This window comes from Mangifera indica, chromosome 2 (assembly GCF_011075055.1).
Source record: "Mangifera indica cultivar Alphonso chromosome 2, CATAS_Mindica_2.1, whole genome shotgun sequence".
Classification (NCBI taxonomy): Eukaryota; Viridiplantae; Streptophyta; class Magnoliopsida; order Sapindales; family Anacardiaceae; genus Mangifera; species Mangifera indica.
Window position 1 is genome coordinate 15082774 of NC_058138.1, and position 116738 is coordinate 15199511.

The 116738-nt window shown below is 32.8% G+C and overlaps 14 protein-coding genes across 29 annotated transcripts; 5 read left to right on the plus strand and 9 right to left on the minus strand.

The window, feature by feature from the left end:
• The first annotated feature begins 4340 nt into the window (after positions 1-4340).
• On the plus strand, positions 4341-6570 carry LOC123201759 (IRK-interacting protein-like). The gene is made up of 2 exons (XM_044617317.1): positions 4341-4884; positions 4966-6570. Exons 1-2 carry the CDS (start codon positions 4645-4647, stop codon positions 6490-6492), a joined length of 1767 nt encoding a protein of 588 aa, XP_044473252.1. The 5' UTR covers positions 4341-4644; the 3' UTR covers positions 6493-6570.
• A 2373-nt stretch (positions 6571-8943) lies between these two features.
• Positions 8944-10597, minus strand: LOC123209670 (UDP-glycosyltransferase 92A1-like). The gene has a single exon (XM_044627801.1). The coding sequence runs from the start codon at positions 10518-10520 to the stop codon at positions 9051-9053; it is 1470 nt and encodes a 489-aa protein (XP_044483736.1). The 5' UTR covers positions 10521-10597; the 3' UTR covers positions 8944-9050.
• Positions 10598-14212: 3615 nt separating this feature from the next.
• On the plus strand, positions 14213-15799 carry LOC123209635 (UDP-glycosyltransferase 92A1-like). Its single transcript, XM_044627761.1, has one exon. The coding sequence runs from the start codon at positions 14246-14248 to the stop codon at positions 15743-15745; it is 1500 nt and encodes a 499-aa protein (XP_044483696.1). The 5' UTR covers positions 14213-14245; the 3' UTR covers positions 15746-15799.
• A 4974-nt stretch (positions 15800-20773) lies between these two features.
• Positions 20774-22564, plus strand: LOC123209758 (UDP-glycosyltransferase 92A1-like). The gene has a single exon (XM_044627891.1). It carries the CDS (start codon positions 20864-20866, stop codon positions 22367-22369), a length of 1506 nt encoding a protein of 501 aa, XP_044483826.1. The 5' UTR covers positions 20774-20863; the 3' UTR covers positions 22370-22564.
• Positions 22565-26928: 4364 nt separating this feature from the next.
• On the minus strand, positions 26929-36131 carry LOC123199410 (lysine-specific demethylase JMJ30-like). Of its 4 annotated transcripts, none has more exons than XM_044614411.1 (7): positions 35540-36131; positions 34621-34830; positions 34310-34444; positions 34065-34208; positions 32983-33075; positions 32036-32231; positions 26929-27274 (listed from the first exon to the last, which is right to left on the minus strand). In XM_044614411.1, exons 1-6 carry the CDS (start codon positions 35990-35992, stop codon positions 32040-32042), a joined length of 1227 nt encoding a protein of 408 aa, XP_044470346.1. In that variant the 5' UTR covers positions 35993-36131; the 3' UTR covers positions 26929-27274; positions 32036-32039. The 4 variants fall into 4 exon arrangements, 2 of the variants coding, with proteins under 2 accessions (XP_044470346.1, XP_044470356.1); XR_006498370.1 differs by lacking the exon at positions 26929-27274 and adding an exon at positions 32584-32665 and having other exon boundaries at positions 32050-32231; positions 35540-36130; XR_006498373.1 differs by lacking the exons at positions 26929-27274; positions 32036-32231 and adding exons at positions 32587-32665; positions 32827-32895.
• LOC123208591 (UDP-glycosyltransferase 92A1-like) lies at positions 27846-29357 on the plus strand. Its single transcript, XM_044626127.1, has one exon. It carries the CDS (start codon positions 27888-27890, stop codon positions 29355-29357), a length of 1470 nt encoding a protein of 489 aa, XP_044482062.1. The 5' UTR covers positions 27846-27887.
• Positions 36132-39774: 3643 nt separating the features above from the next.
• Positions 39775-42691, minus strand: LOC123209318 (ETHYLENE INSENSITIVE 3-like 3 protein). Its single transcript, XM_044627298.1, has 2 exons — positions 42379-42691; positions 39775-41851 (listed from the first exon to the last, which is right to left on the minus strand). The coding sequence occupies exons 1-2, from the start codon at positions 42411-42413 to the stop codon at positions 40078-40080; spliced, it is 1809 nt and encodes a 602-aa protein (XP_044483233.1). The 5' UTR covers positions 42414-42691; the 3' UTR covers positions 39775-40077.
• Positions 42692-47777: 5086 nt separating this feature from the next.
• Positions 47778-49598, minus strand: LOC123208592 (linolenate 9R-lipoxygenase-like). Its single transcript, XM_044626128.1, has 2 exons — positions 48421-49598; positions 47778-47901 (listed from the first exon to the last, which is right to left on the minus strand). The coding sequence occupies exons 1-2, from the start codon at positions 49596-49598 to the stop codon at positions 47778-47780; spliced, it is 1302 nt and encodes a 433-aa protein (XP_044482063.1).
• Positions 49599-59045: 9447 nt separating this feature from the next.
• On the minus strand, positions 59046-62422 carry LOC123201447 (FT-interacting protein 3-like). The gene is made up of 2 exons (XM_044616961.1): positions 62294-62422; positions 59046-61745 (listed from the first exon to the last, which is right to left on the minus strand). Exon 2 carries the CDS (start codon positions 61547-61549, stop codon positions 59240-59242), a length of 2310 nt encoding a protein of 769 aa, XP_044472896.1. The 5' UTR covers positions 61550-61745; positions 62294-62422; the 3' UTR covers positions 59046-59239.
• A 4000-nt stretch (positions 62423-66422) lies between these two features.
• On the minus strand, positions 66423-76975 carry LOC123199293. Of its 10 annotated transcripts, XR_006498318.1 has the most exons (5): positions 76712-76949; positions 76482-76622; positions 68017-68105; positions 67707-67919; positions 66423-66649 (listed from the first exon to the last, which is right to left on the minus strand). XR_006498318.1 is itself a non-coding variant. In XM_044614230.1 (4 exons), exons 1-4 carry the CDS (start codon positions 76829-76831, stop codon positions 67870-67872), a joined length of 381 nt encoding a protein of 126 aa, XP_044470165.1. In that variant the 5' UTR covers positions 76832-76975; the 3' UTR covers positions 67549-67869. The 10 variants fall into 10 exon arrangements, 7 of the variants coding, with proteins under 7 accessions (XP_044470198.1, XP_044470165.1, XP_044470146.1 ...); XM_044614230.1 differs by lacking the exon at positions 66423-66649 and having other exon boundaries at positions 67549-67919; positions 76482-76603; positions 76712-76975; XM_044614211.1 differs by lacking the exon at positions 66423-66649 and having other exon boundaries at positions 67549-67919.
• LOC123199278 (linoleate 13S-lipoxygenase 2-1, chloroplastic-like) lies at positions 75354-96374 on the plus strand. Its single transcript, XM_044614181.1, has 9 exons — positions 75354-75576; positions 80660-80664; positions 91794-92033; positions 93427-93750; positions 93850-93935; positions 94059-94169; positions 94271-94572; positions 94651-94917; positions 95535-96374. The coding sequence occupies exons 1-9, from the start codon at positions 75362-75364 to the stop codon at positions 96292-96294; spliced, it is 2310 nt and encodes a 769-aa protein (XP_044470116.1). The 5' UTR covers positions 75354-75361; the 3' UTR covers positions 96295-96374.
• LOC123199284 (DNA topoisomerase 6 subunit B) lies at positions 77542-83792 on the minus strand. 2 transcript variants are annotated; one of them, XM_044614192.1, is made up of 19 exons: positions 83559-83766; positions 83333-83385; positions 82742-82839; positions 82464-82569; positions 82034-82171; positions 81825-81876; positions 81664-81728; positions 81027-81133; positions 80708-80810; positions 80476-80567; positions 80171-80370; positions 79760-79875; positions 79544-79629; positions 79300-79372; positions 78755-78846; positions 78433-78571; positions 78262-78356; positions 77984-78158; positions 77542-77864 (listed from the first exon to the last, which is right to left on the minus strand). In XM_044614192.1, the coding sequence occupies exons 1-19, from the start codon at positions 83635-83637 to the stop codon at positions 77718-77720; spliced, it is 2016 nt and encodes a 671-aa protein (XP_044470127.1). In that variant the 5' UTR covers positions 83638-83766; the 3' UTR covers positions 77542-77717. The 2 variants fall into 2 exon arrangements, 1 of the variants encoding a protein (XP_044470127.1); XR_006498317.1 differs by having other exon boundaries at positions 77661-77864; positions 78275-78356; positions 83559-83792.
• Positions 96375-102515: 6141 nt separating the features above from the next.
• Positions 102516-104600, minus strand: LOC123209782. Of its 3 annotated transcripts, XM_044627921.1 has the most exons (3): positions 104279-104600; positions 104127-104178; positions 102516-103225 (listed from the first exon to the last, which is right to left on the minus strand). In XM_044627921.1, the coding sequence occupies exon 3, from the start codon at positions 103176-103178 to the stop codon at positions 102765-102767; it is 414 nt and encodes a 137-aa protein (XP_044483856.1). In that variant the 5' UTR covers positions 103179-103225; positions 104127-104178; positions 104279-104600; the 3' UTR covers positions 102516-102764. The 3 variants fall into 3 exon arrangements, with proteins under 3 accessions (XP_044483856.1, XP_044483857.1, XP_044483858.1); XM_044627922.1 differs by lacking the exon at positions 104127-104178 and having other exon boundaries at positions 104279-104599; XM_044627923.1 differs by lacking the exons at positions 104127-104178; positions 104279-104600 and adding an exon at positions 103928-103945.
• Positions 104601-109486: 4886 nt separating this feature from the next.
• LOC123204459 (pentatricopeptide repeat-containing protein At5g59600-like) lies at positions 109487-112374 on the minus strand. Its single transcript, XM_044621127.1, has 2 exons — positions 110358-112374; positions 109487-109851 (listed from the first exon to the last, which is right to left on the minus strand). Exons 1-2 carry the CDS (start codon positions 112045-112047, stop codon positions 109787-109789), a joined length of 1755 nt encoding a protein of 584 aa, XP_044477062.1. The 5' UTR covers positions 112048-112374; the 3' UTR covers positions 109487-109786.
• Positions 112375-116738: the final 4364 nt, after the last annotated feature.

Sequence of the window (116738 nt, forward strand, 5' to 3'; positions counted from 1 at the left end):
CAAATATCAGATTGAAAATGCAACAAATATTGGATGAGAATAGCTCCTTTGGCCTATTATAATTGGAATATTCTTTTTCAAAGATCAAACAATGAAAACAAGACAAAATGAAAACATAATACGAGGAAAGCCAGCAAGAGTATCTCTTCTTTCTACTTACAGTTTCAAACAAAGTAATAGCTCTTGTGGAATTGTTGTTGGTATTTTATTATATGGAAAATACTTTTTTTATTTTTCTTTTTCTGAATATATTGATATATCTATAAGCCTCAATATTCGTTTTTTCGAATAACTTGATAGAAAAAAAATGAAATATATAAACTATGTAAAAAATATAAATTCGAAACCTATTAAAAATATATTTAAGACATATTTTTTAACCAAAAAAATTAATTATAATTTGAAGGGGTTGGGTTATATTTGTCCTTCATCATAATAAAATGAAAACCCAATGTTATTTTTCTTAATTATTAAATATTAGATGACATAATAATAATTACAAAGAGAAAGAGAGAGAAAGCAAGCAAGCAAGCATGCTTGGTGGTGTATTATTGATACCTTGGACTTTCATTCCATTGCCACTCCTTGGAGGGCAGAAAAAGAGACAGAAAAGCCATCTCTCTGTTGTTTCTTTCAGTCAAAGCTGTAAATGAAAATGAAAGCAAGAGCCAAGAGGGGACTCACTATATCTACACAAACACAAACCAACAACCAAGTAAATATAAATATTCTCTTTTATATAAAATGGAAAATAACTTCACCAAAATAACCAAAAGCTGGAGATGAGGCTTTTAACTTTTTGTGGAAGCTCTTCTTCTAGTAAAATATTAATAATAATAATAATAAATGAGATTGCATGTGCTACCCATTGGCCTCTTGTGCTCATTAGGGACCCATTTTTGGGAGATCTATTATCATTGTTCTACATCTTGTGTTACATGGAAGCCATCACTCCTTGAAGAAGATATAGCCATGGATTCATGAGTGGTTTTGACCACTTTTTCATTGAAATAATGATATAACAAAAAATGAATTGTTTTATAAATAGAAGTATTTGTTTTTTTCTTTTAATTGTTGATGAGGGTAGACTTTTTTTTTTTCTTTTCTAAGTAAAAATGTTTTAATTAAGGGGAGCAAAAACATGCGTACCCACAACAAATACTCAATCATAATCTAAACTCGTTTTATCAAAACGTAAAATAACAAAAAAAAAACAAAGACAAAACTAACAAACACCGCAACTTAAAGTTACATCTTTTGAGTATTAATCAAAATCTCTTCAAAGATACGGTTTAAGAGGATGGCAAAAGAAGTGTCGTCTAAATTAGACCTGACATGATATAAGAACAATGTTATTTATACTTAGTTTTAAATACCTAATTGAATATTCAAATTTAAGTGCATATAATTTTATTAGTGATACAAATTATCATGTTTACAAAATAGACCAATTTAAACTAAACATCACACGAAATCTAAAAATAGCTATGTGTACGAAACATGTGCTTTAAAAATTCAAAGCGAATAACATCTAAATGAGAGTACATGTAAGAGATAGATATTGTAGGGATTGAAAACATGAAAAACATTGGTTTTAAAATTCAGAGACAAATAAAATGTATTTTGTAAATTTAAGCATGATGTGATAACTTTATAGATCACCATGATAAAAGATATTCCATGAGGAGACTTCAATTCAAAGTGCAGAATCAATTGAGCAAATCTCATGGGATAGACCTCAATAAAAAGTGTTAACATCAATTGAAGTGAGACTCCAAACTTTGACTCATATTTTGACAAATAATAAATTTTAATTGGATTAAAGTTTATCCACTCAACAACTTAGTTGAATTAGTCAACATTAACTTTTTTTTTTTTTAAACATAATATAATTTATCAATGTTGATGGACTGATTTCACCTAACAAGTATTGGCTCTTGACTTCTTTATTGTCTAAGAATGATAAACCTAATTCTTAGACTTCAAATCTTTTGCAAGTCATCGCCCACTCTACCTTACAAAAGAGTAAATAATAATTGATCATCAATGAAAAAAATAAATTTAATAATTTATTATTACCATATAAACCCATGATGATATTCTTTAAAATTTAAATACATATGTTGAATCACAACCACGGTTTTAAAAATTGGATTAGATTGATTAGTCTGATCTGGTTGAACCATCAATTGCTAGTTAAACTAGTTTTAATTCATTCGAAAATCTTTCTTGCAATTAAATTAGATTAAATTATTTGAACCATTCGATTGGATTGGGTTTGACTTGGTCAACATAAACAATTATTTTTTTTCAAAAATTCATTATAAAAACTTAAACCCAATATCTTATTTATCACATTTGAATTTATATACCATCAAACTAAGTTTATTTTAATTTTAAATAAGTCAAATTATATAAAAAAAATTTAAATATTATTTTTAAATAATTAACCGGTGTAACCACTTATTAATCGATCTGACCACCAGTTGAACTAGATCGTTCTCTTCACCAAATTAATATCCGATTTAGTTTTAAAAACATTGATTACAACAAATTAATTGGATTTATGATTTGAATAATTTGTATGGTTAAAGTAATACTAAAAAGTAAGAAATTCTGATTAAATATTTTAATATTTTTGTGTTTTTAATGTTTAATTATCAACATCCATAAATAGAAATACAATATGGAAAAAATTTTGATGCTGAAACTTATGACAAAAATTAGTAGAAGAATGAAATATTCCTCTTTTGCACTTGATATCTCACGTATAAAAACTTAAGAGTAGTGTTATATATATAATTTTATAAACAAATAATATATGATTAAATAGTTAAAAATTAAAGATAAATCAATAATCAACCATATAATAATACGTTATTATTTATGTATAAAATTATATATAAAAATTACGTACATAATTTTATTGAAAACTTAATTAGTCCACAAAATCATCAACAAAATTCAAATACTTTCACAATCAATACAATCTTGATCAAAGTCTCACCTAACAACAAGGCACAAACTTTGTTTCTTGACTTTGCTAGTTAACGTCAAGAGAATGAAACCTAATCGCCGATTAATGTTAATTAATTGAATTTACTTGAAGGATTCATAACTAATTAGGGTTAATTTCTTTGTTGATTAACCAAGAAAAAGCACTTTTTTTTGCACGTGGAGGTTGACAAAACCTTTCTTTCTTGCTTTTTGATGGGGTGGTTGGCTAAATTTTGGAAAGTGCTCATGTATAAAAAATTTTGACAAAAGTGCTTCTGAGAATTGTTTTTTTTTTTTAACAAAAAGTGCTTCTGGGAAACAACAATTTTTCTGTATTTTAATAAACATATCTACAGTAATCCTACTTGGAATTCCATTTAGAATAAACTAGTAGTAAAGTAAACCCTGTTTTATTACTTGTAAATTACATCTTGATTCCTTGAAATTCTCCTTCTAATATGGGCAGCTCATGTTTTTTTTTTTTTTTTTGCTTTAATTTAATTAATTACTTTACAAGTAATTAAGTTTTAAAAATTATGCAATTTGGTCCCCACTGTAGCATTACCCTCCCTCACAGGGTTCACTGTTCAAGAGAAAAGAGAGACAGACAACGAGCCCTTGGAAGAAGGTATTGGATTTCTCTGTCCCCCACCCCACCTCACCTCACCTCACTCCCCCTCTGGGTTCCTCTGTACTTTTTTATATAGACCATTTTACCCTTTATATTTCCTAGCTGTAATATGATTTCCTATAATTAACTTTCTATTTATGTATTCAAAATTAAATATATATAATATTATTTAAATATATTATTAAATAATTAAATAATTTTAAATAAAAATAAAATAATATTTAATTATATAATAATATATATTTATTTATATACTTAAAATTGATACATATAATATCATACATTAGATTTTTGTTTAGATTCAAATTTCAAATAATGGGGACAAAGTAGATAGAAATGGTGTAAATATATAATTGACTTAAAGGAAAACAAAATTCTACAGAATCATACAAGCAAACAAGTCCAATCGATGTGGGTCTACTCTAAGCAAACCCTACATATTTGATAAATTTAAAATAATTCCACAAGTACTATAATAGTATTATCCAACCAAGACAATAATAATTAGGGCAATATCTCCAGCCAAAAAAATTATATATATTTATCAAAATAAACATTATAATAAATCTCAAAATGGATGTTGTTCACCTATATATTATATATATTTATCAAATTTGTTTGGTAGTAAATAAGGGTATTTTAGTAAATTAAATACTCATTGATTCTCTCTCTCTTCTCTTTCTTTCTTACTTTGCTTCTCTCCCACGCTCTCACCTATTAATACATTAACTCCAGTCTCTCTCTTCTTCCTCTTCTTCTCTGTGATTCACATGGTATGATGCTAATTCCATTCACATGGTGTTTCTCAATATCTTGTGATTTTTCCTCCAATATTGTACACCAGATAAATATGATGTTAATCTCATTCCCCCAAATCCATCCATTAGATTGCCTCTTCTCAACCCTCTTTGTTCTTTTCTTCCATTGAACACAATCTCTGCAACTCTCTCTCTTTCCATCCTTTCTTTGGTTTTACTCTCACTGTTCGTTTATATCGCCTGTTGTTTCCCCTGTTCATGGCTGCTGCCACCACCACTTCTTCTCAAATCTTTCAAAATCAAAACACTGATAACAACAATACCCCAGTTAGCAGACAAGAAATTCAAGCTGCCATTGCTAAAGCAGTTGAGTTGAGAGCTCTTCATGCCGCTTTGAGGCAAGGCAACAGCCCCGCCAATTCTCGATACCCTTCTTGCTCCCCTGTTTCTCGTCCTGTTACACAGTTCTCCGCTCAAGATTACCCTGTTTTCACTCCTGTAAGTTACAAGTTTCCACTTTTATTGTAAAGCAATTTTCTTTTTCTTTATTTCACTGTAATTTAATGGCGATTTTGGCAGAGTTATGACGACGAACCAGTAGCCGGGTGTCATCAAATTTCGTCGAAGAATCAATCAGGGAACTGGGATGATTATGGAGTTGAAGGAAATGATAGTGGTTTTTCAGATTACAAGAAGGAGAATTCAGCTTCAAAGAAAGGATGGCCTTCAAGTTTTGCTACTTCAGAGTCACATATTTGTCCTGCTGAAGACCAAAAATCTGTCACTGGTTCAACCACTAACCCCATCACAGTTCTTCAGAGTTCTCCGGTTACAACAGAATTCTACAAATCCTCCGCAAGAAACAGCTTGGGAGACTTCAAATCAGTATCCTCTTGCAATAGATGCAAACCTGCAACCATCACAACCGAGGCCGAAAATGTCACCAGGAATATCAAGAACTCCAACATTGTTGTGCCATTGACAGATTCCCATTCCTTAGTTCAATCACAACCGAAAAATCGGGGAGTGATTTCGTGGTTGTTTCCAAGGTTGAAGAAGAAGCACAAGTCGGAGAATTCCCCAAACCGGACAGAATCCGAAGAAGTTTCACAGATTTTCAAGGACTTGGGGATTCTGTCAGTTGAAACATTGAAGAGAGAGCTGATAGAGGCAAATGAGAATCGTGACGCCGCGTTGAATGAAGTTTCTGAAATGAAATCCAACTTAGGGGAGCTGAAACAAAGACTGGAGTACTTGGAGTCATACTGTGAAGAGCTGAAGAAAGCTTTGAAACAAGCAACAAATTTAAAGGACTCTCAAGTTCCTGAAAAACTTGGAAATTTTCCTCGGAGAGGCAAGTCCATTGATGGAAATTCGGAATATTTGATGCCTGTGAGTGAAGAAGTAATGGTGGAAGGCTTCTTGCAGATAGTTTCTGAAGCGAGATTATCAGTAAAACAATTTTGCAAGACGCTCATCGCGCAAATAGAAGACACAGATCAATCTCTAATGGACAACTTGAATGCCCTTCTTCAACCATACAAATTATCACTGACTTCAAAATTCTCCAAGGCGGTTTCATACCATTTAGAAGCAATAATAAACCAAACACTCTACATGGATTTTGAGAATTGTGTGTTTCAGAAAAATGGTTCACCAAAGCATTTAGACCCTCAACAAGATCGCCAAGCGCAGTTTTCCTCTTTTGTTGCTCTGCGAAATCTGAGCTGGAATGAAGTCTTAAGGAAAGGGACTAAATATTACAGTGAAGAATTCAGCAAATTCTGTGACCAAAAAATGAGCTGCATAATTACAATATTAAATTGGACAAGGCCATGGCCAGAACAACTTCTGCAGGCATTTTTTGTGGCTGCAAAATGCATATGGTTGCTTCATTTACTTGCTTTTTCGTTCAATCCGCCCTTGGGGATCTTGAGGGTGGAAGAAAACAGGAGCTTTGATGGAAATTACATGGAGGATTTGTTCTTGGAAAGGCAAAAATCACAGGGGCCTAGCAGGGTTAAAATAATGGTGATGCCAGGATTTTATGTGCAGGATAGAGTACTGAGATGTAAGGTTCTTTGCAGGTATAAATTTGTAGCTTAATTTTAATTGAGAATTTGTGCTTTGTAACTATCAAATTGATGTTGTTTTAATAAATTTTCAGGTGGGTTTAATTTTTTTATTTTATAAATTCAGTAAAATTATGTGTATTCATTTTGAATACATAAATGAATACACGTTTAATATATATCATTATGTAACTGAATGATTTTAAATTAATAATAAAATAATATCTAATTATATCTTAATATACTTAAATAGATATTTATTTATATAAAAAAAATAAATGTATATAATATTGTTCTTATCAATTTTAAGTTAAATTTTGTATTTGGTGGCATAAAACAAAATGGGAATGGACCGGATGGTATTCCTTGGTGGAGGGTTAGGTTGAATTGAATGCTGAGGTGTGACAGACTTGCCAATTATATGATATAAGTGGAATCCAATCTTGGCAAATAATTTCTTTTTTTAATTTATTTTATATTTGGGGTTGGTATTAAAATTCATAATAAGGAATATGGACAAGAAACTTAGTTATGACTGTCACACCTAATCATGTCAACATCTTTAGAATTTTCCTTCTTATAATTTGGGTTGGTTGTTGTTGAATGATTAAACATTTTTTATGAAAATTATTTATCTGAAACCATGTACATCCTCCATATATTATACATAAATAAAATTTCTCTTCAAAATCTAGTTAATCTAATTAAATAATAATAATAAATCATTATTTATACACATAATTTTATTAATTAATTTTTTTTCCATATGAGTTTGCAAATGAGCATAGTCCAATAATCTGTAAAGCATGCAGTTCAATTGCCCCAATATGTATCCTAATTGAGCTTCAATTGAGCCCAGTCTCCAATGTTTCATGGGCTTTAATATGAAGCTTAGCCCAACAATCAGTTAAACAAGCTTCCCTTGAAAGTTCTCCGGCTTGATTTTAATTGTGTGGCTATGAATGAAAATTAACATTATTGTTAGTCAATAGATGTTTATTTTTATTTTATAATGTTATTATTTCTTAATGTCATTCACATGAGACATGTTTAGAGATATTAAAAACTTTTTAAAATTTTTATAACAACTATATATTGAAAAGACATTACATATTTCAGATTTTACCAGACCCAACTCAGCTAAGGTCAAATCTTAGGAATCATAATGTAGTTATGCACATAGGTTAAAAATTGGGCACTTTTTATTGTTTACTATTTTTTTAACTAAAAGACATCCACTATAATTTAAACAAGCTCTGGATAATATATTTGCACTCGTTCTCTCAGTCTTAACTCATTTATATATTTTCGCTCATTCTCTCAATCTTCACATGGTCATTCTCATTTGTTTGTGACTGTGTATGTGAATGAGACCGAATCAAATGATGGATTGAGTGTGTATCATTTGAAGTATTTGCTTGAGATTGTAAATGGCTACTTGAATTGGACTGCATATTGGGTTGAGTAGAGAGCACCTAACTTGGTGATAAGTTTTGATAATCTAGTGGAAAATGTTTGTTTTGTAGCATTTGTTATTGAGTTGAACACTAATAATAACTTTGCGCAAACTTTAGCACAATACCATTTATCAGTTGTAAACACTTTATTACGAACTTCCTTAACTTTTACTCTAATAACACCTTTAAAATGTCTTAAAAAAACTTTAGTATAACTTTGAGAACCCTCTAAAAACATGATTAAAAAGAAATTAGTAATAGGGTTAATTGTGAGTGTGGAAGAAATGAACTATTAGGGTTAATGTATTTTTTAAAATTTATTGTGAGCACCCATAAGTATACCCGACTTACCCATAGAAAATAGGTTTTACTTAGCTATATGTCTAAATAAGTATATGTCCAAAAACTTGAAACTTTGAAATCCGTACCTAATTTTTTTTCAGTACCCTAGATAATCAATCCATGGGCGAAGTCTAATTACATGTAATATAACATCAATAAACTCCCACATGCCACATATGATGAAATTTCAACAAGGCCTATCCAAAAGCCCTTCCATGCATTATGTATAGTACAATTTCATTGAAACTTCAATGAATGTCATACATATTAGGTTTCAATTAGTCATGGTAGGTTCTATTTTCTTTTAATAAGGTTATATGGAAAGGTTTTTATTTTCAATTTAAGGTTTTGATTATACCCGCATAACTCTTGCAATAAATAATAGATAGATTCTATATAACCCTCTAATATGATGATTTTTTTATTTTTTCAATTGAATTACTCATTTTATATATACGTGGTTAAGGTTAATTAGAATCTAGGAATCAATCTAGTTTTTTCAACATCAGGACCTGAAAATCTGACCCAATAAATTTAAGTGTAAGTTGAGTGACACTTGGAGTGACATTTGAGTGAAGTGAAGGAATTATGAATATTATAAATTTAATCAGAAACTTGAATTTATACAAGAAAATAACTCGAGGAAAATTAGTTATTGGATCTTTTGATTTCCTTATAGCGGAGATAATTAATAGTAGAGTTAATAAAAGAAACTATTAGTTTTTTTGGCTGTTATTTAGTTCTTGCAAATGCAATTTATTATTTTTTTTTTTACCAAAAGCTGAAAAATTAATTAGGAGACTTCCCCTTGTTTTCTCTTCAATGCAGCATTCAAGAATTGATCCATGACTTCCATAGATGACCCTTTAAAATTCGCTTCATCTCTAATGGCATTTTCAATAATCTCCATAACTTCCCTAGCTTTCTTTCTCATTTCCTTGCCTTTCTCAGTATCATTCATCACCAACTCAATTTTTGCCACTATTTCCTCGTGAAGAACCTCACAACTCTTCCCTCTGGCGACCTCCACACAAACTCCGATTTCTTCCTGCAACAACTTCGCATTATAAAACTGATCTGCCTGCAGTGGCCACCCAATCATCGGCACGCCGTGGCTCAGTGATTCAATTGCAGAGTTCCATCCACAGTGACTAAAAAATGCAGATAAAGATTTGTGAGATAAAATATCAACCTGTGGTGCCCATTTATGAACTAAAAGCCCACATCCTGAGTCTTTGATTCTTTCTTCAAATCCTTCAGGAAAACATTCATTGGGTTTCAACTCTGAGTTTGAATCAATGTCTATAGGTGGCCTAACGACCCAAATGAAATTCTTGCCACAACCCTCTAAAGCCATTGCCAATTGAATCATATTTGACGCAGATAGGGTAAACTGTGACCCAAATGACACATAGAGAACTGAACAAGAAGGTTTCTTATCAAGCCAATTTTTACACTCCTCTTGGGAGACTCCAAATTCTCTTTTCCTTGGAGCCTGGCTTCCTGGAGACAAAATAACAGGTCCAATAGGCCAAACTTGTCGTCCGAATTTTCTCCTGAAATACATTAGTCCAAGTTTGTCAAGCTCCTCTACTGTATTGAACAAAATTCCGTCAGCTTCACTCCAGTGAGAAAGGAGCTCATTTCTCACAAAAGCTGAAGACAAGTCAGTTCCAGTCGCAGCTCTTAATACTTCTTCCATTTGAGTAACATGAATCGTAGACCCTTCAGGAAAATCCGGCAACATAAATTCATCGGAATCCGCGTTCCGATGAGGTAAATTCATCCACAGGGAGTAGTAACACGCCGAGGCAAAACCACTAGAACTGATGAACATCGCATGATATATTCCAGCCTCTTGAGCTATCTCTTCACACCATCCTAAAAGCATATCTGAGATGATGCACAGTGGTTTTTGTCCATTTTGTTGATGTATAAGATTAGAGACTAGTTTCCCGAAATAGGGTTTCAAAGACAAAGAAGCTTTAAAAAAATTGTAAAACAAACTATCTGGAAGAGATTCCAGGTTTTCAGTATTTGGAGGGAGATCAAAATCTAAGCTATTAAAAGGGAGTTCAACAAGATGAATGGAAGAGTTCTCAGGGAGAAACGATCCAAGTTTCTTGATATTTAAAGGGGTGTTAACAAAAGTTATGATGTATTTGTTTGCCTTTTCAATTCGAAGGGCTAAAGATAGGAAAGGGTTTATATGGCCTTGTGCCATGAAAGGAAACATTATTATGTTTTCTTTTGTTTCTGCCATTGTTGTGTTAACTATCACAGAGGAAAAACTAATGGAGGATGGAGAAAGAGATGAGTGCAATAAGCAATATATCTATATTTTTTATTTTCAATGCTCTGTTGAGTTAAATGGTGAAGCCGATCTAGATTTAATGGGAGTATTTTTTGGTTGGTCGTTGGGTTAAAAAAAGAAAGAGGGGGACAAACGTTGAAACGTTAAGCCATTTTTTTTTCACATGTTTTAGTGGATGCATGCATTATTTTGACACAAAGATTTTGACTTTGTAAGCAAGTAAACATGGCAATAAATTTAGGAGGAAAAAGTGGTTGATCGGTAACTTAAAACAACAATACCTCCAACACCCCACATCGGCCCCTTTTCACTGATTACTATTATTTACTATAACTCTTTGAGTGTAACCTGTTTTGATTCTTTTATTTTTTTAATCAAAATCAATGTATCATATTTTATGATATCTTTGAAGTATCTTGGTGGTTAAGTTCTTGGTTATATTTGGAAACAAGGTGTATGGTGTTCGTTCAACTCATTATAAGGTCACTCACTAAATATATGTTGTTGAAAACAGAGGATTTTTGCTATTTGTAAATGGTGTGGCTTAGTTTGTTTTTAATTTCACGCTTATGAAACATAATTAACCTAAGCAGATTGCATCTTATTAAAAGTTAAACATTTGTATTGAATATGCATACAACTAACGTTTTTGAAGTGCATATTGTTTGTTTGAATTTGTGAATAAATATTAATTATACAACAGATAAAAAAAATAATATCCTCGTGATTTTCTCATTAATTGTTATAAATAATATTATTTAATATATTTTTTTATTCAAGATTAATGGTTTTTCTTTTAATTTTTACTACTCGATTGACAAACATTAATGGAGTTGTGGAGGCTCAGGCTCCCTTTCAATAAAAGTCTTGGTCTATCACTTATTATAGTGTTGGATAACTCAACTGAAAACTGATTGACAAATTTCACATGTCAGAGCTACAGGGAATTCATCTCCTCTAGATCAAATCGATCATGGCCGTTCACGCAAAGCTGCAAGTGCAGGAAACAACTATTTCCCCATCACTTGGCTGGAAACTAAACCCTCAAGGCCTCAGCGCCACGTAGTTAGCTTTGCAAAGTGGTAAAAAACAATTGGTGAGAGCGCTTTCAACAATTAATAGAGAGCTTAGCTTGTCTGAATGAACAGAGAGGAAGGATTGCTCCTCTCCTTTGCACTACACACTAGATCAAGTGGAGCTTTTGGATCTTTTTCTGAATTTTTCTGCTCTTCCCCGTCTTCTATACAAGATTTAACCGTTGGATATGAAAGTGTTTCTGCGTGTTGCTGTCAAAAACAAGAAGTTAGGTGTTGTCAATGTTTTGAAGGGATGGCTTTTAACGGCACCCGAAGAGACTTTACATTGGAAGGATCAAGATGGCGATACTGTTTTGCATTTTACAACGCATAAAAGGTTAATAACAAAACTATGGTTATTTATTTTGAATACCTATATAAATATGTAATTCATATGTATTATTAAGTTATTAATATTTTTAAATTAAGAAAAAATAATATTTATTTACATAATAACATATATAAAATATATATGTAGTTATATATTCAAAGAGAGTTTACATAATATTAATTACGCCAATATCTGTATTTTCGTCTTTATGAGGCCAAATGACTATTTCCCACCCAATATTTGATAAAACGAAAAAGTCCCACCATTCAAGTATCAAAAGTTCAAATTTCCATTTCTCATCCACTTCCATTAGCAATAGTCGTTACATGGAAGGGCATAAAGGTCATTTTGGATGGATAATTCAATTTTCTCTTTTTCCTCTCTTCTTGTCACCATCATCTCTTCAAATCATTAGTTATATTTTCTCAATCCAGACTCAATTGGATAATTTTTCGAAAGTCATATATGGTTACTATTAATGTTAATGTCTCTCTTGTCATCCCTAGTGTTCATGTTTCATCTCCCTTTTCTCAATGCATTGTCTCACTCTTCTTGTCGTAATTGTGTCTCTTTCATCTCAGTCGATGACAACCTCTCTCTTACTCATGATAATTTGATAGTTGATTTTTTTCTCCTCATCACGATTGAAAAATTTTGTAGGGGTCAAAGTGACAATTTTAAGTGGATTAGGTGATGATTTTTTGAATTGATAAAGACATATTTGTAATTTGACTTTGTATTAAGTATTAAAGGTAGTTTCATAATTTCAATAAAACAACAAAACAACCATTTTGGAGAAAATCAAACAAAATTCAATAACGGGAATTTGAATTTTTGAAACTTAAAAGTTGGGAATTATCATTTCACCAAGCCTTGGGTGAGTCATTTGGTCTCTTTCATAATCGTGAACTTCAATTGATATTATGTAAAAGCAAACTTTATAGATAAACAATAAAACTATATATATATATATAACATTTTTGATTACATAATTAAGTATTTATATAATATGTAATAATATGATCAGATGATTAAACAAGTTTTGGTTACAAGCGCATAAAAAAGTAATTGGAAAAAAATTCAAACCATATTATTATATATAAATGGGTTTTGTTCTATTACATGGTTGCAGTAATAAATCAAACATAAAAATTTGCAAAATTACAACATGAAACTTGTAAACCAATAATATAAAATGTACAAGTTGTATGATAACTAAAATTGTATAAAGATATATTAACTTATGGTGCTGGTATGAAAGTACTAACTAGTTAATACATTTAGTTTATGTTATAAATAAATAATTGAATCTACACAAAGTATCAAGAGAAATAGCTTATATATTGCAATTCCTTCCTTGTATGATGGGTTTTTTTAGTAACATTATATTTCTTTCTTGTATGACGGGTTCTTTTAGTAAAACTATATTTCTTATATGACGGGTTTTTTAAGACTCAAAATTTTGACTTTGAATTTAATTTTTCTCCTTGTTATGGGTCCTTCCGAGACTTTGATTCAAAACAAAAAGTAAAAACATACCAACCAACTTCAAAAATAAAAATTAAGAAATAAAGAATTAAACAAATCTTTACAATATTATTATAATTTCAGCTAAATTATATAATAAGTATTCATTCGAAAAATTAAGACCACTTAATCAATTAAATAAATAATGCAATAAAACTCCAATAAATTAATTTTTCTAAATTGTGATTCTCTTTCTTTTTTTTTTTAACAAAATTTAAATTTAGGGATACCACAAAATTATTAAAATAGGTTAAAAAAATCCATCCCATCCCACTGACCACGGTTATAAAGTCAACAGAAATTAAAGGAGTGGTCTTAACTCATGTTTTAAAAAATTAATTTGCCTGTTTTATTATGATATTTTAGAAATATTTGTCATTGATGTATTATTCAAATTTATAATATAATGAATTAATAAATTTTATTTAATTACTCTATTATATTACCAATAATTTCTATAAATATTAGAAAAATATTTTTATTTAATTACTGTATTGGAAATCACATAAACTGGTATAATGAAAGGAGGCAAGAGTTTATTAGTCAACCTAAAAAAGTCCAGTCCAGTTAATGTGCCTCGAAGTGACCCGTCCAATACGGTGTTTTTCAATTTAAAAAAAAATAAATCAACAAAAATAATAATAATAATAAAAAATCTCCAATATAAACTGGAAGCGTAGATAATGCTGTATCCTGATCCTCCTCGTCGATCTTCCCTTCTCTGCAACAACCGGTAAGAAATGTCAGAGACAAAAGAAAATATTGTACTCTTTCCATTCATGGCACAAGGCCATCTAACTCCCTTCCTAGCCTTGGCTTTTCACATTCAAAAAACCAGAAAAAACTGCACCATAACTTTCGTCAACACCCCTTTGAACATCAAGAAACTCCGCACATCTCTCCCTCAAAAGTCCTCCATCAATCTCGTTGAAATCCCTTTCAACAGTTCACTTCATGGCCTCCCGCCGGACTCCGAGAACTGCGACTCTCTCCCTTATCCTCTCATCATTCAACTCCTGAGAGCTTCTGGTTCCTTGAAGCCTGGTTTCAGAGAGCTCATAAACGATCTTATTTGCAGGAACAATGGCGCCGACGCCCCGCTTTGCATTATTGCGGATATCTTTTTCGGGTGGACGGCCAGCGTCGCTCAGGAGTTCAATGTGTTTCATGCCATTTTTAGTGGCGCTGGAGGATTTGGCTTGGCTTGTTACTACTCAGTCTGGAGAAATTTTCCGCATAAAAAAACTGAATCGGAGGATTTTATGTTGCCGGATTTTGAAGAAGCTGGAAAAATTCATAAGACACAATTGGCTTTAAGTATGCTTGAAGCTGATGGTTTTGATCCTTGGTCACTCTTCCTGGGAGAAAATTTATCACAATATGTGAATTCAAATGGTGTTTTGTTCAACACAGTTGAGGAATTCGACAAGCTTGGATTGATGTATTTTAACAGGAAATTAGGCAGGCCAGCTTGGGCAATTGGGCCAATGTTGTTATCTTTAGAAAATAGAGCACATACTGCAAAAGGCAAAGAATCTGGAGTCAGTTCAGATTTCTGCAAAGAATGGTTAGATTCAAAGCCTGATAAATCAGTTTTGTTCATTTCATTTGGGTCAGTGAACACAATCAGCTTGTCACATATGAAAAAACTGGCCATTGCTTTGGAAGCAAGTGAAAAAAATTTCATCTGGGTTATTAAGCCGCCAATCGGGTTTGATATAAACTCAGAATTTAGAGAAAAAGAATGGCTGCCTGAAGGGTTTGAGGAGAGAGTGATATTGGGTTCAAAAAGAGGTCTTTTGGTGAATAAAGGGCTACCCCAAGTGGAGATTTTGTCACATAGAGCAATAGGTGGATTTTTGAGTCATTGTGGGTGGAATTCCGTGCTTAAAGCTTTGGTCCATGGGGTGCCGATTCTTGGGTGGGCGATGGCAGCCGAGCAGTTTTTTAATGTGAAGTTTTTAGAGGAGATGGGGATTTGTGTGGAGGTGGCGAGAGGGAAGACTTGTGAATTGAGACACCAAGATATAGAGGAAAAGATTGAGATGGTGATGAGTGTGGAAAGTGAGAAAGGGAATGAAATTAGAAGAAATATTTGTAAAGTGAGGGAGATGATTAAGAATGCCATGAGAGATGAAGAAAGTTACCGAGGAACTTCAGTGAAAGCCATGGATGAATTTTTCAAAGCTGCAGCATCAATGAAAGAAAAGAACAAGAGAGGACTCATTAATGGAGTTTGAGCTGGTTGGTAATTGATATTCTATCAATTAATAAAAGGTTTTCTAATTAGAGAATAAGAGGCTCTCTTCTTCAATTTATTAGTTTGTATTGTTATCAGATAAATATAATAATAATTCATTTTAAACATAAAAATAAGTATATATTTATATGTATTATTATGTGATTAAATAATATTTTATTTTTTATTTAAAATTATTTAATCACATGATAATACATATAAGTATATACTAATTTATATATTTAAAATAGATATGTGTTATTGTTGTTATTAACAAAAATTCCTCATAATGGATATAATTAAAATTATGTATAAAAAATATATACACATAATTTTATTATATAATAAGTTATATTATTCTCTTTAAAAATTCTTTGCACTTGCTTTTTTGGGTAATTAATTTACTTAAATCTTTTTCCTAAAAATTGTAATGTTTCACCACTCATACTAACCCCTAGTTTGCTAATGCCAAAACTTCGATGCACATTATTGAGAAGGTTAAAAGATGCACATTTTTTAGAGGGTTGAGAAATTCCGTGCACATTCTCACAAAATAAGAGATGAGATGCCATCTACCAGAACATGTAATATATGATATGTTATTGAGAAGGTTGTTGCACAGATAGATTTATGACACAAACTCATACCTATAGATAAGGTGAAGAGATAGTTTATCGATTGATATTCATTGATTAAATCGATGATATATTGATTGACATAGAACATGTCAAGAGATAGAGAATCTAATTAACATTCATAGTATGATGTGTCGAGTGCTACATTTGGTCTATTGGGAACCATAGTAATATAATTAGAATATAGATACCCTTAGAAAGAAGTCACATGACAAAAATATTAAATCTCTATTTCAGTATAGTCTGATAGAAATAAAATAATGATATAGATGATTTAAATATTATCTTGTTTTTACCACAGATGAAATAAATATTGTTTACATACTGTATTCTAAGTCATTTAAATTAAGGTAAAGATGACCTATAAATAACAAGGAAGAGATTAATTATAGAATGTAAGATAGAATTCAAGAATTTCTTGTAATAGGTATTTTAGTAATTATATATTGATTGAATGTTTTGATTATTATAAATACATGTTTAAAAGTTAAGAGTATCAATTTACTCCAGAGGACATAACTTGTGAAGTGGGATGTTACAAACATGTCTATTGCGGATACAACATGTAACATAAATTTACACCAATAAAACATAATTTAATCTGAGCCGTAGGATTTTTGCACAGGTAATAATGAATTAAAAACATGTAGGGAATAGAAATGCTAGAAGTGCCTCGCTTTTGCGAATCAGCAGAGTTTTTTTTCCCCTTAATTTCCCTTGATGCAGTGACCCTTCTTCCTGTCATAGAACTCCCCTTAATGTGAAAGATTATCAGATTAATTTTTATTAATCATATTAAATCTATTAGTAAATGTTCATTTAACTATTTCATTATCAAATTTTATTAAACAAAACTGTAATTAATCTTAGTTTATATAGGAAAATTTTCTAATATAAAAACTTGAAGAAACCTGAATATGCAGACGTCCAGGTCGTGGCAGACTTAAGATTTTTGTTGAGGGGCCTCCATGTAAGGGTGGATATGAAGCAAATCAAGTTTGAACACCCTTGATTGGAGTTCGATTTTAAAAAAATAATTCGGTTTAAATTTCACTTGATTTCATCAAACTAGTATTAATGATGACTCAAATTCGGTTTGAATAAAAAATAATTTGATTCAATTCAGTTTGAGTTTGATTTAAATTTATGACTCGAATAGGTTTTATGATTCATCAACAAAATAAAATTATTTTACCTAAATAATAGACAAATCTATTTGATTTGAGCTAAACTGAACCATAAATTTGAACTTCCAATTAGAGTTATAAATTCAAACAAACTATGAATTTGAATTACCGATTTAATCTATAAATTCGAATTGAATTAAAGTCAAACAACTCTTAGTTCGAGTTTATTTTAATTTAAAAAAAAAAAAGGCAAATCTTTTTATTTAAATTTAAATTTAAATTAAACTGAGTTGAGTTAACTTATGAAACCAAATTAGCTCGGTTTAGCGCCAACCATATCTCTATAGCTCTTAATTCTAAATTTTAGCCCATTTGAGAGTGAGCCTAGTAGCATGTTTTTTAATTTTTTTATCCAACCCTGTTTAAAATTAAGGGTGGGCCTAAGTAATTTAACTTAGTTTCCCCCAAATTGATGGTGGGCATGAATAAAATTTCTTTTACACTTTTCAATGTGAGGGTGGGCCTGGGCATACTCTCAGAAGGCCCAATTTAACCTGAGTCCGGGCTTTTTAATCTTTGCTGCAGATGATCAATCTCCTCCAAATCAAATCGATCATGGCCCTTTACACATAGCTGCAAGTGGAGAAAACACCCAGTTCGCCATGGAGATGGCTTCCTTAAAACCATCACTTGCCTGGAAACCAAACCCTCACGGCCTCAGCGCCATGCAGTTAGCTTTACAAAATTGTCACCAACAATTGGCGAGAACGCTTCCAACAATCAACAGAGAGCTTGTCCAAGTGAAAGGAGAGGGACAATTACTCTTTTGCACTATGCAGCAGATCAAGTGGAGGATTTGGGTCTTTTGTTGAATTTTTTCTGTTCTTGCTCGTCTTCTATACAAGATTTAACCGCTCGATGTTGGAAGTGTTGTGCATGTTGCTATGAAAACAAGAGGTTTGGCGCTATTAATGTTTTGAAGGGATGACTATCAAGGACACCAGGAAGAGATTTGACATTGGAAGAATCAAGACGGCAATACAGATTAAGGGGCGTTTGGTTTGGGTAATGTTTTATTACCAAAATAAAAAGATTATCTTGAAAATAGATTATTTAGAAAATTACTGAGTATAAATAATTACTATATTTGATAAAATTTGATAGGTATAAATAATTATTGTGTTTGGTTAAAGGTAATAAAAGATTACTAGTAAATTATTTTACTTAAATGCCCTTAAATATAATTATTTTTTAATGTTTTTTATATTATTTGGCATATTAATTAAAAATAAATTTATTTTTATTTTAAAAAATTAATAAATAATAATAATATAATTATAATAAACTCAATATTACCTCAGTAATCTTTAAATACCTAAGATGAATGTGGTAATTAAATTATCATTTATATTACCTGTCATGTCAGCATTGGTAATAGAAGATTACTGTAATTTTTTATTACTGACAAACCAAATAAAAGAATAAAAGATAGATTATCAAAGTAATCTTAAAAACCTCCAACCAAACGCCCATAAAAGTATTGTCATTTTGTTAAGTCCAAATTCTAACTTTAAATGTAAATTTAACTTATTAAATAAGATAGGATACAAAGTTATGATCTTCCTTACTCACCAACATTCATGCATAGCAAAATCCTATTTTGAGGACCCTTTTTAACTCTTTAAAAGGGCCAAAGAACTTATTCCAACCCTAGTTTTGATATGCTCTTAAAGTCACAATAATGGAGTTTGAAAAATTCAAAATCTTGCTCATGAGCTAACTGTAACTAGAATTTTCTGTTAAAGATAGAGATAAAATCATCATTTTACTAATATTAAAAAAATATAAAATTCATTATATTCCCCCTCACAAAATTTTATAACTTTAAAAAGTTATATTTTTTCTCTCAAACCTAAAGTTTGTTTTTTCATCTATCTGGTCACTATCTTCAGCATTGATGACCTCCCCTTTTTACCTTAAATTATTGGTCGGTACATCTTAAACCATCTCCTACTGTTTAAGATAGAGAAGAAATATTGTTGACATCGGAGATAATGGCTGGAAGGGTAAAGAAACAGATTTAAAAGAAAAAATATAATAAATTTTATATTTTTTAAATATTGTTAGTAAAATAAACATCTTATCTATACTTTTAATAAAAAAATTTAATAAAAATTAATTTATAAATAAAATTTTAAATTTTTTAAATTTTATAAATATATATTTATGTTTACGGTTAAAATTGGATTAAAAAAACACCCTCCAGAGCATTTGAAAGAGGTCTTCCGTTAAAAGTTCTTGGACCTTATAGCCCACAATATTACTTTTTTCTTATATCACAGGCGTTCCAAGCGGCCCCATATTTAAAACTCAAAATTTGACTCTGAATTTTTTTTTTTTTCAACTGAATTATTCTGAATAACTCATTTCCGTTTACGAGACTTTGATTAAAAAAAGGTGAAAAATACACCAAGTTCAAAATAACAATTAAAAAATAAAGAATGTAAATGTTATGATTGACATAAGTGGCTTCCCACGCGAAGTTTGTTTTCCACCACCCATGAAGAAAGTGGCTTGGGCGGCAGCCTTTAATTCACATTGGGAGGGAGGGAGGCACATTCATTGGACGGTGAAGCTATGGAGGCGGTGTAAATAAACCCCTTGAATTGTACAGATACACTTGAATTGTATACCTTCCGAATAAACCCCTTTAGTTTCATTCAATTTTCTTTTTTTTGCTTTGACCAAAATTTAAATTAATGGATATATTACAAAATTAAGGTAGATACGAAAATCCATGTCCACAGAAATTAAAGTAGCGGTCTTAACTCATGTTTGAAAAAATTAACTTGCTTGTTTTTCTCTGTATTAATGATTGCATATATATTATAATGTTTTAAAAATATTTGTGTATTAAGCAAATTTTAATTAATAATTTTTATCTAATCATAATACAACATCTAAATATTTATTTATTTTTATGTATATAAAATATTTATTTAAAATATTTTATTTAATTATGGGATATACATATCTACTGAATTAAAACACAAATTATTTTTATTTATAACAATTCTTACATAATTATATTCTTGGAAATCAAATGGTATAATAAATGGCTAAATTTCTGGTAAAGGAAGACCTTACTGGGCAACTTTTCAAAGTCAATTATTGTTGCTTGACTAATTTAATTTAATATGCCACAAAAATCAACCAAAGATAAAAATAAAAATAAATAAATCTCCAATAAAAGGTGTTACAATAAATAAATAAAATACATAGGAAGGAAGTATTGATAACTCTATCGCCCTCCTTCGCCTTAGACGATCTTCTCTTCTCTGCAACAGCCGAAAAGAAATGCCGGAAACAAAAGAAAATATTATACTCTTTCCATTCATGGCACAAGGCCATATAATTCCCTTCCTCGCCTTGGCTTTTCACATTCAAAAAACCAGAAAAAACTGCACCATAACTTTTGTCAACACCCCTTTGAACATCAAGAAACTCCGCTCATCTCTCCCTCAAAACTCCTCCATTAATCTTGTTGAAATCCCTTTCAACAGTTCACTTCACGGCCTCCCACCAGACTCTGAGAACTGCGACGCTCTCCCTTATTCTCTCATCATTCAACTCCTGAGAGCTTCGGCTTCCTTGAAGCCTGGTTTCAGAGAGCTCATAGACGATCTTATTTGCAGGAACAATGGCGCCGACGCCCCGCTTTGCATTATTGCTGATATCTTTTTCGGGTGGACGGCCAGTGTTGCTCAAGAGTTCAATTTGTTTCATGCCATTTTTAGTGGCGCTGGAGGATTCGGCTTGGCTTGTTATTACTCGGTCTGGAGAAATTTTCCGCATAAGAAAACTGAATCGGAGGATTTTTTGTTGCCGGATTTTGAAGAAGCTGGAAAAATTCATAAGACACAATTGGCTTTAAGTATGCTTGAAGCTGATGGTTCTGATCCTTGGTCACTTTTCCTAGGGGAGAATTTACCAGAATATGTGAATTCAAATGGTATTTTGTTCAACACGGTTGAAGAATTCGACAAGCTTGGATTGATGTATTTTAACAGAAAACTAGGCAGGCCAGCTTGGGCAATTGGGCCAATTTTTTTATCTTTAGACAACAGAGCACAGACTGCAAAAGGCAAAGAATCTGGAATCAGTTCAGAAATCTGCAAAGAATGGTTAGATTCAAAGCCTGATAAATCAGTTTTGTACATTTCATTTGGGTCAATGAACACAATCAGCTTGTCACACATGAAAGAACTGGCCATTGCTTTGGAAGCAAGTGAAAAAAATTTCATCTGGGTTATTAGGCCGCCAATCGGGTTTGACGTAAACTCAGAATTTAGAGAAAAAGAATGGCTGCCTGAAGGGTTTGAAGAGAGGGTGATTTCGGGTTCAAAAAGAGGTCTTTTGGTGAAAAAATGGGCACCCCAAGTGGAGATTTTGTCACATAAAGCAATAGGTGGATTTTTGAGTCATTGTGGGTGGAATTCCGTGCTTGAAGCGTTGATCCATGGGGTGCCGATTCTGGGGTGGGCGATGGCAGCCGAGCAGTTTTTTAATGTGAAGTTTTTAGAGGAGGAGATGGGAATTTGTGTGGAGGTGGCGAGAGGGAAGACTTGTGAAGTGAGACACGAAGATATAGAGGCAAAGATTGAGACGGTGATGAGTATGGAAAGTAAGAAAGGGAATGAAATTAGAAGAAATGTTTGTAAAGTGAAGGAGATGATTAAGAATGCCATGAGAGATGAAGAAAATTACAAGGGAACTTCAGTGAAAGCCATGGATGATTTTTTCAAAGCTGCATTATCAATGAAAGAGAAGAACAAGAAGAAAGGGCTCATTAATGGAGTTTGAGCTGGTTTGTAATTAGTACTCTATCAAGTAATAAAATGTTTTCAAATTAGAAAATAAATAGCCACTAGAGATCATTGTTTGTGTTCAAACTTAAGGTTACCAAGCGGCTGTCTCCTTAAATTTTATGAGTTAGTATTGTTATTCACAAAAATTCCTAGTGAAGGAAATAATAAATCATATTACCATCGTGAGAAATTCTTCGCACTTGTTCAAGCCAAACTAAAACTTAAGAGCTCAGACTTGTAAAGCTAAAAAATTTTGATACGAATTGAATAAAAAGATGTCTTTTTTATTAACATACACTAAAATATTGTCATTTTAGTACTGAAAGTTTGGTTTAAGTTTGAACTTAAGTCAAATTCAAACCAAATTCGAGATCGAATTCCTTCAAATGAATTAGATTTGAATAATTTTAAGATGAATTTAAATTCAATTCGATTTCGCTTAAAGCCAAATATAGCTTGAGCTTAAAAAGCACTTGCCTCCGCTCAAATATGTCCAAGCCTTACTTAATCTTTACAGGAATAAAATATAGAAGTGTGCCTGTTGATTAAAAAATAGAAGATGGTGATTGATTGTCTATAAAGGAGTGGACTTTGGGTCTATTTTGTTCATGTCCAAATAGATTTGTTTTTGAATTTTAGGTAAATATTCTTTCTTTATAACATATCAACATATAAATTATAATTACTGGAATTCAACTACATATATTTACTGATGATTTTCGACACAGTAAAAATGGGAAAACCTTTAAAAATAATTCCCTTTCACTTATAAATCATATAATTCATATATAACTTTAAAATAACTAGAGGTCTTCAAATGCGAAACGGAATCTACAAATTTATGAATACGTAATATTCTAACAATACATCTGTTTTCATTTATTATTGATTATAAGAGATAATAACATTACGATTTGAATGAGAAGTCTATTTCATGTACTTAAAATGGCCAACGGATGTTACAGCTAATCTCTCATCGAAGTTGCTTGGACAGAGTCTCGAGAATTTGATGCAACAATTCCGAGAAAGATGTCTTTGTCGCCTTCTACTGTTTTTGATAACCAAACTCAGAGCTCGTTTTAGCCACACATTCAGCTCGTGACACGCTTAAAATTGGGCACTTTTTCATTCACTTGATATATTGCATGTCTTTTCTCTTTTAAAAAATATCTCAAAAGCCACATGATTCTTGTTCCATTCTTTTACAACCACTAATTGTTTTGCCTGCCAAAGTTTAGAAAAATCATATTTTCCACTTCAATTTAAAAACCACGGAATGTTATCCACAACTTAATTATACTAAAAACTAATGAGAGAAGAGGTTAAATGTGATGATTTGTGGGCATTGTTTACATGATGATAAGCTTGTCATTTTGGTCAAGAGACGATAGTTATTAAAGTGCATTCGACCATCTTTTTCAAAGAAGTTTGGCAAACATTTAAGTATTTATGTATAAGTATTATCAGATTGGACAGTCAAAGTTGTCTATCTTATTATTTATTGGTGTTGTACTATTGTTAGGTCTATTTATATCTTGGGATGCAATTGTAGGCCTAAAGTGTTGGTTTTGTTGAGTAGAATACAATATCCAATGCTTATAATCGTTTTGATGTCTCCCCCATTAAAGGTTTTTATTGAAAGTCAATTGATTCATAATGCGAGGTGTATCAAGGAGGATAGAGATCTTTTGATTATCAACATTTTATGACTATCGAGTCAACAATGGGAGCAAATAGTGCTTAAAAGTGCTATATACTTTTCTTTAGTTATTCTTCTTTTACAAACAAGTCATCTTAACAATAAAAATACTATTGGTATAACATTATATGTTTATTTGACAGTATTTGAGAGAATCACTAAATTGATTTTAGTTGAGCAGCTCAATAACAGTGGAACAAGTCAATTTCAAACTGTAATCAAAATCCTCATATGTCTAATTGTCCAAGGCCTTCTTGTGTCACATTTTGTGAGCCATCAAGGAATCTAATGCATAGATGATCAAAATATATTATGCTAAATATAGTGGGGTCTTGATTTTGCTTCTAGCACCAATAAATTTGTTCTTTTGGAGAAATTGCTTTATTGCCAAATTGCCGAATCTTTTCGCATATAAAAGATTGCCTAATTCTTTTCAATACTCGCTAGTATACGTTTTTTCGTTTTTGTTTTGACAAAAAGTTACCATCGGTGGCTGCACTTTCTTTTGTCAAGGGTGGTGGAAGACACATTATTTCATTTTCTCTTTCTTTTTTTTTTTCTATGATAATGGACTAATTTTTTGTGTTGGATTGATCAGGATAAAGGATTGTAATTGTGGTTGGATTAGAAGCTCAAACTCAACTAAATTTGAAAGAAGCCAAACTCAAACTTATCGTAAAATTGTTTAAGTTTAGCTTGTTTGAAAAAAATTAAAGTCGAACTGAGTTTTCAGTTTATTTTGATATAATAGTTGAACAAAAAATCATTAAAACGATCTTGTTTAAATAAATATTGGTCTAAACAATATCGTTTTAATTAATTTGTATCAAAATTTTTTAGACTTATAAACTTAACTAATCAAATACCCCTAATGCTTAAGTTCGAGCTTGAGTTCAAAAATTATTCGAGTCAAAGTCATTTTCAAATTTTAACAAATTTAATTTGAATCTAATTTGAATTGTATTTTTTTCTAATTTTTTTAGTAATTAGAGATTTCTAATATCATTTTAATTAATTTATATCAAAATTTTTTAGACTTATAAACTTGACTAGTCAAATACCCCTATTGCTCAAGTTCGAGCTTGAGTTAAAAAAGTATTCAAGTCAAAGTTATTTTCAAATTTAAACAAATTTAATTTAAATCTAACTTTAATTGTAATTTTTTCTAATTTTTTTAGTAATTAGAGATTCTGTCTGTATTGATTAGATAGATAAACTCAAAATATAATAATCAGATCTATAACTATTATATTAAAGAAGTTAAAATTTTATAAATATGATATAAACTTAAACTTAAATGTTTGTGGTTGCGGTGAAACTTATTATGACGTATTTCATATAAATTTTGGTAATTCATTTTGTATTCAAGATTTTAATTTTTAGTACCTGGTTAATTTTTATTTGTTCAGTGTAGAATTCGTATTTTTCCACTTAGGTCGGTTGCAGCTTAATTGATGGTAAATAAGTTGATGGAATGGTAGAACAATAAAATTACGGATGTATATTTTTCAGTATATATAATATGTTGTTATATATTTTAATAATTTAAAATTAATAATATAATAATATTTAATTATATAATAATATAATAGTTATACATTTAATTATACATTTAAAAATTAGTAAAATTGATAAAATATTAAAATTTTTAAAGTGAATATTTGAATTTGAGTCACTGTTATATTTATAAAATCTGAACTTATTTAATATAACAATTATATATCTGATTATTATATTTCAAATTTATCCGTCCAATTAATATATACAGATTTTTGGTTATCAGAAATATTATTTATATATGTATATATACACGGCCGACAATAAAGTCATTATCCCCAAGCTAATTAAACTCTTCGATTGTGATTGATTTAACGTATTTGTGTGACATTGATACAAACATCCCATGTATTTCACGTTTTCTTCCTCAACAAAACAGGTCTGTCTTTTTTCTCCATGATTCAATAAGATAGGCCAAAATGCAGTACAAATCAAGGGCGCGGCTTTTATTATCAGGCAAAGGCCGAATCACTATTTCCCACCTGAACTTTGATGAACGCCCGTTTCAAACTCCTTACATTTTTTAATAAAATTGATTGAATTTTGTATGAAGTTGGTAAAAAGATAAAAATGACCCTTATTTTCACAGAAATTAAACAATAATTTTCTCTTTTTTCTTTGAAAATTCATCCACCCTTATTTAATAATTATAAAAATGATAAATTATAAAGTTGTTGTGATTAGGTTATTCCTCTCTTATTGTCACAATTAATTAACTTTTCAACTTTTTACAATTGTGTGACTAAGCCTTCTTTATTGTTGCGTTTTCAACGTTATGCAAAACTTCCGAATGTTGTTGCTTTTCTCACCATTAACTCAATTGGGATCTATCATATCTCTATCAAATGTATTGCTTCTCACTTATATTTGTCGTTGACAAACTTTGTTTTAGTTGAATCTTATTGTTTCCATCAACTCTAAGATGTTTTATTGTTCACACGAGCCCAATTACGTATAAATCTGTTGGCTCTACTTGGGTGTTTTTTGTAGCCAAGAAATGAGAAACAAGAAGATAAAAAAAAAATGGAAAGAGAAAAAAAAATTAAAGTAAAAATATAATTTATTCGTACTATTAGAATTGTAAGTGGTATTATTAATTATATTAAGGACAAATTAAAATTCATTTTAACTATTAAAAGCTACATATAACCTTGAAGAATGGATAAAAAATAGATTTTACCGCATCAAGCATTGACAGATAATTGCTTACGGGGAACAATAAGACTGTAAATGGGATTGGCATCGTGCATTTTGGCGAGCACAAGAAGATCATGAATGTAGTTGGACTATGGGAGATGTAAAACAAAACCATGCAGTTTTGCTTCAATTCCTAAAATATATTTTCGAGGTCCCAAATCTTTTAAGGCAAATGCCTTATAAGGAAAGTGATCAACGACATAAGCTTAGATATTGAATTCCTAGTCAACGAGACTTATCATCAACATAGACAAGTATAATTGAGAATGTCAGCCTGATTATTGATGAAAATTAAGAGTCAAACCTTAAACAACATACACCCATTGGAGAAGTGTATACTGAAGCCAATGGCTCTAGGCACAGGTCTGCATTAAGCCATACAGTGCACGCTGAAGCTTGCAAACATACTGAGATTTAGTTGAATCAACAAAGCCAAAAGGTTGAGACCTATAAAACATTTCAGATAACACACCATTTAGGAAAGCATTGTGCACATCAAGTTGACAAATTGGTCATTTGTGAGACAAAGCAAGACAAAGAACTACTCAAATAATACCTGCCTTGACAATTGGACTGAAAGTTTCTTGAAAGTCAATTTCAGGCATCTAATTGAAGCCCTTCACTACAAGATTTGCTTTATAGCACTCAACAGAATCATTTCCTTTATAGCCCTTCACTCAGGCATCTAAGTGCTTTTTGTGTGAAATTTCAGAGTTAGAAGAAAATAGCAGCTCGGATTGAGAGATTTTATGGTTTTCTTTTCTGAGGTTAGAGAAAGAGAGTACAATTGTATTTAAATAACTTCTTTGGCCATAAGTTTAGTCTTTAATAAAGAGTTGGTTATTGTTGTATTTTATTAATAATCTTAATTTTATATATTTTATATATAAACTTTTGAGTGCGCAATCGGGTACATCCAAACATGATGATGTATCCAATCGTATATTTAAAAGTGTATACACGTTACATTGGTTTATCTATATATGGACGCCATATTCCCGTCTTCTTCATCCTTCTCCACCACTTCTTGCTTTCTGATCTCAGCAACTTAACAGCAGCAATGCAGGAACCAAAACAAAACATAGTAATGTTTCCCTATATGGGTCAAGGCCATATCATTCCTTTACTAGCATTGGCCCTTCGTATAGAGAAAACAAACAAATACACCATAACTTTTGTTAACACCCCTTTGAATATCAAGAAACTCACTTCATCTCTCCCTCCAAACTCCTCCATTCATCTCCTTGAACTCCCTTTCAATAGCTCAGATCATGGCCTCCCTCCTGGTGCTGAAAACATGGATTCCCTTCCTTATCATCTCTTCATCTCTCTCTTTCAAGCTTCTCTGTCTTTGAAACCCCATTTCAGGAAACTTATCTCCAATCTTATCCATGAACAAAGTGGAGAAAAACCAGTTTGCATCATCTCAGACATGTTTTTAGGATGGTGTAAAGAGATAGCTCAAGAGTTTGGAATATTTCATGCTATATTTATCAGCTGTAGCGCCTTTGGTTCTGCCTGTTACTACTCTTTGTGGCTAAATTTACCTCACCGGAGCACTGTTTCTGACAAATTTCTGTTCCCAGATTTTCCTGAAGCTTCTACCTTTCATGTCACTCAATTGTCAGAAGTTTTAAGAGTTGCGGATGGGAGTGATCCTACGACAGCGTTTCGAAGGAAAGAGCTGCTTTCTCCCTGGAGTAAAGCTGATGGAATTTTGTTCAACACTGTGGAGGAGATTGACAAGCTTGGATTGATGTACTTTAGTAGAAAACTAGGCCGTCAGGTTTGGCCTATTGGACCTGTTCTTTTGGCTCCAGGATCCCAAGCTCGAAGCAGAAGAGATTTCGGAATCTCCCCGGAGGAATGTAAATATTGGCTTGACAATAAACCTTCTTGTTCAGTTCTCTATGTTTCATTTGGGTCACAGAACACTATATCAGCATCAAATATGATTCAATTGGCAATGGCTTTAGAGGGTTGTGGCAAGACTTTCATTTGGGTTGTCAGGCCACCAATAGGCTTTGACATCAATTCAGAATTTAAAGCGAATGAATGGTTGCCTGAGGGATTTGAAGAGAGAATCAAACAGTCAGGACGTGGGCTATTGGTTCACAAATGGGCACCCCAGGTGGAAATTTTATCTCACAAATCTTTATCTGCATTTCTGAGTCATTGTGGGTGGAACTCCTTGGTTGAAGCATTAAGTTATGGCGTGCAGATTCTTGGGTGGCCATTGGTGGCGGAGCAGTTTTACAATGTGAAGTTGCTGGAGAAGGAGATTGGAGTTTGTGTGGAGGTTGCAAGAGGGAGGAGTTGTGACGTTCTTCATGAGGAAATAGTAGGGAAAATAGAGATGGTGATGAATGAGAGTGAGAAAGGAAAGGAAATTAGGAAGAAAGCCTTGCAAGTTAAGGAGACAATTAAGAATGCTCTAAGTGATGAGGAAAATTTTAAGGGTTCTTCCATGAAAGCCATGGATGAATTCTTGGATGCTTGCATTGATGAGAAGAAGATGAAAATTCAATAATGATATTTAAATAAATGCATATGCCCGTATGCATATATGAATCCTAATGTTCTCTTGGTTTTTTTAAAATGATTTTGTTTTTGTTTGATACTTTTTATCAAAGTGAATGAGTTCTTTATATTTTGTAATAAATTGTTGCTTGGAAAATTGGAATCCACTGCCTCTAGCTCAACGTCAATTCCTTTAGCATTGCTGAGTTAAACTTGTGCAATAAGATTATTGGGGGTTGAGAGTGATTATGGATTTATTTTGGGCCAACAGATTATTTCCCCCCAAGGTTTAGTGTATTACCAAAGTTTCACTTCTCAAGTCTCAAAAATTTAAATACCCACTTATAAACAATTAGAATTAACAATATCCTTTGGTTTTAGAGATAAAATCGTCATTTAATTAGTGAATTAAAAAAATAAAACTTTATATTATTTTTCTCTCCAAATCTTAAAAATTAACAATTTCCTTTAAGCTTAAATTTTAAAAAGTTACATTCTCCCCCTACTAAGTTTCCATTTGTCAACGAAATTTCTCTCCCTTCGACAACCCAACTCTCTTTTCTCCCTTTCTCTACACATCTCTTTCTCCAATAAAACGAAAAAACCAAAGAAGGATGGCACTGAGAAGGAGATCGTTAGTGGCAAAGAAAAAGAGGTTATGATAGGATTTCAATCGTCAAAAAAAGATGGATTGAAAATAAAACTCTAAGAAAAAAATATAATTTTTAACAATTTAATATGAAAAAAATTGTTAATTTTTCTTAATATTTAAAAGAGAAAATGATATAAATTTTTATTTTTTTTAATATCACTAGTTAAATAATAATTTTATCTCTAAAATTAATTAATTTTATTAATTTTAATAACTTATAAATAAATATTTAAATTTTTAAAACTTTTGACCATCTATTTTGAATTACGGAAAGCCTTGACGTAATCCCCCAAACAATATTTCATTAATTCTATAGATAAGCCCCGCATTCTTTATTTGCTTTTTAATTAAAATTCTAGAGATCCACACTTTAATATATAAAGATCTCTATAAAAGTCTTGTGAAAAAAAAAAAAAAAACTACTTTCCGCAACTTAATTTTGACTAATCAAGCCACTCAAATTTATCAATCCAATAAAAAAATAAGAGTTGTTGAGGCTTCAAATAATTCAATGGCCAGAAAAGCTTCAAAATAATCCACCAATTAAATTATCGTTTGTTGGATCTCCATAATCTCTATCCTAATAACCAATTCATGCTTACTTTGGATTATTTTAAGAAAAAGAATCTTTGAATATATCGTTATTCATAGCTATTAATTTACCTCAAGAGATGCTTAAGTGAAAATCAGTATTAGGACTTTTGGTTCAGGTTATCAAAGAGTATTTCGCTAATCTAATTTTTATTAGTGATATATATTTTTTGAATAATATGATTATTATTTTTATCTTAATTTTTAAAATATTATTAAGATAATTTTAATTTTATTATAATTATATCTTTATTTATCAATTATATAGAATGAAAATATATCATTTATATACCCAAATTATATATAAAAATTATGTACAATTTTATTGCTTTTATTTAAGAGATTTTTTCAAATGTTTATGGTTTATTTTATATTTTATTATTTTAATTTTGTTAATTTTTATTGATAAATGCTATGTGTGTGTGTGTGTATTTTTTTATTTTTAAATTGATATATTTATCAAAGCAAAAGTAATTTAACAGTGAGACTCTGTTTTCTTCAAATTGAAGAACTGGAAGATTTGCCACGAAAATAGGCAAATCACGTCGGCAGACATGATTTACCTACACGCCTAGTGGGAAACTCATGCCTACAATCGTAATTTTGATAAAAAAGATAAATGTATGAATGTAATTTTACCAAGCAAATAAGGGATAAATGATAAACTCCAATAGATGAAATGAAAGAGTTAAATGATATTTTATTCAGTGTTACACTTAAGGGTTTAGTTAATATTTTATTATGGGGTTTTATGATATTTTGTTTTAACGAAAATCCTAATATTCGCATATATGAAACACATTAATATTCAATTAGAAAGAAAAATATATATTAATTTAGATGTTAAAACTATGTAATCACTAAATCCTTTTCCAATTTAATTGCCTCATTTTGAAAATTCAAAATCTGTAAGATTTCTGAAATTTACCAATGCCAAAAATTAATGTGAAATATAAGATTTTTTTTTTCATTTATATCTAAAATTCTGAATTTATCGTAGAAAATTGTAAAGATATTTTAATTTTACAAAATATTTTTAATGTTGGAAAATGAGAAAGATAAGATTAGAATACCATAAAACAAGGAAAAGTTAAAAAACAACGGTAAATAATTTACTTTGCCATCAGAGAGAATAAGAAAAAAAAAAAAAAAAAACTCTCCATCTGTAAAATGTCAATAACCCCCTATACTGTATAGTGTCCCAATATCTCAATTTCATAAAACAAAAAATAAAATTAACATTTTAGTTCAATAAGTATTAAAGTTAAAATTGTCCAAAAAAATAAAAAAAAGAGATACGAGCTCTTTTCTGCAAAAATTCTGCGATTGATTACAATATCAACTAACAAGAAGATGTTTGCAGGCATAATACTACTATTGTGACAACAAATATATTAGATGATATTCATGATAGAATTAGAACACATGGAAATGAAATAGTGTACCGTATCAGGAGGAGGTTGAACTTCCGGTGTCAGTGTCCCACCAAAAGCTGACAGACAAACTTGTGGAAAGAGAGCGCACATAGTGCCACCATTTTGGCGGGATGTATATCATTTCACCTTCATTTAGAATGCAGTCAAAAAATTCTAGCTCATGCACCTTCGGAAATTTTGTGTCATCTATGTGGTCTAGATCAACCTTCAAACAACAACATACACTCAACTTGTCAGAGTTCCACAGCAAGAAATGCAGCATGCATTGTTTTACAAATGGGGTTTTTATAAAGCTAGGATGGCAGACACATTAAATGCCTTTGCTTTGTGAGAAATGAGAAACATATAAGTGAAGGATGTTAAAGATGGTTGTTTTTTCTGGAAGTATTTACCTTATAACATGCCAATGCATCCCAAAGGTGATCAAAACAAGTTTGAGAACTTGGAATTTGAGTTTAAATGTTTTTTCTTCAAGCATTTATTTAATACATAACCCTAGTTGATCATCACTGTGACTCGACTCAATTTTCATTGAAAAGGTAAAAGGACTGATGTACCAATATTTGCTGCAACTTTCCACAGGTCATCAAACTCCTCCACCCAAAATCATCTCTCCTAGAAATGCTTCTAACCAAACCTCTGATAATAAGATATAAAATTACAAAGTAAATGGAGGATAATCAGTTGCCATTTGTCAGTACTTCAATATTAACAAAAACTGAAATTGAAGGCAATCATTTCACTATTAATATCAGCCAGGTTGAGGATAACGCAAACCAACATATGCAGTTCCACATTACTTGTGCAAATAAACAGACGGAAGGACTAGTTGCATAAAACACTTCAAATTTCTACATTTAGATTTTCAACTGTTGCATGAAAATACCACCAAAAGAGTAAGCAGAATACTGCAGATGATTCATAAGTCTTGAGAAGAGTTCAAGTTATCAGGCTACCTGGCTGGAATTGCAAAGCATGGTTTCCGTGTACGGGTAAAGTTCCTCTGACAATGAAGCAGGGTAAAGCCTTACATATTTTTTACCAACAACCTGAAAATTAAGAGGCAGAGAACTGTTTAGTCCACTATTTGACATTGTTTATATTAATAAGCAAAGGATCCACTCTTGCACATAGATATATGCATGCTAATCAAGTGACTGGTCTAATGGCGTGTCAAAACTACCAGTCAATAATCTTCAAGAAGGTAATCATACCAGCAATCATCATCAAAAACTGATTCATGAGTCTGTGAAATTAGTGTATCTAGGAAAATATGTATAGGATAAGGGTTAGGCCAGGGTTTGATCCAACTACCAATATAAAGTCATCAATTATGTAACCAATCCATATATTGTCAATGCATCTTGATCAAGTAAAATCTATTTAGATCATTCAGGTTACAGAAATTTGACATCCAACCTCTTTCACTCTTAAAAAAGACAAACTAATTATTAAAGGACTACTACTTACCAATAAAAATTCTCTCTAGTACTTAAAAGCACTAGATCAACAATTCTATAACTTGGGAGTTACTAGGATATAGTAAAGGTATTCTCCACAAGAAAGAGGGAAAAAAATTGGAGACCAACCTGGTAATTTGGAAAATTGCCTCATTTATCATCATATGCTAAACAGTTTAGAGAGGTCGTGGAAGTTCAGATGAAAGGCAAGTACCATAGTCCTAATAACTTCATAGGTTTTATCCAGTTGGTGGTTGATTTCCTGAAGGGAAACAGAGTGTTTTTTCGTCTGGGTTTCAGGTATTGTTCACGATGAGATAGACAAATTCGCAACAGGAAGAGCCATAATCATGAAAGAATATTAAAGAAGTCCCATACTATACAGACAAAGCTGCCCACATTCTGAGGGACAATCAACCAACTACATGTCTTTTCAACCATATTGAAGCACTGAATGGCATTAATATACTAATGGCATTCAGAGAATACCAGGAATATAAAGGAAGTTCGATGAAGAAAAATAAATCCAGAAGGAAGCTCCATGCTGGTGATTATGCACAATAAGGAGTCAAAAATACCTGAGCAAGTATATTATGGTGTGGATCATGATGCAGAGGTGTTACTGTCCCCACTGGACCGAACCAAGCATTTACAGACCTCAGCTCCCCTCTCCCAGCAAAACAGTAATCAGGAACATAAATGTCTTTGCGTAGTTCAGTAATCTGCCGTTCAAGCACATTGTCAATATGCTAAAGGTTTGGATATTAGTTTTCGAAGCAATGAGCTATTCAACATCCTTACAAAACCTAGACATGATACATGCCTGATCAAATAACGGATGCTGAGCAAGATATGTAGGCACATTGGAAGAATTGCCAGTTGATTGAATCCCCTCAAGAAATTGCGAAAATGGGATAAGCTCTTGCTTCCACTCTGGGCATAAATAGTTTTTTCCCACCTGCAATCCATTTAAACTTTACCAGTTTTCAGCAATAACAAATACTTTCAATAAACAGGAATTTCTAAAAAAAATTAAGCCGGACAAGAAATTGCTTTCAATGGATGAAGTTGATAACCAAAGGACTCATGCTATCTGCACTTAGATTTCACATCAATTACAGAAAAATTAATTACCTCAACTGGGACTGTACTGTCACCAGCAACTCTTTTCAAGTAATCAATATCATTCCACTTCGCCCTGGCTGGCCAGTGCGCCATACAATCAGTAATTATAACTGGAAAACCTGAGAGGAAGTACTCACACAGAAATCCCTCCAGAGATAAAGCTGAACTCTTCGCTACATCCTTACAAGATAAGGACCTATTCGGCAAAATTTGAAGCAGCTGGAAGATCAAAAGCAATACTATCAGTGGTTAAATAAGTTCTCAGATCCTTGAGCTGCAACATGTAAACACACTAACAAACCAGATTTTATATTTCAAATACATAGAATATATATATATATACGTATATATATGTATGTATATAAAAGACAACAAAATAGTTACACAAAAGTGAAGAACAAAAAATGACCATTATAAAAAATAAAATTTAATTATTTTAATAGCCGGAAAAGAACAATTGCAACTACATATTCGTAAAAAAATAATATCTAAAATTACGGATGAATTGTAAATATGGTGTGCATAATATTGCAATGCTGTTCCAGTGACATTACCACAACTTCTCCTTAATTCATATAATAAAATGCCATTTGTTATGTTACTGGAGTAACTGGACCCGGCAATGTTACCAAACCTCATATTTTCATGATTAATAAAAATATATGTACCTATTTTTGATACATAAATATATACATATTTATATGTATTATCATATGATTAGATAATTTTAAATTAAGAATAAAATAATGCTAAATTATGTAATGACATATATGAGTGTATACATAAAGTAGATTACATAGTATTACTCAATGATAATTATATATATATATATATATATATATATAAAATTGTTTAAATAATTAAAAGTGTGCATTGTTACCGGAAATACGTTGCTGTTTAAAAAAAAAATTTGAAAAACGAACCTCACCTCAGCTTTATCAAACTCCACCTCGGAGACTAATCTCCGTCCATTCTCCGACGACGCTTCCGAGCGCTCACCATTTTCACCTTCTCCTCTAGCCGAAAACGACACCGTTTCAATAGCTGAGTCCAAATCCTTCCTCAATAGCGGCCCTCCCATGATCACTCCCATATCCAAAACTCTGAGAGCCTCCTTGAACTCCCCATTGCCGCAATGATGTTTCGCTACGTGCAGGCACGCCATCGAGTAGGCATCCCGCCACACCGGCAGTACGGAGTGCCATGGGCCGGAGTGCAGCTGCTCCCACGCCATCTCAAGCGCAGCCTCCGCCGCTCGTGTGTCTCCAAGCACGGCCTGCGCAACCATGCGGACGTAGGCGTAGCCGCCGTGCTCCGAAATCGTCTTCAAGAGACCGGGCGACTCCTCGTCGAGAATCGGCGTGGAAAAGAAAGTCTCCATGGGGTGATTGAAACGGTGCGTTTTGTGAAAGAGAAGAAAGAGATTGCGAGCGTGCGATATTGGGAAGGGGGAGATATTTATATTTGCATAGGAAAAGCAGAGGGTTAGGATGTGAGGTGAGATATTTGATGGGCATATTTTTCTTATTTGTGAATGAACATGATGATTAGATGATACCTTTATTTACGAGGTTGGCCTTCGTTTTTTTCCAGAATCTTCTTTTTAAATGGTTGATTATTGCTATGAATAATTAATTTATATAATACAAATTTTACAAAAGTAATACTATATAGATTTATTTTAATATATAATTATATATATTTATATGTGTTATTATATAATTTGATATATTTAATTTAAAATTATTTAATTTTATGATAATATATAAATATGTATATAATTTTATATTCAAAATAAGTGTATATAATTTTATTGATTTTATAATATTCAATCACAATAAAATTATATATACTCATAATCTCTAAAATTATGTGCACAAATTTTTTGTACATAAATATACACATATACAAATATATATTAATATAATACACATTATAATACATATCATTTTTTATTTGTATCATATCATACTGTGTATCAAAAATATTGATAACTATGTAAAATAATAAAATTATTGTTCAATAAGATTTTTACTAGAAGCAACAAGAATGGCTCATTCACATCCAATTTCAATCTCTTACTTCTACGAGATACCCTTTATCTCCCATCTTCACTAGGTAATATAATAAAAAATTTCCATTTAGGTATCTAGATATATGCCCTTATTTGAATACCAATTTAAAAATTAATTACGATATATCACTATATGATTGAATAATTTAAAATTAAGATAAAATAATAATTAATCATATAATAACATATTATTATTTATACTTAAAATAATTTCCGTTATAAATACAACCTTACAAGAAAGTCTCCATGAATAGTTCTGCTCATTATAAAAAATAGAATTTTAAATAATATAATCATAATACATGAAAATAAAAATTAAATTAATTTTTGAAGTCATCAATGTAAATGAATTGACAAACAAAGTTGTACGAAAGAAATGATATACCTTGAATGGCCTGCCACGGTACAACCCAGCAACATGACAAATTGTTTTGTGACTTTTTCTGATTAGCACAGGTTTCGCTGTTCTCATAATATAAAAAGGTAAGATAAATTCCAGCACTGTGACGATTCTAAAGATGCTTCACGCCAACCAATTGATTCCTTGAATCACAGAAATATATGGAGAAAGATGGAAGGAAAAAGCATGAAATTTCATGTATTAAAACAGAGAATTAATCAGAAGAAGAAAGCAAAAACAAAATGAAGGACAGGTGAATTATAAAGTAGCCCAATTAACAAAAGCTTTCATGACTTAAGTTAAAAATAGTCAACAATGGTGGACAAGACCACCCATCATTAGAACTTCATCAGCTGCAGCAGAAAGAGGCAGAGATTTCAACATCATCTTCACATTCTTCAGGGCTTTTCTGGGTTGCCATGGTGGTGCAGAGGGTCTGGCCCTGTTGGCACTTCCCTCACTGACTGTTTATCTCCATCAGTTCCTAAACCTTTCACAAATCTCACCTTAAACCAAACCAAAAACACAAATGCAAAACTTCAGTAACATGACTTTAGCTTCAAGGAAAGGACTAAATGAGGGGGAAAAAAAAAGTTTCCTTTTTGTTTTGGTTAATTACCTGGATGGGCGGGGGATTGTTTTCTGCTGGTTTTGTCCCACAATAAGAGCCTGAGAGCAAGGAAAGATTGTCAATTTTTGTTTCCAGTTTAAGCTAAGAAGTTTGAGGAGAAAGAGGAGCTTACGAGAAGAGTGGAGTAATGGGGCCATAACCACCATATAAATTAGCAGAGAGATGGAAACCCGGATGAGATTCTTCTTCATCGCCATTGTTTTTGTGATTTTTAGTTAGCCTTCAGAGAAAAAGCAGCCACCTTTTGGATACAAAGAAAAGGGGCTAAAATACATGAAAAGCCATTTTGAAAAATCTGTTTTATAGTGCCTGGTGAAGACGCTATGGCAGATTTTGTTTGGTGGAAGAATAATTTTCAACTTACGCCTCCACAACAAACGGCCCCCCTTCTTTTTTTTTTTCTGAGAAGTGCTAAATCAACTGTTGATACTTCTCTTATTCCTATTCAACAACACACAAATAATTTATTGATTTTGATAATTTTTGAAGCTTTCTCCAGGCGAGACCTTTTCCTTAAGTGGGGAATTAAGGGAAGGGTAAATTTGTCTTTTGATAGGTATTTGATTTCTTTTTCAGAACGGGCACGTATGAGGACAGACATCCTCGTACGGAGACTGGCACGTGTAAGTGGATGACACGTGGCTCACTTTTACGAGAAGACACGAAACAACGTTGTAGTAGTGGCAAAGGACGATCTCAAGCCAATCATTTTCGTTGGGGTCCGCCCATTCAATCAATTTCCGCTGTAATATTTATGAAAATTAATTTTTGATTAAAAAATATTGAACTTTTATATTAAATTAGGATATTTCTTAAGCTACAGTAAAAATGGCAGGAGCTGATTCCCATGAAAGTTGGACAAATATGTCATTTTGTTGTACGGGCCTCTTAAAGGCTGCTTCCTTTCAAACAGAGACTTGAAAACAAAATAAAATACCATAAAAAATCATGGCTTTTGAAACAAAACAAAACCAAGCTGGTTTCTTGGGGAGCCAAGAATTTGTACAAACTCTTACAGGCCTTAAGAACATTAAAATAACTATAGAAAATTATATGATAATTGATTAAAAGACCATTTTAGTTCATTTCTAGAGTTTCAAGCATTCTGGATATCTTATTAATCAAAAGAAGAGTCAGAATATACTTGTGTCATGTCTGCAAGTGGAAAACGAAAGCTAATGAGAGGAAAATCAGAGCAAATTGTACAATTTACAGGATTTACAGCAAGAGATGAGGATCCTAAATGGAATTTCAGAAATGCAAACGAAACACACTGATAATTGTACTAGTCATTTAAGAAGCAGCTCACCAGGAAACTGAGAAACATATGTCTGCAGACAAAAAAACCAGGACTAGAAACAATCTAACATAACGATCTTTGTTACCTGATCGATCAACACACTGCCAATATTATTAGAAAACCAATTTATTTTGCTGGTCTTGCTGTTCTATCTTGCCAAACTGAAACATATCACCATCACTCTAAATAAAAAGAAATCATTTATTCCCTCCCTCTCCTCCACAAGCAAATCATATTTATTTGGCTTCTGACTAGGCTAAAATGAGAGGCAGCCAAACAGGTTTATCTAATCTACATCCTGAGAACTGCAGTTTTACCAAAACAAAGCTTCCCAGCCTTGCACCTAGGAAGAAAAAAAAGGGGAGGCGGGGGCACAGAAATAGCTCACCCCCTTCATCCCTTCCTTTGCAACAGCCTCACCCACAAACACAGGAGCATCCACTAGCTATAATTTATTTGGATCAAAATTACAGTTCTGAAAATATATTCACATAACTGCAGTGACTTACACTTCAAGACAACCAATTTGATTCCTCCCAACATTGTTCAAAACAACAAAAGCTTTATTAAAAAACAGCATAGAAAATCAAAATCAACTGGTAGAGACCACTAATATTGAGTCTGCAATGTATTATTATTGAAGAATACATCATCTAATTATAGAAATGATATTTATTATAGGAGTTGGATTACTATCTTGGGTTCAATATACTCTCAAGAGTGTTTAACATTAGAGTTTCATCCTTTCTTGAAGGTAGTAAACAAAAGATAGAAATCTATTGTCATCATTACATGAAAGAATACAATATGAGACTATTTATTAGGAATTCAACTTGCCCAGAGAAATTAGAATACAATATGAACAAATTGACCCATTTACAAGAAGCCATTGTACCTTCATTCATTTGTTCTCAAAATAATGAGTTGTACAAGAGAAAATTAAATAGCCCAGAACAATAGGAATAAACTAAAAAGAGTCTTCTAAGATCAATAAACATGACTAATAAGGTCAGTGAGAACTTCACTCACATTACTAGCTCAGAAGTATCACTATTGGCAAATCATGCACCAAAGTATTGTAGGTAGTCATTGTCAGAGAAGAGGTCATCAATACTTGTGCCTTCAATTCCAGGATAATATGGACTGCTGAGCCCACCAAAATCAATCAACGGGCTACCAATTGAAGATCCAAATGTAATACCAGCATGCCTATTTGGTTCATTTTGAAATGCGTCTACCATATAAGGGTGCAATTCACCATTACTAATGCCATTTTCATTTCTGTCTAATGCTTCTACATAGCCTCCATTATCCTTTGGCCTAATCTGTGATGCATTCATTTCAATTCGACCATTTGACAAAACATGACTGGGCCCCACTTCGAATGATGGATTATAAAGGGGGTAAGTAGTGTCATTTTGTAACTCAGCATTTGGCATCATAGGATACATCATGGGTGTATCTTCCGCATACATTCTAGGTGTAGAAATATGACCGGCAGAAGGAACAAGCGGCAAATTGTCTAACTCAGATGCTGTTATTTCTGCCGAGTCCTCTAAACCTACATCTGGGGGCCTCAATGCTGCCACTGCAAAGTTTTCCTGCTGATTATCATGTGCATTGTAATCAATGAGGGGTATATCATTTTCATTTATGTCAGGCAAATTTCTTTTTGGCTCATCATGTTGGCACTCATTAGGAGACATTCTATGAGCTTGATTAGCAGGCCTTGGTTTCCCACGGTATCCACCTCTCCTGGTCTTTTTTGGTTTTGGTCTATTTTCTTGGCCAGATTGGGCTAAGGAATTGCCAGCACCATTTGCTGGCTCTACATCCATTGGTTGATTTTCCCTGTTGTCTTTGGATGACACAGAGCCCACACCATCATCAATACCATCAACATCATAGTTGCTGTCACTACTAATGGCATGTCGCTTCTTAGTACCATTGTCACCCACAAGCATTTCAGTTATCCCAGAGGTTCCATTATCACTGCTAGGTTGCCGAATAAGAGATTCTTCCCGGCTCAAAACCCCCAACCAGATTGCACTTTCCTTTGCAGTCATCTTATCCTGTAAGCACTTTGACTGACGGACATGCCTCCTGATCTTTGCAATATCAGGAGACATGTGCTTTATCACTGCTGTTAACACCCCTACTTTCCACATCTTTTTCAGATCATGTGGTTTTTTATACAGAGGTCTCTGACCATGGGGTAGCCCTAATTTTACCCACCAATCTTCATTGCCAGTAGGCCACCAAGGTGGTGGAACTCCCTTCTCCAATGGATACTTCCTCTGTGGAGGATCACAATGTTGCATCAAAGAAGACAAGAGAGAACCTAGAGTTGCATCTTGCAGATCTTGAAGAATGCTCTTAGAGTTCCCATTTTGATTATTCTCAGCCTCACCCATGACTAAACAGTCCGCTTCATACTTTGCTATGGCAGCTGGTCCATTCTTATCGAATTTCACCTTTTCTTTCCACCAAGCTCTAATATTATCAGACGAACCACTCACAGGCTTACCCTTCTCAGGAATGATCCCATAGACAAAACCACGAACTTTGCACACTTCCATTAACTTCAACATATATTTAAGAATTCCATCCTGCGCTCTAGACATTTTCTTCCTCCGAGCCTGATCATTTGTCTGCTTGGGTTTTTGCTTCTCAGCAGCTTGTATTGCCGCAAGCTTCTCTTTTTCCTTAATCCTTTTCAGCTTGATTTGGTCCTTCCACATACGCCTTTCCAATTCTTCCGCTTCAATCTCCTCATCACTAACATCTTTCTCAGCTATATTTCCACACCTTATATCATCAACTTCAATATCCGAGCTGTCACCCAAAGTGTCCAGAACCATAAGAAAAACTCCATTAAACCAAAACTACAATAACAGCTCTCTATATCTAAACTATTACACACTAAAATAATAAGAAAATGTAAAAAAAAAAAAGAAATCCTTGTTTAAAACCTTATGAATTATTATACTTCAATATATATATATATATATATTTATTTATTTATTTATTTATAATGAAAATCCTCAAACTAATCACTTCACCCAACTCACATGACTCTATTATTCCAAGTTAAAAGTCTTAAAGCTTCTTAAACAAAACACTCATAACTTAAGTTTTTTTCTTTTCCAATATTTTCTCACCAACCAAACAAGACAAAACAAAGCATCTTACTCTATTCAATCAAAACCCAGATAATTAACAATCACAAACATCTACAAAAACCTAACTTTAATCAAAATCATATTCCTCAACAATTCCATCAACAATCAATGAAAAATCGAATAAAACACTCAAATGGGCATGAACCAATCCAAAAATTAAACAACGGCATCTTTTCTTACCAAATATCAGCTCCAATCTCTTCATATTCACCCATGTATAAATTCCACGCAAAAACAATTTAACGAACCTCTCAAACCTAGAAACTGGGTTTCTCTTTACAGTCCCTCTTTTCTTCAACCTAGCTTTACACAGAAGATGACAAAACGAGAGAGAACTTCAAGTTAAAGATGTAAATGGAGCAAATTGCATGGAATCGAATCGGTAAGAAAAAGGAATACGTCGCCAGAATATCGGGTTTCGGTAGACAAAACGATTCGGGGAATTTAATACGAAAGCCGAGACAAAGCGATTTGTGGGAGGCGGCTAAAAGAAGTCCCAAGTGGACAAAATTCTTATCAGATTTTGCCACTTAGGAGAGAAATAATCAGGTGTCTGCATGTCCATTGTAAATCACACGTGGTCCAAAATTTTGAACTGTTTGTTTTTGTGGGGGTTTTTTTTTCAAAGAAATATCTTATAATTACACTTAAGCCAGAAGCCTTTTAAAATTTATTTGTTAAAATTTTAAAATACCACGAAAATTTTTTATAAAAATAAAATTTTAAAAATAGAAAAATAGAAGACTGCTAACCAGAACTCTGTTAAAAATTGTGAACAATTTCATCAATCATAAGAAAATAAAAATTAAAAATTTAAGTGTATTTTAAATATTTAAAAAAATTAAAAAGTTCACCCCTGATTAAGGCATAAAATGTTTGCATTAGATTTTACTAACCTTTTGTTTACTAGGACGTATCTTGGTACCAAAATGATTTTACGAAGGGCAAAGGACTTATTCTCATCCAAAGATTACTCTCTTCTAAAATTCTCATCAATTAATTTTAAAAACCTCAAACATTTGTTCATTTATTAAATTTTATTGTTATTTTCAAAAATAAAATTATTATTTTAAAATTTTATTTAAAAAAATAATTTATTTTTATTTTTCATTTAAGTTTTAAAAATTAATAATTTTTTTTCTAACTTAATTTAAAAAAATCATTTTTTTTATTTTTCATCATTATGGTTTTTAGGGTTTAAATATTTTAGGAGGAAAATTATTAATTTTTAAAATTTAGATAAAAATATAAATAAATTATTTTTTAAATAAAATTGTAAAATTATGATTTCATCTTTGATAATAATAAAAAAATTTATTGAATAAATAAATGTTTAAATTTTTTTAAGTTAATAAGTAAAATTAAAAAAAAAAAAAACTTTGAATGGGAATAAGGTCTTTGGCCTTTTAAAAAGTTCAGTATAAAAAATGTGGTTGGTGGTGCCCACAAAGTGGAAGTTAAAGGTTATAATTAATGGAGGGTTAAAAAGTTAATAAATAATATTATATTATTAATTTTTTAATTACTAAAATGAATGGATCAAAGATGGCTCTTTTTGGCGTCTCCGATTGACCCAATGTCGAATTGTCGGTGAATGCTACGAAAGTATCGCTATCTTTTGTTTTTTAGTTGTTCAATATAATATTTAATTTTTGTAATATTACATAAATTTATGAATTTAGTTTTTATCTACATTATGATTGATTTGTCGTGGAATTAAATTAAAAAATAGTAAATTGAAGGTAGAGTTTAATTTGATTTGAAGAATAAGACAAAGAAAGTCGAGGGTGTTTACCGTTGGATTCAAATCCTAAAATAAAATCAAATTATTTAAAAATTATGGTTTGATTTGATTTAATTTAAATTAAAATTTTTTTAACTATTTTTTTGTATTTTGGGTTACAATTGTAAAACCCCAGATTCTAACCTCATTTGAAAATACAAAACTAATTTAATCCATGACTTTATTCTAAATAAAAAATAATAATTCTATAGCATAATATATTTTTATTCTTGCCAAAATAATCCCTAAAAAATAATTAAACATAATCACATCTTATAAATAATCTCCAATTACAATACTCATAAACAATCAAATCTAGATATCAAAACTCTTCAATCTCCCAACTCAGCTTAAGTTTATTTTATTCCACCCCTCCTAGCTAATCTAGAAAACTTATTCTGCAAAATAAAGGAAACGAGGAGTGAACCGTCAACTCGGTAAATAAAAACAAACATAATACATAACTTTTTAATAAATAAACGTCGTAAAACTTTTTTATTTTCAAAATAATTAGTCAAAATAAATAAATAAAACCCTTGATATTCCTTAACTATAACGAAACTAAAACGTTTTCACAAATTTTAGGAAAAACAATATAAACAAGTTCATATTCATTATCCTAAAGAGAAACAAGCATAAATATTTTATATCAACCATAAGAGATAATCTTAAAATAGTTCATAAACATTACTCAAATAAATAAATTAAAAAAACATAAAATTTGTACTTAGCCTTTGTCACATAGTGTCACAAACATTCGTGGTGACTTGGTTCGATTCTTATTCATATTCATCATAAGTCCGTAGACTTTTCATAATTCATATTCTTATTCATATTGGTCCGCAGACCCTTCATCGTATTCATATTCGTAATAGGTCCGCAGACCTTTCATTGTATTCATAATTGGTCCGCAGACCCTTCATTGCGTTTATATTCATAATTGGTCCGCAGACCTTTCATCATTCAATATCTGTCCCTAGATGTTTTATGATCCGGTCATATTTATCGATCCATAAATCCTATGAAATTTGAGCATGTATGAATAGGCATATAATACAATTTGCAGAAAAATTTTCAAATAAAATTGAGTTCAAATACTTTGTCAAAATGTTCAAGAAATTCAGATCATCAAATTGCCAGAATACAGATTTTTTTCTATTGAACAGTCATTGCTCTAAGATTTTTAATAAATTCTGTAATTATAAAAAATTTACGAAAATTTGATATAATTGAAAATACATGTTATAAAATTTCCAGAAAATTTTTCGATTGCAAATAAAATAAATTTCCTCATCAAAACATTTCATAAAAATTGAATAACAAACTGTCCAGAATTTTCAATTTCTAATATGCACAAACACAATTATTGACTTAACTATGATGCTAACATAATTTAAATCTAAATTTAACATAACTAAATAAAATGAAATTGAAAGATTAAACTTACTCAAATCTCCAACCCTTTTTGTTGATCCAAATAACTCTAAACCTATCCCTTTTTCAATTGCCAAGTATAGAAATAAAAACTAATATTTTTGATTTTCTTATGAGGTCTAAACTTTTAGAGAAATAATTTTATAGCCTATAAAGATCTATTCAAAAGAATAAAGACTCATTTAATTAAAATCAATCAATATCTTCTTATCTCTCAATCAATCCAATCATATCTTTTCTTTTTATTTTAAAAATATCCATCAAATCCTAAAATCTTTTTTTATAATCCTCCAATATATAATTTCCTTAATTTTTTTTTTTTTTTGCAACCATATCTATTCAATCATAGTATCTCTTCATATATTATTTATCAAAAAGTATACTTGTTTCCTTTTTCTTCTTATATAAAAACTGTATATTACAATAATTTGAATGATTTGTAAATTAAATCAAATTATAAACTATATTTTTTTAAAATATGTATATATATATATATATATATATATATATATATATATATATATATATATATATATAAAACTATATTTGACATAACTTTCTAATAAGTAATTAAGTGTATTATTTGTTTGTTTTATATTTATTTTGTTATTTTTTTTATATATGTATTTTTTATATATTTCACATATATTGTATATATTTATATTATGTTCGATTAAACTATAATTTAATTAATTTTACTATATATATATATATATATATATATATATATATATATTTTTAAAATGTTTAAACTGTAATTTAAATTTAACCAAATCACTCAATTTGGTTTGAAAAAATTTTAAATTATTTTTTATAGTTTGGTTTGAAAGAACTTTCAAACTATATAAAATTGGATTATATATACTTCTAAAAAAAGATAAGTTTAATATTAAAAGATAACTCAAAATCTATTAAAATTATCAGAAGATGTTGATCTACAAAAGAATGAAGACATCTAACGAGATGAAGATGACATATTCGTCTGACAAAAATTGTTGTTCACGTGGAAAGATCAATAGAAAAGGAAGACGGTGAGAATGCTGATGAACAGAGATGGTTGTCGGAGACTTTCATGGGGAAGGGGTGTAATGTTACCCCATTCTCCACAATGACTATTGCAGTGACCCAATGGCCATTTTTGCAGTTATTGCCATAACTTTACACGGAAAGCCCTGAAAATCTGTTTTTATTTGAAAATAATAATATTACAGGAAAGTGCGTAAAGTTCAATTCCTAGTTCCCTTTGTGTTAAGTTTCAAACGTGAAACCGAAATAGCTTATATTAAAAAATAGTATTAAAAATTTTAAAATTAGAAGTCAATAATTATTAATGGGAAGAATAAGCATTTTGACATGAAATTTAAGTCAATGGATTGAAATCAATGCTTGACATATATTTAAGGTAATTCTAAACTAAAATTTAGCAGTTTTATATTGTAAATCTATTCATACAGTTATGTATATATTTATATATGTTCTTATATAATTAGATATTATTTTATTTTTAATTCAGAATCCTTTAATTATGATAATATATATATATATATATATATATCATCATAATTAGAATAAAATATATATAATTAGAATAAAATAATATCTAATTATATAAAAACATATATAAATATATACATAACTATATGAATAGATTTACAATATAAAACTGCTAAATTTTAGTTTAGAATTACCTTAAATATATGTCAAGCATTGATTTCAATCCATTGACTTAAATTTCATGTCAAAATGCTTATTCTTCCCATTAATAATTATTGACTTCTAATTTTAAAATTTTTAATACTATTTTTTAATATAAGCTATTTCGGTTTCACGTTTGAAACTTAACACTATATATATTCTTGAAATAGGTATCCATAGTTTTATTGGTATAAAATTTGGCTTGTAAAACGAAAACTTAATTGGGGATACATCATGTGTTTATGGTTTTGGTTAATATTCATTAAGTCCCTCAAGTTTTAAATTATTACTTTTTGAATCTGATATATTTTTTCTCATTACTCATCTTTCTGAATATAATTATATAACAATAAACCTACATAATTATTGGGAGCATTGTTATGAGATTTTTATAAAATCAATTATAACATTTTTTATTCATGTGTATGATTATGCACATATTTATTTGAGTATTCTTTCAGAGAATTTAAGAGAAAGAGATAAAGCAAGAGGGCTTCACTAAATTATCCGATTCAATTTGTTTTATGCTGTGGCTGATAATTTATTTGGGAGGGGGGGCGGGGTGGGGGTGGTGGGGGGAGGGATGATAAAAAGACTAAATAGCCATGCTAGTATGAAATATAAAACCACCATAACAAAGGCAACTAAAGCTTTATGATTGTCTTCTTCACCTTGACTTGACAATTTCTTCTTTCATGGCAATTGACAGAGCACTCAAATTCCCTCCACTCTCCACTATAACACCAGGCATCACCACACTTCTACTCCCCACATATCCTCCTTCTCCAATCCTGATCTTCCCAAACTTCACTTTCCCATCTTCTCCTTCATAAATGTGCCCAAACAACACTGCTTCTCTTCCTACACTCCCCCCTCTTTCCATCTCCACCATTTCAGGATTCAGCATTGCCCCCATGCTGTCCACATATGCCCCCCCTTCCCCCATCTCTATCTCTGATCCCATTAGTTTCATCCATAATATCATCAGGAACGACCCTCCGGTTAGCTCCATGAAATACTCTCCCACCAAAGTCCTGAAAGCCTGCCATGTTATGTCCAGGAAGACAGCTTTACTCCAAATCTTCGCAGTTTCTCCCTCTTTCTTTGTTCCTACGAGAACCCATTTGGCTACAACACAAGCCAATGCTGATAGGATTCCTGAAGAGGTCCAAAAGATGGGAAGTAACCAGTGTAGTGGGAGTTTCTTGGTTGCTTCCAGGAGAAGTATACAATTTAAAAGAGGAAGGACTGTCAGGAATAAGAGGAAATATGGGAAGATTGTTTGTAGCAAAGGTTGGGCGAAAATTGACCATAATGTTTGATGCCAGTTCCTTGCCAGGGTCACTCGTTCTTCGGGTTTTTTCTCCAGGGCTGCTGCCATTGGACAGCCTGAAAGATCTACTTTTACATCAGATTGCTCCAGGAAAATCCTCCAGGATTCTGGAAGAGGCTCCCTGTTTCGCAGATGCTGGCATATCTCATAGATCAGTGAACGACCATGATCGATTGAAGCACTCTGATTGCAAGATGAAGCTGGAATGACATCAATTTCACGGCATCGAAGATAGGGATTAAATTCGAGGGTTTCTGATTCTTCCTTTGAGAGATTTTGATCAATAGTAATCTCCCCTATGTTAATATATGGGAACTCAGACTCACTCCAAGGTTTGGTGCAGTCAAGTGCAATGTCACGAGTTGCTTCGTCTTGTGGCACTGGTCGGACTTGTAGCTGAAAAATGTAGCGAACGCCACCTGGAGAATTTACTCGGTTCTGGAAATCTTGAGCAAGGAAAAGCAAAGGGCGAGTGTCTTTATCATCCCTCGGAATTGCACCTGTTTCTGGCGGAAGAATCCCAACAGGCTCCACTTTACCAGAGTCCTCAGAAATGTTTTCATCATAAGGCCTCAACTTGAACTTCACGTACATTTCTTGTCCATCTGTGAACCTGAAAAGCCTACAAATGTTAGAGTAATAATGTAGTTCTGCATACGAGTCAGCATGGCGAAGAGACATCCACACGGCATCGTGAACATGTGGTACTCGCTTCACATGTTCTTCTCTTGCAGCAAGTCCACACACAAGCCATGTCGCGAAATCTGCAATTGTGCGTGCATAGAATGCCTTGCCTGTTTTAAGTGTAAGATCGAGTAGTGGGGAGGTAGCACCAATTTCATCTGAAAGTATTCTTATTGCTGCACCACGGGCGTCTATCCTTGCATCATCATCAGCACTCAGGCTATTGCTGTGCCGGACTATAACAGTGTAACATTTTCCAGGATTGAAGATCTTGTGGCATGGCAGGCCTTCAATGTTGTCATAAATCTTCAACTGTCCCTTTCCACTAACACCAATTCGGTGGAAGTATCTTGATTTAACTTTCAAAGTTGTGGCTGCCAAATTTGCAGCCAGATTGCCAACAATTTTCTTGTATTTCATGTCCATTTCTTCTATCCTGTCATCCAAAGAATGCATTGTGTTCTTGATCATGACTGGAGTATGAGATCCAACATAAACGCCGCCCTGTTGCAGAACCGAATGCATTGGAGCAACTGAAAGTGCACCAAGAATAACATCCTTTTGAACTACTGAATTGGGCAGGATCAGGCTTTGACTGCCAATCACTGAGTTGTCTTGCACTTCAATTTTCCCTGAAGTAAACCCTTTAGAGGAATAGAAACCAGTAATGATCCGGCTGAAGTCCCCAAGATGGACACCAGCTCCAATTGTAATTTTCTCTGGACATGAAACTGCATTGATAGCTCTGATTGAACAATGCTTTCCAACCTTCGCGCCCAAACCGCGTAAGTACATACAGAATGCTTCTGTTCCAGATAAAAGCTTGGCAAATCTTAGATGACAGGCGATGGTGATCCGGTTGCAAAGCCAAACCTTTATGTGTGATTGTTTCTCCTCTTCTTTACCAGCAAGAAATTGGGTTGAAATGCATGTGAGGAAGCTGAGTACAATGCCATGAAACAAGTATGCAATAGCAAAAGAGACTGCACAATAAACTGGGTTTGAAGGAATGCTTGCGAACATGGTCACATATGCAGTGATAGTGAATGGAATCCAATGGAAGGCTCCGGATATACAGAGAAATGCAAATTGTTGAACAGAGGCTGGCTTTTGAGATAGCCAAAGGTAAAAGAAGTAGACGACTGCCGCTGCTAAAGTACTGATGAAACTGACTATGTAGATCCCCATGAATTGATAAATGGTCTCATTTGGCAATACTGCACTGCCCTGATATCAAGGAGAAATGAATATTGTAAGCCTTAAATTCAAGAATTTAATATAAAGTGGAAAAGTGTCTGTAGTCATTTACCTTTTGAGGATTGTTTTCCTCGGTAGATTTGGGTATGACTTTGCCTGCTTCACTCTTTTGCAAGGGGGCTAAATAGGTTTCTTCTCCTATTGTACTTCCTTTCTGAATCACAGCATATGGGCCAACTGAAGAGTTTCGGCCAATTCTAATTGGAAGGAAGCTTAGGACTCCATTCTTTACTTCATGGCTTTGAACCAAAGCCCCTTCAGCAATTACAGCTCCATCTCCAATTGAAACAAGAGAAGGGTCTGTAATATCAACTGTATCAAGCAACACTGATGATCCAATCTTAGCTCCAAACATCTCAAACCAGTAATTCAGGAATACTGTTCCTCTTAAATAGACTGCCAGAACTTTAGAAGAAACTTCTTGAGTCTTATAAAGTGCCCACCATTTGACAAAATCCGTCGACCAAATGGAAATTTCAGGATTCAATGTATAGTTTGGTCTCAGGAAAGAATTTCCAAAGAAAGCAATGGAAATGCAAGTGGAAACTACGCAAAGGATCCAGGCAAGGGGAGCAAAAGCCAAGGAGAACAAATATCCCAGAAAAGGATATCCAACCATCAGTTTATTTGTGACTGACACCAAGTTCATGAAAGCAGAAACTGATAGATGAGAAGGAACTATCAGAAAGACTGAAACATAAAGAAGAGCCAGAAGTTGGAAAATGCAGATACCGAATTTGCGAGTTTTAGAAACTTCCATCTCTAGCTCAGAATATTCTATCTCTGTCTCTGGAGCATCGGTTGAGTTGTTCATGAGTTGAGGTTGAGACTTCATTATAAGATTCTCTGAGAAGTTTGCCAAGTCCAAAATGCAGGTTGCAGTAAAGATATCTACGGCTCCAACTGGCACTCCAAGAAAATCAGAAAGTTTTTGAGCAGCTCTAACAACACCAATCGAATCGATTCCATAAGATACCAGGCTTTCTGTAGCGGAGATTTTTCCAATAGGAATCCCAGTCCGCTCTGAAACTAGTCCTTTCAGAAACTCTACAATATCTTTGTTAGTCATTTTAGGGCCCGACACTGGAGAACTCACAAGCCGAGGTCTTGGTGTTCTGCCTTCTTTACACGTTCCAGTTGTGTATGACCGGGCCAACTTTTTCTTCAAAAAAAGTGGTTCTGGGACCGTGTTCAGAGTTCCATCAACAAACTGTTTGAGGCATTCGAATCTCTTGATCTTCCCGGAAGTTGTTTTACTAATAGTTTTGGGTTTGATCAGCTTTATAGAAGCAACTGTAACGCCATGTTCTTCTGCTACTCGGGTTCTAATTTGTTCAATGACTTCCTTATCAACAGCAGCACCATCTTTAACCTCAGCAATTACAACCAGGCCAACTTGATCAGAACTATCTGGAACTGAAATTCCTTTTGTTGACAGGACTTCCTCCGGAACACCAATGACTGCACAACAACCAGGCCGGAGATGTTCAGATGAGCTTTCCACAGTCTTTTCAACATCTGCGGAGTAAATATTTCTTCCTGCTACAATTATAAGATCCTTGATTCTTCCAGTGATGAACAACTTTCCATCAATAATTCTTCCAAGGTCTCCTGTTCTGGTATACTTTCTTCCAGGGTGATTCTGAAGCTCATTTCCTAAAGTTTTCTGGCTGATGTCTTCTCTCCCCCAATAGCCAATTCCAGAGCTGGGGCTGCTAATCCATATTTCTCCCTCTTTTCCAGGCTCTCTGAGCTCGTCGCTACTCTCTGGATCAACTATTCTGATGTCGACATCTTCATCATTTTGATCCACATAGCCACAACAAACTCTCCCCTGCCAATCAACAAAAATAGGCTTTCCTTGTCCATATGCACAGCTGACAAAAACACAATTTTCTGCCAAGCCATAGCCTGGAGCCATCACCTCTTGAGAAAGGCCAAAAGGACTAGTCAATCCAATAAACTTTTTCAGTGTTATTTGCCTCACTGGTTCAGCAGCAACCATAAGGAAAATCATTGAAGAAAGGTCATAGTTCCGAGCCTTGTTCTTGTCAGAATCGAGTCTTCGGATCATCAACTCGAAAGCAAAGTTAGGGCCAGCGCTGTGAGTTGCTCGGTATTTGCTCATGGTTTCAAGCCACAAGAGGGGGTTCTTGATGAATATCATCGGAGAAAACAATATTGCTGAACCTCCGCTAACTAAAGCTGTAAACAGTCCCCCAATCAGCCCCATGTCATGGTACTGAGGAAGCCAGCTGACTAGTACTGTTTTTGAGGTGCTCTTGTATTGCCTTCGCATCAATTTCACATTATGAATCAGGCCACCATGAGTTATCATAACACCTTTAGCATCGCCTGTTGACCCAGATGTGAACTGCAGAAAACAAAGATCTTCAGGCCGAGGTTCAGATAGATCAGTCGTCATTTCTGGAACCAAGTTAGCAGAATTCTTGATCCAAGAATCAGTGTGCAGCCAAGGAAGATTAGGCCAATGCGCTGTTGCTTTGGCATTTTTGCCTGTCAATGAAACCAGAATCTTCACATTTCCTGTTCGCACCGCTGAGTGATAAACAACAGTCGATAGAATCGCCTTAGCTTCACATGATTTTGCAATGTTTTCGATCTTTAATAATGCTTGTCCACCTCTTTGCCAGGGGTCTGGAGGAAGAACTGGAACTGGTAAAATTTTAGATCTTAAGCACCCAAAGAATGCATCAACAAAATCAAGACCAGGGACATAAACTAGGAGAACCCTGTCACCAGGCTTGATAACCGGTCTCCGGCTTGTCAAGAGCTTGTTCGCAATGCAAGAAGCATTAGCATGAAGTTCTTCATAAGTCCTCTGGCTCACTACTGCACCATCTTCATTAATCCAAGAATAGAGTTTTTTGCTTCGAGTAACTCCATGAGTTCCCCAGTGCTTCAAGTAACCATCAAGAGTGGAAAGATCAGGGAACTCCACACCTGGCAATTCTCCCAGTTCTTTGAATTTCTTATGCCAGTTATCAGATTGCAAGGGGAACAAACTCTGTATAAACATAATATTAAGGAGTTACGTAAAAGTTCATTTTTCATCTACTAATATTCAAAAGATCAGACTTTTTACAGGACAAATTACCTTAACATATGGATGTTTCGGCAAAGCATTATTATTGGCGAAGTGCTTGCAGATTAGGGCCATGGAATAGGATGAATTCCTCTCTGTGAGTTCAAATGCCATAAGTCCACCAACATAGTAAGTGTTTCCTCGACCCTGCAGCTCAGTTTCCAGCCTCTCATAAAATCCATCCTCCATATCTGTGGTAAAATTGAAGAATTAGTGTCCATCTTCTGGCTGGAATAAATTATGTGAAGCAGCTTATTGAGCAAATATACCTTGGCTGCAAACATGTGGGAAGTACTTAAATCGCCGCTGTAGAACTACATTCTGAACTTCTCCCCCTATATTTTTAACAGTTTTGATTGCAAGCTTAGTGACAGTTGGTCCAGTAATATCGACAGCGTTGCCATAAGACCAGAACAAGAAGATATCGGTGTCACTGAAGAACTTTTGCATTGCAACAGGGTATCCAATTGTTGCAGGATCCTCCATATATTCACCAAAATAATAGAAACCAATTGGCATATGTTCCAGGCCTCTAATCTTTAAAACAGTTGTATAGTAGTCAATTGTCTGTACTTTGCTGAATAGCTCCTTTTCAAGCTCATCCATGTCCATTACTTCAGTTTCCAATTCTACAGTGCATGACATAAACACATGAACAGATGGAAAAAGGGGTTGATAAAAAGTATGATTAGGAATAGGTAACTCAACTAACCTGAAGACTTCAAAGTTGGAGATCTGTAAATTTTTCCATTCTCCATAGGAAAGTTTCCAGAGATGATGATTTTATCAAACTCCATAACCTTACATTCCCCATCAGAATTTTTCACATGGACATTGACACTAGTTGAATAGCGCCTAACTGCAAGTACTTCAGTGTTGCAATGTACTTGTACTGGAAGGTATTCACTGAGCTTTTGCCAAAGACTTGCATATCCACCTCTGAAACGCCGAATCTTCCCAGCCATGGAGGTTCTTGTGAATTCATGAATGTATGCATAAGGCATGTCTTGCACGAATCCATACCCCGAAGCAGTGTATCCATAAGCCACAGATTTGGGAATAGATTTGAATCCACGACTTTCAAGGTACGTTGGAGTTAAGTCTGAAGCAAAATCACTCACCGCGTGTACCCCAATTCGACCAGAAGCCTTTGCCTGATCCTGTCATTTGCAGCTGGGAAGACTTAACTATTGAGGTTTCAAAATATGGTAACAATCCTAAACCCTTAATAAGAAACCAACCTGTAATTCCAAGGTCAATGACATTACTGAAACATAATCATCAGCAACTTTGATGTCCTGAATTTCCCCTGAAGAAGCATCGATGAGAGCTAGCTTGTGTGAGTCCATTTCTTCTAAATCAGAACCTGTTTCTTGAGCCAAGTGAAAAATGACTGGTGCACTATTTGCAGCTAGAACTTGACCACCCAGATCATATATTTTTCCTGTGAAACATATTAATTTACATATGCTGCAGAGTCAAATTACCTGGAATAACAAAATCAAGATACATAGGAGCATAATTGTCAGATTGTACCTTCGATTTCGACTGATTCACACATACCGCCAACAGTGTGATACTTTTCTAACACGGTCACATTTCTGTAGCCAAGTTTGGTTAGTGCGAACGCTGCTGATAAGCCACTTGGTCCAGCTCCTACTATCCCAATTCTTGTGTCCACTGGCAGGCTTGGATGCAGGTTGGAGAATTGATCTTCTACTGATTTTTGAAGCTCCATTTTTGTGCAGTAGTTTATGGCCCCCTGTAACCAGCAAGTTTTGAATCAAAAAGGCCATGAGAATGAAAGTTCAGTAACTGAATGAAAACAAAACCATTACTTTCGTAAGAACAATGCAGAATGGCTTGTGAGAAGAAACTGACAAACCTTTAAAGATAGAAGCACTAGCTTGCGAGATCACTTGATCGGAAGCCTGGAGAGCCAGTTCATTGACAATGCTGATCCACTTCCTGTAATGCCATTGTCACCTCATTTTAAGAAACATCACAAACACACATTAAATAATAAACATTCCATCTTCAACAGCAATCAGCGCGCAGTTTTGAACAAGACATTGAGCCTTTTCAAAGGAGAGACAGAGCTATAACTATCAAAAGAATAAATTTAAACAGAAAGAACTAACCTGGGAGGCAAAACGTGGAAAGGGTAATGAAATTAGTGCCAAATGGAGAAAGAAGAAAGGCAGAAGCCCGTCAAAGTACGTAGGAAAAAGCTGATAAGTATGCTAATTAGCCGAATGTCCACGAGTTAAAATGGAGGAATTGTTGAGAATTTAAATAGTTGAGATTCTTTTTAGAACTAATAACAAGAAGACAAAGCTCACTGTTCATCTGATTACATTCTTTCTTGGTTTCGCCGAGCATATTGGGCTTGAAACTTCACATATTCTCATTCTTTTTGCTTGTGTTTTGACAATTGCAATGCATGCGACTGTTAATGCATGGACGTATTTACAGTTCAAAGATTATTACCACAGTTTGGTGATATCAGTAGATCGATAATTATGATTGGATCCCCCAAAGGATTAGCTCAAACTGACAAAATATGGAACTCGAAGCAAAAGAGAGCAAGGGATTATCTTTTCTTACCTTATTTTAATATTTAACTCCTGAATTACTTAATTTAGTAATTATAAGTTTTGTTATTAGAGTTAGTATTTTACTTATTTAGTGTAATCGAGACTATTCAAAAAAAGTATTATCACATAATTATATAGTAACATGTCATTATTTATTCATATTATTTATGTTATAGTATTATTTTATATGATATCATCATCATCTAATAGAAGAATTATTTATTTATATTATAAATATATATTATTTGTCTTAATGTAATTATATGATTTTGAATAAAAAATAAAATAATATTAGATACAATAGTTATGAGTTCGATTACTGTATCTCGAGTTTTACTATCCAACAATTATAAACGAAGTCCTCAATTACAAATATATATATATATATATATATATATATATATATATATAACACTAAATCACACGTAATAACTCATCGATATACTTAATTATTTGCTTAAACTGACATTTGATGTTATGGCACAATCAATGAGCTTGATTTCAGATGATGAATGAAATAGTCAATTCCAAGGAAATATATATTCTGTTGATGCTGCTTAATCAGTTTTGTTTAGCAGGCGGATTAGGCAATAATTAATTAGAAATTATATATTAATTTTCCCAGAATAGTATAATATTTTATTTTTAAAAAATTAATTAAGCTCTATACATACTAGGAATCTCAAAATTCGATGCTAATTTTGTGTTGTTATATGCTTACAATTAACCACAGCCGATCTGCAATTTTCTAAATAATCACTAAATAGCATATTATTTAGACAATTCTTATACTTGTAAGCATTGTAATTAGTGATTAATTAGGCAGCAAACACTTGGCATTAATTCTCTTGTTTCTGTCTTCAGTAACAAACAAAATCCTTCTGATTCTTTTGAAAAAAAGTATATTTCAATCCCACTTTCTTTTTCTAATTTCAATATATTTCTGGATAATAAATTATTGATCAAGTAGTCCCATTTAAAATATAATCTAACTTAAGATCATCTAAGTTTTTACAGTCACTGATTTAAGGTACCTTGGTCACTTTGGTCTCATCAAAATTATTTGAGTTGATGGAAATAACTATTTTTCACCCAAGGTTTGGTGAAATAACAAATTTTCATCCCTTAAATTTGCAAAGTTTAATTTCTCATTTATTATTTATTTTTGCTAGTAATTTTGTTATGTGAAAGGATAGAAATGTTATTTTAATACCAACTAAAATAATATAATTAAAATAAATAAATAGATAATTTTCTCATATTCATAATATTTATATATTTTTCTTCTCCATTTTCACATATTCTCATCATTATTTCTTACTCTTCTTTATACCACTCATTTTTGCTTTCTATCTTCTTTTCCACTCATTTTTTAAAAAATAAAAATTAATTTATCTCTTAATCTTCTTTCTCCCACTTATTTTTCTTCATTTATTGTCAATTTATTTCTTCATCTCTTTTCTTTTACTCTTTTTTTCATTATAGTATCTTTCCTCTTCTTTTCCAACTTATTTCTTTTTAATAAAAGTCAATATATTTTTCCTTTCCTTTTCTTTTTCCCATTCATTTTTTCAATAAATGTCAATCCATCTCTTCCATTTATTTATCTCACTTATTTTTTTCAATTCAAGTATGTAAAAATAATTATAAAAATAATAGAGGAGAATGATGATCATGGTAAAGATGACTAAAAGAGAAAGATATTTGATGATGTTAGTAGTAAAAATGATTAGAGAAGAATGATAGTTTGTGGTGGTGTTGTTGGTAAAGATGAAAAGATGAAAAAATGAATGATCTACAATTGATGGTGAAAATAACAGGAGAAGAAAGATGACAATTAAGAGTTGAAAGTAGAAAACTAAAGATGATAAAGGAGATAATTTAAAAATAAAAATAAAAATAAGAAAAAATATGTTTTTTTTTTTTTTTGGGTAAATGAAAAAATATGTTTTAGAATATATTTAAATATTATTAGAGGATAATTGGTTAATTAAATTTCCATTTTTTGATATAAGTAATTTTATAATCTCAATAAAATGAAAAACATATTGATTGTTGAAAATTGTATGTATCAAATGATGAGGCCATTTTCATTGTTATGTTAAAGCAATAATTTATACTAAAATCCAACGAAATTCACTACACTAATATAGTAGGTAGAAAATTAAACTTTTCAAATTTAAAGGGTGTGAACATTATTTATTTTTACCAAACCAAGCTATGGGTGGAAACATGTGATAGATCAGCTCAAAGATGGTTTTGGATTATTATGATAGGAGAATGTTTGATAAATACAATGCAAAAGATACCCAGTCTTAATTAATTACTGGGTCTTAAACGGACACAAGTAATTACTCAATGTTTGTCAAAATCAAAGAGTCAAATAAAAACCCCTTTAAAAATGAATGCTTTTGATGTGATGTAATGAAGAAGCAATTTATTTTTAAGGAAAGTCAGAAATTAACAAATGCGTCATTGATGACTTAAATTTGCAATTTCTTGGCTTAATTTCATTTTTTTCAATTAAACAATTAACATGTGTTTGAAAATACAATCAATATTATTTGCATAAAATATACAATCCTAAAAATTATTATAAATTAAAAACCAGAAATCAATTGACATTACATGTTTAGTGGACTTGGGAAAAAGAAAATGCAAATCTTGGAAAAGTTGTGGGCCTTTGGCCCTTTTCAGATTCACAATCTTCCTCTTTTGTTCAATTGATTGCTGCCTTATTTAGCAAGGCCCATTACATAATACATTTGACCAAAAGTGTAAAAAATATGATATCATATGATTTTCTCAAAATTTATATTATTTGGTATTACAACCATTATCACGACTCTCAGTTGCAATCATGTATTATAAGTGGTGATGCCAATATTATAGTGTTTATCCAGAGCTAACGCATAGTTACTCTGCATGGGTATCCAAAATGTATAACATAATTTACCATATTACAAACATAAATTAGGTAGCAGAAATTTATAAAAGTTGCAAGTTTACATACACATGAACAACATTAATCAATCAACAGAATCCAATAAACAACATAAGCAAATTACAACCTAAAATTCATTCAGATTTTCATTTGCCACTACTGGTTTCCTGCTGCAGAATCTGTGCAGCTGAGGGTCAGTGAGACCTGCTCACAGCATACTATCCGAACGTGCCGGTAACCTCCTGAAGAAGTTGAGAGGAATGGATGGGAGTTTGTGGCGAAACCTCGGATGCCTCAACAAATAAAAGACGAGGAGGAGGGCTATAACTTGGATTGGGGTAACATAGACAACTACAGCAGCAATCAAACAGAAAGTTATGAATAGAGTGGTTGCTCTGGGGTCTCTCCAGCTCAGCAGAGACTGAAACCTTTCTCCCTGAGTCGCCAGGTCGCCTATTACAGTTTGAACTCTGCCTGCTATACTTCTCAGGCGATCATATCTCATTCGAACTATGTCTGATCCTCTTGAAGTCGGGAATGTGTCAAACTCTTCATCTAGTTCATCAGGATGAGCAGCTTCAGCATGAGACAGTCGCGTGTCCATGTGAGGTGGGTGCCTTGGCCTCCGGCGGAAGTTCCATATGCCAATCAAGAAAAGGTAGAGAAAAACTGTTGGGAGTATGAGCTCAGGATAGATTATCAATATGATAAAAAGGATGTGGATCAAAATGGTTGTAAGAGGGTTTTTCCAATTGCAGATTTGATCAAACCATTTACCGACAGAAATCAACCCACTTAGAACATTCATAATTCGGAAAAAATTAGCTTTGCTTCTCCGCATACTCCACATGTGTGAATCTACATCAAGCATATACTCCACAACCTCTTTCTTCAACGGTGGCTCAGCTCGATTCAACCTCATAGAGACAATCTGCATAGCCTGGTGTCTCAGGCTATCCAGTTGAATGACAGATAATGGATGAAGGTAATGCATTTTGGGCAACAATGGATGAGAGTAAATATACATCATGTTAACCAAAGATAAGCACGTGAATCTCACAGCCAACTGAACTTCTCCCATTTTCTTCACCCCTGAAGTTTGCAAGACTAAAAGCGGATATGAGTGTGTATAAACCCTATCAGCTTCAAGTGTAGATAAACGAATCCTCACTTTCCCAATTCTTGAATCCTTTCCGCCTCCACCTATATGGCCATTATCAAAAACCCCTACTGTAATGACGGTACATATGTCAAAAACCTCCCAAGTGTACTGCTCATTCCACCTTGGAGTGGGGCTGTCAACAATAGTCCTTGTTCGCACCCATTTCTGCCCATATTTGGCCACACAATAAGCATCTGTAGTTCCTCGCCCATCTCTTGTCTTCATTGGCATCAGCCCATGAGCACTAAGAATTCCAACCTCCAACATCCCAATGCTTGGCTTCCATAACTGTTTTGCAGTTGGCCTAAGATCACTACTGTAGTGTGTTGATTCATCTAAAACATGATAACCACCCTCCAGACATATCCTCAAATGAATTCTACTGGCAAACTTAGTATCTTTCTTTTGTTCGCCTTCTACACTTACGTGTTTCTCGAGATTAAACCACCGAGAGTTCACAGGCTTATGGTCCAATCTCCTTTGCACTGTATGCAAAGGAATCAAACACTTTCCAAGAATTTCTTCTTTGTTTGATCCCACCCTATCTTCTACAGTCAAAATCAAGGGCTCCTCAAAAGGCTCTGCAGCTACAAACATCAAATCTTCATTCCAAAATGGATTTATAGACTTAGTTTGGGATATCCTAGTTCTCAATGCTTGGTTTCCTAGAACAGCTTTCACGAAAACTTCTGGAAACCTACTTTTATCACCAGGTTGCAAGTCTTGAGCTTCAATCACGTTGACCCTTAGATACCAAAGCTTGGGAGATAGATACACTTTTGACCGAATGTTTGTAACTGCTTCACTGCCAACCATTGCTGCATCTGAGTGCCAAGCATCAGGAAATGCCTCATCAGCTTGAGTTCCCATCCAAACAGCCAACATCAGCTCTCCCTTAACCCGCACTCCCTTTTGATCATCCAACCTATACCACTGTGGTGCCAATGGACTGTCAGGAGGAACCCTTCTTGGGACTTCATTTAGATCAAACATTAACCTACCAATTAAATCATCCAAAACAACAGCCTTATCCTTCACCGCCACTTCCAAAACAGATGCCTGAATCCTCTCTTTCGAGAAAGCAAAAACTTGATTCCATTCAGGATTGTTCTTCTTCTCAAAATGCTTCGTAACTCCCTTATAGTTTCCAAGTTTCACTTCAACATAGGGATCACAACTGCCAGTAACATCTTTACCGGGCAGGTCCTTAGCCTTAACAACCCGGACATAAAGGTATTGCATTTGCTCAACAAGGTCATAGGTGCATGACAGCTTATCACCTGTGACTGCTCCCGCCCCAATCTTTGGCGAAGTCTCCTTCAGAGCAAAGTCCGCAGCTTGTGGAGGCTTCTGCATCTTCTTTAATGAATACTAACAAACCAGAAGCACGCCAAATACTATCAATTGCACAAGATACAATAAAGACTTAGAAAATCAAATTCTGCCAATTGACTGGCTTGAATCACCAGAAACTTAGCAATCATTCAAAGTAAGTTATAAGAGAAAGTAATAGATTAAAGAATCTCATCAATCACTGGAACGCACCAAAACCCTGCAAAAATCAGAACAAAAAAAATCCATGAGTCACAAGCATAACTCAAACCCTCCATTTAAGTGCCAAGAAACAAGATATAAACAAAAGAAAAATGCCATTTCAGTGCTGCAACAAGCTTTCAAAGACAAGTAAAACAGATTTCAAATCAACCCCATTTGACTCTTGTTCTTAGGAAAACATTTTCCCCGTAAACAAACGAGAACAAAATTACCCAGAAGCACAAAACCAACATAAATTACAACACAAACACAGAAATGTCTACACCAGTGGGCTGTACCTGACAAGATAAATAGATCTATCTCTAAAAAATCACAAAGACAGAGCAAAACAAACCACCACGAAAATGATGAGAAACAAAAGTAACATTCAAAGCAAACTTGAGCAAGAAAATTACTACAAGAAAGCTTCAACTTTTCAAAGCTTTCAAGAACAATGCATTGCACATTACTTGAAAGAGTGAACAAAGGATTCAATCTTTTCAACAGCAACCAAACCAACTTCACTTTCTTGAAGCAAAAGCATGGTGAAGAGACGGAGAAATGTACCTTTTCACAAACAAAAGTTGAATGCAAATCAGATTTTTCAAAGGTTTTGGAAGGAAAGTAGAGTGAATAAAGAGTGAAGAGACACAGATACTGGCTTGTGAAGGGTGAAGCGAATGAAAAAAATAATAATAATAATAAAATGAGCATGTGTGTTGAAATCGGAATTTAGTGGAACACACTCTATCTACCGACGCTAAACATCTTCACAGGAACCTACTTTGCACCAACTTTTATTTTCTTTTCAATTATTTTTTTACCAAATATAGTTTTTTAAATAATTTTATAATATTAATTTTTAATTTTTAAAAACATTTTTCGGTAATTGAGAATCCACTCATATTGATTAGAAAGATAAATCTAAGACATGATAATTAACTTTACAATCATTACATTAAATAAGTTATAAATAATCTTAAATTTATTAGTTTTGACCACTAATTATTTTTACATAAGTAATGATAATTTTTTTACATATTTGTAGTTAAAAATTTAGAAATATCTTATTATCATGTTTCTTTTTGTATTTCATATTTAATCAAGTAGTAGTTGAATTTAATTCATAACTATTAAATATCTAATTTTTTGAATTTTATGGGTACTAAAAGTCAAAAAATAATTCAAAAATGGGAAAAGGGTGATTGGCAAAAAGTGAGAATTCATAATTTATTTCAACTGAGTTTGTCAAATTCAATAATAAATAAATTCATAAAATAAAAATGTATAATTTTGAGGCTAAAGAACTATTTCCCACCTAAGTAAGTTTTGATGTATTTTTAAAGTCATTCTTACGGAGTTTGAAAAATCTAAAATTTCACCCATAAACCAACTGCTATTAAAATTTTCAGTTAAAATTAAGGATAAAATTATTATTTTATTAATAATGTTAAAAAATATATAATTTTATTTCATTCCCTCCCCCTCCAACATTTTGAGAACTTACAATTCACCCCAACCTCAACTTTGAAAATAAATTCCTCCTCTGCCCAACCACCAAATCTACATAAATTTAAATTTAATTCAACTTTGAAAACTCGCAATTATATATAAATTTATCTAAATAATTTGACAATATTCTTGTGTGGATAACATCTTTTAAGAAAAATATTGTACCATAAAATAAATATATTTTAATAAATAAAAATGTATTTGGAGTGAGCAAAATACATACACTTATTTATAAAAAAAACAAATAATTAGGAAAACAAATATTTTTTTTTGCACAAAAATAATTCTTAAAATTTATAGAAATTAATGTTTAATATTTTATTTGAAAAAAATTAAAATAATTTTTTTAAATATTTTTAACAATAAAACTATACATATAAATAATATGTATAATTTTATATACAAATAATGATATATTATTATATAATTAAATATTATTTTATTTTTAATTTATAATTATATAATCATATAATAATATATCATTATTTATATATATAATACTATAATATTGACATAAAACAAATACTTATGAAAGTACTATAATATAATAAATTAAACATCAAAATTTTATTATATTTCAACAAAATCTCGAACGACGAGATAATTTTACCGAGAAAATATCGCGAGTAATAAACCGTCAAACGATACGGTGTACGGCTCTGTTATTGTGTGATCCGGCCCAGCTGCTCAGGTCCACAAAAGGACAAAAGGTTCAGGTAGGTATTAGGCAGGAGTTACCAAGCCTCACCGTCGATCGCGAAGGATCTGACGGCTGATACACTGAAGACATATGGGTGTTCACGATTGGTCAGTGATAGATTATGGCAGTGCAGCGGTTCGCAGGGGCTCCGTACAAAAGAAGAAAAAGGAAGTTCATGCACGACGTGCCTGCCAAATCTTGCATGGTAATGCCATAGTGTCAAGTGTTACACGCATCTAATATTAATTGAGCAATATTATGTATATTCATTTTAGGTATATAAATATATACATACTCATATATGTCATCATATGATTGGGTATTATTTTATTCTTAATTCAAAATCATCCAATCACATGATGACATATATAAATGTGTATATATTTGTATACCTAAAATAGGTACACATAGTTTTATTGATATTAATTTTCCCAAAATCTCAAAATTAATCAAACACACAATCCATAGCAACGGTTTAATTAGAATCTAAATGCAAAATGTCAAAATCCACCTAAGGTTTTTTTTTTTTTTTTTAAAGCAGTGTGCCCGGTCCGATTTGGTATATTTTAAAAGTTTTTTAAAACTAAATTAAAAAAATAATTTGAAAATTTTTTAATTCAAATCAAATTAAATCATTTTAGATTTCAAATCAAATTAAAAAATACAACTTTATCCTATATAAATTACAATATGGACTTACTAAAATAATTCATTTTTAAATATATATTCTTTAATAAAATTAATTGAATAATAGTTTTATAATATAAATATATAAAATATATATGAAATATATAAAATGAATATGAAAAAATAAATTATAAATCTAATTACTTATTAAAAAATTCTATCAAATATAGTTTTTTTTATAAATATATATGTTAAAAAGATATAATTTATAGTTTAATTTAGTTTAATAATTGTTCAAATCGTAACCTAAATTGAAAACTATTTTATAAAAATTTATCAATCAAAACCAAACCATTTTACAAACCAAATTAAATCAAACCATAAATTTTAGGTGATTTAATTTGATTTTATAATTTTAACTGAATTATACATACCTTGAGATTTTTGCACTTTGAAAGTGAAGTGTAACAGCTATTAAAACACCGAGAAAACAAAAGCAAAGACAGCTTGCAGAAGCCAGAAGCTGAATCGAATAAGCAAGTGTTATTTTATTAATCAGATCCGTTGCCCAAATATCAAAAATTGCGTGATTAGCATTAAAATGGGACCAAGAATTGAAATTTGAGAACAACATTCAACTTCCTCAATTGAATTGAATGAATGAGCTTCAAAAATTTTGTCAAATCCTTTTCATTTCTGGTTGGGAAAAATAAAGATTGAGAAATGGTAGTAGGCATGGTTGGTTTGAGAAAAGGAATCAAATTAATTATAAAAATCCATTTCTCTTTATACAAGCTATAATTTTAATAACAATGACCCTTCTATTTTTTAGGTATTCCTTAACTATATACTATATTATATTATATTGTATTGTATTGTATTGTATCCAAAATCTAATTAAAATCATTCAAACAAAGTCAATCAAATGCGTTTTCATCCAGTATTTAAATTCTATACGAAACAATAATGTGATTTTTTAACTCTTAGATTAAAATAAATATTAAGTTAAAAAAATTAATAAAATAATATGGAAGAAAGTTGTAAAATAGTTGTTATTTTGACAATATTAAAACTAATTAAGAGTGCATTAATACTTAAAATTGATTTGATGAAAGAGAAGCAAATTGATTAATTGCATTCCAACTTTAGATTTCAATAATGTAATGAAAATGACCCCAATAAAAATACTTAACAAGCAATTTATTTTTATTATTAAATAAATACCTTAATTTAGTTATTATAAGATTGATAGTTACACTACAACTACAAGCTCTTAAAAATTGACATATGTTTGTTCATAAGTTTTCATCAATTTGATTTTGTTATATTATCATCACCAAAAGTCTTTATGCGTTTCCCATAAGTTAAAATCGATTATTTACTCAATTAAGCCACTCATTAATTGTTCTAAGTATTACAAATTTACAATAGTAAGATGATAAAATTTTCAATATTATTTATTAGGGTGAACAAAATTTGATAATCCAAAACATTATAATGACAATCTTGTACAATTTAGAGTAATACTGTTGTCCATATTTTTTTATATATAATATAGTTACATAGATGATATGACATCATGTGATTAAATGTTACTTTATTTTTAATTTAAAATCACCCAATAACATAATAACATATTATCTGTATACTCAAACTAAATACAAAAAGTGTTAACACAGTTTTATTTTATCCGTCGATACCCCAATTATTTGTTTGATAGGACAAGTTATTCTTGGTGTTGGCCAAGTGAAAGAGACTAGAAAGATGCCATTCATTTGTACATCAATAATTTATCGCTAACATGTGGAATCTTAAACTCAACATCGGAATTTGCTCAAGTTAGCAGTTGGAGGAACGGATGGAGAAATTAATGTTCGGAGATAAATTAAGTAATTTAAAATATTTTCAGAAAAAGCTAAATGAACGAGATTATACTTAATTTAATACATATAAAAATGTAAATAAAAAGGGTATAAAGCAAAACTTATCATCTTTTAATAGAGTTACCTGCCTCCACTCGCCTTTTACTCGTCCCTTTCACTTTCATTCTTTCAGTCTACTTGTGTAATGTATAGACAATTAATCTAATGGACACGAAAAATCCAAATAAAAAGGGTTAGAGATAATTCATTTTAGTGTAAATTAAATGCAAGCAAAGCATTTGTGTTAAAAATTTATGTTGGTCGACTACAACTATTGGCCATTAATGTAAAGTTATGCGTCCCATCACTGCAGTTAAGATTTAGTTGGATTTCTTCCTCGGCAGGGCATTGCTTTGTGGCCCATCCACCCACTGGGTTCAACGAATTCCATACCAACCACTTCCAACTGCGAGTGACAGTCGATAAATAACTTTTTGCACTTCGACCTAATCAAGTTTTAAGGTAAAAACACTAGGAACAATTGAAATGGTTTCCAGACAACGAAGTGCTGCAGAGAAGCTATATCCCGCCTTCGCTGTTTGCAAAATTTAGCCTGTATCTTACATTGAAGAAAGAGAAATTTGGGGAAAAAAAAATTAAATCAGAAGAATCGTGTTGGGCAACCAGAGGATATGATCGTCAACCTAGAATTTTTTAACGTGAATCCGAGCTCCGTATTTGATCCAGATTCCATCATCGCTCCAAGAAAGAGCAATGTCTGTAGCACCTTCTTCAATAATATCTTTGCAAAAGCAGTGATTAAAAAAAAAAAAAAGTGCAAAAGTACCTAGAACTTAATTTTATGCAGCTCGAGATCATAAAATGGAATCAGTAAGGCTGTCTTTTGTTGTCTCAACTAGCAACAAAGGCAATTTAGATGAATAAGTATGATAAAGAAGTTGAAATGCAATCAAACTTCATATCATAAAATAAGGAGACAAACATGTCCGTAGAAATTAGCCTCTTGAATGTCATGTATGAGAGAGAGTTTTAAAACTGAATGGATGGAAGAAAGTTTTGCACTGGCAATCAGCACCATTGCGATAATTGTAAGACATCAATAAAAGAGTCACTTCACACCAATTGATATAGATAACCATGTCAGTCTCAAGGCTGAAAGAATGATAAATACATTGAAGGACTCCATTTTGGTTTCCACTTATGATTTTCAACCATATAAATTACCGTCACTAGAATAAGAAATAACATTTCAATATACCTTGTAACCATGGCATCCATTTTGGTTTCCATGCTCAATTTGTATTGTTCCTTTCAGGCCAACAACTGGCCAGAGCATCTAAAGTTACCAAACAATAAGAATAAACAATGAGCACAAAAAATGTTTGAAATAGATTTTAACTTCACCACATGCCTTTGGAGATCTACTGGAGACAACCATTTCGAAAACAGCAGAGCATCATTCTCCAGTTGACTGAGACAAGGAAATTATAAATACTCATATTTAGTATTCCCTTTTTTGTCAGAAAGACTTTCTCAAGCAATCAAATATCATTCTGGAGATGAATTACAAGTTGCATGATATGCTATCGTGTGGAGGTAAAGTTTCGTCCACTTGAGAGGTTGTGGCTGATACTGAGACAACTTCACATCCATGGAGCTTCCCACAGAGGCAAGAGAGATCACATTCAGAATTCAAGTATGGCTAACATAGTGTGCAAAAAGAAACCTATTGTTTCTAAAACTTAAACCTCACTCTTTTGCTCATTGATAGATAAAACTGTAACCCATCAAAATAAATGCCCACCCTCACAACTTTAAGTGAGTTTATTGCTTTAAGTAAGTATGTGATTATGTGGTTTCTGAGGTGATAAGTTAAGCAAGTAAGAAGATATCTGGCAGCAAGTAACCAGTGAAAAAGAAAAAGCTATGTCATGGACATAGAATTCCACTTCACATATACCCAGAGCTGTATGCACCTAAGTGGAGTTCTGAGAGGTGATTCGGCAATGTACTAGCTGGAGACTTTTGCATGGGGTGGCCATTAGGTTTGATAAAAAGCAAGATTAGCTTAGTAAGAATAGGAGAATGCGGTATCTTAAAATAACCTGAACTACAATTTAGTAACCATGGAATTTAGAGAATTTCCTGACTACCATCCTCAATCCAGCAATGAAATGCACTCACATATCCAAAATAAAACCTCCCAGCCAAAAATGAATATACATTTGTCATCTCAACCTACAATATGAAAGGATTTAAGATAAATATGAAAAGAACAGAAAAAATCGTATTATATATACAAGTATTGAAGAAATTTCTTGGACTTTTAAGATGTGCAGCAACATAATAATAAAAGAGGAATAAGAAATACACTTTCTACTTAATAAGTGAAAAGAAGCACGCACTCTGACCGTGTACTTTCATATCGTAGAGGTTTGCTTTCTCACCTCATGGTCAACAAGACACAGTCATGAGTCAATATACAGCTTAAATTGTATTTCAACTAGATATTTTTGGTAAACATTAATTCATGCTTTTCAAGATTTTGATTACCTTAGTCTCTGTTCTGTTCATCTTCCTTATATCTGGTATTCAGAGGAATTTCAGCAAACCTATTTGGGAAATAGTCTTTTAGCCTTATGTAAATATCATTTTACTCCCACTAAGCGCTGCGTCTACCAATTACCCCCATATACATATTGTCAAATATCAATTACCATTACTAGGCATAAAACCTACCAACAACACCCAAACACCTATTGCAAAATATCAATTACTGATAGGAACCTGGTGGTCGCAGCTGTGCCCAGACGTGCTTCTTCCTTTGCAGTCCCAGTGAATGAGGGATTCCAAGCAGTAGCCGAGTTGCGTATGAAAGTTTTTATGATTTTCTATTTAATGTAACAGTGAATTTTGTAATAAACAGAGCAAGAAATTCAATAATCTAAATGGAGTATTTCATTGAAAGTAGAGTGTGCATAACATTGCATATTTGCTATAACCAACACAAAACAATCAGCACTCCTAAGCCTAATACATAAAATCCATCGTCGACGCATCAATATTCAAACAAACTATTACAAACTGTAAAAGCAGTAAATCAACAAAAACCCAACTCCCACCAGCTTTCGAGAGGCTGGGGCTCTCCTCTACTCCCTATCTTCTTTCTCTCCAAAATTATCTTCCATCCTTCCCAGCTTCCTATTTCTGGTTTCCTCACTGTCGCATACCCAATCCTCTGTTGCCAGCTCAGCATCCAGTGTTATCACAGTCTCCATTTTCCCCAGCATATCTCTAAAATTCTGTTGCATGTCTGATGTCCTTTCCACCACTGGAAGGCTGCCACCTGGAGCTCCCTTGGTCTGCATACTAATATTGTTATTAGCATTCTCGCCAGCAGCTTTTGGATTGCTGCCTTCTATTCTCATAACTTGTTCTCTGCCATTGCTATCACTGGTGTCCTCTGTCAGCTTCACCATTTGCACCATTGGTTTCATTCTTCTTCCACTTCTCTTCTTCTTTACGTAGACCCGAGCTCTAACATTACCCTGCCCATCCAGCGGCACCTTATCCTCAAGGTGCAAATGTGGAAAAGTTTGAGTAAGGTTCTTGTATAATTCCCATGAGTTTTCATGTTCCTGCAAATTATGCCATTTGACCAACAACTCTAAGTCTCCCAGCTGTGAATAACGGAAGTCCAGAATTTCTTCGGGTTGTGCTTCCAATTCACTGTCTTCGTTCAAGCAGTCGGGGAGTGGTGAGCTGGGTACCGTAGGCCCAAACGTTTTTTCAGTTGCGAAATGTGAAAAACTGGATGGATCTTCGCAGTTGCAGGAAGTTTCAACTTATATGCCACTTGGCCGACTCTCTCCTCTATTTCAAAAGGTCCGTAAAAGCGGGGGCTTAGCTTCTCATTTGGTCTCGAAGCTAAGGAATGGAACCTGTAAGGCTGTAATTTCAAGAACACTTGGTCTCCTACTCCCAATTCCACATCGCGTCTGCTTCGGTCGGACACTTTCTTCATCCTCTGCTGCGCATGATGCAGATTGGTTTTCAGCCTATCTAAAACCACATTTCGCTGCTTGATCATCACCTCCACTTCCTCGACTTTAGTCGGTTCTTCCGCGAATCTCAGGAGGGGTGGCGGATCGCGTCCATATACTGCTTTAAAGGGTGTCATTCCTGCTGAGGAATTATAGGTCGTGTTGAACCAATATTCCGCCCACAGCAGCCAGTTTGGCCAAGTTCGCTGCTGTTCGAAACAGAAGCATCTCAGATACGTTTCTAGACTGCGGTTCACAACTTCGGTTTGTCCGTCCGTCTGAGGGTGGTAGGCTGAGCTAAACCGAAGCACTGTTCCAGAGAGTTTGAAAAGCTCAGACCAAAAACCACTCAAGAAAATGTGATCCCTATCCGAAACAATTGTTCGGGGAAAACCATGAAGCCTGACGACCTCTCTAATGAATATTCCTGCGATGTCCTTCGCCGTGTACGGATGACGAACAGCGATGAAATGTCCGTACTTGGATAAACGGTCTACGACCACCAATATAGTATCGAATCCCTTCGCTTTTGGCAATCCCGCAATGAAATCCATCGACAAGTCTTCCCAGATTTTGGAAGGGATAGGGAGAGGTTGCAGAAGACCTGTTGGCGTGGTTGCCTCGTATTTGACCCGTTGGCACACCTCACACTCGGCCACAAACCGTCTGACATCGTTTTTCATTCCCTCCCAGTAGAGGATAGACGCTATTTTCTTGTATGTGCAGAAGAAACCAGAATGTCCACCAGCAGGAGAAGAATAGAACTCATTTAAAAATAGTTGGACTAACCTGGAGCTTCTCGATATCACAATTCGCCCTTTGTACATCAAGCTGCCCTTTTTCATTTCATAACCTGCAGGTGCGTCAGTGTGCTTGAGAAGATCCTGTATAATTTGCTTGAGTGTCTCGTCCATCATGACCTCTTCTTGAATCGTGTCCAGGCCAATCGGAACGGCAAATGAAAGAATTTTCAGCTCCCTGTCTCCAGTGGGTTTCCTTGACAAGGCATCAGCAGCTTTGTTTTCGCATCCGAGTCTGTATACGATATCAAAGTCGTACCCTAACATTTTCACCAACCACTTCTGTTGTTCGTGGCTCGTTGCTTTCTGCTCCGTTAAGAATTTGAGGCTGCGTTGATCAGTCCTCACTTGGAAATGGCGTCCTAGCAGATAGTGGTGCCATTTTTGCAGAGCCAAGACGATGGCCATGAGTTCTTTTTCGTAGATTGACTTCTCTCTGTTTCTGGGCGATAATACTTTACTCAGGTAAGCGATCGGCCTCCCAGCTTGCATGAGGACAGCTTTCAACCCGAAACCTGAGGCGTCGGTTTCGACTATGAATTCTTTCGTAAAATCAGGCAGTGCCAACACCGGGACAGTCACCATGGATTCCTTAAGAGCTTCGAATGCGGCCTGCGCTTCCTCGTTCCACTTGAAAGAATTTTTCTTTAACAGGTTGGTTAAAGGCGCTGCGATTTTTCCGTAGCCACGCACGAACCTCCGATAATATCCCGTGAGACCAAGAAAGCCTCTCAGGTCTCGCAGGTCACGCGGTGCAGGCCAGTTTTGCATGTCTTCTATCTTTCGAGGATCCGCTTCCACTCCCTTCATTGAAACAATATGGCCTAAGTAATCAATCCTTTCCCTGCCAAACTGACACTTTTTTTTGTTAACTACCAGTCTGTGTTCTCTTAACAGCTCCATCACCATACGCAGATGTCGCAAGTGGTCCTCAACTCCCTTACTGTAAACCAGAATATCGTCAAAGAACACAAGCACAAACCTCCTTAGGAAGGGCCGAAATATGTCGTTCATCAAACTCTGGAATGTTGCTGGTGCATTTGACAATCCGAATGGCATGACCAGAAATTCGTAGTGCTCGTCATGTGTTCAGAAAGCTGTCTTTTCTACATCGGCTTCACTGATCCTGATCTGGTGGTACCCCGAACGAAGATCCAATTTACTGAAAATTCCAGCCCCCTCCAATTCATCGAGAAGCTCGTCTATTGCTGGGATCAGAAATTTATCCGGGATCGTTACTCGATTTAAAGCCCTATAATCCACGCAAAATCTCCAACTTCCGTCTTTCTTTCTCACTAGCAGAACCGGGCTGGAAAATGGACTGATGCTGGTTCGAATGATTCTTGCCGACAACATTTCTCTGACTATTCGCTCCACTTCATTTTTCTGAAAGTGCGGATATCGGTAGGGTCTTAAGTTTGGGGGCTGGGCTCCTTCCACTAACCGAATGGCGTGGTCTCGATCCCTTTTCAGAGGTAAACCGTGGGGCTCCGTAAATAAGTCTTCAAATTCCCTTAGTAACGGAACCAATTCAACATGCGTACCCTCTTCATCCTCTTCGTTCATTTCCCTTTCTGCGTCTGTGCTCAGAAACATTCCCTCATTCCCCTGAGCTAATAACTTCAGCATCGTATCTACTGACGATTCTAACCTAGACAGTGAAACATCTCCCTTCAGTTCCACCTTCTGCCCATTCCATGTGAAACGCATTGTTTGCCTTCCCCAATTAGTCTTCACTTCTCCGAGTCGCTTCAGCCAATCAATGCCAAGAATCACATCTATTCCTCCTAGTTTGAAGGGTAAGAAATCTTGTATTATTTTTATTCCCTGGATGATTAACTCAACTCCTCGGCATTTTCCTACTCCCGTGACCTTCCTACTATCCCCGAGTACTACCGCAAAAGCCGTCGGTTGGACGGGGATTTGTAGCTTGTGAACTATTCGATCAGAGATGAAATTATGTGTCGCTCCACTGTCGAGTAAAATCAGTACCTGATTACCTTCAATAGTTCCAATAAATTTCATCGTTTTAGGAGAATCGAGTCCCACCACCGAGCTGGAGTTTAGGCTTGCTTCTAGCTCCTTATCTTCGGCTTCGCTCTCCTTCTCCTCTTCTTCTTCGTTCTCTACGTCTTCCTGTTCACAGGCGATCATAATGCGTAGCTGTCGGTATCGGCACCGGTGTTCGGGAGTATATTTCTCGTCACATCTAAAACATAGGCCTCTCTCGATTTTTGAGCGATACTCCTCGTCGGTCAGTCTCCGATAACTGTTGTCTTTCCGTTGAACTGAGGATGAGGCGACAGAAGGATTCGGAGCTCTCGTCGAAGACATCGCGTTCGTGTATGGGAACGCATTCTCGGAACGGCTTTGACCAAATGGTCGCAAGTTTAAGCCTGGGCGAGTTGGTCCTGTTGTATGGGTGGAAGTTGGGCTGGCTGTCGGGCGGGTGGGCGGCGCATTTGGGCCATGGCCTGGTTGAATGTTGGGTCGATAATATGAGAGCTGAGATGGGCCGCCGAAATGCATGGGCTGATTTACGTTATGGGGGGCTGGATTTCGAATTGAGCCTGTGGTTGCTGGGTCTTCGGGTAGGGCCATTCGGGTCGGGTACCCATTTTGTTCTCAATCAGCGCATTCTTTCTTTCGATCTCCTGCGCCCTCTCCATGGTTTCTTCCAACGTCGTCGGGCGAAACAGGCGCACCTCTTCTCTGAGTTCGTTCGGGAGTCCATTCATGAAGATGACTGTCAACGTACTCTCAGACAGCTCGTCGACTTCCGCCGACAGCAGCTCAAAACGACACCGGTACTCGTAGACAGAGTCTGACAGACGGATAGCGAACAACTCTTCTTGCGCCGTCCATTCATCGTCCGTTCTGAACCTTTTGAGAGTTGCGATTCTAAATTCCTCCCATCCCAAGAATGGCTGTCTTCTTTTCCTCCACCTGAACCAGTGGAAAGCTGCCCCTTCCATGCAAACACCCACCGCCGTCAACCTTTCTCTTTCTGATATTCTGTTGACGTCGAAATATCGTTTCACTTTCTCCAACCATTCCAAGGCTTGTTCTCCAGTGAATAACGGTAAGTCCAGTCGGCGGAACTGAACGTCCCGTCGAGTCCCTCCGCCGCAGTCAACTCCTCTCTGTCCAATCTCGGACGTTTCCTCACCTCTTTCTTCTTCCTCCACCCTCAGTGGTGGGTTGCGGATAGGAGTCGGTTCCTTCTCGGTTGGTGTTGTGTTATTGTGGTTTATAACCGGGGTCGTGGATGGTCCAGGATCCGTCGACGTTTTCCCTTTGTCGTTTTCATCCTTCCCGATCATGACCTCCTTGAGGTCCCGGAGATATCCTTTCATGACTTCCATGCCGTTTTCCAGTCCTTCCAATCTCACTTGTGAGTCGCTTAGTTTCTCTCTCACTTCCTGGTCCATGCCCTCCAGTCGGCCACCCATTCTCATTAACCTTTCACGGACGTCCAACATCTCCTTTTCAAGCCCCTCAATCCGACTCTCCATCCTGGTCGTGCTCTGATACCAGTTGATAGGAACCTGGTAGTCGCAGCTGTGCCCAGACGTGCTTCTTCCTTTGCAGTCCCAGTGAATGAGGGATTCCAAGCAGTAGCCGAGTTGCGTATGAAAGTTTTTATGATTTTCTATTTAATGTAACAGTGAATTTTGTAATAAACAGAGCAAGAAATTCAATAATCTAAATGGAGTATTTCATTGAAAGTAGAGTGTGCATAACATTGCATATTTGCTATAACCAACACAAAACAATCAGCACTCCTAAGCTTAATACATAAAATCCATCGTCGACGCATCAATATTCAAACAAACTATTACAAACTGTAAAAGCAGTAAATCAACAAAAACCCAACTCCCACCAGCTTTCGAGAGGCTGGGGCTATCCTCTACTCCCTATCTTCTTTCTCTCCAAAATTATCTTCCATCCTTCCCAGCTTCCTATTTCTGGTTTCCTCACTGTCGCATACCCAATCCTCTGTTGCCAGCTCAGCATCCAGTGCTATCACAGTCTCCATTTTCCCCAGCATATCTCTAAAGTTCTGCTGCATGTCTGATGTCCTTTCCACCACTGGAAGGCTGCCACCTGGAGCTCCCTTGGTCTGCATACTAATATTGTTATTAGCATTCTCGCCAGCAGCTTTTGGATTGTTGCCTTCTATTCCCATAACTTGTTCTCTGCCATTGCTATCACTGGTGTCCTCTGTCAGCTTCACCGTTTGCACCATTGGTTTCATTCTTCTTCCACTTCTCTTCTTCTTTACGTAGACCCGAGCTCTAACAATTACCCCCTCCTTTGTTGAACAGTATCTGTAGGCATGATTTGTCCAATTGATATGATCGCACTAACAGAGCAAAATACACCTTTTGACATATTTATCTTCACAATTTCATGCTAAACACAACATTAATCAATTCATATTCCAAAATTCATATTTCAAATGTATAACACAATTTAAAATATAAATATTTAAAAATCAACACCAAACTCTAAGATAAATCCATTTAGTATTTCATACTAAGCCCTAAACCCATTTACAAGAAGTTTTAGCTTGAAAAAACTCATTTACAGCAAGTTTTATCTGAAATATTTCTGCCTTGAGACAATTCATGGGTTGAATATGATTGTGTTTGCAACCAAATCTCATTTATAAATAGGGGTAAAATTGTTCTACCCTATTTCACTCGCAATAAATGTATAATCCCTATAGTGTTGGCTAAAATCATATAAACCCTTTAAAGTGGTTAATTTAATTAATTATTCCAAAAAATTTGTTTTATATATTAAATAAAAAAAATCTGGACCTTTTTTTTGGGCCCTAGGGCCAATGTCTTAAGCCAGTATTGGATCATGCAATGCACTTGTAACGTCACAGATGCTGCACAGGATAGCAGTAATGTTACTGGCACTGGCACCATTACCATTGTTGTGTAAGGCATCGGTAATTTTAACTGTACGGTTATTAAGGATAGCGGCAGTGTTACTGGCACTGGTTATCCTGGTCCTCATGGCATCTTTAAGGTCACTGTGCTCCGTTATGGCACCGGTAAAGTTACAGATCACATACATACTAACAATAACATAACGCAATAAATGAAAAAATAAAAGATAAACCTCCACATTGTGTTACCAAACTAGTAATAGAGTACAATAAAAAAGAGAAGAAACCTGAAATTGTCTAGCACGAACCACCGCAACGCCAAGACACGAACCTTCATTAATACTACGATCAAGTCGTTGATTTCCCCAGACGGCCTCCAAACCACCGAAATGCTTACGCGCAATTTCAACTGCACTTTTCGCGAATTCCTTGTTTAACAATTTCAATTCACATTAATAAATTAATTAATTAGTGAAAGAAAAGAACAAATGAGTGAAAGATTGGATAATTAGTGTACCTCAGAGGGGCTCCAAATGAATTTGACGGAAACGATATCAGAAATCTCGGACAGCCGCGGATAGTACTGCGTTTTGACGAAGATTCCGGCGCCGAGAATCGCGATTTGTAAAATTGTCATGTTAACGGAATTTGTCCCAGCTAGGAGATCTAGAACGGAATTGTACACCGGCGTCAGAAAATGAGAGCAAGAGTACCTATTATTTTAATAGAAAAGTATTTCAAACATTGTTTTTTATATTTTAAATTATTTTATTTTATAAACACGTCTCATAATTAAATGTTATTTCATTCCACGTTCAAATTATCTAATTATTTATATTGAAGATAAATACATATAATTTAATTATATAAAATATATGTGAATTACGGCCTGATTTTATTTAGAATAAAAATATTAAGTTTCTTTTACTAGAAAAAGGCTATTCGGTTTCTTGTTGAGTTATATGATAATACTTTTAATAAAAATTAGTCAAGATATTTTGAAAAATAAATTGTGGAATACAGTCTAAAAAATAATGTTAAATAAAAAAAGATAAAATTTTGCAAAATTCTTAATATGAAAACAGAAATTCAATTTCAAACACTTTGTTATAAATTACTTTGGAGTCATTCTCTCCCCCATATTCTCTGGCAATAATTTCTTGAAAGCAGCAATGAAAGCCTATGCTGACCAGGAAGCTTCAACAGAACTTCTTCAGGTTTCATAAATTTCACAAACAAGCGCGATTCCATTCAAACCCTCACACATTTACAATCTCTTCTTCAATATCCTGTTTAAGAAGCTAATTGATGCAACATCGAACAAGCAAGCAACCAGATCGAACCATATTCAGAAAAATCACATAATTATCCTCACAATCATGTAACGCTGCAACTGAAAGTTACAACAAGTGCAAAATTTTCTCATTTTCTTTATAGGATGTACAATGAAAAATGATTCTTTATGATGAAATCTACAACAACAATTATTTCATATCTAATGCACCAATATATCTGAAAAAATCTTACTGAATGAGTCGGAATACAAAGTTAGAACTGTGGAGGTCAGTATAGTTGCCGTCTGTTTCTAGTGCTGGTAAGTATATAGTTTCCCTTGGCTCCTCAGTTACTCCACTCTGCGTAGCATACTCCATTGCCATCTCATAATCCACCTGCAAATTTATTGAAAAGCAGATTTGTACACACAAAATTTAGATATAACTTTATCACACCAGATTCCTGGACATCAAAAGTGTTTCGAATTGAAGCACAGCTTGAAACTTGAACTCACCTTTTCAACATGTTGAGCAAGCATTTGTGTGAGAGTCTCTTTCGTAACTGTTCGAGAGTATACCTTTTTAAGTAGATCTGTGTCTTGTTCCTCATAACGCTGTTTCTTTGATGCTTGGAATTGTGACATTTCTTTCAAAACATTGTATATAGCACCTGCAGCATCAGGTATATACCTGCCAGTTGACAGAAATTTTATCATATGTTGTACAAACAGAAAGAAAAATTTGTTATTAAGCCTATGACTGGGCATGGCAAACAGACAGCAATTGAAGTTACTTGCTCAAGTTACGTTTTCTCTCCTGCTGCTCCCGAGCCTGAATTTTCCTCACTATTTTCGATTTTAGCTGGTTGCAGCACTGCTGAATGGCAGTCTGGAGAGAAAATGGTACGGTCAGCATACTTATTAAATCAATAGAAGAGGTTTAATTAAAATGGAATATGCTCCACCTTGACAGCAGCAGCTATCTCACTGATATCGTCCCCAATATACTCCTTCCCAGTCCCCTTGAAGGGGATTTTTGTACTAACAATACTCACAAAGACACCAATTTTGTCTTGTGTTTGGTTGATCTTGTAATTGGTCCAACTGAAAAAAGGAATAAAAAGATGTTAAATTTATACTTTTGTATCCTAGCACCAAAACTAAGAGTTAAAAAGTCTGAATCGAGCCTCCCAACCCAAGCCCGTCATCTGAGATAGAAAAAGGAAACAATATATTCCTAATATTCTGATATATAAAAAGGAAGCAATATATTCCTAATATTCTTACTTTATTCTCTTAAGAGCAGTTCTAGTGACAACATCGCCACCTTGTTCAAACAGAAGAGGAATCCTGTTTGCGAAACGAAAAATATTCAAACCCTGCAATTTATATGGGAATACCACATTTTAAATCACTGGCAGAGAGCAGTAAATAAAATTCTGATTAGCTCTTTACTATATCAATCTAATGATCAAGAGTTAGAGCATGGTTAAGAATGAGATGGAAATTTGGCCGCTTCTTTTTTTAATTTCATTATCAAAAACAACAATTTTTACTTTAAATGGCACCCAAAGTGTCCACACACTCCAAGCTTTTCCTTCTCTCTTCTGCAACTTCTGGTTTTCTTTTTCTATTACTCATGCAATCAGGAAGCCTAGATCTACTACCCAATATTTTTCATTCACCAATATAGTCTACTGATACTTCTTTCCTAAAAATAATTCCATTCTTTTACTGTTGAGGTTCTCTAGCATGGTGTCTCTCCTTATTACTCTCAGGCAGCTATCACACATGTATGATAAATACCAAGGAGTAACTAGAGAAGTACTTACCTGCTTAACATCTTTTCCACCAAGACTAACACCAGCTTCCACAATGAACGGATGTCCCTCAAAAACTTGAGCACTATATTTATCATTTAGACAAAGAAGAGAAGTTTAGGAATGAATATTCATGCATAACAGATAAATATGAAATTGAAGCTTCAATTTCAATTCTTTCAATTTAAGTATCAATTATTATCCTAAAACAATATATGACAAGTAGATTTAACTAAATGGGATTTCAGATCACAACCTGCCTGAATAAGTAGCAACCAAGTCTGGATTCAGCTCCTTTATAATTCCTAGACGGAGATTGTATTCCCCCGCAGGACTAAGACACTGAAAACAGTTTCTTAGTAACATGCCAATTATGGAGTGAAAAGCAGAAAAAAGCTAACAAACAATAAGGAAGTCTGACAATCAAGTCAGAAAAACTTAATAATACAATGAAAGATGATAGGTAGCTTACATCACCACTAGGGTCATCAAATTTAGCTTGACGAAACAACTGATTGATGCGTACTATTTGCTCAGAAGTTAGGGACTTAACAGCCATTTTTGGGCTAAACCCTGGACCCATTTCACCTATGAGAAGGAATTATAACGGTAGACATAAGTTTACTATGGAAAGACTAATGCAATAAATATCAAGCAAATGTATATTTTTGAGTTCATCAAGAACTACTAGCAAAGATTTTTTGTTTTTGGCACAACCTCAAGAGTAATACAATTTCGAGCCAAGTGCAATTAGTAAGCCAATCTTCCTAAAAAATGTACATTATAAAGCTACATTATAAACTAAATTAATGAAAAAATGAATAATGATAAAATTTAATTTTAACTTGCATCACAAAGAGACAAGATAATCACAGATTTTTACCAATTAATCTTTCAGCAAGGGATTTCCCTATATTTACAAATTCATGCTGAAGAAACTGCAGGAGATTCTGTTTCGAAGTTTCTGCAATGAGGCGTTTGATCAGAAGTAAATCAACTGAAGATGGATGGTGCTTGGTCTCTACAGGGACTGGAGGCATCGCATCTGTTCTCCGTGAAAATCTAATGGTGATGTTTTGTTTGCTGCACAATAATGGAAACAAGAGATTGAATATACAGATCTTCTTCAGACCTATTGGCGTGTGTGCACACGTGCAAGAGAAAGAGAGAGAGAGAGAAATAACATACTCAGAAACATCTTGATCTGGCACATATTTGAATAGAAATTCAGCATACGGGGTGATAACAGCCATTTGTCGCATGTAATGCAATATCTTAGACTGTGTATATAGGAAATAAAAAAAATACTACCAGTTAGCTAGGCTAGATAATTTTTGTTGGCATGATGACAGTGAATCACAGAACATAAAAGAGCTAAAGAATGCAATAATTAACAATACAAGAAATGATATATACATACTCGGTAAGTTGTCCAATTTCCCTCAATAATCAGTTGAACTTCAGCTCCATGCCACCTATACTTGTTGTCCCGTTTTTCATGCTTATGAATATTAGGAATATTCCTGAAATCATTCTTAAGAAGCATCATCATGATAAAATCCAGAACCAAGTACTTTCTCAGCAATTTAGAAGGTTGTGTATGTAAAGTACCAGATATAAAAACTTGTAAATTTACATACATAATACAGCACCAAAAATTTGCTAATACAAAATATATAGATATTTCACCCAGTAAGAACTTAAATATCCAAATACTGCTAGTTTTTCAAGAGTCATACCTACGTATATCTATGTCCAGCTTGCAATATGAAACAAAATCTTGGCCCTTCATTGATGATGAGATCACTATTGGCAGACCTGTACTCATCTTGGACCAAATTAATGCCTGTGAAAACAAAGGAGGGATAAATCATTGTGCTATTGCTACCTGAGCTACAAAGTGGAGAAGCATGGAACCACATTCAAGATTATTCTTGCAGTGAGGCCGTTATTGCAACAGCAATTACATTTTGTAGTACAATTCCCTTATACAACATCTATCTACAAACTCTTCATATAAAATAGACTAATGAAGCAATCATAGAAATAGTAGCCACTGGCATGATTGGCACTAAATATTGATTTGACAGCATTTCAGGAACTTCTCAAGTTAACCCTTATAGTTAGTCTTCCTGACGGTGCAATTTTTATTAACCGTTACATCCTTGGGTGATGTGTAAAAGCGACATCAATATTTAAACTCTATGAAACAAATGAATGCAGCATAAACTACAGCCCAGCACAGGGAGAAGAAGTTTGAATTCAGTATTGAAAGCGACAGTGAATGCATGTGAAACCAAATTTTGTGTGTATGAGCTGATAATTCTTATTAAATAGATGTAAAAACCAAGCCTGTTGAAAAAAAAAAAAAATTACCATCTTTGCACCAAGACCAAACTTCCCTCGTGTCTGCTTCAAGCCATACTTTGTCCCAGACAAAACTGCATTCATAATTAACTTAAGATCAAGCTTTAAAATTTTCAGTTCCAAATATTTTGAATTAAACAAAAACTTCAGCTAGCAAGCAATTCTTATACCTCGACCAAACATATTTGGGATATCATCATGCGGCATTCCTCTTCCATTATCCTACAACAGAAATACAATTATGATCATGGGGCTAATACGTAAAAGGAAAATTTTGAAATTTATCAGAAAATAAACTGATCAAACTGAAAGAAACTAAGACAACGACCAAAAAGACAATATGTAGCAGAAGAATGTTGTGATGGAAAGTAAATCATACCTTGCATGTAACCCTGAAAATTGAAGTCTCACCACGTCCCTTCATGGCCTTGGTAGATGCAGTTTCTTGAACTTTCTTCCCAAAAGCAGCATTCATAGCATCTCGTTCTTTTTTAAGAAACTCTTTACGTAATCGTTTCTGCTTGGCATGTAATAGAACACAATGAAATGAATTATAGAAAGCAATAGAGAGTTTGTATTATGTTTTTAATTCCATTAATGCAAGAACTTCAATTGCAAGTAAAAACATACATGTATTAGTAAGCAAAATTGAAAAAAAGTCACAGATTAAACCATGTGACACTTAAGAATGGAAATTAATCCACAAGAAACCAACTACTACAAAGTACTAATAGAGCTTGATACAAGCTTTTCAAAAACATGTAAATGAAATCAAACACAAAAAAAACATGATGTAGAAATGCACGAACCTCACGGGACTTGGCTGTCTCATAATCTTCATATAGTGCTTCATCAACACGCTCATGATTAGAAAGACCAATCATGGCATAATACTGGGCTTTTCCTATTTCCTCGCTACAAGAACCAAGTAAATTAAGTTTTGCTATAAAAAAATTGCACGCATCCGCATTTTATACAACTGTTAAGAAGAGAGTAATAAGATGGTAGGCACCACATGTCTTCCATTCATAATAACAAAATTCAAGTAGGTTTTCATATTTTACATTTACAATTGATGGAAACTCACATTGTAACTTCTATGACAGGAAGCTCAGATATTGACTCCGCCGAATCAAGTGAATTTTCAACAAGCTCTCTCACAGTAGTGTAAAGGGATTTTCCAGGCTGACAGTTAATTCACCAAAACAGTGTCATACAACCAAATAACACATTACTTGAAAACATTTCATCACTTTTTTCAACAATTTCTAATCCTAAATTTACTACCAAACTGCTTTTCACTGACATCCTAAACTGAGTAAACTGCTATATCCGGATGCATGCTTATTACACTTAGCAGGGTACTGATGTCTGAAAAGCGTCAAATTCACCCAAAATCTACAAATATTTACTTAAACAAATTTAACTATTATATATATCAAAAACTCTTAGTTGATCTAACATGCACCCCACAGCTAAGATATTCCACACAATCACTTCAAAATCAATTTAGTTATACTATCCAGTATTTTAAGATGATTGATCAGTAATTATTTCAGAAAATCGGATGCTCATATCCTTCAAATTCTACCATAAACATTAGACTGAGCAAAAGAAAACAAAATGCATACAAACTTTACTGGGAAGAATATAGTAAAAATCAGATAAACAAACTGACATTATCAAATCCAGCAATGTTCTTGTTGTCTGCAAAGAACTCAGCTGGAGATTCTGCACAAACCGAAAAACCATCACCTCAGCTTTCAGAGTTTAAGATTTTGCAAAACTGAGAAAACGACATTTTATTTCAAATTTACTCAAATTACAATCGTATCCAAAAATTTTCAGTAAAAGGAATTAAGGCTAAATTTCACAAATGAATTTGGGAGAAAAGGATTCGTTACTTTGCTGGAGAGCGCTATACTCTAAGGGATCTCTCCGGTTCTTTGATTTGGATTTCTTCGGTTTCTCGTCATCGGACATTTCAAAGTCTTGACGAGCGACGAGAAAAAAAATTCTGATACACGGAATTTGACGAGAAAATTTTGTTGATTCTTGATTTTAGGGTTTATGTGAGTATAATTGATGGGAATGGGGTTAACGAAGACCGGGTTTGACCATCGTATTTACAGATTTACCCATAAACCTATAGTTGACTTGATCCTTTTACCCCCCTGACTTTCTTTCATGCCATTCATACATGGACTATTTTAGCATGACTTTCTTTTACCCCTTTTTGTATTAAGATTTAAGACTGCCATTGGCGTGCTGCTGTTGTACCAAACTAATTGCTTTTTTGCATTGGACTTGTAGGACAATGTGCGTTGAATATAATTTGGTCTCACCAATGGTATAAACTAAGAGGTGAACTCACCGACGATGATAAAAGGAAATCGATGTTGTTAGTGACCATATTTGATTTTTAAAATACTGAATAAGACCAAATTGAAAAGAGACAATTAATGACGAGAATGAACCAAAAATAATAATTAAAAAAATAAAAATAATGGAATGAAAAGAGAAAATATATAGTGTAAGGTGAAAAGTATATAATAAAAATGTTTGTAAAAAGAATCTTTCTACTTTTTCATAAAACGAATTTTACCACCGGATAGATGGAAAATTGATGGATTTGTTTATAAATTGACTTGCGTAATTATTTGATACAAACTTTAAGAGAATCATATTTCAAAAACTAGTTATTGAGATGAGAGAGTCTAAGACTATATAAATCTCATACTAATTGTCTATATTTTTTAATATAAGATTCAAATCTCATACCTTACACTTAAGATCATAACATTATTCAAAGAGAGAATATGTAAATTATAGTGTTAAAAAATGATTTGAAATCCACTTAAAATTCATTCAGCTCATTCTTTAATACTACTCTACTGATGATATATATGTACATGGATGGTTAATACTGACTACTTGAATTAACTTTTAAACGAGAGTATTAAAAATCGAAGGATTGTGATTACTTGTTATTGATAGGTAAAAGTAATTTACTTTACGTCAAAAGATTTATTCCCACCTAAAGTTTAATATATCTTCAAATTCTCATTCATTAAATTTTCAAATTTTAAATATTTTCTTTTTCGTTAAATTTTGCTTATGTTATTTGGGGTAAAAATGTTATTTTGAAATTTTATTTAAAAAAATTATCTTATTTTTCATCTTAGTTTTGAAAACTACAAATTTCTTCCCTAACTTAATTTTAAAAAATTATTTTTTCATCTCCGTCATATAAGGTTTTAATATTTTAAGGTTAATAACTGTTTTTCTCAAAGCTTAAAATATTACATTTACATTTTAAAAAAATTACTCTCTCTTTTTAGTGACTATTCTTTTTGATGATTCATCTCAATGCATTGTCTTTTTTTAAAAAATATATAAATTTTAATAGCATTTCCATAAAAAAAAATAAAAAAATAAAAAAATGAAAATAAAAGTTGGAATGATATCCGCTATCCCTTTGATCAAACCACATTAAATATGAATACATTAAAGTTGAAATATTTTTAGGATATTAATATTTCATAAAATATTTTACATAGGTAGGGGAATTGACTAGAAGGCCCGGCCCATGGGCCGAAAAATGTTAAGAAATATTTTATGAATTCTAGTTGCATATGGATAAGAAATACTAGTTGGGTGTTTCGTAAACTATTAATTGATATTCTAAATTTTTCTTCTCTAACCCGTTGACCAACTTAATTAAATAATTAATCCAAATTATTTAATAATTTAACATCAATTTTGCGTGCAAGATTAGATGAAAATGTTGAACTAACAATGAACTAAAATTTCATCTCAAAAAAATATATAAACCCACATGAATCCTTTGTTTCTTCGCTCAAAGAATCAATAGAATTTACAGTAACCTTGTTGATTTAAGCACTTTTTTCTTTTACAAATGGCTTCTTGCAAATCCTTCATCTTGGCTTTGTTCATTGCCTTGTCACTCTTGAACATCCATGGCACCTTGGCAGGTCGTAGCCTTCTACAATTGCCGAATTTTCCGACATTGCCACAACCATCGATTCCCACAATTCCAGTTGGTTTGCCCTCAATGCCGGGCCTCCCCACCATTCCTAGCTTCCCTATGGTCAATTTGCCACCACTTCCCACCATTCCTTCTTTCCCTAGCATTCCGACCACCATCCCCTTCTTCTCTCCTCCTCCCTCCACCAAAAGTCCTTAAAAATTGGAAACTTCATCATTATTTGACCATATATATGATGCTTTTAAGTGTTCTATTTTTTATGATGCAGTGTGCTAGTATGTAATACACATTTGTATGTTTAATTTCAATACCCTTCGAGGTTTTGAAGTTTGAATTATATTTTATGTATTTAATGTAATGATTTGTGAGTTAGTATGAATTTTAATATTTAAATTACAGTTTGTATTACTATTTTAATTCAATCCTTCAATAAAAATTCAAAAAATATCAATAATAAATAACATAATAATAATGAAAATAATATCGCTATATTAAAAATGTCTTTTAAAAGAAAAACTAAAAGACATCTAATAACGGTCTTCTTTTAATCTAAATAATTGATTTAATTTTTAAACAAAGTAAAAACATATTAGCCCTATAAAATATTGTTTATGTTAATTTTCTCATATAATAAAGAATTTTAACTCCTATTGATGCGACTTTTTTGTGACTAATTGATGTATAAAATTCCCCAACACAAGTGTTCATCTCGATATAGTTTTCATATTATAAATAGTTAAACTTATCATTACGACAATTATTACATAAAAACTTAAATTGACTAAAGAACAATTGTTCTTGTCTTTAGAACGATCATTCCATTGTGTCTAGAGCAATAAAAAAAAGGTTATTTCTTGTCAAAATTTCTCAAACTAAACCATTTCATTCCGTTGTCTATGGCTCGTAACATGTTATATACTCCTTTTTCCTAACACGTTAGGAAAATTCAATAAAATCATCTCTCAATTGGAATTTCAACACATTAATATACAATTTTTTCATGTAAGACCGCATGTATTATACCATAACTGAATCAAAATCCATCAAAGTAGTCATCTAGATGAAAATTCAAGATCTCATACTTACTTGATCACCTAGCCTAAAGATTTTGATATTGAATCTCCGTGATACCACAATTTATTGTTAGAATTGAACTCTAGACATTGGAAAAGTTTAATATGAACGGTTTGTAAAAGTTCAGAAGTGTAAACATGATAGGTGTCCTGCAATATGTGCCCCCCCTTTTATAGAATTTAGATAAGATAACTATTGGAACAAATGTTTGCTTTAGTGGAACAGTCGAAGTCACTTAAATCATACATGATGTGGAATGTTAACTGATTTGTCCACTTGACATATATTGAGCGGGCATCGAACAACCATTCGATTGCTTGCTTGTTTCCTAATTCCTTAACTTAACCTCATTTTATTATATTTCCTCGTATCAACAAAATCTCAAACTTAAATGAAATGGCTAAATTAACTTAGCTACAGGCATTACAACCAATAACAAATAATATGACTTTTTGAAAGAGATTTCTTTAGTGTTTCTCCTCTTCTCCATTATCTCTTAGATAGCCTTTCATATATATAGGATTACCAAGAAAAAAATTCATTTAAATTAAAATGATCGGAGAATTTTAATCTAAATAAGATTTTAGTAATTTATTTTTATTTTAATTGAACTTAAAAAAATTCATAATATTAAAAACATCTCGATTAAGAATGTGTAGATAACTTCATGTTGTTGTTACAAGTGTTGAATAGAAGAATATTTATGAAAGATTATGAACAAATCCCTTGTTGGGTGGATGAGTTCTCCCTACCTCAAGCTGACAAATTTACCTTACTCCATTATTTTGGTTATTAGATAGTAAAGATACAAAGTTTATCTTTTAGTTGTTAGATAGCATCTAGTCGCTAGTCTTGATCTTAGACTTTTGAGGAAACGTGCAACCTATAGAAATTTCATAGCTAGACAGTACTGTATAACAAACCAAATTTAAATTAAATGGGAAAAAAAAAATTAACCCATATAATATAATTAAGCCCCTCATCTCACACAAAATTTCTTCAACAGTTAAAATATTATTAGAAATCGACGAAGAAGGTTGGACTAGGGATGACAACGAAGAGACACAGGTTCAATGTCTTACTCCTTGTCTTCATTTTTATAGGAGATATCGATCTTCGTTCTTGACCTAAGGATAATAAAGATTCTCTATCTCCTCCTCATGAGAAAAAATCTCTTCTCCATCCTCTCTTTGTCTACGTACTCATGGAAAAAAATTATTTTCTATATCTTTTAAGCATAAAATAAATATATTAAACAATAAAATTAATAACAATTAAGACCAACCCACTATTTTAAATATCACAAATAAGATATATTAATCACATTAATATGTACAATATAAATAGAAATAAATTTGAAAAATATAAATAATATAATATTATAAAGATATGTTAGTATTTTAAATAATAAAATTAATATAAAAAGGGCGAGGGTGGGAATAGGGACAAGCAGGGTGAGATAGGGAAGAGACACATATATTTCTATCTTCGACTTATCTCTAATTGCGAGAATATTTTTCGTTATCATCCTCATTCTCTTTCTCATTTCTATAAGAGAATCTTTCATTCGTTAGGGTTGGGGCACCTAAATGTAAGTTGAAATTGCCATTTCTAAGTTGAACAATGCATAAAATAGACAAATTATTGGAATAAGCTTTGATGAATTTGGTTGGTTTAGATGATTTTTTGTTGATAATGTTCTGATTTTGATTATAACTCTTAATGAAATGGTTTCTTTTTTAATATATAATTAGTAATAAATAAGTACAGTAGATTATGTGCGCAGAATTACTTCTTGAATAACGTAGAATTAGAATTTTCTTTAATATTGCATCAAACTAATATTTCTAATTTGTGATTTAAAAACTAATTTTCAAAAACTAAAATAAGATCGATTTTTGATTTATATTTAATAATATTTTTAATATTTCAAAACTTGTTTGATATAATATTTTAAAAAAAACTATTTTTAAATTAATAACCATGGAAAACTATGGAAAGTGCTTATAATCATTTGAAAAAAACTTATTTTTCAAAGAAAAATAAATTGAAATGCGTTTGATCGAAGATATTATATAATTATTGTCCTCATAATTTATATTTTATCATTATCATTAAAATTCTTTAAGTAATAAAAATTTTGATAACTTGTTATTGTAAAACTGATGTAAAAAATAATAGATGAGATACTGTCATTATTAATTTTATCTATTAAAAAATTATTAAAATAATCTAAATTTGGTTATTTTTTTGCTTTGACTTATTAATTTTTTGAACAAAAATGTCCTCATTGTTGATCAAAATAATGATAAACCTTAAACTTCTATTGTGACTATTTTACCTTGCTCATATAATTTTTAAGAAAAAAATATTGTTATTTTCAATTAAAATTACATGCCACTCAAATCCACCACCATTGCCCACACCGACCATCATCCACCGACGTCCACACAACCATCACTTTTCCAGGACATGTTGTTTGCATAACAGTGTCCCATCGTCGACAGCTTCATAGAATAGTCTCATCGTCATCAACTGCATACAATTGTCTCATCTTTATTCGAGTGAAACTAAAATAAGATAAAAGTTAAAAGAGTGAGATTGAGAGGAGATGAATGACGAACGGCTTATTGTCATTAATTTTTCAAATGTCATTATTTTCTACCAACTAATTTTTTTTCAAAATTTGGCAAACCAAATTTAGCTTAAATGTAATCTTTCCACAAGAAGCATCCCGTTTTAATGGCAATGAAATCTCCCACAGCATGAAATGCTTACAAGAAAAAAAAATATTGTTGAGCACAATTGATGATAAGAGTTCTCTTTTTTTTTAATATAATTTTTTATTAAATAGAAATCGGCCAAAGGACTTATTCCTACCAAAAAATTACTCTATCTTTTAGTTTTTATTTATTAACTTTAAAAAACTCAAACACCCACATATTTATTAATTTTTATTGTTACTATCAAATATAAAATTATCATTTTGAAATTTTATTTAAAAATAAAAAATTTATCCATATTTTCTACCTTAATTTTAAAAAATAAAAAATTTCCTCTAATTAAAGTTTAAAAAACTATTTTTTAACTTTCATCATCTAAAGTTATAAAGTTTTTCATATTTTACGGGTAATAGCCACCTTCTTAAAGTTTAAAACATTATACTTATTCTCTAAAAAACTCATTCCCTCTTTTTGATAATTATTTTTCTTAATCATTCACTCCAACGACACTTTCTCTCCTTTCAAATGGTTTTTCGATATAAAAATCACAAAAAAATTTGTCGAAATGATCAAATTTAGTATAAGTGATATGTGTGTGATGCATGGATCAGTATGATGACCTGACACATAGATTGGGTGAATGACATTGCACAAACAACTTATTGCATCATTGCACATGTCATAAAACAAACATATCCATGTGGGAAAAGAAACCGGGGACAAACAAACATGTGCTATAATACTGGCAAAAGCAAACTAATTATACATGCTTTAAAAAAGTAAAGTTCACGAAAGTAACAAATTATAAACATTTGTGGGCCAAAGAGCCTTCCCACCCAAGTTTTAGTATACCTTCAAAAACATGTTATAATATTTTAAAAAATCAAATATTTATTTATATACTAATTTTTATTAAAGTTTTTTATTCAAAATAAGAATAAAATTATTATTTTATCATTAAACTTTTAAACTCTAAAAATTTATATTATATTTATCTTTTGATTTAAAAAATTAATAATATTTTTATATGATTAAGTTTTAAAAAATTTACTTTTTCCCCTAAAAATGGGTTTCATCTTTGGTGGCTCTAGGGGCTCTAGGGACTCTAGTCACCGACTGATCTTCTTTGCCAAATTGTTGGCTTTGAATCATTTCATCATCCATCAATCTTTTTCAACAAAAGACGACGCTTAGTTTTGAAAAACCTAAATCTACTCATAATTTAAAAAATTAATAATTTTCTCTCAAAATTAAGTTAGAGTTAAGGGTAAAATTATCCTTTAATAATAATATTTAAATTTTATATCATTTTATCCTTTTAATTTGAAAAACCAATAATTTTTATCAAAATTAAGTTTTAAAAAGTGACATTTTTCCCCTACCTCAGGTTTTCAATTTTGTTGATGAATTTTCTGTCAACAATAGCCGATCTCCCTCCCTTCGATATTCAATATCAGATCCATAAAGTCTGGATTTGATAAAATTCAGATAAAGAGTTTTGACTCTTAATCTGGATGATAAAGACGATGATCTAGATGAGGAGATCGATATTGTCTGGATCATCATCATCATCCAGATAAAGTTGACTTTGATTGGACAATAAAGATCCAAACAAAGAGTTTTGACTCTTCATTTGGATTTAATCTAATCCAGACATTGTCAGTCTGATATTAAACATCAAAGGAAGAGACGACACTAGAAGGGAAGGGAGAGAGATCAACTATCGTTGATCAGAAATTTGCCAGCAAAATTGGAAACCTTAGGTAGGGAAAAAATGTCACTTTTTAAAATTTAATTTTAAGAGAAATTATTAGTTTTTCAAATTAAGAGGGTAAAATGATATAAACTTTAAATATTATTGTTAAATGATGATTTTGCCTTTACCTTTAACTTGATTTTGAGGAAAAATTATTAGTTTTCTAAATCATAGATAGCTATTTGGGTTTTTAAGAGATGAAATATGAGAGTTTGAGATTTTACCATATCTTAAGTAGAAATTCATCTTTTGGTCTAAAAATGATGATATAATACGGGTAAAATATCTTTTCAAAATTTTGTAGCCTTTCATAATCTGCCTGACTTCGTCCTCCCAAATTCAGAAGTTCCGTAACAAATTATATCCTCAACAGTGGTCCTCCATGGACCAGTTCTGACAAGTTGTCATACACGTCACAGTAGTGGTCTATATTTGCTCTTCATGAAGAATTGAAGATGAGCTTTTACCCATATACGAAATATATTTTTGTCTTCATGAACATAAGCTCATCACATTCATGTTTTGTACATTGTTTACAATATTTTCACCAGAATTTAATTCATTCGACTTCATTATTAGTCATACTTGCCATCGAACACTCCGAATGGACTGACGAGACTAAGAGCTGAAGAGCTTGTGCATCTAAGAGGCACCGGACAAGGAGAGAGGAAGAACACAGAGAGGATTTATGACTATGATGTGTATAATGACCTTGGAAACCCTGATAAGAGCGAAGATTTGGCTCGACCAGTGCTTGGTGGCAAGCAACACCCTTACCCTAGACGTTGCAGAACAGGCCGCCCTCGCTGTGACAAAGGTAATTAAAGAGCAACTATTACCATCATAATTAAACTCATTTTTTCTCTCTAGTAAAATTAGGGTTTTGGTGATAGATAGTCGTTTATACAAGGATTTTTTTATAAATAATGGTAGAGACAATAAAAAGCATTCGTCTTTTCATCGTATCGGGTAAGATGGTGACCACTGACCAAAAGACAGTGGTGGTGGCCATGGAGTTTAATTGAGGATGGGATGGCCTTCTGTTGCCCTCTCACTAGTAAGAGAGTTAGGAAATATGAATGGAAAGTGGAGACCGAGGAACAAGAAAAAAAAAAGAAAAGCCAAGAAGATGAAGATCGTCCCACTAAACTGTATTATTGAAACAATTAGGGTCCCAAAAATCGATGCAGTAAGTCTTTCAATATTTGGCTAGAACTTGTTTGCATTCGCTAGCAACAGTAATTTTTAGATAAGGATTAAATTTTGCACCCTCAATTTTTACCATCGTCACATTTGCTTTAGAGGTATATAATATGCATAACGTCATCACATAATTTATTTATTCATCCAAATTTATTAGATGTAAAACTTGCCCAAATCACTTTTATGAAAAGAGTAATGTTATGTGCATAAATAATGTACATACTTTTATACACAAGCAATGATATATCATCATATGATTAGGTAGTTTTAAATTAGAGATAAAATAATATTCAATTATACAATTACATTTGATATTTATGTTTATAGTTTTATTGATTATGAAATTGTAAAACTAGACCAAGCCATTCGATAATTCTTGTTTGGTTTGGGTTGATCAATTTTATAAAAACAGTTTTTAATTTTGGTTACTGTATTGGCGGTTTTGAAACTGAACCAAATAGTAAATTGTATTTTTTCAAATACATATACATAAAACTATATTTGACAGAAATTTTTAATAAACAATCAAGTGTATCAATTATTTTTCTTATTTATTTTATTATTTTTTACGTGTTTATTATATATGTATTTTATATTTATTTTATAATATAGAATATTATAATTCAATCATTTTTTATTAAATATAATATACTTATAAGTAAATATAAATCATTTTTTTTTTAATTTGATTTAGTTTGAAACTTAAAATGGATGATGTAGTTTAGAATTTTTCCAAACTAATTTTTTAACTTGGTTTAAAAAATGTACCAAACCCACCCATAGATACCCTAATGCTATTAATGATCTTAGACAAGACTTACTAAAGGGTGAGTAGTGGGAAGTGTTAACGAGTGAGGGCTCACTCATTTAGCTTTCCTAAAATTATATCAAATTATTTGACTCTTAACAGTTAATTTTTGAAGCACAAATTAAGAATGTTCTTTTTATCTTATATCGACTGAGCAATATTTAATGACTAATTATAATGATTTTTTAAAACCATGCAGATGCAGATTCGGAGAAATTAGCAACGAGCACAATCTACGTTCCCAGAGATGAAGCCTTCTCAGACATAAAAGAGATGACATTTTCTGCAAAGACACTTTACTCAGCCCTCCATGCCTTAATTCCATACATACAAACCTCCATCGTCGACTCCGATCTAGGCTTTCCATTCTTCACGGCCATAGATTCCCTCTTTAACGAAGGAATCAACTTGCCCCCACTCACTAAACAAGGCTTCTGGAAAACACTCGTCCCCAGATTGGTCAAGGCCATTGAGGATAGCAGTGAGGATGTGCTGCGTTTCGAAACCCCTGAAGCAATGACCAGTCAGAATTTTGCTCATTCTCTAATTCTCTAAACTGATTAAAAATATCATATTCTCATGCAGAGTTTCTGTGTTTTTGTTTTTTGTTTTTGATTTGCAGGAGATAAATTTTTTTGGTTCAGGGATGAGGAATTTGCTCGACAAACTCTAGCTGGTCTCAACCCACTATGCATAAAATTGGTCACGGTATGTGATATTTATATGTGAATAAAATTATGTATACAAACAAACAATCATATCATCCGATTGAATGATTTTAATGTCACATAAAGAAGACTTATGCTTGAAATTTGCTTAAACATTCTGCAGGAATGGCCATTGAAGAGCACACTGGACCCAGCAGTTTATGGTCCACCAGAATCAAAAATCACCACAGAACTCCTTGAGCGAGAAATCAAAGGCTTCATGACTGTCGATGAGGTTCAACAAACAAAACTTAACAAATTTTCATTTCTTCTTAATTAAAATTTTCATCAGATTAATTAGAACTAATTGTTGTTCATTAATTATTCTACATTCAGGCCATCAAACAAAAGAAGCTGTTCATTCTAGATTACCATGACTTGATGCTACCATTTGTTCAGAAAGTGAGAACCTTAAAAAACACAACGCTTTATGGATCTCGCACAGTGTTTTTCCTCACCCCTGGTGGCACATTGAGGCCTCTAGCCATCGAGCTGGTTCGGCCTCCGATGGATGGGAAGCCCCAGTGGAAAGAAGTGTACACCCCCAGCTGGCACTCCACTGATTGCTGGCTATGGAGGCTGGCCAAAGCTCAAGTCCTCGCCATTGATTCCGGCTATCACCAGCTTATTAGTCATTGGTACCTGCCATCTCTTTCGATTAATCATTTGATAATCAGAGTCAATAAGTAATTAACATTCAACTTTCCTTTCTGCAGGCTAAGAACTCATTGTTGCACAGAGCCTTATATAATTGCCACCAACAGGCAACTCAGTGTGATGCACCCAATCTATAGATTATTGCACCCACATTTCCGGTACACAATGGAGATCAATGCCCTAGCTCGCCAAAAGCTAATTAATGCCGATGGGATAATAGAAAGCTCTTTCTCACCTGGCAAATTGTCCGCAGAGCTCGGCTCCGCTGTTTACGATGCCGTCTGGCGTTTCGACCACGAGGCGCTGCCCCAGGACCTAATCAGCAGGTAAACTTTTTCACACTTAAAACTGTGAAATTTTGTCTTTTTATATACTTATCCAAAACATCTGTGTTCAGGGTCGAATATTTTACTAATTCAGAGGGCCGTCTACGGCATAATTTGGCATGATTCTGATAACTTTTTTTAAATTAAATTGGCAAAAACATTTGAAAAAATATATAAATCAAATTAAATTATTTTAAATTTTAAATTAAATCAAATAAAACTAAAAAAATATAATTTGATTTAATTTGGATTAATAAAATCATTCATTTCTAATTATATCTCATTTAATAAATAATATATAATTAAATTATAATATTTTAGAATGTGAAATAAATATGTAAAATGAATATGAAATGCATATATAATAAATATAACAAAATATAACAAAATAAATTTTAAAAAAAAGTTATACAACTAATTTTTACATGAAGAATTTTATTAAATATAGTTATATAAATATGTATTTAAAAAAAATATAATTTACAGTTTAATTTAGTAATTTTCTAAAATCTATTACCTTAAACCAAATCAAATCATAACTTTTAAATGAGTGAGTTTGTTTTACCGTTTAAACTTTGAACCCTGATATGTACACCATGCTAATTTGTTTTCTCCAGGGGAATGGCTGTTGAAGATCCAAATTCTCCATATGGCTTAAAGTTAACAATTGAAGATTACCCTTACGCCAACGATGGACTTGTTCTCTGGGACGCATTGAAACAATGGGTGACCGATTATGTTAACCACTACTATCCTGATCCAAAACTCGTCGCCTCCGATGAAGAGCTCCAAGCATGGTGGAGTGAAATAAAAAACGTGGGGCATGGAGATAAAAAGGATGCTCCATGGTGGCCTGAGCTCAAAACTCCGAAAGATTTAATCGAAATCGTGACAACCATCACCTGGGTGGCCTCCGGTCATCACGCTGCCGTGAACTTCGGGCAGTATCCATACGCCGGCTACTTCCCAAATAGGCCGACCGTCGCCAGAATCAACATGCCCACAGAAGACAACTCCGAGGAGGGCTGGAAATTCTTAATGGAGAAGCCTGAAGTTGTGCTGTTGAGATGTTTTCCTTCTCAGGTGCAGGCGGCAACGGTGATGACGGTGCTGGATGTGCTCTCGAATCACTCTCCGGACGAGGAGTATTTGGGAGAGCTGGCGGAGCCGGCGTGGGAGGAGGACCCAGTTGTGAAAAGCGCTTTTGAGAAGTTTAATGGGAGGTTGAAGGAGTTGGAGGGAATTGTTGATGAGAGGAACGCGAACAAGGAGCTGAAGAACAGGAATGGAGCTGGGATTATGCCTTATGAGTTGTTGAAGCCGTTTTCCGATTCTGGTGTCACCGGAAAAGGAGTTCCATATAGCATTTCTATCTAGAGTTGAGTTGAAAGGAAAAACCACTGGAAGAGGAACAGCCGATGTGTTTAATTTGTATGCAATATATTATTATTTAATAACCGATCTAGATAAACAAGATAATGGAGTTAAAATTAAATAAAAATAAAAATATAAAAAATTAATTAAAAAACGATGACTCAAAATTTTCAGACCTAAGGATGGTTAAATGACCCTTTTTGTCCTTATCTGTAAAATTTACTAGGTCAAAATATGTAAGTTTAGCCTATTTTCAAATTTTTATCCGTAAAATTTTAAAAACCTAAATATTCATTCATCAATAATTAAACTTAATAAAATCAGTTAGTTTAATAGATATAATTATTATTTAATATTAAATATTAAAAAATAAAATTTATTTATTTTTCATTTCTAAATTTTAAAAGTTAACTAAACTTAAGTTTTAAAAATTCCACATTTTCTAAATTTTGGTACAATTATATGAAAATTAAGGTTTTTGGGTACAACAAAGTTTGACGGAATTTATTCTAATCGATCATAGGAAGGCTTACCTCCTTAATTTACATGGGTCAATTCCTATAGTCATAGCCAGACACCTTAGCTAAACAGTCTACCTTATGGACTCAATTAATTTAAAAAATATAGCATGTGAACCGAGCTTCTAATTAAATTAATAGCACGTACAAATAATTTATCACTCTATTTAAGACTTGGGATTATCATAAATAATGGTTAATAATCTAGTGAAAGAGAATTATTATAATATTATTAAGTATTCCACGCATTTTGGATTATCAAAAAATAAAATCTAATAATCCAATTGGGAGAATAATATTACGACAACATTGTAATTGAGATAATAAAAACTTAGATATATAATAAGATTTCATAATTATAATCAAATTGAAAGAACAACTTTATGCAATATTGTAACGTATTTTCTAGTCATCAAAACGATTTAATGGTTTTGTTGAATGAGTAACCTTACTTCTAAGACTATTTTTAATACAAGCCATACATATATACTCACACGTATATCAATAAAATTATATGTATTTATTTTGAATACATAAATATATACACATTTGATGTATGTCATAATGTGATTGAGTAAATTTGAATTAAAAATAAAATAATACATAATTACGTGATAACACATATAAGTATATGTTTATTTGTGTATCTAAAGTGGATACACATAGTATTGCTCCACATATATAGTTTGGTTAAGGGTAGATATAAATGATTCTGGTAAGGTAATCTATTTGTTAATACTTATATTATTTTGTTTGATTTATAAATGATAAAAAATTTTGATAATTTTTTATTACAAATTGTGATCTGACAAGCAATATAAGGTACTCTTATTACAACATTCATCTTATGTATTAAAATATTATCAAGATAATTTTGATTTTATAATAATTGTATTCTTTTTTAATAATTTTTTAAGATAAAAATAATCTTATTTTTAATTAATATAACAGATAACACAAAAAATATTTTAGCATAATTATATCCATAGATATTTAAGTAAAATAATATATTAGTGTTATTTAATTATCTCTAATTATATACAATAATTATTTATATTTATTAAATTTTTTATAATTTTATTAAATAGAGTAATTATTTATATAATTTAATCTTCCAGATAACTTATTTTAAATGTAATTTTTTTATTTTGATGATAAAATATTAGTCAAACCAAATGCTAATTATTAGGACTTATAAGTTGTAATTCAACGAAATTTGAATGATAATTAAGTTGGACTAATTTGTAGTCATAATCTAATATTAGGATTTAGGTCAATTTGGTTCCCAAACCGAGTTTTAAGAATTCAATTTCAAAAATTCTGACTTTGGAAAAATATAGAATTGTAAATTAAATGCACTATCAAAATTAAAATTTATTGTTCAATATTGCTTTTATTATTTTTTATTTCATGATTATTTTATGTTTATTGAAGGAAATTAAAAATTGAACTTCTCCAGAAAAAAAAAAAAAAAATTCCATAAATGAAAAATACCCTTATATTATTTTTTAATTTGTTCCTAAATTAACAACCAATTTTGATTTTTTAAAAAAGTGTTTTCAAATGTTCTACTTCAAGAATCAAATACTGCCTCTAAAGGAACTTAATAAAATAAATTTGATGTCATATGTTTAATATCAATTAATTGATTTTAATTTTGGGATTTATTTGTACTTCAAATCCTTCCATATGTTCTGTTTTTCCCATTAATTAAAGACATCAAAACAATTTTTTTTTTAAAGTATATTGTCACGGGCTCAGGTTGGGAGCCGTGATAGAGTTTTAGGTAGCTACGAGTGATGGGAAGTTTAAGAGTGAGTGTGTGTGGTCATTGGGCTGTAGTCGGGAGTGCTCTAGCCACAGGGCGTGCACAATGTTGCTGTGGTAGCGCATTGAAAAGGGGATTAGACCAACCTTACACAAACTGGTCTGGAGTTGAAGCCGCTCCCCTGATGAGTCTAATGCAGGAAAAAACTAGTGATCCTAAGCCAAAATGTGAGTGCATGCAAGGCTGATCTTCGAGACGACCCATCAAGAATGCCGCACAGACAAGTTGAGAAAATTCGGCTTGTGACAATATACATTGCATAAAACAAAGTCCAAATTGAAACAACCTAAGGTCATCTTCCGACATGGGCGATAGCAGAGATCTAGGTCACAAGCGAACAACTCTATGACATGTCCAAAAATTTAACAACAAATAGCAACATCCTAAACCCTTTAGTGCTGACTCAGTGCTAGACAATTAACAATAATTTCAGACAAATAAAAGTCCCAGGTGTAACTCATAAACAGCTATTTCAACAGTCCAAGGCAAGGAACCTGCAGGCCACAAGGGAGACCAGGCTTCAAACAGGAGAGAACAAGGTGAAAATTGAACCATGCACTTCAGCAGACAAATGATCATGCAGCTCCCACTTGAAGACCCAGATCAGCTTCACCCAACAAGCATCAGCATCTAAAGAGTCTTCAAAACAAATTACAAAACATATAAAGAAATCAATAACATTTTAATTATGCATTATGTGATGATTAAGTAATCTAGACATAATATGGTACGATCCTACCCATATATTTAGAGACAAATATAATGATTTAATTATAATTTGTTAATTTAATTGTATTGAAAAAAAAAAATTGAACCATTGCATCAGACAAAAAGTATTTGAGAAGTTGTATATGTTTTTTAGGCCATAAGAAATATTCCCACCCAAGGTTTGATGCAAACTCAATCTTTCACTTGTTAACTATCAAAAATCCAAACTTTCACTCATATACGATTAAAATTAATTGAAATAGTTTACTCTAAAGGTAAAATCATAATTTAACTAATAATATATAAAAAATAATAAAATATTATCCATTTCTCCTATAGATTTGAAAAACTAATAATTTCTCCCTACGATTAAACTTTAAAATCTTATATTTTCCCCCTAAGGTTTAGGGTTTTTCTCCCTCCCTTTTTCTAACACTGGGACCAGTGGTTTTGCTCTTCCTCCCCTTTTCGGCACATTTCTGGTGTGTTCCCCCTATAGTGACTCATTTTCGTCCTCAGACAAAGAAGAATTGTTTTCGTCATTGGATGAAGATGAGTTACTATTGGGATGGGGGGAGGGGAGGGACACATTTTAGATGCATCGAAAAGGGGGAGGGAGAGCAAAGTTGTTGGTTCCAGCACCAGAAAAAGGAGGGAGAAACTCTAGGAGGTAAAATGTAAGATTTTAAAGTTTAATCCTAGAAAAAATTATTAGTTTTCTAAACTTAAAGGAAAAATGGATAATACTTTATTATTTTTAATATATTATTAGTTAAACAACGATTTTACCTTGAAGTTAACTATTTCTATTAATTTTAACTGTGTATAGGTGAGAGTTTGAATTTTCGACAATTAATGAGTGAAAGGTTGGGTTTTTACATCAAACCTTGGTGGGATAGTCATATGGCCTATTTTTATATAATAGTTCCAACCTTATTGTGATATAATCTTAGTTGACATATTTAGACGAATAGACCCAAAAATATAAAGAAAGTAAAGAAAAAACTAATTGTATACTGTGAATCTTTGCCATGCTGCCATGCATAACGCCAATCATATTATTAGAATCATAATTTTTTATCTCATGAAACTTTTTATTTGTAATATCTCTCTATTTAAGTTAAACATTATGAAGAATGATGAAAGAACAACTTTTGATATTAAAAAATTCTGTTAACAGAAAAACGTTATAATTTTCATAACAAAAAATATGATGATACATCGTTTAAGTATCCAATTAGATATTGGATTAATTATTTATGATTTTATTAAACTTTATATCTGTATCCCATAATTTAATGTCACATCCAAGCAAGTTCAACGTTGCACATTGCTAAAAAGGGGTACCTATATATTGTATGGCATCCAGCCGTTTCTTTGACCAACAAATAGACATTGATACACGACACATTCAATTCAGTGGGAGCACCCCTCTTAGCAGGAAAACTGGTGGCCATACATACAAGTCAAAACAACCCACCTATGCTAAGCTTGGTGGTTGCCTTGTGATAGTCAAGTGTAGGCAGCCAGCCCACCAAAAGGCATTTTCATCTATCACACGCCTTCCATGGCACCAATTGCTAAGCGCTTTGAAAAGAGAAAAGCACTTTTTCTTAGGCCAAATGACTATCCCACCTTAGGTTTAGTGTAACCTAAATTTATGATTTATTAACTATTAAAACTTTAAATTCTTACCTTTTTATATAAAAATAAAATTATTATTTTAAAAATTAAAAATTGATTATATTTTTATCCTTTAATTTTAAAAACTAATAAAATCACTTTTAAAATATTTCTTCTAAAGTTTTTACAATAGTTACCGATGATCAGAGAGGATGGTGACGATAGTATTCTCTCTTCCTCCAAACTTCTCTTTCAGTCGTGATCCATTTTCGACATCACCAACAATCTTTTGCCCTCATTGACAACATGACAAAGTAACTGAGATTTCTTCGTTGTATAATAAAAAAACCTAAATCTTGGTCTCTTCGTCACATCGTCGATGAGGGGAGAAAAATACTGAAAATAGATAGCAACTAAAAAGGAAGCCGAAAGAGAAAGAGAACATCGTCGTCATCATTATCTCCAACCGTTGACAACTACTACAAAAACCTAGGAGGTATTGTAAGTTTTCCAAAGTTTTAATGGGGTTAACTATTAATTTTTAAACCTAGAAGATGAAAATACAATAATTTTTAAAATTTTAAAATATTTTTTTAAATAACAATTTTACTCTTGATAATAACAATAAAATTTAACAAAAATATAAGTATTTGAATTTTTAATAGTTAACGGGTAAAAAATTATATTTGCATTAACCCTTGGGTGGGAAATATACAGTTGGCCCTTTTTCTTATCCCATGTAAGTAGCTTTTACTGAGTCAAGAAGTAACAGGAAGAACTATAAAACATTCTTCCACAACCCTAGACTTTCTAATCTACCCAGAAAGAAAAAAGGGCAAATAGATTTAGTTCACAAGTCAAATACATGCTCTGATAAAAGCTCTAGAAACAAATTGTGTGCAATGCTTTCGACTAAATCAAATTCAAAAAGAAACATAGGCTCCATATGTAGACAACTGATGCGAAAGCAACAGCAATCTATAGTGTTATGCAACAAACATGGGTACATAATTAAACCATACTGAAATATAAAATATTTTTTTACTGGTGAAAGAGCCTGAAGCTTCAACTATTTAACCTTTAATTACTCTGCAACAATAGTAATATGAGGTGCTTAGAGACCTCAATTATAGAAAATTGTAAACAGATCTTCAAGCAAAGAAACAATGCATCTACAACTGTCAAACATACACATAACATATCATTAGCACTCCAGATCGGGGTAATATAAACATATAAGAACATCAAATAACTAAGAACAAATCAACCAGGCGAGTCTTTATTGCTCAGACAGGTAAATGTATACGATAAGCTAATGAAGAAGCTGCAAAGATGCCTGTAGTCCAAGAACAATAAAGCATGACGTTCGAGTGGGATCACATGTCTATAATCCAAGGAACTAGAAGTTCATAACACAAGAATCCTTCATCATCACTTTCTAAAATTGATGATTTCCGTAAGGAAAACATGACTGATAAATGAGTAAATCCTCCAAATAATCATATGAATCCAAGTTTATATGAATCCATGTCATTCAGAATATATAATACATGAAACAAGAAATGATATAAAATATAATATAGCATTATCAAAAATTACAAAAGTAAAATCAGCTCCAAAACTCCCACGTGAAATAAGAACAAATTAAAGATAAGCAACCATAAAAAATTAGAAACAGACCAAAAAGGGAAAAAAATTGAAACGAGCGATTCACCAGGACTCACTTCCCATCCTGTCATTTATCAGGCAATGCAATGCATAAGGGATGAGACCAAGTGCAATTGCCCACCACAACCCTACTTGCATTCAACGATTGCTTCGGCAGCCCGACGAGGTTTGCTTTTCCTTCTGCTTCCATTATGCCGAAATCCATTCGACTTAGTTGAGTCATCAGTACTAGACCTAGTTCCAATACCATTTTCCTCTTTGATTGAATCTGACTTCTCTTTGACCTGCGAGTTACGCTTCCTCTTCTTTCCATTCTCTGTTGCAGTGGGACTTTTTATTTCTTTGCTCATAGTACCAGCTTTACCATTCTCACCATCCTCCTCTTCTATTTTCTCAGCTTCTTCTTCATCAATATCATCCTTTAGTGGTTTCTGTGGCCTTCCCCTTCTTTTTTGTGCTGGAATTCTCTCTTCCTCACCACTTCCAGGGTCTTCATGATTGTTAATGGTCAACTTCTTTCCCTTTCCTCTACCTCTACCCATAATTTCAAAGCTCAACTATAGAATATTCATACAAATAGAAAATCTCTCTGCCATCAATAAGCACAGGAAACAACGTTGGTTAGATGAATAATAGCCATTTCATTATTAACAAACAACAACCACAGATGAATTCATAACAAATATTTTTAACAAGCAAAAGCTGCAATCAACTTGAGCATCTAATACTCATGTGAAAAGAAACAATAAATAGCAGATCAAGTTAAACCCAAAAACACTAACACAAGCAACAAATTACATCTCAAATGAATGATTATTTTCAAGATAACAACAAGTAGAATGAAATTATTTTTATTTTCTCTTTCACTATCAACAAAGGTATGAGTTCATTCACTTCAATGAAATCAAAATACACCTCCGATTCATGAATAAGTTAATCTTATTGATATATTAGTTCAAAATAAGAACTAAAGAACTTGATATAAAAGTCTGCGGACAAATTATCCTAACCCTCCACTAGATTACAAGAAAGAACTTTTTTTTCTTATAAGGGATTACCAAACCTGAAACATTCAATTCAATGGTGCTAGAAAGCCAAATTAGACTCAGTTGATAGATTGTTTTGATTTGTTTCCTTTTCTCCTACACTTCCAAATCAAACCAAATCACCAATTATGAGAATCAGATGTTCAAAACAACCCATCAATAAACAAACAAGCAAATAATTGGAACTTATATATAAAAAAGAATTAAAATTTACACAAGTTTACACTCAATAGTTGAGAGCTCACCAATATAAATCGAAGTGTATAATCCAGAAGCAAAGTAACTCACCAACACAAATTCAAATTAAGGAAAAAAACAATATCAAGAAGTCAAGCCATCAGAATTTCAACTTAAAAAAAATTAGAAAGCAACAAGCAATTCCTTCAATATATGCAAACAAGATCCAAAAGAAAGCATCGAAAGTTTAATTTTTTATGAACTTACTAGAACTCAACTAAGCCATCATAACAAGAGCAATCAGCTTTAACTCTACAAACTACAAAAAATTCAAGATAGAATCAGTACACAGACCAATAAAATACTTATTCAAACCACAAAACACTGGAAAATAAAAAGAAAAAAATAAAGAAACTGACCTAATATGAAACAACGTGTATTTGCATCTTTAACAAGAAGCCCAATACTTTGAATCAGAAAAAGGAAGCATTGAAACTAAAAAGAGAGCAAGACCCAGATGAAGGTTTTCTCTTTCAGAGAGTTAGCTGATTAGCAAAATGAAAACTTGAGCCAAAAAAATGGAAACTTTGAAGAGTTTAGTATGATCTAAAGAGGTAAAAACAAGAAAGCCAGATCAACAAAACATGGAGACTTGAAGAAACTTAGGAGGTAAGAGGTGTAGCACCTCAAAAAGGAGGGCAGAAAACAGAGAGAGAGAGAGAGAGAGGGGAGAGAGGAGTGAAGAGATATTTATTGATTGGCTCGGCTGTCTGGGTGACTGCTGTACACTGAAACTTACGTGTATGAAAATTGAAGTATAAGGATATTTTAGTAAATGCATGGGATGAGTTGTGCTGATGCAGTTGATGGAGTCTTCAGTTATGTTTGTGGTTAAGGTAGAAGGATACTTTGGTAAATGTATAAAGCGAGTCGTGTTGTGTTTGAAGTAGTGGAAGTAGATTTAATTGAAAACCAAGGACATTTTGGTAAATGTAGGGAGTCAGCCGTGTTGCGTTTGGAGTAGTGAGTAGAAGTAGACACAATGTAGTTGCATTTAACAACATACTTTATGGAGTCCAAAGCACCTTGCCCTGTGTCATAAATTAATATATACATATGACCCAGACTCAATAATTATAAAGAGTGACACGTCTGATCTATATTAGGGAGGAGTTTTTAGGGCCAAAGACACTAATAATATTAAAAAAATAGTTTAATTTATGTACAAAATTATACATAAAAATTGAATACATAATTTTATTAAAAATAAAATATACTAAGTTTGATTTTTTTTTAAAAAAAAAAAACTTGTAAACAAGATTGTAACAAACATATTATGTCAAAATACTAATTAATTTTTTAATTTTGATTTTAAAGCAAATATTCCTACCATTTACATTGAAAAATAAATTTATGATAATTATTTAAACTAATTATTCTTATTTAATCAACAAATTAAGATGAAATAAACCCTAAAAAGGTGGTTTGGAGTTGGGACATTATAACTTAATTAATTTTATTTAATTTTAGATGGTTCATGTGAACCCAATCATCTTTGTTAATAAAATGGTCGTAGAAAAGAAGTTAAAGGTAATTCTGTTTAAAGCCGACTCAACATCTTTTATACCCATTGGAACATCAATGATGAAGGGCTTTTATTGAGTTTCCAAAAATTAAGCCATAATTTTATGGCCCATTTAATAGGATACATTAAAGTATATTATCAAAAGTAAAGTAATCCTTACAAATTATTTATATCTAAAATACAATACTATTTTTTTCACGATAAAACAAAATTATACGTAATTATTTTAAGTATATAAATAAATACATATTTAATATATATCATTAAATAATTATGAGATTTTAAATTTAAAATAAAGTAACATTTAATCACATAATAATACATTACGTATATACTTAAAAGTAGGTATACATAATATTACTCTTTTTTTAAGAGTAATGATATGTGTATCTATTTTTTAGTATATAAATTAGTACACATATTTTGTATTATTATATGATTGGATGTTATTTTATATTTAATTCAGTATCTCTTAATAACTTATGACACATATTAAATGTGTACTTATACGTATACTCAAAATAGGTATTTATAATTTTTTTATTATTATTAAATATTGTTATAATGGCTAGCTAGAATTACAAAAAATAAAAATGGATGACTTTGATACATCCTAAAACATAAACTAAGAATAAATCAAGGTAATTTATAATATAAAGGCCAAAAGACTTACTCCCACCTAAGGTATAGTGAAATGCTACTCTCATTCTTCAACTTTTAAAAATTTAAACACCCACCCATAAATAAATTTTTGTTAAAAATCTTAATTAGGGTTAGAGATAAAATAATCATTTAATAAAAAAAATATTACATTTTCCTCCTCAGGTTTAAAAAACTCATAATTTCTCCTCAACTCAAAGTTTAAAAAGTGACAAACATCCTCTAGAGTTTGTTTCTCTCCTCTCTAATGCTGATTGATTGTCTTCGATCATCAGTCGTTTTCTCTTCTACCTTATCTCTCCCTTTGGAGTCTCTCTCTAATCTCTCCAACCATATTCGACCGAGACGAAGACGATTTACCAAATCTATTTCTTCTCCTTTTTATACCTTATTTGACTTCCTTCTTTCCTTTTCTTTTTTCGTAAGTATGAGTACTCATACTCATTTATTGATAGGTCTGGATGTGACTCGAGTCAACTCAGTTTGATGTAGCTCAGTTCAAGTTCATTTTTAACAAACTCAAATTGAATTTAAACCATAAAATATAACTTGTTTGAAAAACGAGTCGAACTTGAGTGGGGTTGAGTTTAGTTAGATTTGGCTTATGAGCCAACCATCAGCTCGATTCGAACCAAGTTAAGTCATAACTCATACAAGCCAACTCGAATGGCTAAAAAGGAGCATCGTTTACATGGTTAAAGGCTCTGTTTTTTGCAATAAAAAAATCTCCACCTTTTCCTTCTTGTTTGGTCACTCTCTACCTTTTTCAAACATTTGCTCTCACATGCTTGCCTCTTTCTTTCACACAAACAAATCACAAAACCATTTTCACATGGTAGTAGCCCTTTCTCTAGTCTCTTTTGCGATTATCTTCTCACTAAGCATTCATTATGAGACCTCAGGGGTTAGTAAAATTAATAAAACTGGTGAAACATTAAAATTTTCAAAGAAAAGGTTTAGGTTAAGCCTCTACTATACTTATAAAATTCTGACTTACCTGAAACAGTAATTATAGATACGATCACTACACCACAGGTTTACCTATCCAACTAACATGAATGGAGTCCCCAGTTACAAAAAAAAAAGTATCCATTATTAGATTGGAAACAATCTTGAAGCTTAAATCAATCATCATCTCTCTCCTTTGGACTTTTCTTTTCACTATCTCTCTAGTTTGCTAGAAAAGAGTTCGCCTCACTCAACTATGACTTTGATTGCAAATCCTTTTGTTGCTATTGTCGATGCACTATATTTCATTTTTAGCTTAATTTTTATGTCTTTGTTTGTTAAATATTTAGTTAATTCCATCTTCTACAGTATTATTTTTATTCAAACATGTGCAAAGTTCTAAATTTATGGTGTGAAATATTTCTTGTGAAAACTAAAATGAGCCACAAACTTGAACATTAAATTTGAACTACAAATTCAAGTTATATGGTTAAGTCATGACTCATACAAGCCACCTCAAATGGCTAAAAAGGAGCATCGTTTACATGGTTAAAGACTCTGCTTTTGGCAATAAAAAAATCTCCACCTTTTTCTTCTTGTTTGGTCACTATCTATCTTTTTCAAACATTTGTTCTCACATGCTTGCCTCTTTCTTTCACACAAACAAATCACAAAACCATTTTCACATGGTAGTAGCCCTTTCTCTAGTTTCTTTTGCAGTTATCTTCTCATTAAGCATTTATTATAAGACTTTAGGAGTTAGTAAAATTGATAAAACTTATGAAATATTAAAATTTTCAAGGAGAATGTTTAGATTAAACTTCTACTATACTTGTAAAATTCCGACTTACTTAAAGCAATAGTTGTAAATGCAGTCACTGCACCACAGGTTTACCTATCCAACTAACATGAATAGAGTCCCCAGTTACAAAAAAAAAAAGTATCCATTATGAGATTAGAAACAATCTTGAAGCTTAAATCAATCATCATCTCTCTCCTTTGGATCTTTCTTTTCACTATCTCTCTAGTTTGCTAGAAAAGAGTTCGCCTCACTCAACTATGACTTCGATTGCAAATCCTTGTGTTGTTATCGTCGATGCACTATATTTCATTTTTAGCTTAATTTTTATGTCTTTGTTTGTTAAATATTTAGTTAATTCCATCTTCTACAGTATTATTTTTATTCAAACATGTTCAAAGTTCTAAATTTATGGTGTGAAATATTTTTTGTGAAAACTAAAATGAGCCACAAACTTGAACATTAAATTTGAACTACAAATTCAAGTTATAAACTCGAACCGAGTTACGAATCTCAGATTTTTATTTTGAACTAAACTCAAACCTTCCTTTAGAATAGCTTGACAAATCAAATAACATCTAAAATCATTTGAGCCAAACTCAAGTTAGCGTATGTTCAAACTTGAATATATTCGAATCCACCCCTATTTATTGGAAAGAGATCACCTAGTTTTCACATTTTTTTTATTCATAAAAGGAAGATATTGAATATTATAAAGGTTTTTGATGTCAAAATCTCAAAAAAATTTGTGTTGTTTACTTATTATTGAAAAGAATTGGTGGATCATCAGATAATCCTATTTAGGTGTATTTGGATTTTGAGGGAGCATACAAATTGAGCTTGCCCCAGTGAGCTCTACAATTCAAAGTTTTGAAAGGTGAAAAAATCTGTGTTGGAATTATTTTGCAATAAAACTATATACATGAATTATACATAAATGGTGACATATCACCACGTGATTAGATAATTTTAAGAAAATAAAAGAATATTTAATCACATGATAACAAATCATTATTTATGCATGAATTTATATATTTTATTTATGTATATAGTATCACTGTTATTTTTGCTTAATGAGAAAAAGGTTGAGGACAAAAAAGTTAACCCTGAATACATTATTATATATCACCAAAACATCGATTCATTCATATTATTAGTCCAACAAAAACATAGCCACATGCACCCTACCATTGAAGAGGAGATACAATGGGGCCAAATGAATTGAACATTTGAAAAAAGACTTAGCTGGCTTAGATTTCAAAGTAAATGTAAGTAGAATCCAGTTCAAACCTTTGACTTTGTTGCAACTCTGCAAAGTCTTGGCCCTGTATATTGCAACAAATAAAGGGTAAAATTACATTGCCACAAACAAAATTTATGTAACTAAGATGTCAAGAGTCCAGATTCCGATGGCCACCGACTTTATATACCGTATCTCAAAAGTTTCCCAACCATAAAGGTAGAAGGATATGGAAGTAACTCCAGTTGAAGCTCGGTGAATAAGTTGAGAAGGTGGTGAATTTCTGGGTATGAAAAGAAAAAAGAAAAAGAAATCCCATGACTAGAAAAGGCTGACATAAAATGGTCTCAACTAGATGGCAATTTAATTTTAATCTTTAAGGACACACATACATATAGAAGTCAATGAAATAATGAATTATGAATAATTTGTTTCTTACATCGCCAATTCCCTTTGAAACACATTTCTAAGATCAACATCGAATATACAATGATCAGGAATACAGACGAAAAATAATGAAAAATTTTCTGAATGTTAAATAGAGCAACTCTATGCCCCCTTGAAAAGCCTAAGACATAATTTATTACAATCACAACTCCTATTGGGGGAAAATTATTTCAAGTGAAGGAATAAAAAGGAAATATAGTGTAGAAATGGAACGCTTTTAAGGAGTTAGGATTACCAACTCTACTACTTTAGCTCCCAAATTCAACAGCTTCCACAACTTTAGATCCTTCATCTTCTTCCACAGTGAACTCATCTGCATAGAGGAAGAGAATCATCAAAATGGTGATAGCAAACACTCAGGGTAAAACCATATTTTTCAGTGAATGATCTCATGGGGTCCTGAGTTGACCTGAATGCTTCATTTATACCCATTTTAACATCAGAGAATATAGGACGTTTCTCCAATGTTTTTTGGGGAAAAAAAAAAAAACAATAGCTTTGCGCCATTTCCCTTAGCCAAACTATATGTCGTTAGATGTAAACTTTTATTTTTTCCAATAAGGACTAAAGATAGCTTTTGGAGTCTTATTTGATGGAGTAGCCACATCTCACACAAGTGAAGAAATTTTACAAGTTACGTAATTGATTTCAAAACTTGAGTACTAAATTTAACATTTTCCCATTTTAATAATTTAAGCTGTTGAAAAGATAAAAATGTTTTCGGTATGTCAAATTGTAAGCAAAGCGCACAATCCTATTTTCTAATTTGATTTGGGAAAGATCCAATATAGACATGAAACATCTTATGAAAGAACATACCATATCCAAGGTCCAGTTTGTTGCTTTCTTTTTCTATTTCCTCTGCAGCAAACTGATCCTGCTTCTGAACCCAACTAAAACCTGGCTTCTTGTGGATACTCTTCCCCTTCATAACTTTCCTTACATTTTCAACCTCATACCATTCTCCATCAGCAGCATATATATTTGATAGTGAGACAAAGCCTCCTGGCTTATTCATGTCCATTTTCAGGATATCCTTGGCCATCATTTTAGCCAAATCTCTGCTTCCATGAATTTGACATCCATTAAAGAAAGCTCCAGCAATTGAATCAGTGATTTCTACTGGCATGTTTCTTATCAACTCATAAGCCTCTAAAATCCTCCCTGAACGACACAACATATCAACAACACAAGCATAATGCTGTTGATTAATCTCAACTCTGTATCTCTCTTTCATGGACCTAAAAATCTGTGAACCTTTCGCAACTGAGCCACCATGACTGCATGCAGAAAGAACAGAAGTGAATGTGACATCATTTAATTGCATTCCCTCTTCCTGCATCCTCTCAAACAGCTCAATCGCGGAATCAACCATGCCTTGCTTCCCATAGCATCCAATCATAGCATTCCACGATGCCACATTCTTGACTCTAATCAAGTCAAATACTCTCCTAGCATCTTTCACACTGCCACATTTTGAGTACATGTCAATAAGAGCACTAGCGATAAATACATTATAATCAAGCCCCATCCTATAAATCAACCCATGAATTCCTTTACCTCTTTGAATTGAATCCATCAAGCCACAGGCAGGAAGCAGCCCTGATATGGTCACCTCGTTAGGTTTTATCCCGGACAACAACATCTCCTGAAACAGCTTCAACGCTTCATTTGCTCGTTGGCTTTGAGCAAAACCCGAAATTATGGCATTCCAAGTGACCAAATCAGGAACCAAACCTTCTCTTACCATTCTAGAGAAGAACATATATGCTCCATTGCTATCACCTCTCCTAGCATAACCCGTTATCATCCCGTTCCACGTGAACTCATTTGGTTCTAACCCTTCCAACTTCATTCTTTCAAACAAAACAACAGCTTGCTCAATCTTTCCAACATTACAATACCCACAAATCATTGAAGTCCAAGAAACAACATCCTTACAGACAATCCTATCAAAAATTCTACGCCCACAACACACTTCTCCACATTTATTATACATATCCACCAATCCATTTCCCACCAAAACATCACTTCCCAAACCCATAACATTCACCAAAGCATGAACTTCCTTCCCTTTCTTTAAGTCAAGCAACCCCACAAAAGCTTTTAACACAAACGAAAAAGTAAACTTATTGCAATAACCAATCAAATTTCTCATCAAATTAAAATGCCCAATTGCCTCATGAAAGTTCCCATTAAAAGTAGATCCCAAAACCATCCAATTGAATGCAAAAACAGTTGGTTCAGGAATTTTATCAAACACCAAACGAGCATATGTCAAATCCCCACAACTTGTATACATACCCACGAGTTTTGAGTCCAAATCATATATGTTTAAGCCAGTTTTAGTCAGCAAGTGAGCGTGAACTTGCTTGCCCGGTCTCAAAGCCTTACATTTCATGCATTTTCGAAGCAAGAGATCTAAGTAGCTTAAAGACAAGTTATTTGTGGAAAAAACAAGGCGTTTCATTATCGGATGAAGTGCTCCATGAATACCCAGTTTTTGCATGTGAAAGTGAGCGTTGTGTTTAAAAGAAGTCCAGAGGTTAACATCAAGGGCAGAGTTAAAAGCTTCAGAAACCAATAAACCGACATTAAAAAGTGAAAAAGAAAATTAAAAAAAAAAGGTTCTCGAAAAGTGGGGTTGATTCGGAAGCTTGTGAAGATCTGATACTAATTTATTTTAAATAAGAAAGACATAAAAGCTTACACGTAATATTGTCACCCTCTTTGTTCAAAGAGAGGTTCATAATATTAAGTTAAGTGTTCATTTGAAGGAAGAGACCTTGAGGTGAATACAGAGGAAGAATGTCCAAAGGGCAATTGCATTGATAGAGACTTTATTTTGTCGAACATATTATTGATTATAAGTAAATTGTTGCCTTATGTAGCTGACAGTCTTATATTGCTATTTGCTACCAACTGGACATTCTATTTTCGTATAGCAATCGCTCATGAATTCGTGTACAAGGAGTCCAGGTTGCCTCTGGTTAGAGAGTCCTAAAAGTTGGACCCAACTTCTTGTGATATCTCACATCACTTGACAAGGACAAATGAACAATGGTTTCGTAGTCTATATATTCTTAAGGCTACCGTAACCGTTTTTAAGTGGTAAAGTTTGCCGGGAATGACTTATTTTCGTATAGAAATGGTTACTTTTTCAAGTTTTTATGTTTTAATTTTAAAAAATATTTTTATTTACTTATAAACGGTTAAAATTAACTGTATTTATTGATTTTTAAATTTTATATCATTTTTTCTCATAAACTTTAAAAAATAATAATTTTTTCCTATACCAAATTTTAAAAAATTACATTTTTTTTTTAGGGTTTATACTTCAATATTCAACCACTCCCTCTGACACCATCCCGAACGATCTCTCCCTCTTGACAATTCGTCTTCCTCCGACAATCTCTTATAGTGTCTCTTCTACCTCCAGTGGCGTGCAACACTCATTTGGGAAAATGATTCATCTTCCTAGACGAGCATCGCACACTGTTGGAGGGAGAAGGTACACTAAGGGAGATCACAGGAGGAAAAAAAATGGTTAGGAGGGACAGATTGCTAGCGATAGGGTCAAAAGGAGTGGCCCGATATTGAAGTATAAACCTTGGGGTGAAGGGAATGTAATTTTTTAAAACTTATATTAGAAAAAAAATTGTTATTTTTTAAGGTTTAAAAAGAAAATAATATAAAATTTTAATTTATTTTTAATATTATAAATAAAATGATAATTTTATTTTTAAAATAATCAAAGTTAACATTTTATAGATAAATAAAAAAAATTTTAAAATTAAAAAGTAAAAACTTAAAAAATTAATAACCTTTGAATTGGAATAAATCCTCTAGCCTAAAGCTAGTAGGCAAAGTCATGATAGCTCGGCATGCTTGGTTGGGTCTAAGACAATACTGGTCCAAAAAGGGTGAATATAATGTTCTCCAGAGAGTCTATGAACTGCCACACTATCGTGACATGTTTTAAATTTATATCTCGTGAAAAATATGAAGAAATCTAGAATGTGAAGACAGCCTTTGAATAAGGCAAAACCGTGATCACTTGGGTCTGCAAGGCTGGGGTCTGAACCTTTCAGCACCTCCAAACAAAGGTCGTTGACATGTGCGAGTGGGGCGGTGCAACTTCAATTGCTGACCAAACAAGATTTGACTTAAGACTTTCATTGCTTCTCTTCCCACTGCATAATTATTTCACTTTATTTATTTGTTTTAGTCCAATTTTTGTTGTTTACGTTTCAAACTGTCCACAATTTCTTTCCAACAATGGATTTTGCCCTTCTTAGCTTTTCCTTTCTTTTTCAGCAACCATTTTCAAGATCTGAATAAATCAGTCATACGGAACAATCCAAAAACACAACAATCCCACCATTTTTTTCAAGATTTAACATCTTTGTTAAGGTTTATCGCATCATTATTACAAGACTCAATAACTTCATTCAGTTGCATCTTTTATATGTTTTGTTAATATATGATTTATTTAAAGACGTTATATTCACTTATTATAGGATTATAAAACTCAACGTCTTTACTAATGTTTGTTTTATTATAAATTGGAAGTATTTGGCAAATTATAAACTTTGTGTTTAATCTAATTTTGACGCATACACGTGTTTCTTATAGCTATATGCGTGCACATTGTTGATTTTCTGTGTGAACATGTTTATGTTATTTTTTCATATTGTACAAGTGGTAATTATTTTTTTAAAATTAATCAGACTTTAGTTAAAATTGGTGCTGTTGAGATTTTCCCAAACTAGGTATTTATATTCGTCTCATTTAGTTGAGCAAGAAAGATCTGAATATTATATTTTAGGGAAATTGAAATTTTTAGCGCTATTTTATTCCGTCTATACAAAATTGTCACTTATCCTAAAACTTTCACAAATATACCATAACAGTACTCACCTTCTCCAAAATATCCTTCTTTAATCTTTTATACATAAATTCTCTCTCTTCTTCTCTATAACTTTTTTCTCTCTTCTTCCTCTTCTTCCAAAGTGATAAAAGAATCACTATCTCTTCTTCCTCATCTTCAAAAACAAAAGCAAGAAGAAAAATACTGAATTCTTCAGATTAAGAATTCTTCAAAGTAAGAATTTAAAAAAAAAAGAGTAACTTACAAAAAAACTCAACCACATCTACTGTACATATATGGAGGAAATGACGATCGGAGAAGATCATGTAGCAATATTTAATTGGAAAAAGAAAAAAAATTGAAATCTAAGGATTAAAACTGAAAAAAAAAAAATTTGCTTTAACTGGAAAAAAAAAAGGTGAAAGTTGCTGCTGGGATTTCAGGGGTTGACGTGAAGATACATACATATAAGGGTTGGCAATGCCTTATATGTATGTATCTTCAGGGTTGGCGTTGAAAACCCAGCAGCAACTTTCACCTTTTTTTTTTTTTTTTAGTTGAAGCAAAATTTTTTTTTTTTAGTTTTAATCTTTAAATTTCAATTTTTTTTCTTTTTCCAATTAAATACTGCTACATGGTCTTCTCCGATCGTCATTTCCTCTATGTATGTACAGTGGATGTGGTTGAGTTTTTTTGTGAGTTACTCTTAATTTTTTTAAATCTTACTTTGAAGAATTCTTAATCTGAAGAATTCAATATTTTCCTTCTTGCTTTTATTTTTGAAGATGAGGAAGAAGAGATAGTGATTCTTTTATCACTTTGGAAGAAGAGGAATAAGAGAGAAAAAAGTTACAGAGAAGAAGAGAGAGAATTTGTGCATGAAAGATTGAAGAGGGGTATTTTGGGAAAGGTGATTACTATTGTGGTATATTTGTGAAAGCTTTAGGATAGGTGACATTTTTGTATACACGGAATAAAATAGTGGTAAAAATTTCAATTTCCCTATATTTTATTTGGCCCTAATATTATAGAGTGCATTTGCTAATGTCCTTATTCATTTGCACCTTGAGCTACTTCCTTTTTGTTCCTTCTCTTTTAGTTTTCTATTTGCATGATGGTTTCGAGATTCAGATCGTTAGATACAATCTTCTAGCGAATTCTTGAAGGGATTTCACCACACCATTTAAGTGAAAATTGAACAAGTCTAGTGTGGCCTACGAATCAACAACTGAGGGGATTTCAACATGCTACGCGACTCAACGTCCTTGTTGAGATTTTCTTCACCATCATTAAGGGACTTAATGTCCTTGTTGAGGTTTATTATAGTATCGTTACGAAACTCAATATCCTCATTAAGGTTTGAGTCACTATTATTATAAGACTCAACATTCTCGTTAAAGTGAATTTATTTCGTGTTTTGTCAATATAAGATTTATCTAATGACGTTATATTTACCCTCTCTATAGGACTACGAGAATCAACGTTCTCGTAGAAATTTCAATTTCCCTATATTTTATTTGGCCCTAATATTATAGAGTGCATTTGCTAATGTCCTTATTCATTTGCACCTTGAGCTACTTCCTTTTTGTTCCTTCTCTTTTAGTTTTCTATTTGCATGATGGTTTCGAGATTCAGATCGTTAGATACAATCTTCTAGCGAATTCTTGAAGGGATTTCACCACACCATTTAAGTGAAAATTGAACAAGTCTAGTGTGGCCTACGAATCAACAACTGAGGGGATTTCAACATGCTACGCGACTCAACGTCCTTGTTGAGATTTTCTTCACCATCATTAAGGGACTTAATGTCCTTGTTGAGGTTTATTATAGTATCGTTACGAAACTCAATATCCTCATTAAGGTTTGAGTCACTATTATTATAAGACTCAACATTCTCGTTAAAGTGAATTTATTTCGTGTTTTGTCAATATAAGATTTATCTAATGACGTTATATTTACCCTCTCTATAGGACTACGAGAATCAACGTTCTCGTAGAAGTTTGTCCCCCCCCCCCCCCCCCCCCCCCCCCAATTGTTTAAAATGGCACATGTCCAATGACTCAACACATACCATCAATTACATCTAATCCAACAACCTAGCGTCATTAAGGTTTGTCTCATTAATGTTACGAAACTTACCGTTTTTGTTGAAGTTTACCTACCATCATTACGTGACTCAATGTCTTGGCCAAAGTGTATCTCTCTTATGATATTATCAAATTAGGATTTTATCAAGTAGTATTTCATTTACCCCTTTATAGGATTATGAGATTTATCATCTTTATTGAAGTTTCCTCTACTATTGTTCAAGAACACATACAAAATGGTTA

What these genes read in the sequence shown, in the direction of transcription:
- LOC123208592 (XM_044626128.1), bottom strand. Translation starts at nt 49,598, where the DNA reads ATGATCAAGAACACAATGCATTCTTTGGATGACAGGATAGAAGAAATG. An exon ending in AACTGGCATCAAACATTATG is followed by an intron (nt 47,902 to 48,420) that starts GTCAATTTTCGC and finishes TGGGAAGATCAG; the next exon opens with GATTGGAGAAGGAGGATATG.
- LOC123201447 (XM_044616961.1), bottom strand. Translation starts at nt 61,549, where the DNA reads ATGCAGAAGCCTCCACAAGCTGCGGACTTTGCTCTGAAGGAGACTTCG.
- LOC123208591 (XM_044626127.1), top strand. Translation starts at nt 27,888, where the DNA reads ATGCAGGAACCAAAACAAAACATAGTAATGTTTCCCTATATGGGTCAA.
- LOC123209318 (XM_044627298.1), bottom strand. Translation starts at nt 42,413, where the DNA reads ATGGGTGAATATGAAGAGATTGGAGCTGATATTTG. An exon ending in GAGATTGGAGCTGATATTTG is followed by an intron (nt 41,852 to 42,378) that starts GTAAGAAAAGAT and finishes TTTGGGTGACAG; the next exon opens with CTCGGATATTGAAGTTGATG.
- LOC123199278 (XM_044614181.1), top strand. Translation starts at nt 75,362, where the DNA reads ATGTCTGATGTCCTTTCCACCACTGGAAGGCTGCCACCTGGAGCTCCC. An exon ending in CCGCCCTCGCTGTGACAAAG is followed by an intron (nt 92,034 to 93,426) that starts GTAATTAAAGAG and finishes AAAACCATGCAG; the next exon opens with ATGCAGATTCGGAGAAATTA. An exon ending in TATGCATAAAATTGGTCACG is followed by an intron (nt 93,936 to 94,058) that starts GTATGTGATATT and finishes AACATTCTGCAG; the next exon opens with GAATGGCCATTGAAGAGCAC.
- LOC123199410 (XM_044614411.1), bottom strand. Translation starts at nt 35,992, where the DNA reads ATGGAGACTTTCTTTTCCACGCCGATTCTCGACGAGGAGTCGCCCGGT. An exon ending in ACAGTACAGTCCCAGTTGAG is followed by an intron (nt 34,445 to 34,620) that starts GTAATTAATTTT and finishes AATGGATTGCAG; the next exon opens with GTGGGAAAAAACTATTTATG. An exon ending in ACCATAATATACTTGCTCAG is followed by an intron (nt 33,076 to 34,064) that starts GTATTTTTGACT and finishes CTTAATTTTCAG; the next exon opens with GTTGTTGGTAAAAAATATGT.
- LOC123209670 (XM_044627801.1), bottom strand. Translation starts at nt 10,520, where the DNA reads ATGGCAGAAACAAAAGAAAACATAATAATGTTTCCTTTCATGGCACAA.
- LOC123209635 (XM_044627761.1), top strand. Translation starts at nt 14,246, where the DNA reads ATGTCAGAGACAAAAGAAAATATTGTACTCTTTCCATTCATGGCACAA.
- LOC123209782 (XM_044627921.1), bottom strand. Translation starts at nt 103,178, where the DNA reads ATGGGTAGAGGTAGAGGAAAGGGAAAGAAGTTGACCATTAACAATCAT.
- LOC123199293 (XM_044614211.1), bottom strand. Translation starts at nt 76,831, where the DNA reads ATGACAATTTTACAAATCGCGATTCTCGGCGCCGGAATCTTCGTCAAA. An exon ending in TTCGTGCTAGACAATTTCAG is followed by an intron (nt 68,106 to 76,481) that starts GTTTCTTCTCTT and finishes CTCTGTGGGAAG; the next exon opens with CTCCATGGATGTGAAGTTGT. An exon ending in GATAGCATATCATGCAACTT is followed by an intron (nt 67,920 to 68,016) that starts GTAATTCATCTC and finishes TCCTTGTCTCAG; the next exon opens with TCAACTGGAGAATGATGCTC.
- LOC123201759 (XM_044617317.1), top strand. Translation starts at nt 4,645, where the DNA reads ATGGCTGCTGCCACCACCACTTCTTCTCAAATCTTTCAAAATCAAAAC. An exon ending in ATTACCCTGTTTTCACTCCT is followed by an intron (nt 4,885 to 4,965) that starts GTAAGTTACAAG and finishes CGATTTTGGCAG; the next exon opens with AGTTATGACGACGAACCAGT.
- LOC123204459 (XM_044621127.1), bottom strand. Translation starts at nt 112,047, where the DNA reads ATGCAAAAACTGGGTATTCATGGAGCACTTCATCCGATAATGAAACGC. An exon ending in CAAACTGGACCTTGGATATG is followed by an intron (nt 109,852 to 110,357) that starts GTATGTTCTTTC and finishes TCCTCTATGCAG; the next exon opens with ATGAGTTCACTGTGGAAGAA.
- LOC123199284 (XM_044614192.1), bottom strand. Translation starts at nt 83,637, where the DNA reads ATGTCCGATGACGAGAAACCGAAGAAATCCAAATCAAAGAACCGGAGA. An exon ending in TTGGTCTTGGTGCAAAGATG is followed by an intron (nt 81,134 to 81,663) that starts GTAATTTTTTTT and finishes TTGTTTTCACAG; the next exon opens with GCATTAATTTGGTCCAAGAT. An exon ending in TTGCTCAACATGTTGAAAAG is followed by an intron (nt 77,865 to 77,983) that starts GTGAGTTCAAGT and finishes ATAAATTTGCAG; the next exon opens with GTGGATTATGAGATGGCAAT.
- LOC123209758 (XM_044627891.1), top strand. Translation starts at nt 20,864, where the DNA reads ATGCCGGAAACAAAAGAAAATATTATACTCTTTCCATTCATGGCACAA.